The 109,347-nt window shown below is 43.4% G+C and overlaps 4 protein-coding genes across 9 annotated transcripts; 3 read left to right on the forward strand and 1 right to left on the reverse strand.

The window, feature by feature from the left end:
• Positions 1 to 20,626: 20,626 nt before the first annotated feature.
• LOC111981934 (proline-rich protein 15-like protein A) lies at positions 20,627 to 31,019 on the forward strand. 3 transcript variants are annotated; one of them, XM_024013430.2, is made up of 2 exons: positions 20,627 to 21,034; positions 29,242 to 31,019. In XM_024013430.2, exon 2 carries the CDS (start codon positions 29,295 to 29,297, stop codon positions 29,616 to 29,618), a length of 324 nt encoding a protein of 107 aa, XP_023869198.1. In that variant the 5' UTR covers positions 20,627 to 21,034; positions 29,242 to 29,294; the 3' UTR covers positions 29,619 to 31,019. The 3 variants fall into 3 exon arrangements, with proteins under 3 accessions (XP_023869198.1, XP_070305282.1, XP_023869197.1); XM_070449181.1 differs by lacking the exon at positions 20,627 to 21,034 and adding an exon at positions 23,353 to 24,306; XM_024013429.2 differs by lacking the exon at positions 20,627 to 21,034 and adding an exon at positions 24,883 to 25,326.
• A 7,328-nt stretch (positions 31,020 to 38,347) lies between these two features.
• Positions 38,348 to 62,318, forward strand: LOC111981339 (oxysterol-binding protein-related protein 7-like). 4 transcript variants are annotated; one of them, XM_024012559.2, is made up of 22 exons: positions 38,348 to 38,552; positions 48,299 to 48,511; positions 48,991 to 49,131; positions 49,439 to 49,492; positions 49,664 to 49,777; positions 50,180 to 50,362; positions 50,563 to 50,695; positions 50,839 to 50,960; positions 51,137 to 51,238; positions 53,504 to 53,666; positions 53,912 to 54,045; positions 54,873 to 54,974; positions 55,259 to 55,454; positions 56,067 to 56,117; positions 57,954 to 58,243; positions 58,841 to 58,978; positions 59,102 to 59,244; positions 59,547 to 59,691; positions 59,893 to 60,043; positions 60,324 to 60,450; positions 60,794 to 60,916; positions 61,195 to 62,318. In XM_024012559.2, the coding sequence occupies exons 1-22, from the start codon at positions 38,406 to 38,408 to the stop codon at positions 61,304 to 61,306; spliced, it is 3,084 nt and encodes a 1,027-aa protein (XP_023868327.1). In that variant the 5' UTR covers positions 38,348 to 38,405; the 3' UTR covers positions 61,307 to 62,318. The 4 variants fall into 4 exon arrangements, with proteins under 4 accessions (XP_023868327.1, XP_023868329.1, XP_023868330.1 ...); XM_024012561.2 differs by having other exon boundaries at positions 38,349 to 38,552; positions 56,085 to 56,117; XM_024012560.2 differs by lacking the exon at positions 38,348 to 38,552 and adding an exon at positions 40,444 to 40,669.
• Positions 62,319 to 62,597: 279 nt separating this feature from the next.
• Positions 62,598 to 76,413, reverse strand: LOC111980164 (TANK-binding kinase 1-binding protein 1-like). Its single transcript, XM_024010828.2, has 11 exons — positions 76,325 to 76,413; positions 68,900 to 69,156; positions 67,768 to 67,896; positions 66,894 to 66,998; positions 66,475 to 66,625; positions 66,200 to 66,381; positions 65,946 to 66,007; positions 65,644 to 65,753; positions 64,850 to 65,355; positions 64,456 to 64,716; positions 62,598 to 64,261 (listed from the first exon to the last, which is right to left on the reverse strand). The coding sequence occupies exons 2-11, from the start codon at positions 69,131 to 69,133 to the stop codon at positions 64,133 to 64,135; spliced, it is 1,869 nt and encodes a 622-aa protein (XP_023866596.1). The 5' UTR covers positions 69,134 to 69,156; positions 76,325 to 76,413; the 3' UTR covers positions 62,598 to 64,132.
• Positions 76,414 to 86,188: 9,775 nt separating this feature from the next.
• LOC111981212 (pyruvate dehydrogenase (acetyl-transferring) kinase isozyme 2, mitochondrial) lies at positions 86,189 to 93,128 on the forward strand. The gene is made up of 11 exons (XM_024012381.2): positions 86,189 to 86,672; positions 87,298 to 87,439; positions 88,558 to 88,629; positions 88,917 to 89,101; positions 89,905 to 89,994; positions 90,235 to 90,312; positions 90,482 to 90,558; positions 90,713 to 90,811; positions 91,727 to 91,837; positions 92,050 to 92,163; positions 92,291 to 93,128. The coding sequence occupies exons 1-11, from the start codon at positions 86,555 to 86,557 to the stop codon at positions 92,432 to 92,434; spliced, it is 1,230 nt and encodes a 409-aa protein (XP_023868149.1). The 5' UTR covers positions 86,189 to 86,554; the 3' UTR covers positions 92,435 to 93,128.
• Positions 93,129 to 109,347: the final 16,219 nt, after the last annotated feature.

Consider the following 109,347-nt stretch of genomic DNA (forward strand, 5'->3'; position numbering starts at 1 on the left):
GTCTTTGTTGAGCTGAACTAATTATCAAATGAAAGGGGTGTTTGTTGAGGAAAAAAGGTTTTGAACCCAAAAAACATACTCGTCCCCCCCAAAAAATCGGTGAATTTGTCTCTTTTGAATATGAGCCACTGTGTTGTTGATGGAGTACACATGGGATTCCCAATACACCCACCTCTCTCTTTCTTTCTCTATACCGATCTATCTCTCCTCCCTCTCACACACACACACACACATCCACACACACAGAAGCCCCCTTTCTCTCTTGGCCCAGTGGTTGTTGTTTATCTTCAGCTGAGATGAAACMATCGGTCCATTCCTCTCAGTGCAGGGAGGACATTTGTCTTGCCTGGCAGCCTTGCTCCCCCTGACCCCTCCGTTGGTCATCTCCAGTGACCAGTCATGGAGCATTCCCATCTCCCCCCATCCTCCYCTCTGCACCCCCATACCCACCCCATCCACGCGCCCCATCCAGCAGAGGATACCACAGTAAACAATGGGTCCTTCAGGACCACAGTTAAACAACATGCTGGTCTGAGGAAGGCGTCAACTTTCTTCTTCCTGAAAGTTCTCTCAGCCTGCCAGTCATTCTAGTATGATACCTTGTTGCATAGCCTCATGGGACATGTAGTAAATGACCAACCTTATTCAGGTTTTCTGTGTGGGTCTCCTACGTTAAGAGGTGCACTTGTTACTGATATCGCACATAAGACATTCTTAAGTGCGACCTATGAGCGAATGCATTTGTCAAATGGTTATGAAAGGRCTAAAGGCAATGCTAATGCGTTGTCAATAGCTTTAAAATATGCATTTGATTCAAATGACATTGCAATGACAAGCGCATCAATGCGTTCTGAAATGTGTCAATAAAGCGGCGTTAAGAATCAATAGCCTCAAATCTGATGTCACAACATTAGTGCATTGAAGGTATTTTACACACCGTGCCACATGATTTGGCTTGAATGAAAAGCCAAACACAAAGGCACACAACATCAACAACAGTTGAAGCCTCTGCCTGACATTACCATAAGGACAAAATTGTGTTTTTAATGGCCCTTGTTTTCTCCTCTCTCAATTGCCTCATTGTCTCTCACCTGCCATTCTATGGTTTCTTACTTTCATTATTTCTCTCTCTCCCTCCTTTATTGTTGCCCCCTTTAATAGTCTCTCATATTCCATCTCTCTGTCTCTCATATTCCATCTCTCTGTCTCTCATATTCCATCTCTCTGTCTCTCATATTCCATCTCTCTGTTTCATATTCCATCTCTTGTCTCTCTCATTCCCGTCTCTCATAATTCCATCTCTTGTCTCTCATATTCCATCCTGTGGTCTCTCATATTCCATCTCCCTGTCTCTCATATTTCATCTCTCCTGTCTTGCTCATATTCCCATCTCTCTGGTCTCTCATATTCCATCTCTCTGTTCTCAATCCATTCCTGTCATACCTCTCTGTTCTCATATTCCTTCGCCTCATTCCTCTCTCGTCTTTCTCCTGTCTAATCCCCTGTCTATTATATCCTATGCCACTGTCTATCCCCACAAAGATTCTCTTCCTATTCTGTATTCCTTTCTCTCTGCTGTCCCCTCTTTCTCAATCATTTTACCCCTCCTCCGACAATTCTCCTCTCTCCCTCCTATCCTTCTCTCTGCACGAGCAGCGCTTAGCAGAGAGATAATGCGCCCGCGTCCTATCTTCGGAGTGTTGTGTTTTCGTGGGATTGTGCCGCCGCCCGAGGGGAAAGCTGGAGAGACAGCATGATCGTAGGTGTCAGGTGCTTGCTGGCAAATATCTCTGTGTGTGCTACTGTGCAGTGTGTTGTGTGTGTGTGTGTTGGGCAAATAAATGGTGTGTGTGTAATTGGTATGTGGTGTGTCCAGTTCGTCGTGTGTGTGTGTGTGTGTGTTGTGTGGTGTGTTGTTGTGTGTGCTGTTGTTGTGGCTGTGTGTGTGTGTGTGTTGTGTGTGTGTGTGGGTGTGTGTGTGTGTTGGTGGTGTGTGTGGTGGTGGGTGTGGGTGTGAGGTGTTTGTGTAGATGTTGTGGATGTGTACAATGTATGTGTTTGTGTGTTTAAGTGATGTGTGTGTGTGTGTGTGTGTTGTGTGTGTGTGTGTGTGTGTGTGTGTTGTAGTGTGTGTTTGGTGGTGTGTGTGTGTGTGTGTGTGTGTGTGTGTGTGTGTGTTGTGGTGGTTGAGTGTGTTTGTGTGTGTGGGTGTGTACAATGTATGTGTGTGTGTGTTTACAGTGTGGTGGGATGTGTGTGTTGTGGTGGGGTGTTGTGTGTCTGTGTGTGTGTGTGTGTGTGGTGGTTGTGTGTGTGTGTGTGTGTGGTGTGTGTGTGTTTGTGTGTGTGTGTCGCTAGTTGTGCGTGTGTGTACAGTGTAGTGTGTGTGTGTGTACGTGTGTGTTGTGAGTGTTGTGGTGTGGTGTGTGTGCGTGTGTGTACAGTGTATGTGTGTGTGTGCCCATGCTGGAGGGCTGCTGTGAATCGCTCTGCATATCAAAAAGTTACATAATGATGATGATTTTAGCTAGTGTCCTTGAATGGTGGGACCACCAATATCATTTTCCCTCTTGTAAAAATATCTTCTCTTCTAACCCAAGAATTTCTTCAGATGCAAACTTGATGATTGAGTTGGAAACGTGCATGGCCACGCAGTCATGGGTGAACAGGGGAGTACTGGAGAGGGCTGAGAACGCACCCTTGTGGGGCCCCAGTGATGAGGATCAGCGGGGTGGAGATGTTGTTTCCTACCTTCACCACCTGGGGGCGGCCCGTCAGTAAGTCCAGGACCCAGATGCACAGGGCGAGGTCGAGACCTAGGGTCGAGCTTAATGATGAGTTTGGAGGGTACTTTGGTGTTAAATGCTGAGCTGAAATGAACAGCATTCTTAYATAGGTATTCCTCTTGTCCAGATGGGATAGGGCAGTGTGATGGCGATTGCATCGTCATTGGACCAATTGGGTAATCAAATTGGAGTGGGTCTAGGGTATCAGCTAGGGTGGAGGTGATATGATCCTTGACTAGTCTCTCAAAGCTCTTCATGATGACAGAAGTGAGTGCAATTGGGCGATAGTCATTTAGTTCAGTTACCTTAGCTTTCTTGGGAACAGGAACAATGGTGGCCATCTTGAAGCATGTGGGGACAACAGACTGGGATAGGGATTGGTTGAATATGTCCGTAAACACACCAGCCAGCTGGTCTGCGCATGCTCTGAGGACACGGCTAGGGATGCCGTCTGGGCCAGCATCCCTGCGAGGATTAACACGTTTAAATGTTTTACTCACATTGACCATGGAGAAGGAGACCCCACAGGCTTTTGTAGTGGGCCGTGTCAGTGGCACTGTATTGTCCTCAAACCGAACAAAGAAGTTGTTTAATTTGTCTGGGAGCAAGACGGCGGTRTCMGCGACGGGGCTGGTTTTCTTTTTGKAATCCGCGATTGACTGTAGACCCTGCCACATACGTCTCGTTTTTAAGCCGTTGGATTGCAACTCTACTTTGTCTCTATACTGACGCTTTGCTTGTTTGATTACCTTGCAGAGGGAATAGCTGCACTGTTTGTATTYGGCCGTGTTTCCGGTCGCCTTGCCATGATTAAAAGCAATGGTTTGCGCTTTCAGTTTCGCACGAATGCTGCCATCAATCCATGGTTTCTGGTTAGGGAAGGKTTTAATGGTCACAGAGGGTACGMCATCTCCAATGCACTTRCTAATAAACTCGCTCACCGAGTCAGCCTATACATCAATGGTATTGTCCGAGGCTATCTGGAAGATATCCCAGTCCACATGATCGAAGCAATCGTGAAGCGTGGATTCCGATTGGTCAGACAAGTGTTGTATTGACCTGAGCACGGGCATTTCCTGTTTTAGTTTCTGTCTATAGGCTGGGAGCAACAAAATGGAGTCATTGTGAGATTTGCCGAAGGCAGGGYKGGGGAGGWCTTTGTATGCATWGCGGAAGTTCGAGTAGCAATGATCCAGAAAGCTACCAGCWCTTGTCGCRCATTCGATATGCTGATAGAATTTAGGAAGTATGGTTCTTAGGTTAGCTTTGTTAAAATCCCCAGCTACAVTAAATGCAGCCTCAGGATGTATGGTTWCCAGTTTWCATAGAGTCCAGTGAAGTYCTTTCAGGGCCGACGAGGGATCTGCTTGGGGGGGATATACACGGCTGTGACTATAATCGAAGAGAAATCTCTTGGAAGATAATRCRGCCAGCTTTTGATTGTAAAGAATTCTAGGTTGGGTGAACAAAAGGACTTGAGTTCCTGTATGTTGTTGTGATTACACCAGTAAATCATAAGGCATAMACCCTCGCCCTTCTTCTTACCAGAGAGATGTTTCTTTCTGTTGGCACGATGCGTGAAGAAACCGGGTGGCTATACCGACTCCGACAATATATCCCGAGCCATGTGAGCCATGTTTCCGTGAAACAGAGAATGTTACAATCTCTGATGTCTCTCTGGAAGGCAACTCCTGCCATAATTTCGTCTACCTTGTTATCTAGAGATTGGACATTGGCGAGTAATATACTCGGAAGCGGGAATGGTTGTCGCCTTCTGAGTTGAAACCAGAAAACGTTACTTTCGTAGTCGTAATGAGGTAAGTGACAGTGCTTTTATATCCAATAGTTCTTCCTGCTGTATGTAATAAACACTTGAGATTTTCTGGGTAACAAGCAAGAATACATCATAAAAAACAAATAACCATCATAGTTTACTAAAGAACCTGAAGTGAGGCGAACAGTCTGTCGGCGCCATCTGTCATCACTCCAAGTAGCTGTATATCTCCGCAGAGCAAAAAGAGGGAAGCATTGTAGCCTTATGCAACATGGCTGTCGTTATGTTCCATCTTGAAGTAGGCCATATACCACTATGCCTTTCAATATCCAACCATCACACATACAGGTTCAACAGCCTAACCACGCAAACTTCAAAACAGAAAAAAAATCTGAACATGCGTTCCCCGGAACCTCTGAATACTCCAAATGTCAGATTTGGAATGCATAAGATCTGTGACGTGACAAAGGGCCCGGAGAAAAACAGCGAGAGAAAAGGACGCTTGCCTGATTACTGCACATCTCTGTAAGAGGGGCCTTCCTCTGAGAGAGCACCATGCTTTATGACCTTCAGGGCCTGACTCAGAGGCCTGGCAGAGAAAGAAGAGAGCATATTAAAACAGATATTTCTCTGTCCTGCTGACACGCGGGGGATCCTGTCGTCAGAGGCCTGCGGCAACACAGAAGCCCTGTGTATGGATCATGTCCACGTTCTGATTTCAGACAGTGTTAGACGATTGAAAGATGCATGTGAAACTGACTGTGATCAGATCTTTACCTGATTTTGATCAGAATCTTGTAAGTATAAACGGACAAGATCAGGGAAAAAAGGCAGCATGTTAGAACCATTTATAAACCTGGCTATTAGGCCATACATTACCGGTAGTCCGTGATCTGACTCAAAGAAAGAAGAAGGTTTTTTTCTAGGTATGAAGAAGAGGAGTTTGCTGGGAAGAGGGGAAACTTGATGACAGCTTCTGAATTCAAAGATGTTGGGTGTTTGAGTGGGATCTGAGAGGTGATTTTTGTTATGTCGTGTGGATTATATCTGTGTTCTGTACATGTGTCAAAGTAAAACCCTATGCTGTAACTATCTCAGTAAGAGGTTCATTTTGGCTGCAACTAAATACCAGTTTCTTCATCCAATCCAGTATTATTGGTGTTTCCTTGTATGTTTGATGGCTGCTGTGTGTGTGTGTTTGTTTGTTGTGGTGTGTTTGTGTGTGTGTGTGAGTGGTGGCGGGGTGTGTGCTGGCTGAACCCGGACGCTGGCTCTTTTTCCACCTCTGGGTTAGTGACGGTTCTCACTCCAGCAGGCACAATCCAACCAGAGGATTTTGGGGCCTCACAGGGCAAACTACTGCCATCTTGATAGGCCTACAGGAGTGCTATTTATCTAAGGTTAGGTTACAGCAATTACAGCAGGTTCGAGGCAGACTGACACCCACACACACGAATGCTAAAACCAACACCACACACGCACACACAACACAACACAACAAGCACACACACTCCACAACCACCACACACACACACACGACACACACAACAATCACACCACACACACACAACACCACACACCACACACACACACACACCACACACACCACACACACACAACACACACACACCACACAACCCACACAAATTATAACAAAAAGGATCAGACTCTCTCTCTCGTTCTCTCTCACACACCTCTAAACACAAGCGAAGCACTACCACGTCTTTCACTGACAAGCTGTCTACGCAAATTACCAAAAATCTGACATCGACCTCCGTCACGCTGCCCGCTCCTTTTCGTCAAACTCGCACCCCGTCTCCCCTGTCCCCCATTTCCACCCTCGCTAACCCCTTCCTACCTGTCATCAATCCATGACAATGCTTTTACAGCCAAAACCCTCCTCACCCCTTTAACGTCCCCCCCTCCCTCACCCCTTAACTTCCACCTCCTCCTCCCTCTTCTCATGGCTGCTTCTCTCGTTCAATGAAAAACCAATGCTGCTCTGTTGAAACCACTGGCCTACGCCAACAACCTCATCACATTATGCATATCGGGATTCACACAGTACTGGTCACACAGTAACTGGTTCATATAGTAGTGGTCCCAAGCACAATACTGTTTCAATATAGTGCTGTCACACAGTACGGTCACTATACGTGCTGGTTCACCACAGTACTGGTTCATATATGCTGGTTCACAATACTGGTTCATTAACTGTATAGTCTGTTCCACCACCAGTACTGGTTCCTTACAATGCTGGTACTTAGTACTGGTCACACAGTGTGGTTCACACATACTGCGTTCACCACATTACTTTTAGTATAGTACTGGTTCACACATACTTGTTGCATACGAGTACCTGTTCATACAGTACTGGTTACACACAGTTGCTGGTTCACACAAGTACTGGTTTCACACCGATTACTTGTCACACAGTACTTCACAACATTACTTGTCATATAGTACTGGTCACACATTACTGTCATATCGATGAAAAGTCTGGTTCACACATACGGTTCACACATTACTGGTTCATATAGTTACTGGTTCACACATTACTGTCATATAGAATGCTGGTTCACACGTGAGTTACTGTTCATATAGTGCATGGTTCACACAGTACTGTTCATATAGTTCGGTTCACACAGTGACTGGTTCCATTATAGTGCTGGTCACACCAGACTGTTCATACGTACTGGTTCACAATTACTTGTTCATTACAGTACTGGTTCATACCAGTACTGGTTCATACCAGTAACTGGTTCAACCAGACTGGTCAATTAAGTGCGGGGTTCACACAGTACTGGTTTCACAGCAGTGCTGGTTCCACAAAAGTACTGTTCAGCACATAACTTGTTCAACACAGTACTGGTTCACACAATTACTTGTTTCACCCAAGTTATGGTTCACACATTACGTTCATATAGGCTGTTTCACACATACTGGGTTTATATAGTACTGGTTCACACTATGTGCGGTTCACAAAAGTACTGTTCAACATTACTTGTTCACAAAAGTACTGGTTCACACATTACGTGTTCATAAAGTTACTGGTTCACACGTTTACTTGTTCAACAGTACTGCGTTCATATTAGTATGTTCACACAACTTGTTTCAATATAGTACTGGTTTCATATAGTACTGGTTCACACAGTCCTGGTTCAAATACTGTTCAATTATACTGGTTCACACAGTACTGCTTCATACAGTACTGGTTTATATAGTACTGGTTCACACAGTACTGGTTCACACAGTACTGGTTCCTACAGTACTGGTACCATTACCGGTTCATATAGTACCGATTCACACAGTACTGGTTCATATAGTACTGGTTCACACAGTACTGGTTCACATAGTACTGGTTCACACAGTACTGGTTCATATAGTACTGGTTAATACAGTACTGGTTCACACATTACTGGTTAACACAGTACTGGTTCATATAGTACTGGTTCACATAATATTGGTTCACGCAGTACTGGTTCCTACAGTACTGGGTCATACAGTACTGGTTCACAAAGTACTCATTCATACAGTACTGGTTCATATAGTACTGGTTAATACAGTACTGGTTCCTACAGTACTGGTTCATACAATACTGGTTAACATAGTACTGGTTCATATAGTACTGGTTCTTATAGTTCTGGTTCACATAGTACTGGTTCATATAGTCCTGGTTCTTATAGTTCTGGTTCACATAGTACTGGTTCTTACAGTACTGGTTCCTACGATATTGGTTAATATAGTACTCAGCTCAGAGAGAATGAGGTGGATATCTGGGTTCTAAACCATGTGTGGGAGTAAATAAGTAGAGGTTACCCTTGATTCAGAACAAGCGGGGTTAGTGTGTGTTTGTGTGTGTGTGTGTYTGTGTGYGTRTGGTTGACATGTTTCTTTGTTATTGAAGAGCAAATTCTATACGAGTCTGTTCCTAATGACACATTTTAGCCCCTGAGTTTAATTGTGTCCCTTGAATTAAAAAAGTACAAGACATGAAACACATCATGTTATATGAAGAGAAACACTACCAAATATTGTTGACACATTGGAATCCAGCTAAAGATGTTATTTGTTATAAATGGCATCTTGTTAATTATTAAGTGATGCCCTACAATTACTACCAAATTCACACACATTGAGAAAATTGTAAAATGGTAATTGCATAGTAATTACCTAATAATTACCATTTTGTTTCTTTGGGATTAATTAAATGTAGCACCATAATATATCATTTAGCACTCGATTGTTATCACTTGTGTTGAATTAATGAATAACTAATTATTAATAACATGTGGACTAGCAACAGAAGTGTGCAGGTTTCTTCTTTTCCCCCCTCATGTTATTCAACTCTTACCATGCACCTGCAACAGAGATGTGCGAGCGCCTTTTGAATTGTAAAGCCACGTGAACTATTACACCTATAGTTTGAATGTAAAGAAATTGAATGTTGACTGTATAGAGCAGCATATTTTGTTTGTCTTTATTTTCATCCAAAGAACCAGCTTGAGATACTATGATACTGAATGTTTTTGGGGCCTATATTTACGTTTTTGGGGTCTATATCTATGTTTTTGTGGTCTATATCTATGTTTTTGGGGCCTAKATCTATGTTTTTGGGGTCTATATCTATGTTTTTGGGGTCTATATCTATGTTTTTGGGGTCTATATCTATGTTTTTTGGTCTATATCTATGTTTTTGGGGCCTATATCTATGTTTTTGGGGTCTATATCTATGTTTTATGGGGCCTATATCTATGCTTTTGGGCCTATATCTATGTTTTTGGGACCTATGTTTAGTAAAAAAATAAATAATAATTGGCCTATACCATTTAAAAACATCTTGCTTAGCAGTTTTGATTGAATGGGAACCTCACACAGCAATCCTATTACTTATGCTCTATTGGGTTTGAGTGACTCTGGAACTGTCCTTCAACCATTATGGATCATATTAGAGATAAAGCCGTGTTCTGTTCTAGCCTATGATAAACAAAAGCCAGACTTTATATGGTAAAAACAGGCCCACCCAGTCAGTCACTGCTCTGTGGTGCCACGGTCTCCCCCTCCCCCTCCCATGACCTCTGACCCCTAACTTAATGTCACCCCCGAGGCGCTGGTAAATTGACCCCCTCGGAGATGGACGCACAAGGACCCTCTGTTTGCGTTGTCGGAGGAGTGGGGGGGTGGACGAGCGGTCCAGACGCCTTGGCTAGGGRGTGACAGGGAGGGACACTGGGGTGTGTCATCTATTCTATCCTTCTATCCTTTCTTCTCCTCTTCCTTTCCTGTCTTGTCCTGTCCCTGGTGCTGTTGCCACGGCGCCTGGCAGATGTCACCAGGTGGTGGCACCTCTGGTAGCCGGGTGACAGCCAACCAGAGCCCATGGTTTATGTGTCTATCACTTAGAACTCTGTTACCCGACCCGAGTCTGATGGGCCCCGGCATTTTACAACGGGTTAGGGCTGGATAGGGCCTGTTTTTTTAATCAATAACGAGGGTACGGACAGGGCTCGGGTATCACTAGATTGATCACTAACATTTTGAAGCTGAGCCCTTTGTCCGTGCTCTTCTGCGTTGTGCAGTCATTTCCGACTAAGATCATAACATGGTGTCAGACGTACTTCAACCTCGTCAAATATAAAACAGGAGAGAATATATTTCACAGGAAACAATAATGTTTCTTGAGTTTTGTCGGAGTTTAGAGTGAGGAAAAGTAGCTAACAGCTAACTGCTCTCTCATGTCTCTTCATTGAGCAGAGCAGCCCAAGTGACGCCGTTGCTATGGATACTCACAGACCCAGAGCCACCATGAGCAGAGTGCATGCAGAGTGAGCTGCGTGCAGTGAGCGAGTGACAGACAGAGAGGAGCAGCTAATGGATTTACTAACAGAGGAAGTTATTTCTGATTTTGGGTTTTGGGCAGGGCTGGGCCTTAAATTTGGCAGAAGCAATCGGGCCTGGGCAGGGCCTGAAGGTCGTTGGCTTTGGGTAGGGCTCGGGATTAAAATCCATGCCCGGGCAGGGCTCTAATGTCACTGTGTGTGTGTGTGTGTGTGTGTGTGTGTGTGTGTGTGTGTGTGTGAAGCTTCTATTTCAAAGACACTATGCTACACTAATAAACTGTTCTGAGATCAGAGTTAGGTTCACTGCAATCATTCAGATTCACATTGACAAAATACCCAAACACAGATTTGAGGGTTACGTCCAAAATGGCGCCCTAATCSCTAAATAGTGCACTACTTTTGACCAGCAGTGCAAGCAGTAGTGCTCTATTAAGAGAATAGGGTGCCATTTGGGATGTCACCAATATGTGTCAGATGAGTGGCTTGAATCTGAGTGCGTCAGCCTTCTATAAATCCTCATATAAATCCTCATCTGTGCAGTCGAATCACTGATGTGTCCATGCAGGCAGAGCTATGGTCGTCATTACCACTAACGAGGATCATTTCTATTCATGTATTCCTCTCCTATCTTATATTCGGCATTTATGTGTTTCTATGTTGAACCGTTAATCAGCTGGTCCGGTTAATTAGGTGTCACTTTTCCATTTACAGTAAATAACATAATGGCAAGACGTGTGATAGTTTAGGTWCCAATGGTTTGAGTACAGAGTTCCGTATCTTTCCATGTAATGTCTCTGTGAATACCAGATAAACTCATCTGAAATAGGATTGTGAATAAATACCATCTGAAAAATACCAGTTACAAGGTACCTCTACATTTTAATTTATTTTATTTAACTAGGCAAGTCAGTTAAGAACAAATTCTTATTTACAATGACTAGGAACAGTGGGTTAACTGCCTTGTTCAGGGGCAGAACGACAGATTTTTCACCTTGTCAGCTCAGAGATTCGATCTAGCAACCTTTCAGTTACTGGCCCAACACTCTAACCACTAGGCTACCTGCCGCCCCGTATACTACATACGTAGTATAACAAGCTGTGAGACCCACAGCTGTAAGGGGCAATATAAATGTGAGGCATAACTGTCAAATCATTACTGTTACACACAGTTTCCCTTGTGTTAGAACTGATGTTCCTCTAAAATGGGCCTTGGGACATTGCGAAGAAACAGTTTGCCATGGTAATGTAACAGAGGAAGGGCAGAAGAGAGAGAGGAGAGGGGAGCGAGGGAATTCCAATTTCGACGGCTTCGAGGCTGCCACCTCCTTCTCCAGATGCCATCGCCATGGCAACACCAGGCTGGGAACCTGACCTTTGACCCTGCCTGGGGTCTGTACTGAGGGTCGCCGGCTGACCCCTGCCGTTTGTACAGAAAGTCCCGCGGGCCACAAGAGAAAGAAGGGGGGCCGAGGTGGGAAGGGACATCTGCTTGTGTGTGTGTGTGTGTGTGTGTGTGTGTGTGTGTGTGTGTGTGTGTGTGTGTGCGTGCGTGCGTGCGTGTGTGCTTGCACATGTTAAATTATTTCTGTTATAGTGTACTCTTGTGTATGTACTGTGTAGTTAGTGTGTCATGAAGCACATTGGCACTGCATTACTCAACTTTACTCCTAACTGCAAACTTCATTTGACTTTTTTTTAATGTTGGTGTTTTTTTATTGGGCTAGACAACTCCCTTCATTCATGATCACACTAACTACCACGACAGACAACAGTTATTATCTCAGTCTGCCATAGCAAGGCTAGAGTGCCAAAACCACTACTGCCATTTACTGGATAATGTATTTTTCCCACACCCTCAGCTACACTTATGACAAAATGTTCCTGTCAATCAAACTGGCACTCTCAATCCTGATTGGACAACATCTCTCTCACTCTCTCTCATTATTGTGATTGGACAACTCTCTCTGTGTAATGAATGAGATTGTCAACCTCCTCTTCTCTCTTCTTCTCTCTCTCTCTCTCTCTCTCTCTCTCTCTCTCTCTCTCTCTCTCCTCCTATTCCCTATATAGTGCAACTTTTGCCCAGACCTCTATGAGCCCTGTTTAAAAGTAGTGTACTGTGAAGCAATAGGTGCATTTTGGGACGTATCCATGGTCTCTGAATATACAGACACCATCATAACACGAAGGAGGATTTCTGGGAGTGATGATCCTTTATTGCGAGCACAGTAGACCGGTATGCAGAGAGCGATACATGACCAGTACATTACTCCCAGTTTACACGGGGGCGTCCAAAATGGCATCCTATCCACTTAATAGCGTACTACTTTTGTCCAGCACCTGGTCAAAAGTAGTGCACTACAAAGTGAATAGGTTGCCATTTGGCAAGCACTCAATGGCTCTGCTCCAAGACCTGTGTGGGTTTGTGAGTCCTACTGTATGAAAGGGCCTGAAGGGAGAAGTGAAGGGTGATGTGCACATACAGTTGAAGTCGGAAGTTTACATACACCGTAGCCAAATACTTATACTCCGTTTTTCACAATTTCTGACATTTAATCCTAGTAAACATCACTGTCAGTTAGGATCACCACGTTATTTTAAGAATGTGAAATTCTGAGTAATATAGGGAATTATTTATTTAGCTTTATTTCTTTCATTCTACATTCCCAGGTGGTTAGACGTACATAGACCTCAACATAAGACTTCCCACAATAAGTTGGGTGAAATTTGGCCCATTCCTCCTGACAGACTGGTGTAAACTGATCAGGTGTAGTTCTCTTGCTTACACAGCCTTTTCAGCTCTGCCCACACATTTCTAGTAGCACTTGAGGTTAGCTTGTTTGATGGCCACTCCAATACCTCTACTTTGTTGTCCTTAAGCCATTTTGCCACAAACTTTGGAAAGTAATCTTGGTCATGTCCATTTGGAAGAAACCATTTGCGACCAAGCTTTAATTTTCTGACTGATGGTCTTGAGATGTTGCTTCAAATATCAACCATCATTTCCTTCCTCATAGACTCATCTATTTTGTAAGTGCACCAGTCCCTCCTGCAGGCAAGCACCCCCCACACATGATCTGCCACCCCCGTGCTTAGCGTTGGATGTGTTCCTCGCTTGCAAGCCTCCCCCTTTTTCCTCCAAACATAACAATGGTCATTATGTCCAAACTGTTTTATTTTTGTTTCATCAGACCAGAGGACTTTTCTCCAAAAAGTACGATCTTTGTCCCCATGTGCCGTTGCCAACCRTAGTCTGGCTTTTTTATGGCGGTTYTTGGAGCAATGGCCTCTTCCTTGCTGTGCAGCCTTTCAGGTTATGTCAATATAGAACTCGTTTAACTGTGGATATAGATACTTTTGTACCTCCAGCATCTTCACAAGGTCCTTTGCTGTTGTTCTCGGATTGATTTGCACTTTTCGCACSAAAGTATGTTCATCTCTAGGAGACAGAACGCGTCTCATGTTGTTAAATCTTGCATACTAATCTAGCATCTTGTTTGTACAGATGAACGTGATACCTTCAGGTGTTTGGAAATTGCTCCCAAGGATGAACCAGACTTGTGGAGGTCCACAATATTTTTTCTGAGGTCTTGGCTGATTTATTTTGCTTTTCCCATGATGTCAAGCAAAGAGGCACTGAGTTTGAAGGTAGGCCTTGAAATATATCCACAGGTACACCTCCAATTGACTCAAATGATGTCAATTAGCCTATCAGAAGCTTCTAACGCCATGGACATCATTTTCTGGAATTTACCAAGCTGGTTAAAGGCACAGTCAACTTAGTAAACTTCTGACTCACTGGAATTGTGATACAGTGAATTCTAAGTGAAATAATCTGTCTGTAAACAATTGTTGGAAAAATTACTTGTGTCATGCATGAAGTAGATGTCCTAACCGACTTGCCAAACCTACAGTTTGTTAACAAGAAATTTGTGGAGTGATTGACAAACGAGTTTTAATGACTCCAACCTAGGTGTATGTAAACTTCCGACTTCAACTGTATATGTCGTGTATAATTACAGTATGTAACACATATCCCTACATTTATACAGAATACAAATCCTCACCTTTGGCTATTTAAAGTGTCTTCTCACTACATAAGAGGAATCTGTTTGACGGTTTCGCTATTTCTCAAAATCTTCATAGGGCCATGTAGTTTACAGTGTCAGGGTGTGAAACGCACACACAYTCACACACACATACACTAATCTCTCTGGCCTCCTATCCTTTATAGRTCTCTTTATAGAGCAGCAAGGCCTGTTGGGATCTCAGGGGACTAGGACCAATGAGGGAGGTGGGGGAGTGGCCAGGGCCCACAGACACATCCTGTCTGTAATCAATGTTCCAGGTGTAATGGATGCCATGTGACAGCTGCACAGACACATGCTCGCGCACACACGAACCCGCACTCGCATGCACACCCGCATGCACTCACACACTCACAAACAAACACACACATACATGGGTCGTCCCACTATAACGTCTTGTCCAGCCACAGTGTGTGATGTTAAACATACGTCCCAGCCGCCTGGCAAGCCCATTTATTACCAGTGGGGTTAATGTCAACACAACTAGGAGTGTGCAGACTTGGATGAATGAGGCAAAGCTATGANTATTACCAGTGGGGTTAATGTCAACACAACTAGGAGTGTGCAGACTTGGATGAATGAGGCAAAGCTATGATATTACACAGAGTGTCTGTGTGTGTGTGTGTGTGTGTGCGTGCGTGTGTGCGTGCGTGCGTGCGTGCATGCGTGCGTGTGTGAGTTTTGGTGTGTGTGTGTACTCTTGAAAAATGCTGATCTCTCTCTCTTTCTCTCCCCCATCTCTCTCTTTCATGCTGTAAAGACGTAGACTAACTTAGTGACAGCGTGATGGTTGTCAGATTGAAGCGTCTCTCCTGTAAGCCCACTGTCAGGGGGGTGTTGTTTTATAATTAGCTACTAATTAATACAGCTGTTGTAGCCCGGGCCCAGTCACAAGTTGACACAATACAACTACTGGTAAGARCCAAAACCATCSAAGTGAAACACGAAGCCTGTCTTCCCAGACTGGATCCGTCTAGAAGAGGATTTCTCCTAGGATCTCTTCCATAGGCTAGAACATCTGTTTATTATAGCATGTATTGTATTTCTGGGTATTTTCAACATAAAAAAATTAAAACTTGGGAACAGTCATTTCAATACTGCTGTACCACCAGCTTGATGTTGAGTATTTGTTMTTTTTAGTTCATTCAAAAGTATTCAATTAATCTAATGTCGCCCAATTCATACATTTAGATGAAGAAAAAAAAWGCATTTGAAAATCGAATTCAGAAATGTTTCATTTAGAAACCGTTGATTATGCAATTGTTTGTTATGAGGAGCTTTCATCTAATTATGTTTTAATCTATGTGAAAGAGCAACACCGTAGCCAGGATAGCCTACATACAGATGACTGGGAGGCATCCCATCTTAGAAGAAATAGCAAGCAGCCACTGTAAAGGCTAAAATTGATATTTCTGTAGAGGGAAGCATGGCAATACATTGAATAATGTCAGCAGATTGGGTATCTACATTATATTTGATCTGCTGGGACAGACCCTATCTGTCTCTTAGCTATGGAAGTAGTATGATGTTATTGTTTTAACAGCCTGTGACACAGGGTTTTAATATAAATGACGGATGTCGTGTTTTCGTAGCGCCGAAAGATCCTCGCCACTTACCACTGATAACTCAGGTGGTGCGTTAACCCTGCCACTCGACAACCGTATTATTAAACGTTCCTGGCTGAAATATGAAGTGGAGGAGAAATGGATGTGATTATTTCTCTCTCTAATGCTTCATATTTATCTATGGTGTATTAATCTGGTCATGAGATAATTGTAACATTTTTCACACCACACACACACACACACACACACACACACACAAACAACACCGCACACACACACACCACAACACACACACACACACACACACACACAGCCACACACACACACACACACACACACACACACACACAACACACACACACCAACACACACACACACATGCAACACACACACACACACACACACTTTTGAGGGCTTCGAGGCCCCTCAGAAATGTGCCAAGATCTGTCCCAGAGTATTATCATGGAAATGGTGTCAGATTTACAATGCAGTGAATTCATTATCAGCTTTATTAAGATCCAATTTACATAGAACACTACAAAGACAAGCTGGCAAAGAATCCAGACATGATTACATGTGTGTGCTCTTAATGCAGTGTGTGTGTGTGTATACACAGCATCATGTTTCTAGTAGTTTATGGGGAGGCGGTAAACATGCATGTAATGAGGGCTTTGCTGTTTGTGTGCGGTGTGTTGGTGTGTGTGTGTGGTGTGTGGTGTGTGTTGTGTGTGATGTAGTTATGTATGTATTTATGTATGTATGTATGTATTATGTATGTATGGTATGTAATGTATTGTATGCTATGTATGTATTGTATGTATGTATGTATTTTATGTATGTATGTGTGTGTATGTGTGTGCGTGTATGTGTGTGCGTATTGTCGTGGCGGGTTTGCGTGTGTGTGTTTTCCTTGGTCTTTAAGGTGTGGAAAGTCTGTTCATTTAGGTGATTGCATTTCTCTATGCGGATGAGAGTAAGCGTTTATCTGTGCTCTGCAAGAGGAAGGGGTGTGAAAATGCTGATGCAATGTGTGTGTGTGTGTGTGTGTGTGTGTAAAAGTCCCATGAAACTGATTGCACGCTTACCAAAGCATTTGATACGGACAATACAAAATGCATAAAAACAACCATTTTGGCAAGCCTCTTGCAAACCACAGATCCCATAGTAGAGTTGCTGTAGTCGAGTGTAGCAGCATATTAAAGCGCCTTCATTMATTCTGAGTGTGTGTCGGATACGTCACGATCCCTGCTCTTGAGACAGCCCGGGCCTCATCAGAATAAATGTGTGTTAACAGTGGATTTATTCATTAATATACCTGAGATGGATAAAAGGTTAGTCCTTAGCATCACTAAAGTGTAGGAGACTACCAGATTGGCATGGTCCAAAACTGGGATGAGTACCAATCGTTGCTGACCAGTCCAGAGCAAATTAAAGGGACAGTTCACCCTAAAATAAACGTTTCACAGACGCTTTCCCAGCTCAAATGTAGTTTAGGAATGGACCATAAGACTCCGTATCTCACTCTATCTGTGCTTTAGGTCCCCGTATGCAAATCTATACATCTACAGGATTGGGAATGAAGGGAAACATAGGCGCCGTCTAATGACATTTTAAATGGTCATCAACCCAATCATCATGCGCGCTATAGGGCTACAACAACGTTGGTGCTGTTCCCTAAACCAAGAACACCATCATCTTTCCCTAAACCTACAGACCCAGGTCTTAGTCTAGTTAGTTACTCTTCTAACATACTACGAAGCGGAAGGTAAAGTGTTAATGCCGATCGGCAGCCATCAGTTTAATCATAATCAGGAGGCTAAAGAGGAGTAATGGAACTCGGGCTCCGGGCCGCGCTTGTGTTCCGCCGTAGATTAGCCGCTGATTTGCATAGCGCCTTCCTTCATCCCGGTAGCGGCGGAGACAGGTTGTCCTCCTCGGACACAGTCAAGCGTAGCCCCCGGAGCCGCTTTGACAAATGGATCTGCGCAGCGCTTGTCTTTGGGCTGTAGGGCCGGGGGTTGGGGGGAGGGTGGGGGCATGGAGGCCGGGAAGTGGTAGTGGGTGGTGACAGTGATTGAGTAACCGACGTGGCAAATATGCCAGAACTTTTTTTAATAGGAGTCCACAAGAGTGTTTAAAAATCGCAGTAATGTAAGAAATATTGGAGCAGCGGGAGGCGGAGGGAGATGGGAGAGCAGGGAAGGTTAGAGGGGGCGGAGGAAAGAGAGGGGGATGGGAAGCCAGAGTGGAGGAGATTTTGAATTTGAAAAAAGATGCGGTTTTGACTGGCATTCTTCTGTGACTGAGAGCTGTCTCTGTGACCGTGTGTGTGTTGTGTGTTCTGGTCAGACTCGTGAGAGATGTGTGCTCGTGTGTGTGCTATGTGTGCTTTTGCGTGCTACTGTGTCACTCTCTTGTTGTATCAATTGAACATATTTTGCTGAACCAAATGGAACTTTTCCATTCCATGTCAGATGATCTTGGAAACAATCCCAGTTGTCAAGATGTGATGGGATGTTGACACCAGCTGAGAGTGGTGACAGTGCTTTGTATATTAAGCAGCAGCTCTAGCAGGCTCAGATTGTATTCTGAAACCAGATGTTTGGCCTATCTGTCCATCGATGGAGAGGAAGTGCCAGTTAGCTCACCTATTACATGTAGAAAAGGGGGAAAAAAACCTCCCGGGACTCTATGTGGTTTGTACTTTTATGCTTTCAACTAGTGTTATCCACTATCTTGCCAATTCCAATGTCATCACTGTTGTCATTACCGTCACTGTGATCATTACCGACATTCGCACAGTCGATAGTGTTACCAGCATCTTACTATCATCACAGCTTTGACCATGAACGATGTTACTGTCGGAACATCACCATCATCATCATCATCATCATCATGAGTTATTGCGGCGCTGACACAGCTCGTTGACACAGCTCGATTACCCACCATTTGAAATGGGAAGTGGCTATTTAGGTAAATGGAAAAGAAGGACCATTCTACAGTCTGACTGAACGGGTGATCCACTGGGCAGGGCCTGGAGGTATTGAAGGTAAATAGAATAGTAACAAAACAGAAAATACATCATTGCCAATCAATAAAGGATGCTATGAATTGGTTGTGTCAAACGTGTTACAGACATGACCATCGCTGCAAGAGGAGAATAGAAACCGGGGTGTAGTCCGATGCTTTATCCCCACCACGGCACACTCTATCCCCCACTCCCATTGTAACCGGTAACACTGGTGCATATTGGACCTGACTGGAGAGGAAGTGGCCGTTAAAGCACGGCGTACACCTAACCTGTTACGCCCACGTATTTTGAAGAGATGGCTGGGGGTGAGGGAAGAGGGTGAGAGTGTTTTGTGTGTTTGAGGTGGTTGTTGTGAGTGTGTGTATGCATACATTTGTGTTAGGGGGTGGGTGTGTATTTGTGAGTCAGGTGTGTGTGTATGAGTGTGTGTGTATGTGTGTAGGACAGACGGTGGTGGTGGTGGGGTTCTAATGGATGGCTCCCATCATTCACTGTGCCTCCTCCGCCGCCCTCGGTAATGAGTGACTGGAGTGATGGGGTGGGCATGAAGAGAGGGAAGGAGGGATGGAGGGAAGCAGGAGGATGTAACAGTGCTTTGAGTGTCCTGCTTGAGAGAGAGAGAGAGAGAGAGAGAGAGAGAGAGAGAGAGAGAGAGAGAGAGAGAGAGAGAGAGAGAGAGAGGGGTGTGGCACTGGGGTACGCACTGCCATGAATTAAGCCCTCTCTGCTGTGAAATTAAAATGGAGTCGCACGCGAGAGGAGAGAGGGGAAGGAAAGCGAAAGAGGAGAGAGGGGAAGGAGAGCGAGAGAGGAGAGAGGGGAAGGAGAGCGAGAGAGGAGAGTGAAGGGGGCTACCTTGTGCTTAAGGGGACAGCCCTCCTTCAGAATCACATTTACAGAGCACCTCTCTCTCTCACTCTCTAAGTCTCAATTGAAAGGGATTTACTGGAATAGGAAACATATGTTGACATTGCCAAAGGAAGTGAAATAGATTATAAACAAAACTGAAATAAACAATAAAAAATGAACAGTAAACATTACACTCACAAAAGTTCAAAAGGAATAGAGACATTTCAAATGTCATATTGTGGCTATATACAGTGCTGTAACTATGTGCAAATAATTACAGTACAAAAGAGAAAATAAATAAACATCACTCTCCCTCTCCTCTTCCCTCMACTCTCCCTCTTCATTATTCTACCAATGATCCACCCATTGTTCTTCACGGCTGTTCCCTCTGATTGAGTAGAATGCTGTATTTCTAAACTGTGTGTCTGAATCCTAAAATATACAGGACATTCTCAACTGTTATTATGAAATCACGAGGTTTTGAGTGTAAATATGCCCAACTGCCACCTGGTGTCCTATCACCACACTACCGCAAACAAAGACAGTACAAAAACCTTTCAAACCATTGTACCCATCTGATCAGCTTCCCTGCAACGATGGAGTAAGACCACAGGGTGGCAGTGTTACTTAAGACTCCCTTTACAACTTTAACCATCTCGTTTGCGCAGACAACAGCCATTGGTACAAGAGAAGAAAACAAAAAACACAACGTATTCAACMTGGTTCTTCTCCTGACATCAGTCATTTCAGTGGCATCGTGGTACAACAAGCCCCACTAGCAACCAGTGGACTGTAGTCTGTAAGTCTGTAAGACGCTCCCCAGGACTTGGAGCAGGACCCAGAGTTTCTAGCTGTGCTAGACTGACCCGGTGGACCCACAGCCAACGTGCCACATGGGAGAGCAGCACGGAGGTGCCATGGAGGTTTCCTAGCGCCAGAGAGCAGCGTGGCCTAATCGCTTTAGAAGTCTGCCACCAGCAGGACAGCACGAGTGAAGTTACTGCCATGGCAGAGTGCCAGCCCTGTGTGTGATGGCAGAGAGCCCAGCAGTGCCMAGTGATGTCATGTACAATGCTGGTTGGATGCCCTCTGCTGGGTAATGTGAGACCTACATCAGGTGACATGCTATTTGATAGTCTCTATTGYTAGTGGGGCTTGTTGTACWAAGGAAATATTTGACCCAAATGCCCTGACCCAAATGCCTAGTCTGGCATCTGTAGTAGATTATAAAGAGAGACTATTACAGTTTCTGTTAGAGAGGTCACATTGCTTTTTTGGGGGGATGGCCAATGTGATGGAATCCTTGCAATGTCTCTTCTGCCATTGTGTACCGTGCAGTTCTGTCTCTGTCCACAAGGAGGTACTGTTGCAAAAACCACTTCAACCTCAATAAACTATTTATACCCACTGGTTGATTATWGGCAGACAACGCCTAACAACACATGCTTAACCAACAACATATCAAAATCAAAACACTACAGACACTCACACAGGCAAACTGACAAGAATAACATATATCTAGTGTAAAACACAGTGCATATTGTATTGACATGCCTTTACAGTGCGATGTGATAGTGSCAGTTTCTCGTAGATTGACAGGTAGATTATACTGCACGTAGAATCAGTTTGACAGGAAAGAATCTTCTATTTGGCTCGGTGGCACGGCTTTCCTTTATCTGCGAGCCAGTTGTGATTGATGCCGGGACGTATTTGCTTATCTACGTCGCTACAGTTCTGTACGGGGCGCCTGCTTTGAATGAACATGGGCACGGAGACTAATCCAGTCTCCGCAAGCAGTCATGTCAAATTGGCATCAACGAACGGTAACGTCACTGTTGATTGCAAGTGCTATTGAATCAGATCTTCTCTCACAAGCGAATGACATTGTGTCTACGATTTATTTTCGCCCCCCCCCCCCAGCTCTCTTGTTATCCACCAGGTAAACCAAACCGACACCATCAACTAGGACCTAGTCGTAGAGGTAAAGTTCACCCCCATTTTCCCCACCCAGGTACAGACCAGAGTAGAATTGTTCTGTGCTTTCTGTGATCGACCATCAGAAACGAGGCTCCGTTTGTAGGGCCACGTGCTGCTGTCTGTCTAAGGCCCCTGYCACCTTCAAGTTCAGATCAAATYCAATTGTATTTGTCMMATGCGCCCGAATACAACAGGTGTAGTAGACCTTACCGTGAAACACCCTTAACCAACAATGCAGTTCAAGAAAGAGATTTCWGAAAATATTTACTAAATAAACTAAAGTCAAAAATAAAATAAAAAGTAACACAATAAAATAACAATAGCGAGGCTATATACAGGGGGTGCTGGTACTGAGTCAATGTGCGGGGGTACAGGTTAGTTGAGGTAATTTGTACATGTAGGTAGGGGTAAAGTGACTATGCATAGATAATCATTCTCCTCCTCTCTGCCCCTCTCTGTCACATACTAACACACACGTGACCCCTTTGGCCCTTTCTCCTTCTCCAAACATCTATTGGTTTGAAGAACTGAAACACTCATTTGGGGTCAGAGGTCAGAAGGAACAGTATGTGTAGAGCCATGTGAACTCTTGTGCAGTGCTGGTAAAAGATAGTGTTGTTGGGTGTTGGATGGTGTGTCCCTTTCAATTGTGTTTGTTTTCCAGGCATCTGCCATGCATCTGCCAATAAAACACTGCTGAGACACACGCCCAGCCTATCCCAGAAAGGGGGAGAGAGAGAGATGAGATCAGACAAAGAGAGGGAGGGAGGGMGCATGACCACTTCTGCCCAGAACATGCAAACTGATATGAAGCTGAGATATGCTTGAGATCTAAGGATGGCATTGTTGGGGGTTTTACATGGTGAGATTGATAGGACAGGGGTCGCTGCTCAGGCCTATTTCCTCCCTCTTCAATCTGAYCTTTCATAATGCTCATAGCGCCATATCAAATAAATGTATTATTGTAGAGTTCAGATAGTCATAACATGATATTATGATATAGGATAATGGGTTCATATCTGTGCTAGTTCAAGTCGTAGACTACATAATGTAGGTAGTCAGAGAAACTGTACGTGCCCACTGTCGCCCTTATGCTTCAGGGAAAGTCACTGGCGAAACATATATATGAAACAACGAACACGTTCACCCAAAAGACACGCCTTGATTGTGTTGTTTGTCCATATCGCCCTTCTGGAGACACGTATCGCATGATCACAGGTTTATGGGCCGTAGCAAACAGATGGTTGACTACTTGGAGCTGGACACAAGGAGCCATGCTCTCCAGGCTTGTGGGGAGAGATGAGCTGGGTTTTATAAGGCCTCTTTGGTTTTATGGCAGCCATTTTGGGTCATAAGGATGTTTTCAACTGGCATGTGATCTGCCAGTTTCAAGCCTTCTCACAAGCTGTCTCGGAGATTGTTTTATTGTGTAGCTGACGTTTTTGTCTGCGTAGGTTTCRCTTTTTGGGGATATTGGCAGAGGGCTGGAGAGGGTCGTACGAGACTTCGGCTGTCTTACCCATTGAATGAAAATACGGAATATATATATTTTTGCCCTGTCCTTGTATGTGTCTGAACGTGTGTGTTGTATATTCAGGCGAGCGATATTGATACACATGTGGTTTATGTATCCAAGAGCTTCTAAACAACAAGTTGACATCCAACAATGATGCCAATACAAACTGAAGCCATGGAGATGGGCTTTCTTAATGCATCCGAGGACTAAGCCTTTTGGTTACATATTAACCAACGTCCTACTTCTGAGGGAGGATTGAAAACTATAACGCCAGGCATGATGAAAATCAACATGGATACAACATGATATCTGATGGCGCGCAGATCCCCGGTATAACCATAAGCAACGATCGTCCTCTCTAACCTCTCAAGGCTTGACATAGTTGGTATTAACAAGCCTTCTTGTCTGACTGAACCAGCAGACACGGTGAACGTGTTGGCAGAGTGATTTGGCAGAACATGTAATAAGTCGAGCGGATCTATTGAGCGTCTATCTACGCTCTTCTCGTCTCACTGTCACCCTGGTTGTGTTTACCCAAGTCCCAGTGGGCGGAGTCTATAGTGTTCAACTCAGCTAAGTGTGTATTTGTGTGACAGGAGGAGGGACAAAGGTTGCACCTGTAGCTCTACACCTGACTATCAGAGAGCGAGAGAGAGAGAGAGAGAGAGAATAGACTGAACAGGGGAGGACGAATAAGACGAAGGGAAGGATAGCAGTAAAAGGATAAGAGTGGAAGAGGATTCTGGAGTGGATATTGGAGTGGGAATGATCTGATATTTGAATCAATGAATTTGGCTTTCCTAGCAGGGTTTTCACTATAGAATACTATTAAGCTTTTGGGGTAGGAAGGTCCTCTAGACTCTCTACCAGTATACAGCAGGTGAGGGTTAGGTTAACACCTCAAACACACACACCCAACACTCACACACACACACAAACACCACACACACACCAACACACACAAGCACACACGAGCACACATTTTGCACATCCACACACATCCACCACACACATCAGACACACACACACATCTTCACAACACACAGCACACACATGTTGTACAATCACGATCTGTGGGGAACCAAATTAGTCCCCATTCAAATCTATTTTCTAGCCTAACCCTTAACCTAACTCTTAACCTGAAACTTAACTTTACCCAAAACCTAGCCTACTCTAACCTAAATAAACGGTGTCCTACCTAAATAACTAGCTCTAACTACCCTAACTACCAGGCCTCCTACCTAAACCGTAACATAAACCTAACATATATTAATTAACCTAACCAACCATAGCTTAAGTTGTGGGGACACACATTTTTTGTAATAATCCCGCATATATATTGCTTTGTGAAACACACACACGACACACACCAACCCACACAAAACCACCCAAAACCACAACAAACCAACAACCACAACACAGCACACAACACCTAAGCTGTACCTTGACAGTACACAATTAACAACATTTTGCCAGATGTACAGCAAGATTGCAATGGCAAAATATGGATGATCAAAATCGAAGAGCTTGTTGTATCTTTCTCCAGAACGTCAAACGTTGTGCTCACTGCACTCTTCGCGCAACATACCTAATTCAGATGGACACCTCTTAAACTGACTGAAAGTGGACTTCAGACACAATAGGCTTCCTTGGGCCCCTCCAGTTAGCAATAAGGACCTTTGAACGCTGAGCCTTTTGACCATACACACACACTGAGTAAACACTAAGCTGTTAACACACACTGCACCTAACTGATTGCACTGTGCCTTGGTGACCGTATGCCAATGTGTCTACATTTGTATGGATTCAATACAATGCTCCCACTAACTGCGCTAGCTGTAAAATACCAACATGACACCGTCATTTGCGTAACTCGCCTTGACATCTTACTCTTCGCTAAGTAAGTATATMATCTTAGTCACGGCATCAATTTAACCCATACCCAAACACCTATAGTATATCCTAAGAGGAAATGACCATTGCACTAATGGCCAGCATATTGGCCACTGTTGTGTCAAAGCCTGCTTAATGCAATAGTTTGACAGATGCATGAGAAGTGAGGTTGTCATTTTAAGGGGCTTTCCCCTCACGTTTGACCATGCTCCACATTTCGTAAATATTTGAATTCCCAGATAAAGAGTCTAACGTTAGCATGGGAATGGAGCTATAGGCTTTATTGCAGACAGAGTTATCACCAAAGGTGACTTTCCTATCAGTGGCGTTAACCCCAGTCTGCACACACAGGKGGATGTTTACCGTAGYGTAGACTCTCCACATGACTGGAAGGATCGCTACAGAGTGTACGGGGACATGGTCTCACTAGAAATCTGGGCTCTAAGCGCAGGTTTACTACCTGTAATGGAGTGAAATTGTGATCATGTTTGTTTGATCGATTTTCTGGATGAGGAATATGGACATGATCATTGTTACCTTGAAGGGATTGCCTCTGGACCATTCCAAATAGTCACGCAACACAGCCACAGCCATAAAATGAATGATTCTCTAAAGAGAGAGATTTCATGTTTTCTTATGGAATTCCTCATGACATCATTTAAACCAACTCAGTGCTTGGAGCTTTACTGGCAGTAACCTTGTCTGCTGAGCTGGACAACTGGCTGCASCAACGACTAGTCCAGGACACGGTCCCGCTACTTGACCGATGTTCTGCTCTGAGGAGGGTGTGAAATGGGAAATCTAGGTTACTGATGGCTAAAGGACAAGAGGTGGAATGACGGAAAGACGGACCGGGTGGATGACCCGAGAATGAGCTGTGTTGAATGTCACTGACTGACTGGCATGCCGATGGGCAATATAATGGTCAATAGAACTAATGAGGAAAACCGCTTGAGAAGGGTCATAAAATGGGTTGCACTTTGACTGCAAGATAACCACCCACACATAGGGTAGTACAACAACGTCCGGTGAATGACATATGTGTTWGTAAACCCAGCTAATCAATTTATCATTACAGATATGTTAGGTTGAATAACAWTTGACCAGTAMAATATCAACTGTAAACAAGAAATGATTCCACATAAAGCCAGATATTTAATACAGGACATATCTTAGACAAACTATTATGCTGAGGCAGATAAAAAGACGGCCAGACTAGCTTTGCCTCTGAACGTTTCACCCTGGCAGGAAACCAGTCAAAGGAACTCAAACATTAACATGTTGGCCAATTGTATCGGCTGTTTTGTCATGAGAGAAAAAAATCTGTCTTAGTTTCTGCTTGTTCATCTACACAACCAAACCCAACTCAGCTATCAGAACAAAAGTCACCAGAACCAGTGGTGTAAAGTGCTTAAGTAAATATATATATATATATATTTTTTTAAATATATTTTAGGGGGTCTGTATCTTTTAGGGGGTCTGTACTTTTATTTACCTATTTATATTTTTTACAACTTCTACTTTTACTCCCCTACATTCCTAAAGAAAATAATGTACTTTTTACTCCTTACAATTTCCATGACACCCAAAAGTACTCATTACATTTTGAATGCTTAGCCGGACAGGAAAATTGTCAAATTCACGCACTTATCAAGAGAACATCCATTGTCATCCCTACTGCCTCTGATCTGGTGGACTCACTAAACACAAATGCTTTGTTTGTAAATGATGTCTGAGTGTTGGACTGTGCCCGTGGCTTTCCGTAAATTAAAAAAAACAAGAAAATCGTGTCGTCTGGTTTGCTTAATATAAGACATTTTAAATGATTTATACTTTTACTTTTGATACTTAAGTACATTTAAAACCAAATACTTTTAGACTTTTGCTCAAGTAGGATTTTCTGGGTGACTTTCACTTTTACTTGAGTCTTTAAAAAAAAAAGGAATCTTTACGTTTACTCAAGTCTGAAAATTGGGTATTTTGTCCACCACTGATCAGCAGCACCCAAACAGATCACCAAAATTACATTAGCATATTCTATGGAAATTTCCACAGCGTTGCTAGGCGACCGGCGGGTAACAGCCTACTCCCTTCTTCTGGGGGGAGAGTGGCACAAAGCAGAGGCTTTATCTGTGTGCAGCGAGGGCAGAGCAGTATGTGTATGTTTGTGTGTGTGTGTGTGTGTGTGCGCACGCACGCACGTGTCTATTTTTACGTTTACTACATGTGTGGCCCTCCATTTTCATGTGTGTGTTCGGCTTTGTCTGCGCTTCACATAGTTAGTCTTGTCTTCATGTTCTAGATGTCCATTTGTGTTGATATAGTATGTGTGCTGGTAAATCAGTACATGTTTGCTAAAGTGGGAAGGTGGACTTGTGTAGAAACCCACAGGACAGACAATACAACCTGCTCTGCCTGTATTACACAATGAGCAGCCAAAATCTCCCACGACTGTTACAGTCCGAGCAAGAGCACTTAACCTGCACCGACGCACTACAGAACACATGACTTCTGGAAGTCCCTTTGATATTTTGTTTGCAGAACGGTTTACCTGGAGTTTAAAAAGCTTTTCACTCGCTAACACCAGGGTACCTTTCTGTCTAGTCCTAACAGGGAAACTTCCATTGAGATGAAACACTAAACTGAAACTCCCTGTTGAAAGAATTATTCTAATGACTGGTTGGATTTGAACCAAGGCCAGGGGAATTTCAGCTGGAAAAATAAGTATATTAATTATCAGAAATGACTGCATCAGAATGGAACTAAACCCAATCTCAGGTTTGCATTAGCAGTAGTCGTTGTAGTAGTAGTAGTAGTCATGTCTATTGTGATAGTGGTGGCAACAATGGTAGAGGGATTGATAATGGCAGTAGTAGTGGCAGAAGTAGTGACAATGGTAGAGGGATTGATAATGGCAGTAGTAGTGGCAGAAGCAGTGACAATGGTAGATGGATTGATAATGGCAGTAGTAGTGGCAGAAGCAGTGACAATGGTAGAGGGATTGATAATGGCAGTAGTAGTGACAATGGTAGAGGGATTGATAATGGCATTAGTAGTAGCAGAAGCAGTGACAATGGTAGAGGGATTGATAATGGCAGTAGTAGTGGCAGAAGCAGTGCCAATGGTAGAKGGATTGATAATGGCATTAGTAGTGGCAGAAGCAGTGACAATGGTAGAGGGATTGATAATGGCAGTAGTAGTGGCAGAAGCAGTGACAATGGTAGAGGGATTGATAATGGCAGTAGTAGTGGCAGAAGCAGTGACTTGCTATTCAAAGAGCAGCACCTCAGTACCAGAGATTGGGCAACCTGTGAGTGTTACCCCATCCTAGAAAGGGTTTCGCTGAAATATGAGGCACTGTATTAGCAGCCAGCACGTTTAGCTTGGCCACCGCACAATAGGAGTAACCCAATCACCAGCGGTGCCCTGTCATCACTCCACCATATGGTGCCTATCGAGTTCCCCTGAAATATTCAGGAGAGCTCAGTCCGTTCCCCCTGACACGGATCTATCTGACACGGATCTATCTGACACGGATCTATCTGACACGGATCTATCTGACACGGATCGATCTGACACGGATCGATCTGACACGGATCGATCTGATACGGATCGATCTGACACGGATCGATCTGACACGGATCTATCTGACACGGCTCTATCTGAGCTGGGCGGTGTTGGGAGTCAGGTTACTGTGGTTAGGGCTTATGGTAAGAGGTGTGGCAGGAGTTTGAATGGGGAATGAGAAGGGAGTAGTTAGGGGATTTTACGTAACTCTCCCTCCCTCTCGCACTCTTCCCTCTGAGAGGTCATGACTCATGTCTGATCCATCTTCATTGTAAACGTTGGAGCTATAAAAGCTACAGTTAACTAACTTATTACTAAACCTCTCTCGCTCTTTCTCTCCCCACACCAACCCAAGGCCCCTCCATTCTTCCATCCCGCTCTCCCTCCTCTCTCTGTGTGTGTGTGGTCATGGCTGACCCATCGCCTGGCTGGTGGAAGCTCACCTTCCTACGTAAGAAGAAGTCGGAGCCCAAGGTTCTGTACGAGATCCCAGCGGAGTACGGCAGCAATACCACACCCCACGGTGGAGCCCCCGGGCCAGTAGAGGGCGCCACAGAGGACAGCCAGTTGAACGCCCGTCTGGAGAGGATAGTGGATAAGACCACCACCAAGGGACGCCATGTCAAAGTGTCCCACTCAGGACGTTTTAAAGAGAAGAAGAAGGTCAGGGCCACGTTAGCAGAAACCCCCGATCTGTTCCCTGGTCACGAGCCTAGTAACGAGAACCTGTGAGCTGGGAAACAAAGTTCACACACACATGCATACACACCAAAAATGAATGGCTTTCTCTATTCAACTCATTCATGCACACTCMAACACAGAAGACGTTCTCTGCCTCTCCCTCATTGGTCACACCATTTCACACGGTGCCCTCTATCACACTCAGTAACACACACAGAGATGAAGGGCAGTGCATCCCATTGGGACATGTCATCTGTGTCAATCCAGCCAGAGATCTCTGTTCTTTATTCCTTATAAATGTGGGACTGACTGGGAGTCTTTGTATGCATCTTAGTATCACACTCTCTGTCTCTTCCATCTATAATCAGTGGAGCAGTGGAAGAATGGGACACCTGATTCTCCCCTGTCTGTCTGCTTCATACCTAGGCCATGTTTACATAAACAGACTACCTTTAATGAGGTGCTATTAGTCACCTTCGATTTTCAATATTCAACAGATCACAGGAACAGGGAGGAGTTTCAGGGCATGCATATTACACTGTACAGTCATTGTACGGTACAGAATGTGTACTTTACTGTTGTTGCTAAGTTTGTCATCTGTACAAAGCAAATAGGTAACGTATGAAACAGACGTTTGCATAACAGCTTTATGACCTAGAGGAGATGGTTACCGACTGTTGGAGGTTGACTGGTTTCCATAGCGACAGACTGTGTCACGTGTCATTCATAAACACGTCACCTCAAAAATCAATTGTTCTAAAATMAATTGTTCTAAAACTAACCTGAGTTTTAAAACCTGAGTATATTTTGTTCTGTTTTTTTTTATTTAAAAAAAAATCTTTTTTAAAAATACCGGTAGGCTTCTCTATCCCTTTGGAATTTAACCTCAAACTAGACAAACGTTTGAGTTTTTCTTTGAATTGCACTTTCTAATGTAAAAGTCAAGGACTGCTTCATAGATAGACTGCAATGTTTCAACACAAGTTCTATGCACTTCTCCAGTGTTTCTTCAGTATTTGCAGCAGTCTTTTCAAGATATTGGCAGACACTGAAGCCAAACCAAAACCAGAGATGGAAGAGGAAGCGAGACACCCCACTTGCTGTTTTTTTTCTGGTTCAATGAAAGTCAATGAAGGACTGTAAGTAGACCAGACCCAGCTGCTATTGCATTGGTGGCTATGGGAGACACACCCAGTTAAGAAGACCGGAACTGACTATTTATTTTCAATGGTAAAAGGCCTGAGTGAACTATCTTCATTTATCCACCATCTTTGCTAAAACGACACATGAGATCCCTCCTCAACAAAGACTGAAAAAGTATCTTTCATTTCATTTTCACCTTCTACACTTAATGACAAAAATCCATTTCGTTGAAATTGTGCTGTACATTTGGAATAATTTTGTAAAATAAATACAGACTTGTTTTATAAATAAAATATATATCTGATTTTATTGAAAYGCTTAAGGTTCTTTCTTGTGTTACTGTGAACTCATTCCATTACCTCTTATAGGATGATAATGATAAAGCAAAACAGTGCGACAAAAACAACAACACAGAGTTACACATAAACAAACGTACAGTCAATAACACAAAAGAAAAGAAAAATAGAAAAATCTATGTACAGTGTGTGCAGATGTAGAAGAGTAGGGAGGTAGGCAATAAATAGGCCATAGAGGCGAAAATAATTACAATTTAGCATAAATACTGGAGTGATAGATGTGCAGATGATGATGTGCAAGTAGAGATACTGGGGTGCAAAAGAGCAAGAGTGTAAGTAATAATATGGGGATGAGGTAGTCGGGTGTGCTATTTACAGATTGGCTGTGTACAGGTACAGTGATCGGTAAGCTGCTCAGACAGCTGATGCTTAAAGTTAGAGAGGGAGATATAAGACTCCAGCTTCAGAGATTTTTAAAATTTGTTCCAGTCATTGGCAGCAGAGAACTGGAAGGAAAGGCRGCCAAAGTAAGTGTTGGCTTTGGGGATGACCAGTGCAATGTACCTGCTGGAGTGCGTGCTACGGGTGGGTGTTGCTATGGTGACCAGTGAGCTGAGATAAGGCTGGGCTTTACCTAGCAAAGACTTATAGATGACTTGGAGCCAGTGGGTTTGGCGACGGATATGTAGTGAGGGCCAGCCAACGAGAGCATACAGGTCGCAGTGGTGGGTAGTATATGGGGCTTTGGTGACAAAACGGTTAATGATGCCCTCTAGTGGGAACAAGCCCAATGTTTATCTCAAAGTTGGCACATTTGATCTAGGCAGAAGGGTTGGGGTCAATTCCATTTCAATTCCAGTCAATTCAGAAAGTAAACCAAATTCCAATTCGACATTTCCCGTATTGAAAAGCATTGAAGAGATTTGGAATTGGAATTTCAGTGTACTTTCTGAATTGACTGGAATTGAAATGGAATTGACCCCAACCCTGCTAGGCAGTGTCTATTATGGCAGTGGATCCCAAACTGTTAATTCCCATGAACCCTTCAGGAACATGAAACAATACACAAGTAACAACTTATACTACGTATCAGTTGTAAAATATTAATACATGCCATTTTGATGCTAATACTGTCCTTTGGACCTGCATATCCAGGCTTATCAGGTGTGTAGGTAGTCCTACTATGATCGAAATTGTATTTGTAAATTATATTAGGGATTATAAGGGATGGAATATCTTGTACATTAAAATATAATGTCATACATTCAATACACTTGTACAATAAAATATCCTATGGCTATGATCCAACATTTTACAAGTCTGCTATGACAATTGACTACCACCAGAGGGCAGTGATAAGGCAGGGAAATCAGAGCCATACTCAAAACTCCTTTGACAGAGAAAGAGAGAGAGAGAAATAAAGAGAGAGAGAGAGAGAGAGAGAAAGAGAGAGAGAGAGAAAGAAAGAAAGAAAGAAAGAAAGAAAGAAAGAAAGAAAGAAAGAAAGAAAGAAAGAAAGAAAGAAAGAAACAGACAGAGATAAGGGGAGAAGTTCAATCGAGGAGCAACAAGGGATGACAACATAGAATGAATGACGCTGAAGAGGCACATTGACAAAAAGGAAAATGAACGTGTGCCTGTGTGAAAGAAGCTAGGATAGAGTAGCAGAGGTAAATAAGGTCTGATGACATGGAGTCTGAGCTTGCTAAACATATCAAGAATCTCGCGGACYAGTTTCATGGGCTTAGTAGCCTCAAATGCAGAGAACTTGCTTACGAATTGGCACATCRAAACAACAGTCAAGAAATAGAAGGGTAAGTTATATTGAACAGAGAGATCTACAGTATACTGAACAAAAATATAAACGCAACATGCAACAATTTCAAAGATGTTACAAAGTTACAGKTCATATAAGSAAACCAGTCATTTGAAATAAATACATTAGGCCCTAATCTATGGATTTCACATGACTGGGAATACAGATATGTATCTGTTGGACACAAATACCTTTTWAAAAAAAGGTAAGGGCGTGGATCAGAAAACCAGTCAGTATCTGATGTGACCATTGCCTCATGCAGATCTCCTTCGAATAGAGTTGATCGGGCTATTGATTGTGGCCTGTGGAATGCTGCCCCACTCCTCTTTAATGGCTGTGTGAAGTAGATGGATATTGGCGGGAACTGGAACACGCTGTCGTACACGTTGATCCAGAGCATCCCAAACATGCTCAATGGGTGACAAGTCTGGTGAGTATGCAGGCCATGGAAAAACKGGGACATTTTCAGGTTCCAGGAATGGTGTACATATCCTTGCAACATGGTGAAACGTGAGGTGATGGCGGCGGATGAATGGCACGATAATGGGCCTCAGGATTTCATCACGGTATCTCTGKGCATACAAATTTCCATCGAGAAAAATGCAATTGTGTTCATTGTTCGTAGCATATGCCTGCCCATACCATAACCCCAGTGCCACCATGGGGAAAACTGTTCACAACGTTGACATCAGCAAACCGCTCGCCCATACAACGCCGTACATGTGTTCTGTGGTTGTGAGGCYGGTTGGACGTTCTGCCAGAATCTTTAAAACAACATTGGCACGACAATGGGTTTCTTATGGTAGAGAAAGAAATTAACATTCAGTTCTCTGGCAACATCTCTGGTGGACATTCCTGCAGTCAGCATGGCAATTGCACACTCCCTCCAAATTGAGACATCTGTGGCATTGTGTTGTGTGACAAAACTGCACATTTTAGAGTGGCCTTTTACTGTCCCCAGCACAAGGTGCACCTGTGTAATGATCATGCTGTTTAATCAGGTTCATGATATGCCACACCTGTCAGGTGGATGGATTATCTTGGCAAATGAGAAATGCTCACTAACAGGGATGTAAACAAATTTGTGCATGACATTTTTGAGAAATAAGCTTTTTGCACGTATGGAATATTTCAGGGATCTTTTATTTCAGCTCATGAAACATCGGACCAACACTTTACATGTTGTGTTTATATTTTTGTTCAGTGTATATCTGAATGTAGGCATATATTTAACATATACAATATACCACACCCCCATTCCTTGATTTAAACCTTGACCTACCAGCACCATCACACACTGTCACAGGACACCATCACCCACTTACCCCAAGGCCGCTCAACTTACCCTGTCCRTAAGCTGAATTTACCCCATACGTAAGTTGTGCCAGAGTCCACTTTTTTGGGACAAGCTAGGTTTTCAAAACTGTTCTGTTTAAATTAATTGTGATTATTTCCAGTGATACACAACATCCTGAAATATATGTAGATATCTTTGTTAGAAATATTACTATATTTGCCTTGAGGTAGTGATGCTGAACRTTAAAAACGGCTCAATTTACCCCACTCTCCCTTATACAATCTGGAGGGTGCCACAGAAACACTCTCTTATCAAAAGGAAACTTCCACCAAAAAAAAGATTGGTACGTTTTACTTGATTTAAAACCTTTTGCTCTTCTGGGAACATAGGTCCTTCACAAAYTTCCTCCGAAGACGGTATGTGGTAAAGAGTCCCATTTGCACCATTCACATACGTTGTTCTAAACATCAAGCCGCAGAGATACCACATTAATTGAGTCGGGACTACAGTTTACTGTAAGCGCACTCTTCCCGTGGACTTTTTACATCAAAGTACTGAGCGAACTACCTGTTATCTTATCTTCAGTTGAGGCGGAAGAAAAATGCTGTCAGTTGACAGAGATGTAAGACACATGTTAACAACTGAACTCTACAGACRTGTGTATTAGGCTTTGTGTTCCTTTAGTAACTCTGCAGTAGCTACTCATCAGTGATCGGCCTTAAGGCGACACCGACACTTGTGAAGCATCTCACCTTTTCCTTCCACCAACTAGTTGTGGTGTGGAGGTTATCAAATGGATGTGTTGTCACGTTTATGTATAAAGTACTTGACGTGCAGTGTGTGTGTGTGTATACATTGGACGTTCCAGAGGTTTAAGGTCAGGATGTAGAAAATGAATGCTTGTAGGTCAAGTAGGTATCCGTAAGGCCACTTAACCCGAGGTCTGTTCACAGGTGAGTGGATGGGTTGACCCCTGTTACCTTATCCGTATGTCGGACACCTTAATCATAAGCTCCAAGAAAACAAAATGCAACTGCTATGAAAAATGTAAGCCTATCATAAATGTAGCATTTGTACAGGAACAACTACTGGTCATACATCACAGCTTACTCGCGCTAGCTTACTCGCGCTAGCTTACTCGCGCTAGCTTACTCGCGCTAGCTTACTCGCGCTAGCTTACTCGCGCTAGCTTACTCGCACTAGCTTACTCACGCTAGCCAACTCAGTCAATAGATTCCAGTACACAGGCTCAGGCCAAGAGACATACCATTGTAGGTAGCCTCATCCATCAGTTACTGTTGCTGTTACATAAGGAGGTTCTTGCAGGTTTCTAAGGGAAAACACTGTACAGTATACATGAATGTGGCATCAGGTACTGTAGCCTTGTGGTGGCAGGTAGCCTAGCGGTAAGAGCACTGGGCCAGGAACCGTAAAGGTTGCTAGTTCGAATCCCTGAGCTGACAAGGTGAAGAATCTGCCGATGTTCCCTTGAGCAAGGCACGTAACCCTAATTGCTCCAGGGTCGTTGTTGATAATGGCAGACCCTAGCTGTGCCCCCACTCTCTCAGGGAGAGTTGGGATATGCAAAAGACACATTTCCAATTTACACATCCATACACTCTTGTACATGTGTGAAAGAGGACAAATGTTAGCGCTTACTCCCCTGAATGTAATGTGGGGAAAATACACATTTTTGTGCAATACTATGCCACCTGGTTTCAGAATGTGAGGTAATCTGGTAAATAACTAAATACAACTAAACATTTCTAAGGAAAAACAGGCACAATCATCTCCAGGACTACATAAGGTCCATACACCCTCCTCAGCTCTGTACAACTGTCCCACTGGGCACAGACGTCAATTCAACATCTATTCCACGTTGTGCCTTTCTTGTGAAGCTGGAAATATTTTTTTGTTATTTACCAGAGGACCTCACGTCTTTAAATCAGGTGTCATTGTCTGGCTACAGGAATTCCACGTTGGTGGAAACAACGTTTATTCAACCAGTGTGTGCCCAGTGGGGTCTTAAAGATGGACTTCAACCGTTAGCAACAGCAGGTTTCTCTCACAACAAAATATTACTGTCAATACGTTTATCCAGTGGTGGAAAAGTACCAAACTGTCGCGCTTGAGTAAAAGTAAAGATACCYGAATAGAAAATGACTCAAGTAAAGGTAGTCACCCAGTAAAATACTACTTGAGCAAAAGTTTAAAAGTATTTGGTTTAAAATATACTTAAATATCAAAAGTAAAAGTATAAATAATTTTTAATTCCTTATATTAAGCAAACCAGATGGCACCATTTTCTTGTTTTTTTTATTTACGGAAAGCCACGGGCACACTCCAACATTCAGACATAATTTACAAACGAAGCATGCGTGTTTAGTGAGTCCACCAGATCAGAGGCAGTACGGATGACCAGGGAGGTTCTCTTAAGAAGTATGTGATTTTGACTATTTTTCTGTCCTGCTGAGCATTCAAAATGTAAGGAGTACTTCTGGGTGTCAAGGAAAATGTATGGAGTAAATAGTGGTGTAAAGTACTTAAGTAAAAGTACTTTAAAGTACTACTTAAGTCGTTTTTTGGGGTATCTGTACCTTACTTTACTATTTATATTTTTGACAACTTCTACTTTTACTCCACTACATTCCTAAAGAAAATAATGTACTTTTTACTCCTTATATTTTCCCTGACACCCAAAATTACTCGTTACATTTCAAATGCTTAGCAGGACAGGAGAATGGTCCAATTTGCACACTTACCAAGAGAAGATCCCTGGTCATCCATACTGCCTCTAATCTGGCGTATTCACTAAACACAAAGGCCTTGTTTGTAAATGATGTCCGAGTGTTGGAGTGTGCCCCTGGCTATCTGTAAAAAAAAATATCAATAACTTGTGCAGTCTGGTTTGCTTAATATAAGGAATGTCAAATGATAATACTTTTACTTTTGATACTTAAGTATATTTAAATCCAAATACTTCTAGACTTTTACTCAAGTAGTATTTTGCTGGGTGACTTTCCCTTTTACTTGAGTCATTTTCTATTAAGGTATTTTTACTTTTACTCAAGTATGACAATTTGGTACTTTTTCCACCACTAATGTGTGTGTATTTAGATGTATACACATACATTTTTTCTATGAGTGTTTAAAGCCTGTGTGTARTCCCGTGTGGCTCAGTTTGTAGAGAATGGCACTTACAACGCCAGGGTTGTGGGTTCGATTACCACAGGGGACAAGTACAAATGAAAACACTTGYACTCACTATTATAAGTTGCTCTGGATAAGAGTGTCTGCTAAATGACTAAAATGTAGCCAACACATGTGACCACATACTCAGCAGCACTACATGCATGAATGTGCCCAAGTTGAGATGCACATCCTCTGATGCTCCTGTTAACAGCTGAGAGAGAGAGAATACCTTACATTCCTTCACATCGCTAGGGCAACTCTCATTGTTGGCCCTGCACTTGTTGGCAGTGACATGGGCTTATGTTTGAGGGGTCGGTCATACCGGTTAAGCAAGGCCCAGGCATCCTATTAACAGTGCATCTTGTGTGTAACTATCACTAGATTTCTCCTGCCCACCACATAAGCCGGTTCACAACCCTGGAGCACTTGGGGAGGTGTGAGAGAGAGAGAGAGAGAGAGAGAGAGGTGGCTAAGAGTTTACTAAGTGAAGAGTCACTGCCTATCTTGCATGTAGATACGGATGTGATTGATGATGTGATGAAATGCCAATAAYAATAATAATAACACATTGGAGTGTCTTTTTGTTTATGAGGAAAAGTTAGGTGTTTTATTTCCCCCCAAAAACACCAAACAAATGCTATCTTTCTACAAAAGAAAAAAAATACTATTATGTGTGTGACTTCATTTTGTAAACATGTGRTTTATTAGGTCTACTCTGGTAAACAATTGTCATTTMAAATATATTACTAGTGAATATAACATACAAATCATAAAATGAATAATCCAATAGCCGAATAATTGGCTAATTGTACTGACTAATTCATGCAAAGTCAATCAAATCATGTGTGCACTAGTGTCACAACATTGATGACCTGTTAAATTCATGTTATCTTTCTCTGATGCGTCAGGAATTTGGAGGTAAGGGTTTATAACTAGTGCGTGTTTTGGCAACTGGGAAGTCAGAAAAAACGAATTCCGTCTTGGAATTCCGAGTTGGATTTTTCSCAGTCGGAGTTCATTTTTCCGAGTCCYAGTTGTTGTGAATGCACTGAATTAGGACATTTCCGAGTTCACAGTTGTTTTGAACGCGACATATGGATCGGACACACCTTTCTCACCTGAGACACTCGAATTTCGACGACGGAGTGACGTGGTGCTACGATATGACAAATGGGAGGAAGCAAAAAAAAGTCAGTCTCCTTTCACGCTGGCCACGTCCCTGGGTTATCCACGGGTTTCAGGTTAGTTTTTCGTTCTTATTTGATTGACAAAACGGAATAAATGAACATAATGCAAGTGCATTTAATTGGTTGAAACTAATGTTTGATTTAGAGAATTATTAGTAATTGTTTGTTTAACTTCCATCGAGTTTGATCAATTACGGATCGAATTTCGAGTGTTTTTGTTTCCTTTGCTTAGGCCCATGTTTTAAGTAAAACCACTCATATTTTGTTTGAGGTTGAACACCTTGAACTTCAATTGTGCCACCATAGGAKATGTAAGTGACTGCTGCCTGCTGCAATTAGCTCTCACAGTCCCACATCAGAATTAGACGTCAATCCATGTTTCTTAAACATCTAATTTGGAAGATGTATCAAACGTCAACTTTCGAAGTGTTTACGGTTAAGTTTAGGCATGAACTCATAATGGTTAAGATTGGGGATGGGCTTAAAACAAAAATCTCAAACAACTTTCTAATGCTGGGTTCGAACTTGCAACCTTAAGAATTGGAGACAGATGCCCATCCGCCATCCACAATGCTCACCGTTGCCCCTAATGGCTGGTTTTCACGTCACTTCCCGATGTCCTCAGACATAGATACACATCGAATACTGACTTGTATCACTKGTGACCTGGCTGGCCTTTTAASCGTTCTCAACATTTGAGCCAAACTTTTCTGAGGCCACAAAAGTCACAACAGTACTGTAATTAGGCCTACCTTTTCTGAGCAGCAATTGGTCCCTTTGTCGTAACATTATATGGCTTTGAAGCGTTTGTGTGTTAACACRAATGTGCTCAAATCCAGGTGGCCAACTAGTTTTTAATCAATGCATGGGATACAGTGAGRATCTAGTGATACGTTTCTTGTTCTTGCTATATTTGCTTATTCTCACAAAGACTTCTGAGATGCAGTGAAAATGAGGCTATCAAATGCTGTTTATTTTCAACTCTCCATCTCTGCTTTTCACTCGTGTTTTCTGCTTACCATCTTTGTAGAAGTATATGCATCCAGTTACTCTCTGGCCTCAACTGAYTTAGGACTTGAACTTCCATTGACCATGTCCTAGTCTTGGTAACCTTCTAAGGTAAAATGGTAACAKTTGTATTGCGCTCATATTGGCTTTTAGAACTATGAACAAGTTGGCTATTAACACATTTCTGTCTCTTTAGTGTATATTTAAGCTATTTTGATGAGGAAGATTGTCAGTCACACTGTTAATGGCCTAGTTGGTGATAAAGGTGACAGTCCATACTTCCATCAGAACATATATGGGYAGTGCTGAATGTCTGTGGTTTTATATAATGCTTTACAGATGGCCAGCCAGGGTGAGCCTTTAGGAGTGTTGCATCCCAGCCTTACTGAAGGTTGCACCGTGTGTCTACCCCTGATTCTGATAAACCCAAGTTGTAGACAAGGGAGTGGATATGGTACGCRTGTGGGCCCATCAAATGTGATTTCGACCAATGCTACGGTACGAGTATGTCCCACAGCCATAGATACAGTCCTGCAGAATGTCAGCCATGTTTGAATTCTCTTGGAACAGGCTTGGAACATGCAGTGCCAACATAGCTTACGTTGGCAATCTCTCCAAAAAAAGCATCCTCCTTACCCCACGACACTTTCATTGTATGCCTCATGTTGGATTTCTAAACCTTTGAACCTAGTCTAGAAGGTGGAACATCCCAGGTGTCCCAGTAGCAGCAGCAGTGTCATTGAGGCTGTAAGGGGCCCTGTGTGTTGGTGCAGCATGCAGCCCAGGCACATTCCTGGAGCACAGGAACCTGTCTGATCACCCTGTGCCTGCGGCACCTGATGCTGTCTTTCTCTCTCTCTCGTGACTTTCTTTATCTCTTCTGGCAGTTTTCTCCTTGGTGTTCTCGTGATCTGCTTCAGAAATCATTCTTATTTATTGGGCGTTCCTCTTCCTACCAAGACTCCGATGTTGCGATTGCTACTCTGGACTGCATCAGGAGTAAGCTACAGCGGCGGGGTTGTTTGTAGATGTTTTACTCTTGGTTGTTAGGAGTTCCTTGGCAGTTGCTATGGTTGTGTTACTGTACACAGCTGTTCAGAACATTTGATCCAGATCCAAATGAATCAAGCATCCAGAACAGGCTCATGTTTTGTTGGTGTCGGGTATGTGTCAATAATTCTCTAATTCAAACCATAAGATATGCAGCTATCAAGAGCCCTTTATCAATGCTGACAGGACGCTCTGGTTTTTCCAAACGTCGCCACACTTTCAGTCCGCGTGTTTTTAAAGGCCTGAGAGACATAGTTGCCCTCTTACTCAAAAGAAGTCCATTTGTATCCTTGTTTTCTGGTTGAACGACATATTCCACATCGTTATTGTGTGTGTCAGTCCCTGTAACATTCTTCTTCGTCCCGACTTAGCATGAAGCTGACCATGTATCATGACGACATAAGCCTCAAGTCATTTGGTCTGCGAGATTCAGGAATGCCATTGTTTGATGGGTGTATTTTATTATTTTAAAATGATTTCAAAGCCACCCAAGAGGGTGAGTGCAGTTTCAGTTGATTACAGTTTGTGCTCCATTTTTCATGACATATTGTAAATAATCAGCAACAGCAACTCATATTACTCCCTGTAGAATGAGAAAATAGTCAATTACCTAGAAAGTTGTTTGTGTTCGCCACCAGTTGATGGAGAAACTGTAATCAAAATGGCCTCCTCAGCTAAATGTAATCTGCGGGATATTGGAGTTTTTCTGTTTTTTTTGGACTCTGATGATGCCCCCTCAGTCAATTTTGTCAGCAATAACTACCATGAAATATACTCGTCAACAACCTATTTTTCTTGACAAAATACTGACGATAACAAGACGAGAAGCCCTGGAAAAATACTATTACAAATTACTTTTCATTTTAGTTGACAAATGTAACGAAACGAGAATTCYACGTGAAACTAATGGACATTCAATTTGACATGAAGCTCCGTTTCATCTGTTTTGTCCAATCATAAGCATGCATGGTTTAGCAGAATATTTCATGCAATCCTCTGATTACCTCTTCGTCTATTATGTCTTTCTGTTGCGTGGGCTGCTTGAGAAAATCTTGCTCTCCCACACACAGCTCCTGGAAGGTCACTCCCCTCTCTTTTGAACTGATGTGCAGACAAGAAACTAATTGTAACTTACCTCAGTTAGAAACAACAATACTGTCATTGATTCTTTGCTTTCCTATAGGCCGTTTTTGCTCTGATCACACCAGAAGCTCAATTTTGCCATGTTATTGGATGTTATTCATCTGCTCTTGCAGTCTGTAAATGCAAGTTGTGGTTTATTTTTTTTGCTGAATATTAGGAGTACAGTTATACTTCTGGCATTGTTGGAAAACTCACATTATCCCCTTTCGAAGGAAATCACTTATTTCAGGGAATGTCTTCAATTGTTTTGCATCTGTGAACTTCAGTTCTTGGAAAGGATTTCCTTATAGACCACTGATCTGTTTATTGGATGCATGGCTTCAATGTCGGTAATTTTTCTTTCATGTGAGTTGTCCTTAAACATGCTGTCATCAAATACATTACCCAAACAGGGCAAATGTATCACTTGTTACAGTTGACAGTTTCATTATTGATGTCCAGCCTCAATCTAGGCATCTCATTTGGTCGTCAATCAAGATRGCGACAATATGAAGAGGATGTACACGTGGTTGCTGTGGTGATCCTGTATGTATGGTATTGGGGTGTGGAACCTACTTTCCGTCTTGGCTCCACCCACTCACCCTCCCGTCTTTGATATGTAACATAGCCCTGCTTGGTAACCAGATAATAGTCCCTTTATAGCATCCAACACGAGTATCCAAGAGAACAGTGACGCACCAATGTTGATATATTATATTGTTTACGTATTTAGTTGATTAAATACATAAATGAGAAAATAAAGACATTTACATTTGTAATAGTAGACATAGAGGAGAAAAGCCAAGCCCTGAAATAATTTGGGATGCTTTTAAGGCGTACATTAGGGGAATGATAATCTCGGCAAAAATTACATCTGCGTTAGTGATTTATTTCTTTAATTTTAATTACTATCTTAGAAAAAGCCCATACTTATTTACAAGGTAAAGAAGAAAATGCAATTTCAGAATTTAASCAGGAATATGATCTTTTACTTTTGAAGAGCGCCAACAACTACAGGTTAAACTCAAAGCATACTATTTAATGGTAAATAAACCTGGTAAACACCTCGTAGCGCTCACAAAAAGAATACAGTTATAATTTTAAAAGATAAGGATACGAATGCTATAAATAGAGAACGCTATAAATAGCCATTTTAAAAGCTACTATGAAATTCTATATAAATCAGAATGAAATAAATTGGACTGATCCTACAGCCTTCTTGGACTCTAGCCCTGAAGCAACTATCAGCAGATAAAAAAATAATCACTAAAAATGGAAAGTAGCCCCCTATTTTACTCAAATGACAACCTCAGTCACTCGATTCAGTGCTTCCGAGTTCCATGTATCAAACAGTTATTTCCGTTKTATTAAAACCATGAAAATCTGGAGAGCCCTGCAGATTGCAGATTTTAATAAATTGCGACAATAAAATAATAACWAAACTCAAATGCAACAGAATGGCAGAACTCTTACCAGACTTGATACATTTGTATTTATTATGGATCCYCATCGTTTATTTWATTTAACTTTTAATATAACTAGGCAAGTCAGTTGAGCAAATTCTTATTTACAATGACCCTATCCCGGAAGATGCTGGGCCAATTGTRCACCTTATGGGACTCCCAATCACGGCCGGTTGTGATACAGACTGGAATCGAACCAGGGTCTGTAGTGACACCTCTGGCACTATGATGCAGTGCCTTAGACCGCTGCGCCACTTGGGAGCCCAGGCAGCAGCTACTCTTCCTGGTGTCCAGCAAAATTAAGGCAGTTATACACAATTAAAAACATTACATTTCACAACACATTGCAAGGGCTTCATGTTTTGTTTTTAGCCCTAGCACTACACAGCTGATTTTAAAATAATCAACTTATCAAGCTTCRATCATTTGAATCAGCTGTGTAGTACTAGGGCAAAAACCAAAACATGCACCCCTTGGGGTCCCGAGGTTGGAGTTTGGGAAATGCTGGTATAGTATGTATGTTATCATGTGCGTGTGTCTGTGCCTCTTCAGTCCCAGCTCTTTAATTAGGTGTATTTTGATCAGTTYTTACTTGATGTGGAACAGAGTTCCATGTAGTCATGTGCCACCTCCCATAGTCTGTTATGGACTTGGGGTCTGTGAAGAGACCTCTGGTGGCATGTCTTGTGGGGTATGCATGGGTGTCTGAACTGTCCGCTAGTAGTTTAAACAGACAACACAGGGCATTCAACATGTCAATACTTCTCACACACACGACTTTGAGCCAGGAGAGATTCACACAGCTCTCGTGTACATTTAAGGGCCAGTTGTTGCCCGGTTCTGGGCCAATTGTAATTTTGTTTTAGTGAATGATTCGTCCCAAATASAATGCTTTCAGTTTTTGAAATATTTAGGACTTACTTATTTCTTGCCACCCATTCTGAAACTGACTAAAGCTCTTTAAGTGTTGCAGTGATTTTACTTGCTGTGGTAGCTGATKTGTGTAGTATTGAGTCATCAGCATACATAGACACACRKGCTTTACTCAAAGCCAGTCGCAGGTCATTAGTAAAGATTGAAAAAAACAAACGGCCTAGACAGCTGCCCTGGGGAATGCCTGACTCTACCTGGATTATGTTGGAGAGGCTTCCATTGTGTTCTTTAATGATGTCAAAAACTGAACTAAAGTCTAACAAAACAGCTCCCACAATCTTTTTATAAATGTCTCTAAGCCAATCGTCCGCAATCTGTAAGTGCTGTACATCTTGAATGCCCTTCCCTATAAGCGCAATGAAAATCTGTGAATTTGTTAACTGTAAAACTTAGCAAAAAAAGAAACGGCCCTTTTTCAGGACCCTGACTTTCAAAGATATTTGGTAAAAATCTAAATAACTTCACAGATCTTCATTGTRAAGGGTTTAAACACTGTTTCCCATGCTTGTTCARAGAACCATAAACAATGAATGAACATGCACCTGTAGAACGGTCGTTAAGACACTAACAGCTTACAGACGGTAGGCAATTAAAACTTAGGACACTAAAGAGGCATTTTTACTGACTCTGAAAAACACCAAAAGAAAGATGCACAGGGTCCCTGCTCATCTGCATGAACRTGCCTTAGGCATGCTGCAAGGAGGCATGCGGACTGCAGATGTGGCCAGGGCAATAAATTGCAATGTCCGTACTGTGAGACGCCTAAGACAGCGCTACAGGGAGACAGGACGGACAGCTGATCATCCTCGCAGTGGCAGACCACGTGTAACACCTGCACAGGATCGGTACATCCGAACATCACACCTGCGGAACAGGTACAGGATGGCAACAACAGCTACCCGAGTTACACCAGGAACGCATAATCCCACCATCAGTGCTCAGACTGTCCGCAATAGGCTGAGAGAGGCTGGAATGAGGGCTTATAGGCCTGTTGTAAGGCAGGTCCTCAACAGACATCACCAGCAACAACGTCGCCTATGGGCACAAACCCACCGTCGCTGGACCAGACAGGACTGGCAAAAATTGCTCTTCACTGACAAGTTGCTGTTTTGTCTCATTAGGGGTGATGGTCGGATTTGCATTTATCGTCGAAGGAATGAGTGTTACACCGAGGCCTGTACTCTGGAGCGGGATCGATTTGGAGGTGAAGGGTCCGTCATGGACTGGGGCGGTGTGTCACAGCATCATCGGACTGAGCTTGTTGTCATTGCAGGTAATCGTAATGCTGTGCGTTACAGGGAAGACATCCTCCACCCTCATGTAGTACCCTTCCTGCAGGCTCATCCTGACATGACCCTCCAGCATGACAATGCCACCAGCCATACTGCTCATTCTGTGCGTGATTTCCTGCAAGACAGGAATGTCAGTGTTCTGCCATCGAAGAGCCCGGATCTCAATCCCATTGAGTACGTCTGGGACCTGTTGGATCGGAGGATGAGGGCTAGGGCCATTCCCCCCCCAGAAATGTCTGGGAACTTGTAGGTGGATAGTGGGGTAACAGCAAATCTCACAGCAAAAACTGGCAAATCTGGTGCAGTCCACGAGGAGGAGATGCACTGCGGTACTTAATGCAGCTGGTGGCCACACCAGATACTGACTGTTCCTTTTGATTTTGACCCCCACCTTTGTTCAGGGACACATTATTCAATTTCTGTTAGTCACATGTCTGTGGAACTTGTTCAGTTTGTCTCAGTTGTTTAATCTTGTTGTGTAAATATTTGTATGAACACATGTTAAGTTTGCTGAAAATAAACGCATTTGACAGTGAGAGGACGTTTCTTTCTTTGCCAAGTTTTATCTAGTCAAACAATTTTTTTTATAAAAGTTTACTAAGGGTTGTTAACATGCTGTTTTATTGAATGACTTGCTTCACTCCAGGCCTGAGGGGGCACACTTTCCTGTATGTTTAGATTGAAGAGATGGAAATAGGAGTGGCAATATCATCTGCTATCATCCTCAGTAATTTTCCATCCAAGTTGTCAGACTCAGTTGGATTGTCATTGTTGATAAAAAATAAAAATGCACCTCTTCCACACACTTTAAGTAATATAAAATTACAATACTTGTCTTTTAATAATTTGGTCAGTAATGCATGGCTGTATAGGTTCCGAATTTGTTGTTGTCATGGACTTTGTTGAAGCTCCTTTGGCAGMGATTACAGCCTCGAGTTGTCTTKGGTATGATGCTACAAGCTTGGTACTCCTGTATTTGGGGAKTTTCTCCCATTCTTCTCTGCAGATCTTCTCAAGCTCTGTCAGRTTGGATGGGGAGCGTCGCTGCACAGCTATTTTCAGGTCTCTCCCGAGATGTTCGATTGGGTTCAAGTCTGGACTCTGGYTGGGCCATTCAAGGACATTCAGAGACTTGTCCCGAAGCCACTCCTGTGTTGTCTTGGCTGTGTGCTTAGGGTCGTTGTACTGTTGGAAGGTGAACCTTCACCCCAGTCTGAGGTCCTGAGCACTCTGGAGCAGGTTTTCATCAAGGATCTCTCTGTACTTTGCTCTGTTCATCTTTCCCTCAATCCTGACTAGTCTCCCAGTCCCTACCACTGAAAAACATCCCCACATCATGATGCTGCCACCAACATGCTTCACCGATGGGATGGTGCCAGGTTCCCTCCAGACGTGATGCTTTACATTCAGGCCAAAGAGTTCCATCTTGGTTTCATAAGACCAGAGAATCTTGTTTCTTATGGTCTGAGAGTCTAGGTGCCTTTTGTTAAACTCCAAGYGGTCTGTCATGTGCCGTTTACTGAGTGGCTTCTGTCTGGCCACTGTACCTTCCCCAGATCTGCCTCGACACAATCCTGTCTCGGACCTCATAGCTTGGTTTTTGCTCTGACTTGCACTGTCAACTGTGGGACCTTTATATAGACAGGTTTGTGCCTTTCCAAATCATATCCAATCAATTGAATTTACCACAGGTGGATTCCAATTAAGTTGTGGAAACATGATGCACCTGAGCTCAATTTTGAGTCTCACTGTTTTTAATACATTTKTAAARATGTCAACCTGTTTTCGCTTTGTCATTATGGGGTATTGTGTGTAGATTGCTGATTTTAAACGGTTTTATTTAATCTATTTTAGAATAAGGCTGTAACTTAACAATGTGGAAAAAATCAAGGGATGTGAATACTTCCYGACGGCACTGTATCTGTTTMCATCTCAACATTGGTGTGTCACTGTTGTGTTGGATACTATCAAGGGACTGAAGACATTCTTCCATGGAATAGGCTAACTCTAGGAGTACTAGTAGATCGATCCAATCATTATATGATTWTTTTTTTACTGTGGAGTTGTATCTGTGATACTTTTGATAATCGCTCATGCTGTAGATTAGGTCTAATTTAAACTTTTTCAGGAAAATATTGTTTTGACTGAAATTAAAAAATGATCTGGCAATTTAAAAATTCCTAGTAGAATCTGATTTAATTTAATTTTAATAATGCATTGTCATATTCTTTGGTCAGTACTCCTGGAACTTGTCTAGTACCGCTTTGTCCACCATGGTCTTCATAAGGCCAAGCCAACCATAAGGTTGGGGTGGATGATGTGTAGGTTGTCTTCCTCATTTTCCTGAACTCATCAAATCAAATGTATTTGTATTTATAGCCCTTCGTACATCAACTGATATCTCAAAGTGAAGAAAACCAGCCTAAAACCCAKAAACCCAGCCTAAAACCCCAAACAGCAAGGAATGCAGGTGTAGAAGCACGGTGGCTAGGAAAAACTTCCTAGAAAGGCCAAAACCTAGGAAGAAACATAGAGAGGAACCAGGCTATGAGGGCCAGTCCTCTTCTGGCTGTGCCGGGTGGAGATTATAACAGACAAACTGATATCTTTCCTAACAGATAAGATCTAAACCAGGCCAGAACTTGTCCGTGTAGACCAATTTGGGTTTCCAATCTCTCCAAAAGAATGTGGTGATCGATGGTATCAAAGGCAGCACTAAACTCATGACCCGAGGGCCCACTGCAGCAGGGCAGCACACGTGAAGTGTGTTCCTGACACTTGAATTTCAAGAAAAGACGTCCAAGTCTATTTATCTGATCTCTCATGATTTAAAATGGGACAGTTAAAGCGTATGAAGCTGCCAAATGTGAAAACCAGTTACAATGTCACTTTTTATTGTCTCCTCACATTACTGYTCCTTTTGTCTCAACAGAGTTGTGTTTCCTCTGAGAGAGAACCTTGTCGAAAAGCAGAGCTTACTTTTAGCGACGTTGTTCATCCAATCATAATGATGGACCCTCGGGTGTGCCCACCCTCACTCAACAGCAGCCAATCAGTGATGAGCATGGACAAGTCTCCTTCTGGAGGATTCAAGGTTGGACACTCACGGAACGACAGCGCTGGGTCATCACGCAACTCCCGCCAGGTAGTTTCTGAGCCGTTCCTTTAAAAAAAAAAAAAGGATCTTAGAGTGCGAGTGGGGTGTGCCTGGCTTTTGTATATGACGGGTCTCCTCTTTACACCATAATGCAACCAATGATGTATATAACCATCATGAATATCTCTATGGATGGATGGCTGAATGGATGAAACYCACTTTGTGAGGATTAAGTTCTTTATGGACAATGCAACATTTTTATTTTATTTAACCTTTATTTAATTAGGCAAGTCAGTTAAGAACAAATTCTTATTTTACGGCCTACCCCGGCCAAACCCTCCCCTAACCCGGACGACGCTGGGCCAATTGTGCGCTGCCCTATGGGACTCACGAGCACGGCCGGTTGTGATACAGTCCGGGATCAAACCAGGGTCTGTAGTGAAGCCTCTAGCACTGAGATGCTGTGCCCTAGACCGCTGTGCCATTCGTGCTCCAAACTAATGAAAACTGTATCTCCCCCCCCATAGAACTCCAGGCACTGGGAGGTGTTGGAAGACCACATGGACATGGGTTCAGGGATCGGGTCAGCGCTGGACATGAGCATCCCTGGTATCTGTGAGGGCTTCTTGATGAAGAGGAGGAAGTACCCTTTGAATGGCTGGCACAAGGTAATGCAAAGGCTTTACTTGGCAAGCCAATTTGAAGAACAGTTGAAAGCCAGTTGAAGCACTGTTGGCAAGCCAATTGAAGTACAGTTTTGCTATTAAGTTCTGTTTCACCATCACTTCTGACTTCCTGGGGTGTATTCACTAGTAGCCAAATGGAAGTAAATGGCTGGAACTTGGCTGGAAGGGACTAATCCAGGGTTTCCCAACGAATCTAAACCTCTCAAAAAAATAAACGTGTTCCCATTGCTACTGGTGTGCACTTATGAATACACCCCTGTCTAATGTGGTTCTGTCTCTCTCCTTTCAGAGGTACTTCCTGCTGGAAAAAGGCATCCTCAAGTACTCCAAGACRCAGCAGGATGTATGTATTCACGATACATTACCAAAAACACAAATTCAATTCACGATTGCAATCATTCTGAAATTGGTCAGTGCCGTATTGTAAATGTTACAGGCTTTGTAATGCTTGTTTATACACGTTGGACAATACAGTGTGGGGGGGTTTCATCCATTCTAATGTTCCACTGGTCAGATCCAAAGAGGAAAACTTCACGGCTCCCTGGACGTTAGYCTCGCTGTCATGTCCATCAACAAGAAGTCCAATCGCATCGATCTGGATGGTGGAGACTATTTATACCACGTCAAGGTACACGGAGTATACAAAATACYWAGAACATGCTCTTTCCATGACCTARACTGACCAGGTGAAAGCTCTAATCTTTTATTGAKATCAATTGTTAAATCCACTTCAAACAGTGTAGATGAAGGGGAGGAGATGGGTAGAAGAACCATTTTTAAGCCTTGAGACAATTGAGACATGGATTGTGTGTATGTGTACCATTGAGGGTGAATGGGCAAGACAAAACATTTAAGTGCCTTTGAACGGGTGCCAGGCACACCGGATTGTGTCAAGAACTGCAWCGCTGATGTTTTTTTYMMSSYYMAMCGKTTYCYTTTYMMMWYYKKTTYYTWWYCMRRARRARKWRSMWKKKKTKKYCCCCCCCCCCAATTAACGTAATTATTAATGTAAAATTCACTCTCCTGTTAGGCCAAGAACAATGACTTGTTCTACATATGGCTGACCAAGCTGTGTGCCCATCGTGTCTTCAAGAAGAACGAGGCCTTGGGCGTTCACCACGGAGTCCTCCATGCCCTCACCATGGGCAACAGCACGTTGTTGCCAGCCATGGCCAGTCTAGCCCAGAGAAACCAAGCCGCCATGCCAGGCATGGTGAGTGAACAGAGAAACAGGGGTGTGACGCAATGTGGTCTGCTACTTGCAGTGCTACAAMCAAATACGTTCTGGTCACACCAAAATAGGTGAAGGTATATTCTGAATAGAACGAGGACTTTATACAAATTGGCTTTGACTGACACTTGACTACTCTTCTATCTCTTTCCCTCCTCTGTCCCCAAATCATGTGGTTCCAGTACCCTCACTACGCCAGCTCTGCTTCGGTCTACCAGGCTGAGATGGAGGTTCCGCCCACAGCAGCCCCAGGGGTCAACGGCAAGGTGGCAGCATGGCTCCAGCAGACCCACCAGTCAGATACCTGCTCCCAAGGTAAGGTACTTCCATGGTGAAAGCTAGGGAATCAAGGCTATCAATTTACAGTTCAGCATTAAATGAATAACCAGTTATTTTCAGAGCTAAGCGTTCACTCCAAAGCTTTATCAATAATCTTCTCTGAYCCTTGACCCCCACAGAGCTAGCTCGTTCTCAGCTGGACTTGACTGAGTTGGCCAAGCTCATCCAGAGGCTCAATTGGCTGGAGAGTGGCCCTCAACCAATCTCCAACAGTGACCTAGAGCGACGAATCAACATGCAGGTAAGGTCACCGCCCTAACAACTACTCTACAACCGCACGTGCTGTATATGAGATGTTCTCTATGGGGGGAAAAAAATGGCACACCTGTAATTCTGAGCTGAGTGTGACATTGGAGTATTCATTTAGTGGTGACTGTTCTTTAGACTGAGCATGTATCTATTCTACCTGTCTTTCAGAATCTGACCCTTAATACCCCCAAGGCCAAGAAGGAGAGGAAGACGACAAACAAGATATTTTGTCACTCTCGCACCCTGTCCGGAGTCGAAGSCCGCGGCACGGTAAGTTCTCATGTCCTATACAGTGGGTATCATAAATATGTTTTTCCACATTTTGTTATTACAAAGTGGGATTGAAATAGATATCATTTTTGATAAAGTCATTTATGTACAGAAAATACTCTGTCAGTGGAAAAATACAATTTCCAAATTAACAAAAATGTAATGACTAAAATATAGTTGCATAAATATTCACCTGCTTTGTTTAGGCAAGCCAAAATGAGTTCAGGAGTAAATGTAGCTTAACAAATCACATAAGTYACATGGACTCACTCTGTGTGAATAATAGGGGTTGACATGATTTTTGAATAACTAACCCTTCCTCTGTCCCCTAAAACATCTAAGGTCCCTCAATCAAGTATTGAATTTCAAGCACAGATTCAACTACAAAGACCAGGGAGCTTTTAGAAAGCCTCATAAAGAATGGCAGTGATTGGTAAATGGGTAACAATATCAAATCAGACATTGAATTACTCTATGTGTGGTAAAGTTAATAATTGTGCTGTGGATGATGCGTTTATACCACCTAGACACATCAAAGATACAATCGTCCTTCTGAGCTGCAGGACAGCAAGGAAACTACTCAGGGATGTTACCATGAGGCCATAGGTGATTTTAAAACGACTATGGAGTTCTATGGCTGTGATGGGAGAACTGAGGATGAATCAACGTTGTAGTGACTCTACAATGATGGCTTAAATGACAGAGTGAAAAGATGAATACAAATAAATATACAGAATAAAAATACTCAAACACTGAAGTAATCCTGGGGTGGAAAAAAACCCACCAAAAAAAACCAGACAAAGGAATATACTTTTTCGCTTAAATGCAAAGCTGTATGTTTGGATCCAATCCAACACATCACTGAGTAACTGCCTCCTTATTTTTGAGCATGTTGGTGGCTGCATCATGGTATGGGTATGCTTAACATTGGCAAAGACTGGGGAGTTTCAGGACAAAATGAAACTGGATGGAGATAAACGCAGGCAATAACTTGGAGGAAAACCTGCTTCAGTCTGCTTTATGCCAGACACTGGGAGAGGAATCACCTTTCAGCTTGACAATAACCTACAACACAAGGCCAAATCTACACTGGAGTTGCTCACCAAGAAGATAGTAAATGCTCCTGAGTGGCCAAGTTAGTTGACTTAAATCTGCTTGAAAATCTATGGCAAGACTTAAATTGCTGTCTAGCCATGATCCCCAACACCTTGACAGAGCTTGAATTTTGAAAAGAATAACGGGCAAATATTGCATAATACAGGTGTGCAACGCTCTGATAAGACTTACCCAAGAAGACTGTAATTTCAGCTGTAATTTCTGTCAAAAAGTGTTTCTAACATGTAATGACTCAGGGGGGTGAATACTTATCTAATCAAGGTATATTAGTGTTTAATGTTTGTATTGTGTTGATTGTTGACAAAAAGAGAACAATTGCATCCATTGTAATCCCACTTTGTAACAGGAAAATGTGAAATMTAAGGAGTTGAATACTTATGATACACTGTACAAGACATTAGTCATTGGATATGAACGTTTTCTGGACATTTCTGTGTCATGGCTGTCTCGGAATCCTCCTACTCTTCTACTTTCACCCACTGTTCCCACATGTCCCCTCTCATTTTTCATTTATGGTTTAGGGACCGGTACAAACRCATTGACACATTGCATAAACAATAATCTGATGGTTGCACCCTAGTATATTTCTAGCTGACGAGATGGGTTTTTCTAAAGACGAGAAAAGTTWAAAAAAACTCGGCAATAGAAATTACAGAGATTCTACAAAAGAYGTAAGGCTACTAACATACAATATATTAACTAAGTTCCTGGCCGCGTCATGAAACGTTGCGCGCGCACTTAGGCATCCAAAGGGGCTTGTTTACATTTAAATGAATGACAACTTCCAACTTCAGAGGCAGCTCATGCAAGTTAACAAACATGTAATTAGATGGTCTTCTACAACATGGCAGATGTCATCGGAGGACTAATTACCTAGCGAGCTAGCAACAGGCAAGGCAAAAAAAAAGATGACGCTAGATAAAGCCAGGAGACTAATGTACTTGTTGAGCATAATTCTAGCCATCAGTTTTGTTTTCATGGTCATCACTCACTGTTGCGTTTGTCAAGGTCCCGACATCAATGTAAAGCTATTCTGATACAGCCACAGGACATTTTGATGCTAGCATGTGCATGCGTCACTCGAAAGTGACACACAAAATGGCTCTCTACACACATTCACCCCCCCCCAACTTTCCTCTCCTCCCTCAGTTTACCTCCAGCCACCTGAGCACATCGTCCAACCACCTGAGTGTGGGAGCCTCCTCGGTGTCGTCCATCCCGGACTATGTGTACTCTCAGCTCTCCAACCCCCTCATAACCTCCCCCGAAGCCAAGAAGATCCAGCAGGACATCTGTGCTTTGTCCTATAGGGGTAAGAGAGAGGTGTTACAGGGTTTTGGGGCTCATTCGATGGGGTGTTAATAAAGTTCCTCATAGGAAAGTCATGTGTAGAGCTGGTTATAGTGAGGGTGGTTCTGCAACATAAAAAAATGACCTATGTAGACTACTGCAATCTGGTAGTAATTGACTTACTTTAATTACTTAGTTACTTATGTTGGTATGGATGAAAAAGGGAAATCAAATTAAAATGACATTTGTCTGCCGTAATCTTCTTAGTTCATGCATCTCTCAAGTCCATCCACGAAGTGCTCGCCCTGGAACGTGAGCGGGTCCGACAGGCTTGGACCGGTCCAGACCTACGCTCCTCCACCTCCAATCAACTGGCCACCCTGTGTAGCACACTGTCTGAGGTAAAAGGCCTGCCCTGGACACACACTCACATATACAGTACACACGCTGAGACGGACATCCTGCTATACACTAAGAACATAAACCATTGTTAATGGCTCCAAAGGAGAGACCTGCATTTGTTTTTGTTTTTTTTGGAAGTAACAAGAAGAACAGGAAGAGACTTAGCGACCAATAGAAAGGCTTTGTTCACATCTAGTCAATAACACTGTGGTCTCTGTTTTAAAACACACACAGCAGAYGTTTCGGTGGGCCACACCTATTCTCTCGCTTTCTTTTGCTCTCTCCTTCCAAAATATAGTCCCGTCTCAGTGTGCTGCTGTTCAAGTGTGTGTGAAACCAGCCAGAACTGGTTTGGGCTGTTTGGGGCTGGGACATCTCGGTACTGCCCATCAGGGATAGAACCATTCCTCCCTGTTCTCCTGTTTTGAGCCTGCCTGGATGAAACAAAAGCCTTTTCAAATGTAAAGCCACTTGTTCAARCAGATTAGATTTATCTTGGTGAAACAACTTAAACCTCCCCCAAATGTATCTATTTGATTCGAGTTATGATGTTTTTGAACTTCACTAATTACTATGAAAATGGAACTAGGATAGTTTATTTTGGTTGAAAGCTGCATCAATTGTTTTGTCCTGGATGGATCTGACAAAGCTGAAAGAGTTCTGAGGGAAAACTTCCACCAAATGTGCATACTGGACATTTTGTCCAACTTACCTGCATATGGGCCAAGTTATATAATGTGACAATGGGAAATGAGCTTAATATTGTGCTTGCTTYTCATACAATTCTCTACAGTATACTAATAAGTCACTGTTTGTGTGTATCCAGCTGGAGGTGCAGTCTTGCCAAACCAAAGTTCATTCCCTGTCCCTTTCCTCTGGATCCACGGGGAGTTCCAAGGAGTCCTACAGCACKGTGCGTCAGGACCAGGTGTGTATTCAGCCGCCAACCCCCACTCAGCAAGAGGCAGGCTGCCACTTGTTTCTGAATGCGTGTCTGGCTGTGTACTGTATGTCTGCCTGTCTCTGCGTCTGTGTTTGTGCCTGTATGCATGGGATTCTCTATCAAATGAGCAGGATTTTCTTCCTTAACTTTCTTTTTATAAGACATTATTGACATCACTTTTATCCATCTGAAAGTGTTGATTTTGTATGCTTCCTGTTAACTATAGTCTTATTCTTCCTCCTTCGGTCACCCCCCCCTCCCTACTCCAGAATGCTGAGAAGACGCCCTCCAAGGGCTGCTCTGTGCAGCGCACCCCCTCGCTGGCCGACTCCATGGCCGAGTACTATGACGCCAGAGATGTCGTTGTCTGTGAGAACTCCTCTGAAAACGGAGAAGAGGAGTCTGATGAGTCCGGGCTGAGTGACATCACCACCACCAGTAACTCTGAGCCAGACGAGGTCCATGGTGAGCCGCCACTCTTTGGATATTACTGTTTAACTGTGGTCCTAGAAGTAGAATGACTAGAACGGCCACTCTAAGGATGTGTTCTATAATATTGTGTTTGAGCAGTCCCATTATACCTTGAATGCAGTTCGGTCTATGTGGTCCATTTGAGTTTTTGTCTTGAAAAATAAGTAACAATATGCATTTGATTTGTTTTAAATTCAGCAGTATCTAGTAAAGCTGGGACGATAAACCGAAAATTATCAATACCGACCGAACCGACCATTTATCGAGGACGTTTTACTGATATCGATTTTAACGATAAGTAGCCTTTACTAGAGGAATGTGTAGTATGAAATGTCTGTTAAATGTGGGCTGTTAACAAGACAATTGATGACCACAACCTTCAAATTAGTAGTTTTAAGGGTAATATAAAAATGTAACTGGTGCACATTATTGTTAACTTTCAATTTACCGTGATCGTTTAGTAATTTTATTGTGATATGGATTTTTGTCTATATCGCCCAGCTCTATCTAGGTAGTTATACTCATGAACTCGGCTGACACCAACATTGGGTGTGTCTATAAGTAATCTGTGTACAAATGTATTTTTATTACGTTTTCTGAACATAGCTTCCACTTTGCCTGCAGAGGCAGTATCACCGGACCAACCGCAAACAAAAGGTATTTTGGGACTGGTCAAACTGAAGTATCGGTGGAGTGGTGGTGAATTGCGTCCATATTGGAAGTCCYATATGGATCGTTTAATTCATTGATGCACAATTTATTTGAAGACGGTACATTTTCAGTGTTGTACATGCAAGCATACTGATTTGACCCTGAAAATGCCCTAGCAGTCGACTCATTTTATTACCATGATTTTAYCATCTCTCTCTTTCTTCTTCCTCTTTGTCCTCCTGAGGTGTCTCTTTGGTTGTGTGGGACTGGTGACAATTTAACAAACGCATTATTGTCTAATCTGTATAGATATTTCATTCTTTAAACATCATACCGTCCACCTCAATCCAACATCAAACTCTAATTTGGAAGATGGAGAAATCGAGACTCTGTCATTACTTAATTTTTCCTCCTGTTTCACCATCCTCCTTTCCTTGACAGCTTTGGGACTTCAGACATTTTAAAGGGATGGTTCATCGTTTTGGCAAAGAAGCCTTGATTTTGACAATTTAAAATGCATAAAGAAACAAGGCAACAAATGAATGTAACAAAAATTGCTGAGGATTATATGCACAAGTCTCTAAAGATTTGTTTCCATTGTGGTCCTCTAATGGTAGCCGTGTCTGCAAGTTAAAACAAGAGACATTGGCACTCTGGCATACATTCAATCATACAAAATGTATTTTGTTTATCTACTTAAGATCTTGTGGATACCATTTTTATGTCTCTGCGTCCAGTATGAAATTAACTGTCAAAGTAAGTCGCTCTGGATAAGAGCGTCTGCTAAATGACTAAAATGTAAATGTAAATAAAGGAAACGCCAACATAGCTCTAAATAGGACGCTGGGCCACCACGAGCCCGGCAGAACTGCTTCAATGAGCCTTGGCATAGATTCTACAGTTATCTGGAACTCTATTGGAGGGTTGAGACACCATTCTTCCACGAGAAATTCCATCATTTAATTTGGTGTTTTGTTGATTGTGGTAGAGAATGCTGTCAAGTGCCGCTCCAGAATCAACCATAAGTGTTCAATTCAACCTAGTCTCAGAGCATTTCGTATTATTCTGTCATGTAAATCCAAGACACTCCATTTAGTATATGTTTCGTATGGTATGTATTCATTTGTGGAATCAATCGGCCATTTCTTATGTTACAAATTACAATTTGTATTATATGTTACGAATTTGCAAAACGGATGTTACGAATTCTAGCTAGGCGGCTAACGGTAGCTAGGCTGTTCAATTGGGTTGAGATCTGGTGACTGAGACGGACAGTGTTTAATGCTCATCAAACCATTCAGTGACCAGTCGTGCCTTGTGGATGGGGGCATTGCCATTCTGGAAGAGGCGAATCCCCTCAGGATATAAATGCTTCACCGTAGGTTGAAGGTGATCACTAAGAATGGCTGTGTATTTACTGGCTGTTACCTTGCCCTCTAAGGGGTTGAGTGGCCCCAAACCATGCCAGGAAAATGCACCCCACACCATAAGAGCTGCCAGTTACCTGTAGTTTTGCCAGCCAATGCTAACTAGTGTTAGCGTAATGATGAAGTCAACATCAACAGCGAGTATGCTAGCTATTCCCATATACTTCCAGGCATTGTGCTAACGCTATTTGGCAACGTCCTTCAAACTGAACGCAGAGACACATAAAAGGGTATCCACAAGTTCATCTGACCCTGGAGACAATCCTGAACTCCCTTTAAGGGCTGAATCATGTCAAATGTTTTTGTTTGTTCAAGCCTTAAGTGCTGGGCGTAATTGTAAAAAAACATGTGAGATTCAATAGGAAATGTATAGAATTCCATGTAACCTTTGTCGTATGCCCTCTCCCCCTGGCAGCCTCTGCCACCCTGAACTACCGCACCAGCGTGTCCAGAGCCCCGGACATGGTCAGCACCGTGCCCACCAACACAGGCCGCCGCACCGTCCTGCCCGCCAACTGTGTCGACAACAGCCACATTGGCATCATGACCATCCTGTACAACAACATTGGCAAGGACCTCTCACGTGTGTCCATGCCCTGTGGCCTCAACGAACCTCTGAACCTGCTGCAGAGGGTGAGCGAAGAGCTGGAGTACTCTGAGCTTCTGGACATCGCCAACAGCACAGAGGACCCCTTCGAAAGGATGGTAAGGCGGCCCGACACGTGCCTGACCTTAAAACGAAGCAGCTCAAGTATAGGTTTGTGCTGCCACACCAGCGTTGGTGCTGATTCAAGTAAATTGATGCGCCTGTAGATTTGCTTAGTTGAAATCTGGAAAAAAAGGTCTGTGCTTTCTCAAATCAAATGGTATTGGTCACGTGCCGAATACAACCGGTGTAGACYTTACCGTGAAATGTTTACTTACGAGCCAATAACAAGGTTATATACAAGGAGTACCAGTAGCGAGTCAATGTKCAGGGGTGCCAGGTAGTTGAGGTAATACAGTATGTACATGTAGGTAGGGGTGAAAGTGACTAAGCAATCAGGATCAATAATAAACATAATAGCAGCAGCATATGTGAAAGTCTGTGTGTTGGAGTGTCAGTGTAGTATGTGTGTTGGGTAGAGTCTGTGCATTAGAGCCATTGCTCTAATGACAATGAATGGGGTCAACTTGAATTGCAGATTTAGCATGTAAAATACTATAGTATTTTGGGGTAGCAGTTTTCTTCGGGTACCATTTGATATTGTTGATGGGCGCGATCTCACTCATCCGTTTTCCCATACCTTCTTTTTCATGAAGCTATACATTGGAGTTTTCTCCATCTCTGGCTATGCCTGGGCYACCTGGCGGAACCGCTACAAGCCCTTCAACCCCGTCCTGGGAGAGACTTACGAGAGCCACCGCAAGGAGCGCGGCTTCCGCTACGTCGCTGAGCAGGTAGGACTTGAATAATCCTGACCCAGAATCATCCTAGATTCCATCTGCAAGTAACCCTTAACTGATCCAGGGTGTCTTCCACTGACGATTCAGTTATTTAAGGTTTTTCCTTTCTGTTCCCAGGTCAGCCACCACCCGCCCTGCTCCGCCGTGCACGCAGAGTCTGAGAACTTCACCTTCTGGCAAGACCAGCAATGGAAGAACAAGTTCTGGGGGAAGTCTTTGGAGATCATCTCCTCTGGTCCAGTGAATGTCAAGTTGCCAAAGTGAGCGTTTTATGCAAATTCCATCATGATTATTTGACCAAATAAAGAAGGAACGTAAACCCGACTTTCACATCGTCGTTTTGAATGCCTTGATCCGTTGTTCGAAGTAGAAGCTCGGGGACAGTGTTTCGATTGAGCTGATTGAAGATTTGAAAAGGCATTAGCTTGAAAGTATAACTTACTGTGTTATTCAATGAAAGGTTCATAGTATTGAAACCGGCTCAGGTGTCCATGAATTTGAAGAGTGCCTCTTCATCCAGTTGCATTAAACCCATTTCTTTCTCTCTCCCTCTGCCCTCTAGGTCTGGGGATCACTACGAGTGGAACAAGGTGGTGACCTGCGTACACAACGTCCTGAGTCAGCAGAGGTGGCTGGAGCACTACGGCGAGGTGACCATCAGAAACACCAAGAGTGACCTCTGCACCTGCAAGATCTCCTTCGTCAAGGTGAGACCCCTGCCCGGTGCGCACAGAACCTAAAGCTCAATTGAAGGATAACCCCACATAATGAATCAAATAAAAGGTTAACAGCCTGAATGGGGTCTAGACATTTGTGAAATCTCCAAAGCTTTACATATGGAAGTACCTAACAAGTTGCCATTGACACGGCCCCCTCTCTCTCCCTGCGTCTTTCCCTCTCTCCCTCAGTCCCGCTACTGGACCTCGGAGACCAGTAAGAACGAGGTGCAAGGCCAGGTTCTGAACCAAGCGGGAGAGGTGGTCCACCGGTTCGGTGGGCTGTGGCATGAGGGCATCTTCTGCGACACCCTGCCTAACCCAAAGTGCATCTGGAAGCCCAGTGAGTACTGCWATTAKCGGAATCCTCTATTATTTGCTATGTACGATAATCCTAATCTCTAATCCGATCTTGATATTATAGTTTATCCCATAAAATGGTGTAATCCACACCATTGTGCCTATTATCTTTTCCCTAATCCATTCTATTTCAGTGAATTCTATCTTATGGATGTTTTCCTCAATCCGTGAGATGTTTTCCTCAATCCGTGAGTCCGTAATCCACTCTATAGTACCAGCACTATGTATCGCCTCACACAGTACCCTGTTTCTCCCATCCCCAGACCCTCAGCCTGATGACCACTTCCAGTACTACGGCTTCGGTCGCTACGCCAGGGAGCTCAATGAGCTGACCCCTGAACTCAAGAAGGTCCTACCTCCCTCAGACACCCGCTACAGGCCRGACCAGAGGTGAGACCACCATCCGGCCTGCTCAGTAATGCGTACGTAGAGGATGTTCAGCCGTGTGCACGTCATTTAGATTTGTCAAATGCATTGGAAGTRGGGCTAGGAATACTTCTTGAACATGATCTAACCAGGAAGAACTCTGGGTCCTGTACAGTAGGTGGTATCGTTCAGTGACATTTACTTCCTCAAATGTCAGGGAGCTGTGTTGTGCATTGATGTGATGTCACATCCGATGTGGCTGCGTGCGATGGTACTGTACACACAATTGACCCTGTYAACGCCTTTTTGATTCTGTCATGCAGAGTGCAGCTGAATCTCCTATCTCTCCACTGTTCTTTCCCCATAGGATCCTGGAGGAGGGAGATGTAGCTGGGGCTGACAGTAAGAAGGAGGAAGTAGAGCAGAAACAGCGGGACCGACGAAAGGAGCTGGCCAAGAAGGGAGAGGAGCACGTGCCTCGTTTCTTCAGGTGAGTCTCACCAACCGTCCCTTACGCAATCAAAGAGCATTTATTGTAGAAATAGCAAGGCGGTGGTCATCATCCCTGCTATTCAGGGTCTTTATGATTAGCTGAACCGGGTGTGTTAGGGCAGGGTTAGAATAAAAGCCTGCACCTGTAGCTTTACCAGGACTTGTGTTGGTGACCACTGACATTATATTGTGTGTTCATGCACAGTATCTGTTTGATGCCCCTTTTTTAAAAGGTTACCTCACACTAGAAAGTAAATATACTCTTCCCTCCTTCAGGAAAGAGCTGGATGCGGCCGGGAATGAGATCTGGCTGAGCAACGGAACCTACTGGAAGMTCCGCAATCAGCCAGGCTTTGCCAACACCAAGAACTTGGATCTGTGGTGTTGAGTAGACCTGGCAGAGCCTCCTGTCATTTTGGCTTCATCATAGACTATTACAGCCCAAATGAGACTACTGAACRCAGATACTRAAGTTYCACTGASGGAAGAGGAGAGGTGAAGGGAGTTTTGACTGCATGGATGAATCMTTCCAGGGTGACTGTCTGCCATGGAGAGAGGAAATGTCAACACGGAGTAGATGAGGACTACTAGGGATCTTTTCCTTCAAGTCTGATGTTCCCACATTGATGCCGATCTTCCACACCCCAGTGACCGCTCTGGTGTCCGCAAATATAAACTGCCTTGAAAATAACCAGATTGAAATTGGTTCATGCATTTAACTGCCAAGTTTACCCATTGGTGGTCGGAGATCCAACATAGCGTTTTGAATAATGTTACCTTGCATGTTAGAGATGCATGATGGTTTTTGTCAATGTAATATGTCTATATATTTAAACACTTTTACTTATTGACTTTTTAGGTCTATATGCAGATGTATTTAAATCACTCTAAAGAGGAACTAACCGGGCAGGGGATTGTTTTTAAGACTGCTGTGGATTAATGGGGTTTTATGGGTAAGAAGGGCTACCTCTTGCACTCTCGATGGGTCTTACTGTGTTTTTTGTATATTTAGTTGTCGAGTTGTACAGTACTTTACATCTTTTGGACTTGTTTTAAATGACACATTGGTTTGAGTCACTGAATACCTCACATCTGTCTCCTTCCTCACCCGTTTTAAAGAACAGTGATCTATTTAACACTTTCACTGCTTCCCTTAGTTTTTYCCTTGTATTTCTTTATCTAGAGTGAGTTTATAGATGTTTAATGCTTTTTAGGGTTATCTTTTCAACCTTGATTTAGGTTGATCCTATGAAGTATTTTTATGGATGTTTCAACAGTGGGTTTTACGGAAAAGAGAACCATTGTTACATGTCAGTGTAAAAACAATTGGAGGGCTATAGTCGAATCATCCAAAATGAATTGTTTTCTAGTCTATTTTCGAATAAATACTGAACTTAAAACGATTTGTTTTTCTTTGACACTGCAATGTATTGCAGCTATTCTAAGCAGTTGTTTAACTGGAAGTTAAATAAAGCTATTGTAAGCAGTTGTTTAACTGGAAGGATCTCTTTTACTATTGCCCAACGCAGGGAATGTAAAATGCCTATAGGTATACAACATGTTCCCTTATGAGTTTAAGTCTAATGAATTGAATCGAAGCGTGGAACCCAGTCCAACCAGTTGCTGTTCAACAGACTAGTCATTGAAGACCGAGATAAGCTACAGTTCAACCAGTTACATCATTTTGAAATGTAGTCTTTATTATTTGCGTTACAGAAAACCCGAAAGATGACTATATAAAGCGTAAACTAAACCTCATGATTCTACTGAAGGAAGAAAAGATTCAGAAAAKGAATACTGTAGTGTGYTGGAATGCAATGTGAACACATGGGTTCATGTCGATTTTCAAATGTCATTCCGTCATCTCCGATTTCMTGTAGCTCCGTACTGTTCTGTCTCATTGGCAGAGTGTCTTGGTGTTCCTCCAGAAGCGATCCCGCAATTTGTTATCGTGGTAGTGTTACCGTCTATGGGGTCTATACTAATGGCGTTGTCTTCCGAMTGGTGGCGTCAACCCTGCGCGATGCTCGTCCCTCGGCCGACTGATCAGTGCCGACTGACGTAAAACAATGTACTGATGGTAGATCCCCCATCCAGTGTATTCGGATCATATTGATTGCTGTGCAAATTTCAGAATAGGCTGAGTTGAGAAATCAGCARATGTTCAGGTAATGTGTTGTGAATCTTGTCAAATTCCTCCCCCGTTGGGTTTTAAATTGTATTGACAACCTGTAGGCAAGTACCGGAGATGACTGCATATAAAGCTTCAGTATTCTGAGATTCACACATCATCCACGGAGAACAACAGCCTGGATTCACTGTACAGCTCTTACAAAACCAGAACATATTCAGCCTGTTATTACCCTAGTTTTAATCACTGCGGTACAATGTCATGAATCCCTGAATGTCAATATACAAAGGAGTTTCTTATGAGGTACCTATAGTGGTCCATCCTATCCCTGTTTCAGGGTCCTTGACATACCGCCATAGCTCAACCATTTATAGCTATTATCGCCAACCCCTCTGATTGTCATCCTTGACTCATTTAATTTAATTATATGAAGACACGTGAGATACTATAATTCATTCACTTAAAGATTGGTTTTCATCAAGATTCAAGAACATTCTTCTTTCCATTTGAACTAAATTCAAAAAAAGTGCTGTGTACCTCCAGTTATGAATATGCCCTTAGTCTGGGCAAAGACTTCATTCTGGTTTGACGGAGAGTAAACTTTATGATAAAGCATTTAGTTAGCGGTGTGACCCATTTACTGATGGTTTTAAAAACAGTGCGAGGTAACCATGTCAAAGACCATACCTGACAACATGGGCGAGATAGGGAGCATTCAGAAACAGCACTGGCCCTTGTTATAGCCCTAAACTAACGGTCAAAAACAGAGGTAAGGAAACTTTCCAGTTTAGAAAACGACTAGGGGCTTGACAGTATCACCTCTCTACAGTTAGATGGAGTCTGTTCCTCTAGAGTGCCATATTGCAAAGGGGATCCGCAATTGTGGTGCTGTCACTTTTATTGAGGGTGAGCCCATCGTAAATCCTGTATTTTTTTCAGCAGGTAGAGTCATGACGCGAAGCAGACTGGAGTAGGACGAATTCGCCTCTGGACACTAAGGTCGGTTATGTGTTTTCCTGGTAATGGTTTAGGTTAGAATTTGGCAGGGTAAGTTGTTCCTAGATCTGTGTCTGGGGGCAACGGTTAGATCTTGCTGTTCTCCAGGTGCGTGTCGATGTGTTTGATGAGGGCGTCGTCAGGGTAACCGGTGGGGAAGGTCAGCTGACACAGCGGGCAGCTCCGGGCGTCGTTCTCCTCTGTCTCCATCCACAACTGCAGGCAGCCAATCACAGAACGGCACCCGTTAGGATGTGTAAACACTCAACTCTAAGGTAAACACTGTAAWTGTACTCATTGTAATAACTGAAGATCTGGTTTTCTATTTGTATGTCATGTAAGGATGCTCTGATTTATTACTGCTATTGAGATACACTACTGAGCTCTGAAGTCTAGCAGCAACAACTCACATTGATGGATGGCCAGGACTGGGCGTGGTCTGCGTCCAGGTACCCTGGCAGGTGGCAGGTGAGAGTAGCTGGGCCATTTGGGGCCAAGAAGGAGGGGCAGGGAGGGGGTTCCCGTGAGCTTACCCCCATGACCCCCAGTGTCCTGGGAGGACTGGCCACCGGGGATGGGCATCTCCACTCCTCCTCATCATCAGACGACTGGGGCGGGGTGACCAGTGGAGTGGGGGCCGGGGAATCCTCCAGATGACAGAAGTGGCACCCCTTTGTGGATAAAAATTGTTATTTTAATGTTTTAAAATGTTACTCCCTAATACAACTCATCCAAACGAGTGGTGGGTTTAAAAAATGTATAAAATAAGGTTATATAAGTTATATATACACATGTGGTGTGTACCTCTGCAGCTAGAGGGAAGCCCTGCTCCAGGTCATGGTGATGGGGACTACTGCTCAGGCTGCTTCCCCCTCCTCCTCCTCCACCACCACCACCTCCTCCTACAGCTCCACGGGCCGAGGCCGGCCGGGGGAGCCCCGCCAGGGTAACCCTGGGCGGGCGGGAGTAGGCCCCAGGCTCCCCCATGTTCCTGGGCTTGGGCAGGGTGGAGACTGGGTCACGGAGYAGCCTGGGTGGGGGCCTCTGGTGGGCAGACGAGTCGGCCACCTCCGAGTAGCTGCGGCGCCCCTGGAAGCGGGCACGCAACCGTTGGCTGGTTGGACGGCAGGAGTAGGAGGCTGGGCCGGTGGGTGAGTAAGAGAGGCCAGTGGGGGAGTAGGAAGCGGGACCAGAAGGGGATGAGGAAGGTGAGAGGGGAGGAGAGGGAGAGGGGTGAGGGTGGAGGTGGTCTGGGGAGGGGCGTTGGGAGGCCGGGGAGCGACGCTGGGGGGCTGGGGAGTGTCTTAGGACTGGAGGAGAGAGAATGGGATGGTTATTATAGTCCATTGGTGCCTCTTTAGCCCAGCTGGTAGAGTATGGTGCTTGCAATGCCAGGATAGCGGGTTCAATTCCCGGGACCACCAGTACGTAAAATGTATGCACACATGACTAAGTGCTTTGGATGAAAGCATCTGCTAAATCGCATTTATTATCACATTAGTGTCCTTATTGGCACCCTCATTGGGCATACTGCAATTCCACTCCATTCAACGTGCATATGGAGCACAATCTTTAATATTCACATGTTTTCTACTGACCCATTTGCTCGTGGGATGCCTTCCTGAGGATCTCAGTCTGTTTGACAGCCAGACCTCTCACACGACCCAGCTCCTCTGTCAGTTCAGTGTAGGCCAACGCCAGGTTCACCCTGCACAGGAGGGACAATGTTAGGATTGTATCCAAAATGGCACCCTTTTCCATATATAGGGCACCACACCCTATGGGTCCTGGTCAAAAGTAGTGCACTAAATAGTGAATAGTGTTCCATTTGAGACGTGGTTATTCTACTGACATACAGTAGCTACATGCCAGGAGTATTAGCTGGGCAGCTGTCACTCACTGTTCATCTCCTGCCTTCTTTATCCACTCCACGTCACAGTGCTCACAGAGTGTGGTCACCTCCTGCTGGACAGAGACAGATGTGTGTGTGTGTGTCAGTGGAGGCTGCTGAGGGGAGGACGACTCATAATAATGGCTGAAACGTAGCAAATGTTATGTTACCATTCCACTGATTCCGCTTCAGCCAATACCATGAGCCAGTCCTCCCCAATTAAGGTCCCACCAACCTCCTGTGTGTGTGTGTCACTATCTGACCTGTGTCTGTACATCCTGCTGCAGCCTCTGTAGCTCCTCCTTCATCTCCGTCTCTCTCTGACACGCCCCCTGGGCCTGCTGCCGCGCCCCTTCTAGCTCCGCCTCCAACCGCTGCAGCTTTAGATCGGACACGGCGTCCAGACTACGAGAGCTCTGCAGGGTCGGACCCCGCCCGTTCCGTTCTGTAGTACACATCCAGGTACAGTGAGAAACATACACAGAAACGCACACACACGCACACGTCCGCACTCACTCAAACATACAAACACACTCACCACGAGGCACGTCCAGACTGGTGTGTAGCTGTAGGTAATGAATGTTCTTGCTGTGCAGCTGAGCACTGAGTTTCTGCAGGGACCCCTCCCTCTGCCTCAGAGCTGACTCCAGACCACAGATACGCTCCATGTGCTGCTCTGCTAGTGTTGTACAAACACACACACACACACACACACAGATGTAGGGTACATACACGTGTGCAGGTAGCGGTACAATCTGTCTCACACACGCACACACACCTCTGAGGTACCTTGCTGATGGAAAACTGATTGTCAATATAGTGTTTGCTTAAATTTGTATGTAAAGGATTCTATTTCATTATAATGCTTTAGCCTATAATACTGTCCCCTCCCGACATCGCTCTACCAGTACTACTCATGGTGTCCAGGAGGGGGCACTGTTTCCTGCTGCGTCTCACCATCTTGTCCAGGTCTCTCTGAACATTACTCTTCTCCATGTGGATCTTCTCATAGGCCTGAATCACATCCTCCAGYCTCTCCTCTCGCTCTTTACTCTTCTGGAGCTGAGGGAAAGTGGAGATATACAAAGGGAAACGTTAGAGCCAAATAGCCAATTTGTATACAATAACCAGAGCATTATAAGTTGAATTATTAGTGTGAAGCCATTATTGGAGATGACTATACCCCCCTTGCGGCCGGTGCGGTGGCTACGGGAGGAGGAAAGGTTATTTGAGGGAGGAAGTCGGGCCTACGAGGAGGAGTCTTGGTTAGACGGGGGAGCGGTATAGTTTTTTGACCGCACTTACTCGCACTTACTCATATGATATCTTGAATTTACCGCACAAAACAGCCTTCATTTATTGCACTTATAAGGTATTAGAATTAGAGGAATTATGAGGAACATTTTTGTTTTACCCATCTTTTATATTAGAAAGTCTAAGTTTTATACGCTTGAACGAAGAAGCATCCTTTTTGTTTGTAAACTTGCAATCCGAAGTGCCACACTGCCATCCTCTCTATGGACGTGCAGTAAAGCCTGCAGGGTGTGGGTGTGTCCCAAATAGCCCCCCTCTCACCAGGGCAGTGGTCATATTTATTGGATGGAATAGAGAAAATGTGCCATTACAGGAAAACTGTAGGAGAAAGGAAAATGTGTTCGATGTGCAGTTCCTCCCACTCCTCTCCCTCTTTTCTCCTCTCATCCCTATTTTACTCTCCTACCTCTCTCCCCTCACCACCCTCTCTTTGTCTCGCATCCCTCACCCCTCTCTTCTTCTCTCCTCACTCTCCCCTCTCTTCCTCTACCCCCTCCTCTCTCCCTCCATGTCTTACCTCCTGTGTGAGTGAGTTGACTCTCTGTTGCAGGTTGGTGGTYTCTGACTGCAGTAGGCTGGTCTCCTTGAGTTCACAGGAGCAGCACCGTAGGGTCCTCTCCTCCTCAAACTCACTGATCATAGGGAACTGAGGGAGAGGAGGAGGGGAGAGGTACAAGAGAAGGACAGAGGAGGAAAAYKAGATGAGTAGGTGAGAAAGTAGATCAAAGGAGGACAGTGAGAATAGGACACGGAGTGTCACAGCACAAAGATAGGAGATGGAAAAAGCAAAAGGAGAAGAAAAAAAGAGTACACCAGTGCAAGTCGAGGTCAGATTATTATTAGAGGTTAGAAAATAACCTTCCTCTACCACAAGCTTTTCCACTGTGAGTTTCAACTGAATAATGGCCTCATTCAGGTATGCCTGAATGTTTCAATACTTTCAAAATCAAYCCTTCCTTCCTCCTCTCCTGTGAGTAATCACTGATCAAACTCAATTATAAAGGAAAAAGCACAGGTTCCATAGAATAGCTTTTACCAATTCAGTCAAGTAAAATCAGTGATACCTTTAAAGGGATAGTTTGGGATTTTGGCAATGAAGCTTTATCTACTTCCCCACAGTCAGATGAACTCRTGGATACCATTTTTATGTATCTGCATGCAGTTTTGAGAAAGTTGCTAACTAGCATTTGCACATTTGCTAACTAGCATTAGCGAAATGACTGGAAGTATATGGGAATAACTAGCACTTCYAGTCTTTGTGMTAGGCTAGTTAGCATTTTCTTGCGAAATTACCTCCAACTTCATTCATACTGGACTCAGATACATAAAAATGGTATCCAGAGTAAATCTAACTCTGGGGAAGAAGATAAAGGGCTAAAATCCCGAACTATCCTTTTAAGGGGGATGCCTTTTAAAAATATTCAAAAAGGGATATTGGATGGCTGATGTAGACCTACAACATCAGTGTTGCATACTATCTGACCAATCAATGTCWGTGTAACCAAATGACACACTATTCCCTATATAGTGCACTWCTTTTGACCAGGCCCCATWGGGCCATAGGRCTTCCCTTTAAAGTAGTGCAGTATAAAGGGAATAGGGTGCCATTTGGGACRTARCCTCTGTCATGAACAGATCAGTCAACCTACCTTGACCTCATAGTTCTTCAGCTTCCTCTTGATGCTGCTGTTCTCTCGCTCCAGGCTGGCCAATCGCGTCTTGATGTCATGGTAGGCGGCGGCCAGGGCGAAGTGGGAGGGGTACATGTCGTCTTGGATGGGTGAGGCCGACCAGTTGACCCCYGACCCCAAGCCGCAGCCRTCATCCCTCAGCCCCTCGCCCCCGCCCAGGAGGCCCAGCTCGCCCCCAAAGAGGGACTCCATCCCTCAGGCAGGTCAGTGGCTAACTGAGGGGACACACAGGAAGGAGGGTAAGTCATTAGAGCCAGTCATTCTGTAATACTAATGTTATGAACTGCAATACCCAATCTTTGTCTGTGTCCCAAATGGGTGTCATTTGGAAACTATTTTAGATTTTTATTCAGAAAATGCTCTCTTCTTTCCCATTCATGTGGGATTGAGACATATATAGCWGGATCTACACAAACACAACAGATTGTGTTGACACATTTCAAAGAATCTTATAAAACTGGTATTTTGGTGTGAAGAACAATCACTTCAACGACAACATCAAACAACACTGTAACTCATGTTAGTTGACTTGTAAACAGACCACAGCSCCCTCTAGCATAGAAGGCTAGGATAACAGGAAGGATATCACCTCGTCGCAGCATAGAAGCAACAGGGCAGCTGCGCCACCCATAAGGCCTCTTCCAGTTCAGTGAACACACACTACTGTCCCCAGGCCTTCTGAGGGAACAGAAGGCTGTGGTCGTTCCGGCGCTACCCTCTCTCCGCCAGCACTCTCCTCGCAGAAGGGGGCGCTAACGAGGCTCAAATGGCAGAGCAACGGGCCCTGGCGCAGCTCTGGTGTGAGTGAGAGCCATGGTYGACGGGGCATATAGAGTGGGCGTGTGCTAAACCTGCCCAGCAGAGTCTGTCCACAGTCTAGGGCTAGGCTACACATTGCCCGCTCCATCTGCCACCGGCTAAATCCGATTGGCTGTTGCCATGATTGCTATACCATCCCACATCCCGAAACATAAAAAACACCTTGTTTCTTCTATTGCTCCCTCTCCCCACTCGGTCGGGAAATCTGGAATACTCAACGGAAGAAATATATAGATGCGTCATGGTGTGCTCTAGCCTAGATGTAGGCCAAACCAACTGTCACATACAGACAGCCATTGCTTGTGTATGTGGAAGGTTTCCCAGTCCAAAACACATTAAGGTGGCCAACGCTGTAACGATAAWATATTCAATATTAAAKTATCCATACTACTCCATATAGAAAATKTACGTATATTCCCCTGAACTATTTTCCCCTTCCCCTCTCCAAAAGCAAATACATACACAAAAAAAACTAGACATTATGCATACATATACATATAATCATGCTGAAGTCCCCTGGCCTGCAAAGGCTGAAGGGCTGAATCATAGTCTGTCGTTACGCTCAGCTTGGCTCATATATTTACAATTACAGGAGACCCRAGAGAGTGGTGTTCTTTTGATGTTGTTGGGTCTGCCAGCTGCATCTCTCATTTCTGATTCAACATCATTCAACATCTCCACAGCAAAGGCATGCATAGATATGGAAACAGCCCAATGAAAGAAAGGCTTTCCAGCTTAGGTACCATGGTGAACCACGTGTGTCAAAGCTCCCTAAAGTCACTTTCTGAGTACCCACATGGTCAACATCCCTCCTCTAACATCAGTGTGACCACTAGAAACCAATCTGGGACCTTGTTTTACAAAGTCTTTCCCAGCACAATTGCCCCTTCTGGGATGAATAATACTAAAAGTTGAATTGGATTGCATTGAAACCATGTTAACAGACATAAACCAGTTGTTCCCCCACCTAGCCACCCTTGTCCCTGGAGCTCGGGAACTGCAGCTGCCCCAGTGCTCCAGGTGGGTGGTGCCGTTGCATCCTGTAACGCCCACGAGATTCACCCGTTGGAGACGAGCCGCTTTTTGAGTTAAAGGAGCAATCTGCAGTTGCAACATGCATTGTTGAACATTTAAATCAATGATGTACACTCAGTGTAGGGTTGCAAAATCCCCGGGAACTTTCAATAAATTCCCTGGTTTTCCTGAAATCCCAGTTGGAGGATTCCCCCGAATAAGAAGGGAATAAGCAGGAAATCCAGAAATCTCCAACCAGGATCGCTGGGAAACCAGGGAATTTATTGAAAGTTCCCGGGGATTTTGCAACCCTAACTCAGTGTACAAAACATTAGGAACACTGGCTCTTTCCATGACATATACTGACCAGGTGAACCCAGGTGTGATCCCTTATTGATGTCACTTGTTAAATCCACTTTGATCCGTGTAGATGAAGGGAAGAGACAGGTTAAAGAAGGATTTTTAAACCATTCGACAATTGAGACATGGATTGTGTATGTGTGCCATTCAGAGGGTGAATGGGCAAGACAAAATATTGAAGTGCCTTTGAACTGGGTTATGGTAGTAGGTGCCAGGCGCACCGGTTTGAGTGCGTAAAGAACTRCAACACTGCTGGGTTTTTCACACTCAACAGTTTGCCGTGTGTATCAAGAATGGTCCACCAGCCAAAGGACATCCAGCCAACTTGACACAACTGTGGGAAGCATTGAAGTCAACATGGGTCAGCATCCCTGTCGAACACTTTAGACACCTTGTTGAGGCCATGCCCCGATGAATTGAAGCTGTTCTGAGGGCAAAAGGGTGTGCAACTCAATATTAGGAAGGTGTTCCTAATGTTTTGTACACTCAGTGTCGACCCATTGATTGTTGAAGAATAGAACTTATAAATGCCTCGTGAGCTTAGTTCAACTGTCGTACCCCATCAGAACCCCAAATATAAGCTTGTTTTACTCCAATGTTTTTAAACAACGTGAATGTAAACAAACACTGTATATCCCAAAAAACATGGTTAAAACTATACATTTAATATCACGCATGGTCAGTTTTGAGAGTGGTTACATTTCACCAGCCCCATCTTTCAGCTTTTTACCAAAACAGAGGCAGGGTGCCCGCTTTGTTATTGTTTCAATGGCGGATAAGCCCCTATAACCCAACGTGTATGCAAACCAGCGGCAGACGTTCCCTGCCAACCCGCCGCTGTTTGAGTCTCTATCACGTATTCATCGCCGGAGGGAGGAGACAGCTGGGTGGGTGCAAGACTGATGACAACTGGATTAATGAGTTGGTTAGGGCTACTGTACACCAGAGCATTACAATAAAGTCTGTTAAGAATGGGGTTTTGTTGGTTGTTCGGGTTTCTGGAACTGAGGCAGGAGCAAAGAGTTGTTTCTAATACAGAATATCAAAACACTTGACAGTGTGCAAGTTCAAAAGTTTTAAGTCAGGGATGCCCAACATTTTCTGTGGACCCACCCATGTATGTGCTTACATATGGTTTGTGCCTCTATGCATGTGAATCCCTTTAAATATGCACCACTTTTCCTCTTCTCTAAGTCTCCTTTTGGTTGCATGTGGTTTGCGTTTCTACCTCGACTGAAGCCTAGCCTGGAGACAGTTATACTTCTGGCGAGAAAGGTCAAGCATCTTTCCTTTACTAACACCTACACACACCCACCCACACATGCATCATGCATCACTCACTGACACACACAACACACACACAGTACACGCACGCACACACATGCATTTACTAACACCTACACACACACCCACACATGCTTCAACTCACTGACTCACACTGCACACACACACACACACACGTCCTCTCTCTGTTGCGAAAGCAGAGGACAGAGTAGCGACAGTCAAACAGGAGCTGCTAGCGAGCCCATTCCCCCCAGGGCCAATCAGAACAAGCCCATATGTCAATGTCACATGGCTAATTCATATTTTAATGTTCCGGATATCAGCCAGAATGGATGCCCCGAGCAAACACTAGCCTAGCCAAATGTACTGTAGAGATTCAATATGCGTCTACGCTTTGGTTCAGTGTTAGTTTAGCACGATGCTTCTGTAAGCTAGCTACTGCAATGGTTTAGCATCATAGTACACTTCAGTGCTGTATTTGTTTGTTATACTTAAGCAAGTAGCCTTGCACGAGCGAGCCAGAATGGCTCATAGGAGCAGGAGCCTATCTCCTGTTTCTGTAGTGTGAGGCAGCTTGATGTACMAGTACAACCCCTGGACATGACACTAGTCTATCGCAGGGCCTTACACCCAATCTATCTCCTTAATCCTGAGTGCCAAGCAGAGACGCAGAGATCGGGTCCCATTTTTACCTTCTTTCAATCTCAGGGTGGGGACACTGACCACAAGGCCAGTGGGTTGGTTTTCAGGTAGGACTACACGTAATCCCCAGTAGGCCTACACGTAATCCCCAGATGAACGTTGAACTCTGCTCTAGTAAATTGGTTATTTCCTTGCTGCTTATAATCTGGCACTTAGGTCAAATACTTTATAGATGGATGGCWGCATCTATCATAATGGMCACTTCAGTGTATGCAGAATGATGCCAAAGGTTGACACTTAAAAGGTACAGGACTGGACACTTTAAAGCTTGAATCCTTCATAGAAACGGAAACGAAGCAGGCACCCCGTCTCTGATTTGGTAAAAAGCTGATGGATGGGCCTGTGGAAATGTAACCACTCTCAAATTCATTCACAGAGCTACGGATGCACGTTTTGAGGATATAGAGTGTTTGTTTATATTTACATTTTTTTTTTATAAACATTGGAGTAAAACAAGCTTATATTTTGGGTTCTGGTGGGGTATGACCGTTGAACTAAGCTCATGAGGCATGTGTAAGTTACATTCTTCAAGAATCAATGTGTATATATCATTCATTTATAAGTTTAAARAAATGTATGTTTCAGCTAGCTTTAAAGGTAATTTCCGATTGAGCCGACATCTGCAGCATTTACCATGAATGCAGTCTCGGCAAACGCATAAACATTGCCTTTAAATGTATATTGYGCTGTAGCGCGTCTCCAGCACTAGGGATTGAATCGAGCCCTTAGAATGTACATGGTCCTTGCAAAGACAAACAAATGGCAGGAAAACAATGTCTTTTGAAAGGAATGCATTTCTATATTTTTATATAATTTGAGGGAGAGATGAGAGGACAAACCCAGGGAAAGAGATKAAGCAAAACGAGGAAAGGGGGAGAGAGAGGAAGAGGATGGAAGGATAGAGAGTGTCCTTGAGGATTGGCACTGTCCTACATGTGAGGGGAGAACTGAGGCCAGTACTGGGGGGAGGGGTCACACACACACACACGGTCAACAGCTTAAATAGATGTTGCATATGCGCGTGTGAGGGGCAGATGGGTAACCTAGTTCTGACAGGACAGAAAAACAGGGACACAGACAGGGACACAGACAGGGACAGACACACCGAGACAGGTGTGTGTGCAACGAGCCAGCGACCTAATCCACTGTAGCCCTGTGCAGAAAATCATCTATACGACAGACACACACACGTGTTTTACGTATTGAAAGCCAACCGTTCCCATCAACCTTCACATTACAACGAGCCCCAATTGAATGCGGTGCTCCAAACAAAATAAAACCAACGCAATCATACAGCCAAAAGGCACAACACAACAATTGGTGGTGGGTGAGGTGTCTCACCTCCATATAACATAGGTTGTATTCCAAATGGCAATATTTTCACTATATAGTGTGCTATTTTTGGCCAGAACACTAGTCAAAAGTAGTGCACTATAAAGGGAATTGGGTGCCACTTGGAACGCACACCCTTAACCTCTCTTACAGTAGGCCTGGTGGAACATGTTACATAATAGACTACATTATAATCATTATCACTGTCAATGGCCCACGAGCATGCTTCGTCATGCATCAAGTGCTGTACAGGCCTATCTGTACGGTCTTCTCCAGTAATGGATTTGACTTACACACTGAAAAGCAACTGGTGACAATGCATCCAGAAAGCGGTGGGCTTGAAAGATCAATGAGGAATGTTCAATATTGCTAGGCGCACATGTCTACATCATCATTGTGGCATTGTTGCTGCTGTAATGGAAGGCCTTAGTGGTCTGAGAACAGAAGGTGTCCAAATAGCCTACTTGATTTCAGGAGGGACATTAAGTGATGTTAGACCTTTAAGCAAGACACCGGACACTTAACCTTGAACGTTTCCATAAACAGCTGTATCAAAATAAATAATTGAAATCCATCGAATAGATGCGGCTACAAAAATCAAGCCATGACTTTTAGGCAAACCTGATTTCTTACTAAAATATACTTCAGCGATAGGCATTACCTTTACTAGTAACATAAGTTTACTGAATAACACTCTCATACCAACACGTCACTCTCCAAAGTACCCCCAGATACAGTAGTTACCGGCTATGCACCGACGCCGAATGTCAAGCATCTAGAGATGCTATTCCCTGCGGGTTCCGTTAGCTGATCCTTTCGCTAACAGCCTCTGACTGGTTCGGTGGGTGGTTAATGGACAGTCAATTACTCACAGTGACCAGTGAGGCGCGCTTTAACACCATGCACAGAAGGATCGATTCCTCTGATTTAACGGATTCTGCCTGTTTGTTTCCTCAAATGCACGTCCAGCTGTCTTTGTTAATGGCACATATTTTTTGATGGTCACGGTCTGTCATAGTAGGGACATTTCAACGTATAAACAGGACAACTTAGACAATTGAAAGACCTACGCATGGTGTTTACATAACTGAACAAAAATGTCAAGCACCATGTTTGATCAAGGACATTTTCATTTGAATAAACTTCCGTTGACCTACCTGTGTATAATGCATTCGGTGCCTGTTATTATATAGGGGTGGTTCATAGACATAGTTACCAAGGCAACTTCGTTTATAGCATGTAGGCTACGTTTGTGTTTCTAAATAAATGATAAGTGAGAGAACCATTTTGGTCTGAAGCATTGTCAACATGAGCATTCAGCACCACTAGCAAGTGAACAGCGCAAGTTTGTATACGCTGCTAAACCAGTCGGGAACTGTCCAGTGTACCGTAGTGCTGATCTCTCAAAGCCACAAGCACCAACATTGGGACAATAATATAGTTATGTCATGACAGTTACCAAAAACACAACAATCAATCACGTGCATGAATATCTCCGTAACCAACAACCACGTCGTATGCTATTCGTGGTTGTGTAGACTACATTTGTCCTGTGATGACTCACAATAGAGCATCTATATCGTTTCTCTCCTTACGGCAAGACACCAGTGCTCGTTGCCATTCTCACTTTGTAGCGCAATCAGTAGCTAGCCTAGTCTACAACATGGGTGTATAGAGCGACGCTGTTCTCTCCATCTCTCCCAACTAAAACAATGAGCTCGCGCTTTTCCCCTTCCTCCTCATGTCAAGCTCTTTTTATAAAAAATTTAAAAAACATTGCCGTGAGCGTTACTTAACACCTGTTTAATTAAAAAAAGACTCTACAAAGGCACAACAATAAACACTGTCAAACAAATACCACGATATACTTACGTGTCCTCGTGAGATGCTGTGAAAAACCCATAGCGAGAAAGGGGGTCAAAACGCCACCGTTCATTTGCGGTTTACATCGACAATGGTTGGATTGTGGATGCTTGTGACGCGACGCCCCCCCCCCCCCAACCCCTCTTTACACTCCCATTCTGTGATGAACCGAGCAGTTTTTACCAATAGAAGACGGTGAACTGGGTTGGAGCGGCGTTCAGATATGGCAAAGGAGTTGCATATCAGAAGATCACCGACATTTTAGAGTTTATGGCCAAGAATATAACAAAATGATAGCAACAAAAAATAAGCATGACATCCCCATATCATATAGGTAGTGTTCAATTGTCACATTCTTCGTCTCATGGATCTCTTTGTGTCCCTGGTTGCATAACTGCCTGAATCAGAAGAAAAAAATATATTCTGACACAAAGTGCTGACGTCGAAGCTTGATTAGATTTTTGTATAAATAGATTGATGATTCATTTTATCTCAATTATGGCCATTTTTTATTTATTCATGCTGTCCCCATTGAGTGATGGAGCTTGATTATTTTTATGAGAATACATTCTCTGATCCAGATATGCAAAGTTACGAGGTATTGAAATGAAAGGGCTTCTAGATGTTCTTTGTGTGTCAACTGTGTGGAAAATAGATATGGACTCTTGTAGAAAATGTATTACATGCTACAGTGTCACTAATGTATCTGCTCACAGGACATATACCAATTTGAACTTCTAAAATAATGCAGTCATTGCAGATGGTGGTGCTTGTTGACTGCACAGTGTCGCCATTATCTGTCGACAGGGTTCCCTTCCACTTCTCAGACTCCATTCATCCATTCAGGCCGTAGACCACCTTGACTTAATCACTCTCCCTTTTTCGCTCTCTGTCTCTCTCTCTTTCTCTCTCTCTTTTTTTCTCTCTTTCTTTCTCTTTCTATCTCTCTTTCTCTCTCTCTCTTTCTTTCTCTCTGTGGCACATGTCCTGCATGCGAAATATAATATAGCCAGCAGATGGCGACCATGTTTAATACAATGAACAAAAATACAACATGTAAAGTGACGGTCCCATGTTTCATGAGCTGAAATAAAAGATCCCAGAAATGTTCCATATGGACAAAAAGAGTATTTCTCTCAAATTGTGTGCACAAATTTGTTTACATCTGTGTCAGTGAGCATTTCTCCTTTTGCCAAGATAATCCATCCACCTGACAGGTGTGGCATATCAAGAAGCTGATTAAACAGCACAAACATTAAGGGGATATATTTGGGGTAAGGCCCTGTGATAGGCTAGTGTCCTGTCCAGGGGGTGTACTTGTACATCAAGCTGCCTCWTGCTACAGAAACAGGAGATAGGCTCCTGCTCCTATGAGATGTTCTAGCTTGCACAAGCCTGCTACTTACCTACTACTAGAAGATCAAACCCCTATGAAGAGCAAAGCAAATGTCACACATATAGAAATGGCATGTAAACAACATGTACAGTATGTTGACTTAATATACTGACTCTGGAGTCACTGCAATCTGTTAGATGTCATAATCAAAACAAGAAACGCAATTGATAGAGCAGACACTAGGTTCCTCTCCACCTGATAGAGCATGGTATTTACTCTATGCATGCAAATTCTATGTTTTTGCCAAACTGTTAAAAACAGTTAACTGTTAAAAATGCCACCTGACCTTGATCCACCCTCTCCTGCAGTTGAGCCTGTGCCACATAGACGGAACTCCCCTTACGCTTTACAAGCTTGTCTCACACTATCTAATTCCATCGTAATCAAGAAGGTCTCATCCACCAATATGAAACTATAGCCTATCTCACAGTCATACAATCTATTTACAGTATATGGGCATTTAGACTATCCGTGTCTAAATGAAGTGTCAACTTCCTCCATCCAGGACATACCGCTGTGCTAATCAAATGCACTTCTCAAAGCACTTCTCCCAATCATTTCATGTCTTCTCAACTTCATTTAAACTGTTGAGTTGGATGGAAATAAATGGAATATTACTAGTCTGAGCTTTTGAGTCTCTAGTCATTAGCTAGGCCTAGTGGAGTCGCAGTGGAGGCAGGATATACACGACAAGACCAAATGTATGTGGACAACCTGCTTGTCGAACATTTCATTCCAAGATCATGGGCATTAATACGGAGCTGGTCCACCTTTTGCCGCAAAAACAGCCTCCACTCTTCTGGGAAGGCTTTCCACTAGATATTGGAACATTGCTGCGGAGACTTGCTTMCATYCAGCCACACGGTCATTAGTGAGGTCRGGCACTGATGTTGGGCGATTAGGCCTGGCTCGCAGTCGGCGTTCCAATTCAACCCAAAGGTGTTCGATGGGGTTGAGGTCAGGGCTCTGTGCAGGCCAGTCAAGTTCTTCCACACCAATCTCTACATAGCATTTCTGTATGGACCTCGCTTTGTGCCCTGGGGCATTTAAAAAAATAACCTAATAATTGAACCTTTATTTAACTAAGCAAGTCCGTTATTTWTTTTAWWTTATTTRCAATGGCGGCCTACCCCGGCCTAACCCGGATGACGCTGGGACAATTGTGCGCCGCCCTATGAGWCTACCAATCATGGCCGGTTGTGATTCAGCCTGGAATCGAACCAGGGTCTGTAGTAACACCTCTAGCACTGAGATGCAGTGCCTTAGACCGCTGCGCCACTCGGGAGCCCATTCATATTGCATTGTCATGTTGAAACAGGAAAGGGCCTTCCCAAACTCTTGCCACAAAGTTGTAAGCACATAATCGTTTAGAATGTCATTGTATGCTGTAGCGTTAAGATTTCCCTTCACTGGAACTAAGGGGCCTAGCCCAAACCATTAAAAACAGCCCYAGACCATTATTCCTCCTTCACCAATCTTTACAGTTGGCACTATGCATTCGGACAGGTAGCGTTCTCCTAGCATCCGCCAAACCCAGATTCGTTCGTCGGACTGACAGATTGTAAAGCGTGATTCATCACTCCAGAGAACGCGTTTACACTGCTCCAGAGTCCAATGTTGCCGAGCTTTACACCACTCCAGCTGACGCTTTGCATATCGCATGGTGATCTGAGGCGTGTGGGCGGCCATGGAAATCCATTTCATGAAGCTCACGACAAACAGTTCTTGTGCTGACGTTGCTTCCAGAGGCAGTTTGGAAATTGGTAGTGAATGTTGCAACCGAGGACAAATGTTTTTTATGTGCTACGAGCTTCAGCACTCGGCGGTCCCGTTCTGTGAGCTTGTGTGGCCTACCACTTCGCAGCTGAGCCGTTGTTCATTTCCACTTAACAATAACAGCACTTACATTTGACCGGGGCAGCTCTAGCAAGGCAGAAATTCGACGAACTGACTTCTTGGAAAGGTGGCATCCTATGACTGTGCCACGTTGAAAGTCACTGAGCACTTCAGTAAGGTCAATCTACTGACAATGTTTGTGTATGGAGATTGCATGGCTGTGCGCTCGATGTTATACACCTGTCAGGAAACGTGTGTGGCTGATATAGCTGAATCCACTCATTTGAAGGGATGTCCACATACTTTTGTATATACAGTTGAAGTCAGAAGTTTACATACACCTTAGCCAAATACCTTTCAACTCAGTTTTTCAAAATTCCTGACATTTAATGCCAGTAAAAATTCCCTGGTTTAGGTCAGTTAGGATCACTACTTTATTTTAGGAWTAAGAAATGTCAGAATAGAAGTAGAGAGAATTATATATTTCAKCTTTTATTTATTTCCTCACATTCCCAGTGGGTCAGAAGTTTACTTACACTCAATTAGTATTTGGTAGTATTGCCTTTAAATTGTTTAACTTSGGTCAAACGTTTCGGGTAGAATTTTGCCCCATTCCTCCTGACAGAGCTGGTGTAACTGAATCAGGTTTGTAGGCCTCCTTGCTCGCACACGCTTTTTCAGTTCTGCCCACAAAATGTTCTATAGGATTGAGGTCAGGGCTTTGTGATGGCCACTCCAATACCTTGACGTTGTTGTCATTAAGCCATTTTGCCACAACTTTGGAAGTATGATTGGGGTCATTGTCCATTTGGAAAACACATTTGCGACCAAGCTTTMACTTCCTGACTGATGTCTTGAGATGTTGCTTCAATATATCCACATAATTTTCCTTCCTCATGACGCCATCTATTTTGTGAAGTCCACCAGTCCGTCCTGCAGCAAAGCACCAACACATGATGCTGCCACCCCGTGCTTTGCGGTTGGGATGGTGTTCTTCGGCTTGCAAGCCTCCCCTTTTTTCCACCAAACATAACAATGTTCATTATGGTCAAACAGTTCTATTTTTGTTTCATCAGACCAGAGGACTTTTCTCCAAAAAGTATGATCTTTGTCCCCATGTGCCGTTGCAAACCGTAGTCTGGCTTTTTTTATGGCAGTTTTTGAGCAGCCTTTCAGGTTATGTTGATATAGGACTCGTTTTTACTGTGGATATAGATACTTTTGTACCTGTTTCCTCCAGCATCTTCACAAGGTCCTTTGCTGTTGTTCTGGGATTGATTTGCACTTTTCACACCAAAGTACGTTCATCTCTAGGAGACAGAACGCGTCTCCTTCCTGASMGGTATGACRGCTGCGTGGTTCCATGGTGTTTATACTTGCGTACTATTGTTTGTACAGATGAACGTGGTACCTTCAGGCGTTTGGAAATTGCTCCCAAGGATGAACCAGACTTGTGGAGGTTTACAATTTTTTTGTGGTCTTGGCTGATTTCTTTAGATTTTCTCATGATGTCAAGCAAAGAAGCACTGAGTTTGAAGGTAGGCCTTGAAATACATCCACAGGTACACCTCCAATTGACTCAAATGATGTCAATTAGCCTATCAGAAGCTTCTAAAGCCATGACATAATTTTCTGGAATTTTCCAAGCTGTTTAAAGGCACTGTCAACTTAGTGTATAAACTTCTGACCCACTGGAATTGTGATACAGTGAATTATAAGTGAAATAATCTGTCTGTAAACAATTGTTGGAAAAATTACTTGTCATGCACAAAGTAGATGTCCTAACCGACTTGCCAAAACTATAGTTTGTTTTAACAAGACATTCGTGGAGTGGTTGAAAAACGAGTTTTAATGACTCCAACCTAAGTGTATGTAAACCTCCGACTTCAACTGTATACTGTATATGTGATTTCAGATTGTCTAGACAGGTGTACTAATGTCACACAGTGACCCTCCAAGGTGTAAAATGKGCACTGCCAAAGAAAAATACCATACAATCCTGATACATAAATAACATGTTGATTACAGTGCCTGTAGACACCTCACCCACCTCAGGTTCACAGTTTCCACAGTGTCGCCTTAGAGTCTGCAATTCTAAAGATGTTTTAGATTTTCCACAGAAATATCTTGATAATGGTACATGCATATTTCATGACTTTACCATTTGAAAAAGCAAATGTTTACTAGGTACTAGGTAGACATACATTGATTGATATATTGATTGATGATGTTGATTGTCCTTCAAGAGGAAATTCAAGAAAACCATCTCTGACTCCTTATATGTAATTGTGCCCTGTCACTGCTTGGGTTTCACTGGGTGCTGAATGATTGGCATCCCAATGTCTATTACCATGGCACTTCCCACTTGACCACAGCTTGTCTTTTCCATGTCAACAAACTATATTGGGCTGGGTAGAAGGGGAGGGGGGGTTGTTTTAACTGGGTGAGAGGTTGAGGGAGAGGGGCTTTCTAAGAGAGATCWGTGTACTGGGCCAATCTTTTCCAAGCATGATGATATTAATAAGTATACGCCATTTACAGTCTATTAATACATGGTTATTCATATTATATTAATATATTAATACAGGTTATTAATACATGTTTCTGTTCGTCACCTAATTTGACCATTAAACGTGTTGAAATGTGTGGTCTAGAGTGCTGAGTGATGCACTGTGACAAGGATCTTTCCTAGGAACCGACATTTGGACAGATTGGGCAAGACCTGTCTCATCTCCTTTGACATTATTTCCAGTTATCTCTGGTCCGGTACAACACTGTTTCTATAGCAAGAGGAGGGTGAAGGACCAGGAAGATGATTTTCATGTGTTTTATTTTCACATTCATGACGGTGGTCATCAAACGTCCATAGTATTAGCTTTTACTACTCAAAACGGTTAACCTGTCTAGGACTGGGGTTCCGAACCCCTCGCCAACAGCCAATAAAATTGCAGGGCGCCAAATACAAATCAACAGAAATCTCATAAATCAAATTTCTCAAACATACAAGTTATTAGGGACATTTTAAAGATACAATTCTCGTTAATCCAGCCACAGTGTCTGATTTAAAAAATGTTTACAGCGAAAGCTCCACAAACAATTATGTTAGGTCACCACCAAGTCACAGATAAACCCAGCCATTTTTTCCGCCAAAGAGAGGAGTCACAAAAAGCACAAAGAGATAAAATTAATCACTAACCTTTGATGATCTTCATCAGATGACACTCATAGGACTTCATGTTACACAATACATGTATGTTGTTTGATAAAGTTCATATTATATCCCAAAATCTTATTTTACATTGGCGTGTTAGATTCAGTAGTTCCAAAACATGCAGTGATATTGCAGAGAGCCACAAGAATTCACAGAAATACTCATAATAAATGTTGATGAAAATACAGCTATTATACATGAAACTTTAGATACACTTCTCCTTAATGCAACCGCTGTGTCAGATTTCAAAAAAACTTTACGGAACAAGCATAATCTGAGAACGGCGCTCAGAGCCCAAACCAGCCAGAGAAATTCCGCCATGTTGGGTAGTCAACATTATTCAGAAATAGCATTAGAAATATTCACTTACCTTTGATGATCTTCATCAGAATGCATCCCAGGAATTGCAGTTCCACAATAAATGCTTATTTCGTTCGATAATGTCCATCATATATGTCCATTTATGTCCAATAGCTTCTTTTGTTAGGGAGTTTGGTAAACAATCCAAAAGCGCGATGTGGTCCATTCGGACGAAACGTTAAAAAAGTTATATTACAGGTCGAAGAAACTTGTCAAACTAAGTATAGAATCAATCTTAAGGATGTTTTTATCATAAAAGTTCAATACTGTTCCAACCGGAGAATTCCATTGTCTGTAGAATTGCACTGGAACGAGAGCAACCTCTCAAGTGAAAGCGCGTGACTGAGAATGAATGAGGAATGAGAATGAGGCTGTAGGCAGACCCCTTAGTAAAACATCTCCCATCCGGCCCCCTTCACATGAGCAGCCTGAAACCACGTTCTAAAGACGGTTGACAGCTAGTGGAAGCCTTAGGAAGTGAAAATAAACCCATATCCCACTGTGTATTCGATAGGGTGAGTTCAAAAACTACAAACCTCAGATTTCCCACTTCCTGTTTGGATTTTTTCTCAGGTTTTTCCCTGCCATATGAGTTCTGTTATACTCACAGACATCACAAACAGTTTTAGAACTCAGAGTGTTTTCCATCCAATACTAATAATAATATGCATATATTAGCATCTGGGCCCGGGAGGTAGGAGGCAGTTCACTCTGGGCATGCTATTCATCCAAAAGTGAAAATGCTGCCCCCTATCCCAAACAAGTTTAACATAAGAATACAGAACACGTATACAAATGTTATTTCTTTAAAAAGTGGTTAAAATAACCATCATAACTGATCAGCCTAATGCTAGCTAAATGCAAGTTAATACACCCGACCTTGTTAACCAAAACATTCAGATCGAATGTTTTTGTCATTTCCCCCGCAGGCCACGTGCAAAGCAATAGGTTGGTGCATTGCTTGTTGGCCTGGAAAAGCGAGTATCCATTGACTGGCAATCGGCCATTTTGCTACTGTATGTGCTTTCAGTATGAGGAAATTAAGCAACTAGTGCTCTCCATACTGATATATACTGTATTACGTAATCAACATATTCCTATCCCTCTCTCGTTTGGGCCCACAACAATTTAACCTATTGAGCAACATTGTGTATATTGCACTGTATATGAACTTTAATTTGGCGTCCTTTAGTGTATAAATGACAACACTGGTGAACTTTAGACGGTTAGGACACTACTGTAGGCAGGCCATACGGTTTGCAGACTAGTAGACTATACAGCTAATACTGTCAAAGCAGCAGGGCAGTATGCTATTCCCTGCACATGGTGCACTGGTCCAACTGATTGTTATATAATCCTGTACTATGAGCACGGTCCCTCATGTCTGCTGGTCCGGTTAACTGGATCACTGCCCTGTGTTTATAGTACACTACCACRACAACTAATCATTCTAAATTACACATGACCCTTCAACTCTTCCTCTCCTTGTCTCTCTGTCTCGTCATGTCCCTTCACAAGCTAGCCAATGAGTAAACATAGCTATCTAGCTACATCAAAAGAAAGGTGCTGGTCAACAGGATTAACTGTGCCCTCTTGTCTACATGCTGTATTAGGATGAATCCTCACCATCTCCTTGGACGATCATGCCTACACCCTGTCTGATAAGAGGGTAGAATCCCCAGACTCACCGTCTTTCTCTCTCTCTCTGTATCTCTCTCTCTCACACACATGAGCGCACACACACACACGCACTATAGTGGAATTTGGCTGGTGATAATGAATAATAATTTATTGCATTTCTATAGCGCTTTTCATAGAATCTCAAAGTGCTTCAAGAGCAAATTAACAAACAAGCAATATGTCATGACGGGTCAACCAATAGAGGTCAAGCCTTTGAAAGCTGCATCCTCTGCAGATAGAGAGGGTCAGTTCATGGCTTGAGTGAGGGGAGCTGGACAGAGGATGCTTGATGATGGAGTCTGCTGATGATCTTGTAGAGGGCAAGTCTGGGAACCAGYCTGAGTCTTATAGCCACTCCTCTTCCAGTCTGTTTATCACCACTTGGCTGATGCCTCATCAGCTCTGGGTGCCAGAAAGCTCACCACACAAAGTTTAGAATAGTAGCCAGTCGTYCTCAATTCGAGCCCTCTKYCTCTGGTATAAGCAGCCAACTCTAACCAATAGATTCCCGTCCTTCACTGCTGCTGTTGTCATTGACCATAAACCCAAGCCTGTTCTCTCTCTCCCTATCTATTCTCTCTKTCTATGCTCTGTACTGTACCTCACCTTGTTGATGGAAACACATGCTCTGTCATTTCTATGTTGTGTTCTTAACCTTGTTATGGAAACACAGTGTCATGCCCACTCCATCAACTCTCACCTTGTTGTGAATGAACACCATAAAAGGATTATGGTGGCGTGTTTACTACTATAGCATACAATGGCACCACTTGATTTTACAGTCCTGTTTTAGATTGTATTTGCCTGGTATTGTCCAAGGGAATATATGTTCTATTTTCTAGACGGTAACAAGCAGGAATAAATCAATAACTTTCTAGTTATGTACTTTTTTTGCTAGTTATGTACTTTTTTTGCAAATGACTCAAATTCCTTTAGGATTTTTTTTTGCATAGCCTAGTTCACCAGATATGTAAGCTTGTTGTGATGGTCTTGACTTGTTTTTTTCTTTACCCCTCTCTGACTGGAATGGAGGGTGTGTGAAGTTCAGTGCTCCTTGACCAAGTATTGATACCATTACTGTAAACATGTAAAGTATTTTTGTACAGTATTGACCCAATGAAGACTAGTTGTCTGCTAATGGGGATCCAAATTCAAAACAAACAGGTTAACATGTTTTTGGGGTTGATGCCATGGTGACCATGCTTCCAAGTAAAATGAACACAGGAATGTGGAAATATTTAAATAAGCTATCAATTATAATGCGATAACCTATGCCCTGCATTCACAGAAAAAAAATCAAATTGAGCCCTTGTTTTCTGGACAGCAGTAGGCTACCATCCATGAACGTCACCTTGTTGAGGTTGTCAACAGCATAACATTGATTATTTCCAGACAGGCGACAGACGTAGGCTACCAGTAGGTTAATTGAGGTTATGTAAATTAGAGGTGGCATAAACAATCTGTCAACTCCATCATCATGCCCCGGTTGGGTTGTTGACCATATATTGTGGGGTGGGTTCCCAAGCACTGCGCACCCACCGCCCACTCTCATTGGCCAGTCCTGCGCATAAAGCAATGCTATTGGCTGGAGAAGTCTACTTCAAGACAATTCCGACTATCGCAATCTTCAGAAAATCAACATTGGTACGTAAACACTCRAGACAGACCTAAACTGACARCAGCTATACGTCTTGTATTCTGAACGGACATTTCGATTTTTCTTTACTATCAGAGGATTTTTTATTTGCCTTGCATAATGAAGTTTGTCAGATTCCTGATGAAGAACGCTGCTTTGGCAAACGTGCCAAAGCATATTGACCATTTCTCCAAATTCTCACCATCACCGTTGTCTATGAAGCAATTCTTGGATTTCGGTGAGTAGAATACAAAYTTAACAGCATCATTTTCAATTAACAATGTCATAATGTTGCTCTGCAAAGAATTCGAGCGACACAATGTTTCAATATTAATTTCAGTGTCGTGCACACTGATAGAGAGGGATGTCATTGTATGTTTTGCTAGCTTGCAGAATAATAGATGGTAGCAAATGTAAAGAAAATGGTAATTAAACCATAAACGATATAGTGGTGTAATCTCAATCTAAGCTACAACGCTGAATATGGTAATTAGATATCAAATTATAGTTGTTTATACTGCGTTGTCTCATGTGCAAACAATACTACATACGGATGTAGGCTGGTTCAAGTTTGACCACAAACAGCAGTCACATGTACTGAACATGTTTACATAAGGAAACCTGGTTKTTCCAGCTAGCCAATCATAATGTTTAAATGTWGGGTACAACGTTACCATTGTTTTCAGTAACGATATGAGATACGAAAGGAATAGGCAGARGCCTGTCTGAATAGGCCATAGTTTGGCATGCACAGATGATGATGAGGATAAATAATAATAGCTATTTTTATTACACAATTGTTTTGATATATCCTCAAACACTTTTGCTCTAGCTTATCTAACTTTGACACCCACCATCTCCAGGTTCTACAAATGCCTGCGAGAAGACATCCTTTGCCTTCCTCAGACAAGAACTCCCCGTCCGGTTGTCCAACATCATGAAAGAGCTCAACCTCTTACCGGACCGGTTGTTGACCACACCATCGGTGCAGCTGGTGCAACGCTGGTAAGAGCCAGCTAGMGCAATCAGGAATTTATCCGGAAATGTTTTACATAACTCGCGTTGTGTGTGAAAACGTAAACTTTTAACGGGACAGTAGGCTATAATGTCGCCCTATAATATACTATAATATATTGTGCTATAGTGTCAGCACAAAAGTGTTTATTGTTTGCAGCATAGCGTACATACCCGGGGTTTGATTAAGCAACGTTGTTGTTATGGTCATTTGGCCAATGCATAGCTCTAGTGTCCCAGCTGTGCGCCACTCGCTCGCGCTGTGAACTTTGTCCCAGTTCCCTCCCCTCCCCTCGTTGTTTTCGACTAACGGCTGTCTTGGCAGGAACACTTGAAACGAGGGGGGAAGTACAGTAGCCTACGTCCACCACTGCTACGCGCGCTCGAGTGCGAAAGGGGAACTTCAAGTGCAAACTGTACCATTGCACTTGTGTAATAGCCAATGAAAGCATATTGCACTTTGGAAGACACAAAATACCTTTTACGAAAAAAAWTAATGGCAGAAATCTAAGGTTTTAGAATGTGCATTGGAATGCCTTAACTCAATTTGATCATGTCATTTTATTGCACTTCAATGTTATAACATGATTTGACACTGTATAGTATTCTTTGGTTTATTTTATTGCTATGACTGCATTTTATGATGAGAAGCAGGCTGGAARGAAAAKCCTCRTGCAGAAATGAAGGCTCAYGTTGACTTGATTTAGTTGGACAGAAGAGGCTCACTGTGCTGTCCTAAGCAGCATATGATAGTGTCAGTGGAGTAGATTTCCTACTGTTGTGTGTATTGGAATCACATGGACATATTGAGACACACACACACAATGTGTCTAGCAATGCGAGATGGATGGGGGGTGTCCTGGTATCAGAGCGATGCAGGAATGGCACCTAGCTGGTCCAAAAGCCAACTGGAAAATGACCAGTGCAAAAGTACCKTCGCTATCTATTGACAGTCTCTATTGACAGAGCCTGAGACCCAATATCCTKTTGCTTTACTATTGAGAATCAATGTTTTTCAGTGTTTAAACAAATGTTGACAAGATGTCTGTTTGATTGTAACGTGGCAATAGTAAGGTCACTAAATKAACTCTTCCTTCTCTCTYTTCTAGGTACATCCAAAGCCTTATGGAGATCTTGGACTTCCTTGACAAGAGCCCAGACGACCACAGTGTCTTGCAATCGTAAGTTTGMACCAGCTTCCGCTAACTCCTCCGTATTGTGGTCCTGTGTGGCTCAATCGGTAGAGCGTGGTGTTTGCAATGCCAAGGGTTGTGGGGTTGATTCCCATCGTGGCCACCTGTACGTGAAATCTATGACTGTAAGTCGCTTTTGATAAAAGCGTCTTCTAGATGGCATATATTAATCATCCAATACTAACTCTGGAAAAACTAGCTAGTTATTGCATGTTGGGGGGAGGGAGATTGTTAAAGTCTAAGATWGACAGCCCCCTTTCTCTCCCTCTCTCCAGGTTTGTTGAGTCCCTGGAGACCATTAGGAACAGGCACAATGATGTGGTGCCCACTATGGCGCAGGGCGTCATTGAGTACAAAGACACCTTTGGCCAGGACCCGGTCACTAGCCTGAACATCCAGTACTTCCTGGACCGATTCTACATGAGCCGTATCTCCATCCGCATGCTCATCAACCAGCACAGTAAGTCCCGCCTCTTGAGGTCACATGCATTCCTCATTGATCAATTCAAAATAAGCTTGTCAGTTAAAGCAACTGTTTAATTTCAAACATAGTTTAGGGGATGTGTTTTTGGGACTTGCCAACCTCTCACCAATTCCAGAGGAGCAATTCTTAGTAAATAGCTGTTGCTGATGGTTGACTGGGATTCGCTTAAATCAGTTTGGCCATGATSAATCCAATTCCCCTTAACTGAACTTGCAACTCAAGCATAATGCAATGCAACAATTTGGCCCTGGCATTGAGCAAGCCGTTTGAAGCTGAGATTAATGCTTACACTGTTAGTCTTGACACACATCCAAGTAGTGTTCTAATTGTGCTGGCAACCAGCTATACAAGGGTTGGCATGGAAAGACTGGCAGAGGTACTTGCACATGCTGAGGTAGACTTGTTTTTGAYAGTCTCAGCCCGGARGCCTGACTATAGGACAGGAAATAGGGTTGTTATGAAAATAAAGACCTCACTTTACTTGTTTTGCCTCTAGAATGTTCCGACTATAGTAGGATAGTATTTTGTGTTGTCAGCTCTTATGAAACCAATGAAAAACAGGTTCAAACTGCTCACAGGGTTTGGACCACTCCCCCCCCACCTCAGCACTATTTGTCCAAGGTCATTCAAACAGAACTGGGCCTTGCCGGTCCTCTCCTGCCCAGTCTTGCCTTTTTCAATCATTCCCCAAAACATTTTGGACTTGGTCCACCACACGTAACATTCTAACTCTTCCCCCTTTTCCTTGCCTCCTCCCCTTGTCCCCTTTTTCTCTGCAGCGCTTGTTTTCGACGGGAACACCAACCCAGCCCACCCCAACACCATCGGGTGCATTGACTCCCTGTGTGATGTCACTGAAGTGATTCGAGGTAAGAGAACCAGTCTTTGGGGCTTACTCATTAAATTGGTCTGAGGTGAAAATGAGGTGGTAGGGGGATAGAAAGACCCAGTTGGAAGTGCTTATTCTGTTTATTTGAAGCCGGTAACTCACAGAGTGTCTCTACCTACATTTGGCAATCATGTCCATTTTTGTTTGCAGAGTGAGAGCTGGAAACAGCTAATTACATTTCTTTCAATTCTTTCATTCCTTCTCGTCTCTTTCTCTCCAGATGCGTTTGAGAGTGCCAAGATGCTCTGTGAGCAGTACTATCTCGGGGCCCCTGAGCTGGAGCTAAGGGAGATGAACTGTAAGCACAGCAGGCCTCTACACACCCTCACAATTAATGTGAATTTGAAGAAAAAAAACCACATTATCGTAAAAGCTTAATAGCATCACATGCAGTGCGTTAGTAGCTATAGGGAAATAAACTAATGCAATTATGCGAACTTCATAGTGTGTTATCCTTTCCTTTTCAGCCAACAATGTCAGAGATCCAATCCAGATCACTTATATCCCCTCCCATCTCTACCACATGCTGTTTGAGCTCTTCAAGGTGAGTCCATATGATGATATCTTAAAACTCAAAATGTATGACAGGGAGAACATTGGCTGCAAGACTTTAGTACAGAAATATCAAAGTATGATGGTGTTTGGTCAGATTTGATGTGTTGACAAATACCTGGACGTTCTCCTCCGATGTCCCCCAGAATGCCATGAGAGCTACAATTGAGACCCATGAAGTCAGCCACAACCTCCCACCCATCCGAGTCATGGTGGCCCTTGGCGGAGAGGACCTGTCAATCAAGGTGAGTGACAGGGCAGACTTCCAATCACAGTGCTCATATAGCCTCGCGGGAATTAGAATCGCGATGATGAGGGAACTGGGGCAAAGTGTAGAACGTTTGGAAACTTGGCGAACCAATATCTAAAACTGAACATTTCTAATACAGTTAAACTCCTTGAAACAACAAACCCAAAATAGAACCAACACATAGGCCTACAGTATGTGACCTCTAACCTTAAACCCAATCCTGTTATTCATTGAAACTCCCTCRCTGCATAACCACCTCAAAATCTTAGTTGAAACAACCCAGTGGTTTGTAAGAGAAAGATGATGCTGGCTGTAATGTTGTGCCATAGCTTACCTCTCTATTGTGCCCACAGCCTAGTTCACCCCCTAGTACAGCCTTAATTGAGTTATCCAAGGCATCATTCTTATCAATGATTAATGCAGAGCCACTGAGCCATGCTCTCATTAACAGGATTGGACAAAGTATATAAAGCCATATTTAGTAAGGGATTAACTAAAGCCGCTATTGGTTGATATCGTTAACCTTTCCCCCAATTAGAATCTTAGTAGCGGTGAATGTGAAACTATGGCTGTCTCAATGAATTGAGCTAAGTCCTCTCATAATCCACCTCCACCACCAGGTCCATCTGCTCACCTCTGCACTAGATGCCTAGATTATTATTCCTARTGACCTCAGCATTTTATTCTCTCTGGCCCAATGTTCTAATCTCAGGTTTATATAATAGGCTTTTTTTTTTCATGTATTCTTGCCCAATATGTAGTGTTAGTCGGTGTTAGCTCTACTTAAATAGACTCAGATTGAAAAATACAACATTTGAGATAATGTCAATAAATGGGTTTGAGCTGAGGTGTAATCTYTYTCTCTCTSTSTCKCKCTCTYTTTYTCTYTYTCTCTCTCTCTCTTTTTTAGGTGATGGATAGGGGTGGTGGTGTCCCCTTAAGAAAGATTGAGACACTCTTCAGCTACATGTACTCCACAGCTCCCAGACCYGACTTCGGTGACAATCACCGTGCCCCACTGGTGAGTGATACACACACACACATCTACTTATATAACCTCACAGAACCTAAAACCGCACAGACGCCATACTTACGACTAGATAACCTTGTTTTCTTTAGCAGTATTTCTCTACCTTGAGGCCAACGATCCTATTTTTAATTGTGCTAATAGTTCCAACTATGTCAATGTATTTTTGTTAGCCATAACATTTCCCCTATTGTGTGTCCCTCCAGGCTGGTTTTGGCTATGGGCTTCCCATTTCGCGCCTCTACGCGCGTTACTTCCAGGGAGACCTGCAGTTATACTCGATGGAGGGTCATGGTACTGATGCTGTCATTCACATGAAGGTAAGAGGCAACTACATACTACCTCCTTTTACACCTCAGATACTAATAACCTACTAATAATAAGTTGTCACATCCCTAGACATGCTAATTGCTAACTCTATCTTCCATCCCCCACTCTCTCCCTCAGGCATTGTCCACAGATTCAGTGGAGAGGCTTCCTGTGTTCAACAAGACAGCTCTGAAACACTACAAAGTTAACCTGGAGGCAGATGACTGGTGTGTTCCCAGTAAGGAACCACTGGACCTGGCCATACACAGAGTCGCCAAGTGAACTTTGACCTTTCAATTACCTTAAGCCCTAAGGAGAGAGAAAAAGGGCCAAATCTCAATGGGACCTAATGTTGACGTGGTGGTGGGGGAAAGACGTCGTGAACCAATCCTGGAGGAAGTCTAGAAGGGAAGAAGCCTCTGATTGCACAGCTTTAAAGCCCCTGGTGGTGTCCTGTTTCAGGAAGTGGGAAACCCGCTCACTTCCTGTCCTCACTAAAGTTGTGTTCCTAGGAAGGGGGGTTCAGGGACAGGGGATTGAACCAGTGCCTTAGAAAGGCCATCTTCCAAAGTGCAAGTGATTGTAGATCTCAAACTACCCTGCTCCCCAAATTGCTATACAGTCTGATCAGTGTGTTCCATCCCACACCAAGGCCCTTAGCGGGAGCCTCCTGCCCCACTTAGAACACCTGGATTTGGGGTTGACAGTGAAGGAGGGGAACCTGAAAGTGAATGAGGGGGGGGTGTGAAAAATAGATCCTGGCAAAGATAGATGGTCCGAGAAGGAGAAAAAAACAAAGGCGCAAGTGGGAGATCTTGTCATCCCAGTAGAACATGGGATTGACAATTACAGAGTGTTGAAGGTTTAGGTGAAGTACGYAGTCATGATGGTATTCACTGTGAAGAATAGCCACTTCATTTGAGGATTGTTTCAGTGGAGGTCGCATCAYTTCAAATCCTKATAAGAGTATGGGGAACACACMAAGGGGGTGTTACTTAGCCGTTATCAGTGTTGTAAAGCATGGAGACAGCCAGCGTCTGGTTAGCCTTGTTGGCACCACCCTTTGTTAGTCAGAGCAGCKATGTCCGGTTATAACCTGTTATGAAGATTGAAGTTGTAGCACCATAACTATTCGACTGTAGTATGGCAAACGTGTATTAAAGATAATGAGTGCCTATTGCCAAGTGGCCAACATTTCAAACATCAAACATTCTAATGTCCTTCTAATGTCCTTGATAATTGCCTATGCATGCAGACAACAGATTGTTCACGAATATTAGCCAATTAGTCATTGTTTTCCTTGTATAAAAATAATGTATATGGACCTACTTTTGTGTGGATTGGTCAGTGAGAAAAAATGTATACGCAACATTCTTTTCTTTCCATTATCTTTAACAAAATGTCCAAAACGCGTACAAGTACAGACAACCGAATGTATAGTTTGTGCTCATGTAGCCTTACGGGAATTAGAATCGCGATGATGAGAGAACCGGGGCAAAGTGTAGAAGTGTTGGAGACTTGGTGAACCAATATCTAAAACTGAAAGTTTCWAATACAATTCAACTCCTTGAAACAACAACCCYCAAAATAGAACCAACACATAGGCCTATGTGACCTCTAAGTTTATAATTGTGTTGGATGGAATTCCTTGCCTGTGTGAATAGCTTGATGTAGCATGTAGAAGAAAAYGTGGAGATGCCTTTTCTAAGATGGATGACTGCACTGTAGAAGTTTGTTACTGGTACCACCGTAGTGACAGTTTGTCCTGCTTTGCAATWGTATGAACACTATTGGTCCAGATGTGTGCGSATCCCTAGTTACAGTTGACCCAGTCAACTGAGTATCTTCTAATCAAGCCAGAACGCTAGTTTGGTTTGTATTATACTTGAATTGAACAAAATGTACATTTCGAATGTCTTGTTTTTATGAAGAAAGTGATTATGTAAAATAAATCATGTCAAATAAGGAAGTTATTTTTCTTGTCTTGATTAAAAAACAAACACATGCATGAACAACAACTGTGGTTCGATACTGTACCTCACAGCTAAGGTCAAAGGTCCGTCATACCTGCTAAATAAGCAGCCTTCTGGCCAGCGTATGCATTTATGACTGAGTTAAGTTCAATGCTGTGACTTACTGTGCTGATCCAGAGTCAGTCTCAGCATTTCAGCTCTACAGTCTGCTCTTCCTAGAACAGTTTAACATATCCATACTATCAGAGAACAAGGGGGCGGGAYGGAGAGAGCCTGATGCAGGAAGCAATCAATCTTGTCCCGTCTGGCGGCACCCTTGTAACCAATCAGAGAGGAGAGCACGGCCCAGCTTTATGTAACTTTCTCTTCAAGAGAGAAAAACAAGTGTAGGAGCCAGGAGCCTACCATGCATGGAGATATAGACCTGAGTTATATCAAGTATTGTTTCTCCACTGCCTTCAAAGGCACCTCATGAGTGTTGAATTGGCGTCTTTGTGKGACTCACTACAAATCTACAGAATTTGAATTTTGGGCCTTCAGTTGTAGCTGATACACTATACAGTTATGTACAGTACAAAATGAAATCACCATACCATATTTTTTTTACCTTTCCCGTTGCTTCATGCAAGATTTATATTTCAACAACGGGTAACTTGGGATGGTTTCATAACACGTTTCTTCTGCAGATGTTTATTCATTCACTTTCAAACTGATTTCCGTTTCTTRGAAAGGGTACATTCCTGGAAAGTGTGTATGTGTGTGTGCGAGGCAGCGCACAGTCAAACTGCTGTGCTCCTCTCATTTTAGAACATTTTGTACAGCAGACGTTTGTGGATGTGGTTGGTTAGGCCTGTATGTTATATGAGGCGGAGCGCAATCAGAGAAGTGATTCAAAATWTGACAAACCTCTGCAAGTACCAAATTGTCATACTTGAGTAAAATTWAAGTAAAAGTGAGTCACCCAGTATTTGAGCAAAAGCATAAATGTAATTGGTTTTAGATATACTTTTTTACCTTTATTTAACTAAGCAATTCAGTTAAGAACAAATTCTTATTTTCAATGACAGCCTAGGAACAGTGGGTTAAATGCCTTATTCAAGGGCGGAACAACAGATTTATACCTTGTCAGCTCAGGGATTTGAACTTGCAACCTTTCAGTTACTAGTCCAATGCTCTAACCACAAAGCTACACTGCTGCCCCAAGTATACTTGATAAGTATCAAAAGTAAATGTAMTTGCCAAAATATTATTAAGTATCAAAAGTAAAAGTATAAATTATTWAAAATTCCTTATATTACGCAAATCAGACAGCACCATTTTCTTTTCTTTTTTTCAATTTACAGATAGCCAGGGGAACACTCCAACACTCGGACATCATTTACAAACAAAGCATTTGTGTTTAGTGAGTCCGCCAGATYAGAGGCAGTAGGGATGACCATGGATATTCTCTTGATAAGTGTGTAAATTAGACAATTTTCCTGTCCTGCTAAGCATTCAAAATGTAACGAGTACTTTTGGGTGTCAGTGAAACTGTATGGAGTAAAAATAACATTATTTTCTTTAGGAATGTATTGAAGTAAAAGTAAAAGTTGTCAAAAATATAAAAGGTCAAGTACAGATACTGCAAATAACTACTTAAGTAGTACTTTCAAGTATTTTTGCTGAAGTACTTTACACCACTGTTTACGAATGATTTCAAAATGAATGAGGTGGCAGACTGGAGAGAGGTGGGGTGCATAGGGGACTTTCTGGAGACTTCRCCCATCATGCAGGGTGTTTGTGGGGACTTTGGCCGCATTAGATTTTTATTACCGCAATGTCCATGTCTGGTACACYGACACACCTCAGTGAGATAAGAGCCGAGTGGGTAGACTGGAAACGAGGGAAGAATGAACAGACGGGTAGAGGAAATCTGACGCACAGACAGACAGGTTACATAAAGCCCTGGTGAATCTAGTGTGGGCAGACTGGTTGGGGTGAAGGTTGGGTATGCGAAGCACCCGTATCTTTGCCAACGGTTCAAAGCACCACTGTGTTAATGTTATTTCCCCTGGCTCCCGTTCATCAGTACTGTATGAATGGACCAAGCACCTGCCTGGAGAATGACTGAGTGGTGGGTGTCCCAAAGAAGTAAACTATATCTGGACAGTAAAGGCCCCACACTTAAATGGTTAAGCCGTATTCCATGCAGGTTGAGTTTCATAAGGTTATTTCAATGGGTTGACCACATTTCGATAACATCTTGACTAACTTCTGATGAAAAAATGACAGGTATGACCTATCAGCTGTATGCCATGTAAAATCTTATTGATGGCTTTATATAAATATACAATCCATACTGCAATAGGACTATAAGGTGAGGACATAGCTGCGGGAAGAAGGGGGTGCTGAGGGTAATGCACCCCCTGATAATTTACATTCAGAAAGTATTCAGACCGCATGACTTTTTCCACATTTTGTTACGTTACAGCCTTATTCTAAAATGTCTTAAATATTTTTTTTYCCTCATCAATCTACACACAATACACCATAACAAAAAGAAAAATACAGTTTTAAGACATTTTGCAAATGTTTCCATTGATCATCCTTGAGATGTTTCTASAACATTATTGGACTCCATCTGTGGTAAATTCAACTGATTGGAAATTATTTGGAAAGGCACACACCTGTCTATATAAGGTCCCACAGTTGACAGGGCATGTCAGAGCAAAAACCAAGCCATTAGGTCGAAGGAATTGTCCGTAGAGCTCAGAGAAAGGATTGTGTCGAGGCACAGATCTGGGGAAGAGTACCAACACAATTCTGTAGCATTGAAGGTCCCCRAGAACATAGTGGCCTCCATCATTCTTAAATGGAAGRAATTTGGAACCACCAAGACTCTTCCTAGSGCTGKCCGCCCGGCCAAACTGAGCAATCGGGGGAGAAGAGCCTTGGTCAGAGAGGTGACCAAGAACCCAATGGTCACTCTGACAGAGCTCCAGAGTTCCTYTGTGGAGATGGGAGAACCTTCCAGAAGGACAAYCATCTCTGCAGCACTCCACCAATCAGGCCTTTATGGTAGATTTGCCAGACGGAACCACTCCTCAGTAAAAAGACACATGGCAGACCGCTTGGAGTTTGACCAAAAGGCACCTGAAGGGACCTCAGACCATGAGAAACACGATTCAAATCAAATCAAATTTTATTAGTCACAGGTGCTAAATCAACAGTTGTAGACCTTACAGTGAAATGCTTACTTACGAACCACTAACCAACAATGCAGTTTAAAAATAATACCAATAAGAATAAGAAATAAAAGTAACATGTAATTAAATAGCAGCAGTGAAATAACAATAGCGAGACTTATTACAAGGGGGTACCAGTACAGAGTCAATGTGCGGGGGCATCGGTTAGTCTAGGTAATTGAGGTAATATGTACATGTAGGTAGAGTTATTAAAGTGACTATGCGTAGATGATGACAACAGAGAGTAGCAGTGGTGTCAAAGGGAGGGGGGATGCAAATAGTCTGTTAGCCATTTGACGAGATGTTCAGGAGTCTTATGGCTTGGGGGTAGAAGCTGTTTAGAAGCCTCTTGGACCTAGACTTGGCGCTCTGGTACCGCTTGCTGTGCGGAAGCAGAGAGAACAGTCTATGACTAAGGTGGCTGGAGTCTTTGACAAATTTTAGGCCTTCCTCTGACGCTGGTTATAGAGGTCCTGGATGGCAGGAAGCTTGGCCCCAGTGATGTACTGGGCCATATGCACTACCCTCTGTAGTGCCATGGAGCAGAGGCTGAGCAGTTGCCATACCAGGCAGTGATGCAAGCAGTCAGGATGCTCTCGATGGTGCAGCTGTAGAACCTTTTGACGATCTGAGGACTCATGCCAAATCTTTYCAGTTGCCTGAGGGGGAATAGGTTTTGTTGTGCCCTCTTCACGACTGTCTTGGTGTGCTTGGACCATGTTAGTTTGTTGGTGATGTGGAGGCGTGCTCGGTCCTCCCTGTTGTCCACAATCATGTCCTTTGTCTTGATCACATTGAGGGAGAGGTTGTTGTCCTTGTACCACACGGCCAGGTCTCTGACCTCCTCCCTATAGGCTGTCTCGTCGTTGTTGTCGGTGATCAGGCATACCACTGTTGTGTCATCGGCAAACTTAATGATGGTGTTGGAGTCGTGCCTGGCCGTGCAGTTACTAGTGAACAGGGAGTACAGGAGGGGACTGAGCACGCACCGCTGAGGGGCCCCTGTGTTGAGGATCAGCGTGGCGGATGTGTTGTTACCTACCCTTCCCACCTGGTGGCGGCCCGTCAGGAAGTCCAGGATCCAGTTGCAGAGGGAGGTGTTTAGTCCCAGGGTCCTTAGCTTATTGATGAGCTTTGAGGGCACTATGGTTTTGAACGCTGAGCTGTAGTCAATKAATAGCATTCTCACATAGGTGTTCCTTTTGTCCAGGTGGGAAAGGGCAGTGTGGAGTGCAATAGAGATTGCATCATCTGTGGATCTGTTAGGGCGGTATGCAAATGGGAGTGGGTCTAGGGTTTCTGGGATAATGCTGATGTGAGCTATGACCAGCCTTTCAAAGCACTTCATGGTTACAGACGTGAGTGCTACGGGTCGGTAGTCATTTCGGCAGGTTACTTTAGTGTTCTTGGGCACAGGGACTATGGTGGTCTGCTTGAAACATGTTGGTATTACAGACTCAGACAGGGAGAGGTTGAAAATGTCAGTGAAGACACTTGCCAGTTGGTCAGCTTATGATCGCAGTACACGTCCTGGTAATCCACCTGGCCCTGCGGCCTTGTGAATGTTGACCTGTTTAAAGGTCTTACTCACATCGACTGCGGAGAGCGTGATCACACAGTCTTCCGGAACAACTGGTGCTCTCATGCATGTGTCAGTGTTATTTGCCTCGAAGCGAGCATAGAAGTAGTTTAACTCGTCTGGTAGGCTCGTGTCACTGGGCAGCTCTCGACTGTGCTTCCCTTTGTAGTCTGTAATCCGACGAGCGTCAGAGCCGGTGTAGTACGATTCGATCTTAGTCCTGTATTGACTCTTTGCCTATTTGATGGTTCGTCTGAGGGCATAGCTGGATTTCTTATAAGCTTCCGGGTTAGATTCACTGGTCTGATGAAACCAAGATTAAACTCTTTAGCCTGAATGCCAAGCGTCACGTCTGGAGGAAACCTGGCACCATCCCTACAGTGAAGCATGGTGGTGGCAGCATCATGCTGTGGGGATATTTTTCAGTGGCAGGGACTGGGAGACYAGTCAGGATCGAGGTAAAGATAAACAGAGCAAAGTACAGGGAGATCCTTGATGAAAACCTGCTCCAGAGTGCTCAGGACCTCCGACTGGGGTGAAGGTTCACCTTCCAACAGGACAACGACCCAAAGCACACAGCCAAGACAACGCAAGAGTGGCTTCGGGACAAGTCTCTGAATGTCCTTGAGTGGCCCAGCCAGAGCCCAGACTTGAACCCGATCAAACATCTCTGGAGAACCTGAAAATAGCTGTGCAGCGRTGCTCCCCATCCAACTTGACAGAGCTTGAGAGGACATGCAGAGAAGAATGAGAGAAACTCCCCAAATGCTCAATTAGATTCGAGTTTGTAATCGCTGCTAAAGGTGCTTCAACATAGTACTGAGTAAAGGGTCTGAATGCTTATGTAAATGTGATATTTCAGGTTTTTATTTTTTATAAATGATCTAGGATGTCTTAAAACCTGTTTTTACTTTGTCATTATGGGGCATTGTGTGTGGACTGTTGAGGGGAAAAAAACGTGTTCATCAATTTTAGAATAAGGCTGTAACGTAACAAAATGTGGAAAAAGTCAAGGGGTCTGAATATTTTGCAAATTATTATTTTTGTATTTTTGTCATTTTGATATTGTTTTTCTGCACAAAGCCTTTATTACTCCTGTATTAGCAGAAGAAAATGCTCCTCGGCACCCATTAAGGTTAGGGTTAGTAATTAGGGTTAGCAGTGTGGTGAAGGTTAGGTTAAAAATAAGACCACTCTAATAGTACCACTCTGAAGAGTTGCCTCCAAAACAAGATTCATGACGAAKAACGCTAACCTGTGTCAGCTGCTGAGGATTCGGCAAAGGCTATTTGCTGAGGACGCACACAAAAAGGGAAGGAATAGAGCTGCCTATTCTCTGACTCCAGACAGTGTGTGTGTCAGTGAACTCTTTTCGTCAACACTAAAGCACACCATGGCATGCCTCACAGACTGCATCAATATGTGCATCTTGTTGTTTATATACACTTGTGTTGTCTGACTGCTTGAGTATCTGGTCTTTAAGATCAGTATCAGCGTTTATGAGTGTGTCCCTGACTTCACGGAGCCTAACTATCTACCCAGGTGGTAAACAAGTCTGCATGTGTGAGCGACGTGATCGGGTGTGGTGGACATTATTGGGGCTAGCATCACTGTTTAGTCAAAGCCAAAGTTCAACAAGACTGCTATCTACAGTAGCCTATCTCGCCCCGTATTGCAAAAAACACAACTTCCTGTGAGTAGTGAYCTGGATSTGACATAACTAAAACACATACTGTACACATTAGATTACATTTGATTAGATTCGTTTATTAGTCATGTGCACAGGGTCGCAGATGTAATCGCAGGGTACAGTAAAATTCTTATGCTCCGAGCTCCAACAGTGCAGGTAAAGAAGGAGAAAAAACAACAATTATATATACAAATGTACAACTGTTGCGGTGTAGAATGGTCATATGGGAAGCAGTGGGGGGTCGTGGGGAGTGAGAAGTGAATGAAAAAAGAATACAAAAATATAGATTTACAGCTGTAACAATGGTAAATGTCCATTGGGGTGGGGCAGTGTAAATGTGCTGGGGGGGTAGATATCCATATGGGACAAACAGACTAAGAAATAAGCACTCAGCTATAAAATAACAAGATAAAAAAAAAACATACATAGGAAAGTAACTACAATAAAAAAAAAAGAAACAAAGCCGCAAATAGAAATGAAGCGAAAATAGAAATCAAAAAAAAAAATTAAGTGGTCTCAACTACAAAAGACATAGAGAAAGCAAGAACACTAGCTACAAAATGAGAAAAAAAAAGCAGAAACTACAAACATAAGGTAAAGCCAAAGAAGCGAACAACAACAAGAAAGTCAGTAAGCAGCAAATGGGGGGACAGTTTTAGCCATGATACTCCTATACTGCCCACATCTGAGTGATGGAAGCAGGTAGAACGCTTCGGGTAGCCTTCCACAAGCTTCCCACAATAAATTGGGTGAATTTTGGCCCATTCCTCCTGACAGAGCTGGTGTAACTGAGTCAGGGTTGTAAGGCCTCCTTGCTCGCACACTCTTTTTCAGTTCTGCCGACACATTTTCTATAGGATTGAGGTCAGGGCTTTGTGATGGCCACTCCAATACCTTGACTTTGTTGTCCTTCAGCCATTTTGCCACAACTTTGGAAGTATGCATGGGGTCATTGTTCATTTGGAAGACCCATTTGTGACCAAGCTTTAACTTCTTGACTGATGTCTTGAGATGTTGCTTCGATATATCCACATAATTTTCCTTCTCATGACGCCATCAATTTTGTGAAGTGCACCAGTCCCTCCTACAGCAAAGCACCCCCACAACATGATGCTGCCACCCCGTGCTTCACGGTTGGGATGGTGTTCTTTGGCTTGCAAGCCACCCCCTTTTTCCTCCAAACATAACGATGGTCATTATGGTCAAACAGTTCTATTTTTGTTTCATCAGACCAGAGGACATTTCTCCAAAAAGTACCATCGTTGTCCACATGTGCAGTTGCAAACCGTCGTCTGGCTTTTTTATGGCGGTTTATGGCTTCTTTATGGCTTCTTCCTTGCAGAGTGGCCTTTCACGTTGTGTCGATATAGGACTCGTTTTACTGTGGATATAGATACTTGTGTACCTGTTTCCTCCAGCATCTTCACAAGGTACTTTGCTGTTGTTCTGGGATTGATTTGCMCTTTTCCCACCAAAGTACGTTCATCTCTAGGAGACAGAACGCGTCTCTTTCCTGAACGTTATGACGGCTGCGTGGTCCCATGGTGTTTATACTTGCATACTATTATTTGTACAGATGAACGTGGTACCTTCAGGCGTTTGGAAATAGCTCCCAAGGATGAACCAGACTTGTGGAGGTCTACAATTATTTTTCTGAGGTCTTGGCTGATTTCTTTTGATTTTCCCATGATGTCAAGCAAAGAGGCACTGAGTTTGAAGGTAGGCCATGAAATACATCCACAGGTACACCTCCAATTGACTCAAATGATGTCAGAAGCTTCTAAAGCCATGACATCATTTTCTGGAATTTACCAAGCTGTTTAAAGGTACAGTCAACTTAGTGTATGTAAACTTCTGACCCACTGGAATTGTGATACAGTGAATTAAAAAGAAGAGAGATTGGTTCAGTGAACTGTATGGAGTAGAAAATAACATTATTTTCTTTAGGAATTGGTATTGAAGTAAAACTAAAAGTTGTCAAAGAATATAAAAGGTCAAGTACAGTGATACTGCCAAACTACTTAAGTTAGTATTTCAAGTATTTTTGCTGAAGTATTTACACAAACTGTTTACGAATGATTTCAAATGAATGAGGATGGCAGGGACTGGAGAGAGGTGGGGTGGCATAGGGGAACTTTCTGGAGACTCGCCCAGCATGCACGGTGGTTTTGTGGGGACTTTGCCGCCATTAAGATTTTTATTAATCGCGCAATGTCCATGTCTGGTTACACTACACCCACACCTCAGTGGATTAAGAGCCGAGTGGTGTAGACTTGGAAACGAGGGAAGAATGAACAGACGGGTAGTAGGAAATCTGAACGCACAGACAGGACAGGTTCATAAAGCCCTGGTGAATCTAGGTGCTGGCAGACTGGTTTGGGGTGAAGGTTGGGTACTGCGAGCACCCTATCCTTGCCACGGTTTCAAAGCACCACTGTGTTAATGTTATTTCCGCCTGGTCCCGTTCATCAGTACTGTATGAATGGACAAAGCCACCTGCCTGGGAGATGGACTGAGTGGTGGGTTGTCCCAAAGAAGTTAAACTATATCTGGACAAGTAAAGGCCCCCACACTTAAATGGTTAAGCCGTCATCCATTAGCAGGTTGAGTTCATAAGGTTTTATTTCAATGGCGCTACACATTTCATAACATCCTTGACTTATTCTGATGAAAAAACTGACAGGTATGACCTAGTAGCTGTATGCCATGTAAATCTTATTGATGCTTTTATATAAATTATACAATCCCATACTGCAATAGGACTAATAAGGTGAGGACACTAGCTGCGGGAAGAAGGGGGTGCTGAGGGTAATGCACCCCCGATAATTTACATTCAGAAAGTATTCGACGATGACTGTTTTCCACATTTTGTTACGTTACAGGCCTTTATTCTAAAATGTTTAAATATTTTTTTCTCCTCATCAATTACACCAATAAACACATAACAAAAGAAAAATACACGTTTTAAGGGACATTTTTGGCAAATGTTTCCATTCATTCATCCTTGAGATGTTCTACAACATTATTGGACTCCATCTGTGGTTAAGATTCAAACTGATTGCGGAAATTATTTGGAAAGGCACCACACCTGTCTATATAAGGTTCCCCATTGACAGGCGCATGTTCAAGCAAAAACCATAGCCATTAGTCGAAGGAATTGTCCGTAGAGCTCAGAGAAAGGATTTGTTCGAGGGCACAGGAGAGATCTGGGGAAGAGTACAACCACAATTCTGTAGCATTGAAGGTCCCCGAGAAATAGTTGGCCTCCAATCATTCTTTAAATTGGAAGGGAATTTGGAACCGACCAAGACTCTTCCTAGCCTGGCGCTCCGGCCAAACACTGAGCAATCGGGGGAGAAGAGCGCTTGGTCAGAGAAGGCTGACTAAGACACCAATGCGTCAACTCTTGACAGGCTCCGAGTTCCTTTGTGGAGATGGGGAGAACCTTCAGAAGGGGACAACCATCTCTGCAGGCACTTCCACCAGATCAGGTGCCTTTATGGTAGATTTGCGCAGAGCGGAAAACTCCTAGTAAAAAGACACATGGCAGATCCGCTTGGAGTTTGACAAAGGCACCTGAAGGGACCTCAGCAATGAGAAACACGATTCCAAATAAAATCCAAATTTATTAGTACAGGGCTAAATCAACAGTTGTAGACCTTACAGTGAAATGCTTACTTACGAACCACTAACCAACAATGCAGTTTAAAAATAATACAATAAGAATAAGAAATAAAAGTAACATGTATTAATAGCAGCAGTGAAATAACAATAGCGAGACTATATCAAGGGGGTACCAGTACAGAGTCAATGTGCGGGGCATCGGTTAGTCTAGGTAATTGAGGTAATATGTACATGTAGGTAGAGTTATTAAAGTGACTATGCGTAGATGATGACAACAGAGAGTAGCAGTGGTGTCAAAGGGAGGGGGGATGCAAATAGTCTGAGTTAGCCATTTGACGAGATGTTTCAGGGAGTCTTATGGCTTGGGGGTAGAAGCTGTTTAGAAGCCTCTTGGACCTAGACTTGGCGCTCTGGTACCGCTTGCTGTGCGGAAGCAGAGAGAACAGTCTATGACTAAAGGTGGCTGGAGTCTTGACAAATTTAGGGCCTTCCTCTGACGCTGGTATAGAGGTCCTGGATGGCAGGAAGCTTGCCCAGTGATGTACTGGGCCATATGCACTACCTCTGTAGTGCCATGGAGCAGAGGCTGAGCAGTTGCCATTACCAGGCAGTGATGCAAGCAGTCAGGATGCTCTCGATGGTGCAGCTGTAGAACCTTTGTGAAGATCTGAGGACTCATGCCAAATCTTTTCAGTTGCCTGAGGGGGAATAGGTTTTGTGTGTGCCCTCTTCACGACTGTCTTTGGTGTCTTGGACCATGTTAGTTTGTTGTGATGTGGAGGCGTGCTCGGTCCTCTGTTGTCCACAATCATGTCCTTTGTCTTGATCACATTGAGGGAGAGGTTGTTGTCCTTGTACCACACGGCCAGGTCTCGACCTCCTCTATAGGCTGTCTCGTCGTTGTTGTCGGTGATCAGCGCATACCACTGTTGGTGTCATCGGCAAACTTAATGATGGTGTTGGAGTCGTGCCTGGCGTGTGCAGTTACTAGTGAACAGGGAGTACTAGAGGGGACTGAGCACGCACCGCTGAGGGGCCCCTGTGTTTGAGAGATCAGCGTGGCGGATGTGTTTGTTACCTACCCTTCCCACACCTGGTGGCGGCCCGTCAGGAAGTCCAGGATCCAGTGCAGAGGGAGGTGTTTAGTCCAGGGTCCTTAGCTTATTGATGAGCTTTGAGGGCACTATGGTTTTGAAGCGCTGAGCTGTAGTCAATTAATAGCATTCTCACATAGGTGTTCCTTTTGTCCAGGTGGAAAGGGCAGTGTGAGTGCAATAGAGATTGCATCATCTGTGGATCTGTTAGGGCGTATGCAAATGGGAGGTGGGTCTAGGGTTTCTGGGATAATGCTTGATGTAGCTATGACCAGCCTTTCAAAGCACTTCATGGTTACAGACTGAGTGCTACGGGTCGGTAGTCATTTCGGCAGGTTACTTTAGTGTTCTTGGGCCACAGGGACTATGGTGGTCTGCTTGAAACATGTTGGTATTACAGACTCAGACAGGGAGAGGTTGAAAATGTCAGTGAAGACACTTGCCAGTTGGTCAGCTTATGATCGCAGTACACGTCCTGGTATCCACCTGGCCTCGCGGCCTTGTGAATGTTGACCCTGTTTAAAGGTCTTACTCACATCGACTGCGGAGAGCGTGATCACACAGTCTTTCCGGAACAACTGGTGCTCTCATGCATGTGTCAGTGTATTTGCCTCGAAGCGAGCATAGAAGTAGTTTAAACTCGTCTGTGTAGGTCGTGTCACTGGGCAGCTCTCGACTGCTGCTTCCCTTTGTAGTCTGTTAATCCGACGAGCGTCAGACGGTGTTAGTACGATTCGATCTTTAGTCCTGTATTGACTCTTTGCCTATTTGATGGTTCGTCTGAGGGCAATAGCTGGATTTCTTATAAGCTTCCGGGTTAGATTCACTGGTGCTGATGAAACAAGATTAAACTCTTTAGCCTGAATGCCAAGCGTCACGTATGGAGGAAACCTGGCACAATCCCTACAGTGAAGCATGGTGTGGCAGCATCATGCTGTGGGGATATTTTTCTAAGTGGCAGGGACTGGGAACCAGTCAGGATCGAGGTAAAGATAAACAGAGCAAAGTACAGGGAGATCCTTGATGAAAACCTGATCCAGAGTGCTCAGGACCTCCGAATGGGGTGAAGGTTCACCTTCCAACAGGACAACGACCCAAAGCACACAGCCAAGACAACGCAAGAGTGGCTTCGGGACAAGTCTCTGAATGTCCTTGAGTGCCCAGCCAGAGCCAGACTTGAACCCGATCAAACATCTCTGGAGAACCTGAAAATAGCTGTGCAGCGGTGCTCCCATCCACTTGACAGAGCTTGAGAGGACATGCAAGAGAAGAATGACGAAACTCCCCAAAGCTCATTAGATTCGAGTTTGTAATCGCTGCTAAAGGTGCTTCAACATAGTACTGAGTAAAGGGTCTGAATGCTCTATGTAAATGTGATATTTCAGGTTTTTATTTTTTATAAATGATCTAGGATGTCTTAAAACCTGTTTTTACTTTGTCATTATGGGCATGTGTGTGTGGACTGTTGAGGGGAAAAAACGTGTTTTCATCAATTTTAGAATAAGGCTGTAACGTAACAAAATGTGGAAAAAGTCAAGGGGTCTGAATATTTTGCAAATTATTATTTTTGTATTTTTGTCATTTTGATATTGTTTTCTGCACAAAGCCTTTATTACTCCTGTATTAGCAGAAGAAAATGTCCTCGGCACCCATTAAGGTTAGGGTTAGTAATTAGGGTTAGCAGTGTGGTGAAGGTTAGGTTAAAAATAAGATTTGATGACTTCGTCCGGTGCCAGCTAGTACCACTCTGAAGAGTTGCCTCCAAAACAAGATCATGACGAAAGAACGCTAACCTGTGTCAGCTGCTGAGGATTCGGCAAAAGGCTATTTGCTGAGGACGCACACAAAAAGGAAGGAATAGAGCTGCCTATTCTCTGACTCCAGACAGTGTGTGTGTCAGTGAACTCTTTTTCGTCAACACTAAAGCACACCATGGATGCCTCACAGACTGCATCAATATGTGCATCTTGTTGTTTTATATACACTTGTGTTGTCTGACTGCTTGAGAGTCTGGTCTTTAAGATCAGTATCAGCGTTTATGAGTGTGTCCCTGACTTCACGGAGCCTAACTATCTACCCAGGTGGTAAACAAGTCTGCATGTGTGAGCGACGTGATCGGTGTGGTGGACATTATTGGGCTAGCATCACTGTTTAGTCAAAAGCCAAAGTTCAACAAGACTGCTACTACAGTAGCCTATCTCGCCCCGTATTGCAAAAAACACAACTTCCTGTGAGTAGTGACCTGGAAGTGACCTAACTAAAACACATACTGTACACATTAGATTACATTTGATTAGATTCGGTTTATTAGTCATGTGCACAGGGTCGCAGATGTAATCGCAGGGTACAGTAAAATTCTTATGCTCCCGAGCTCACAACAGTGCAGGTAAAGAAGGAGAAAAAACAACAATTATTATATACAAATGTACAACTGTTGCGGTGTAGAATGGTTCATATGGGAAGCAGTGGGGGTCGTGGGGAGTGAGAAGTGAATGAAAAAAGAATACAACAATATAATATATATTACAGCTGTAACAATGGTAAATGTCCATTTGGGGTGGGGCAGTGTAAATGTGCTGGGGGGGTAGAGAATATATAGGGCGGAGCAGCAAATGGGGGGACAGTTTTAGCCATGATACTCCTATTCATGCCCACCCTCTGAGTGATGGAAGCAGGTAACACGCTTCGGGTAGCCTTCCACAAGCTTTCCCCACAATAAATTGGGTTTGAATATTTGGCCCTATTCCTCCTGACAGAGCTGGTGTAACTGAGTCAGGGTGTAAGGCTCCTTGCTCGCACACTCTTTTCAGTTCTGCCGACACATTTTCTAATAGGTTGAGGTCAGGGCTTTGTGATGGCACTCCAATACCTTGACTTTGTTGTCCTTCAGCATTTTGCACAACTTTGGAAGTATGCATGGGGTCATTGTTCATTTGGAAGACCCATTTGTGACCAAGCTTTAACTTCTTGACTGATGTCTTGAGATGTTGCTTCGATATATCCACATAATTTTCTTCTCATGACGCCATCATTTTGTGAAGTGCACCAGTCCCTCCTACACGCAAAGCACCCCCAAACATGATGCTGCACCCCGTGCTTCACGGTTGGGATGTGTTTCTTTGGCTTGCAAGCCACCCCCTTTTTCCTCCAAACATTAACGATGGTCATTATGGTCAAACAGTTCTATTTTTGTTTCATTCAGACCAGAGGACATTTCTCCAAAAAGTACCATCGTTGTCCACATGTGCAGTTGCAAACCGTCGTCTGGCTTTTTTTTGGCGGTTTATGGCTTCTTTATGGCTTCTTCCTTGCAGAGTGGCCTTTCACGTTGTGTCGATATAGGACTCGTTTTACTGTGGATATAGATACTTGTGTACCTGTTTCCTCCAGCATCTTCACAAGGTACTTTGCTGTTGTTCTTGGGATTGATTTGCACTTTTCCCACCAAAGTACGTTTCATTCTAGGAGACAGAACGCGTCTCTTTCCTGAACGTTATGACGGCTGCGTGGTCCCATGGTGTTTATACTTGCATACTATTATTTGTACAGATGAACGTGGTACCTTCAGCGCGTTTGAAATAGCTCCCAAGGATGACCAGACTTGTGGAGGTCTACAATTATTTTTTCTGAGGTCTTGGCTGAATTTCTTTTGATTTTCCCATGATGTCAAGCAAAGAGGCACTGAGTTTGAAGGTAGGCCATGAATACATCCACAGGCAGGTCCCTCCAATTGACTCAAATGATGTCAGAAGCTTCTAAAGCCATGACATCATTTTCTGGAATTACCAAGCTGTTTTAAAGGTACAGTCAACTTAGTGTATGTAAACTTCTGACCCACTGGAATTGTGATACAGTGAATTAAAAGTGAAATAATCTGTCTGTAAACAATTGTTGGATAAATTACTTGTGTCATTGTCAGCCTGACCTTTAGTTTTCTATATTTTCTGTTATTTTGGTCAGGGTGTGACGAGGGTGGGTATGTGTGTTTTCGTCTTGTCTAGGGTTTTTCGT

The sequence above is a fragment of the Salvelinus sp. IW2-2015 genome, linkage group LG20 (genome assembly GCF_002910315.2).
Source record: "Salvelinus sp. IW2-2015 linkage group LG20, ASM291031v2, whole genome shotgun sequence".
In the NCBI taxonomy this organism is placed as follows: Eukaryota; Metazoa; Chordata; class Actinopteri; order Salmoniformes; family Salmonidae; genus Salvelinus; species Salvelinus sp. IW2-2015.

Coding starts and splice junctions, on each gene's coding strand:
- LOC111981934 (XM_024013430.2), top strand. CDS start 29,295: ATGGCTGACCCATCGCCTGGCTGGTGGAAGCTCACCTTCCTACGTAAG.